This window comes from Phyllostomus discolor, chromosome 6 (genome assembly GCF_004126475.2).
Source record: "Phyllostomus discolor isolate MPI-MPIP mPhyDis1 chromosome 6, mPhyDis1.pri.v3, whole genome shotgun sequence".
Classification (NCBI taxonomy): Eukaryota; Metazoa; Chordata; class Mammalia; order Chiroptera; family Phyllostomidae; genus Phyllostomus; species Phyllostomus discolor.
In genome coordinates, this window is record NC_040908.2 from 62,505,313 (window position 1) to 62,649,491 (window position 144,179).

General features: G+C 38.0%; 1 protein-coding gene and 2 pseudogenes across 5 annotated transcripts; 2 read left to right on the plus strand and 1 right to left on the minus strand.

The window, feature by feature from the left end:
• Positions 1 to 5,187: 5,187 nt before the first annotated feature.
• On the minus strand, positions 5,188 to 106,499 carry LOC114500563 (charged multivesicular body protein 3). Of its 5 annotated transcripts, XM_036028256.1 has the most exons (7): positions 105,613 to 106,285; positions 103,296 to 103,435; positions 46,764 to 46,824; positions 36,914 to 37,093; positions 17,630 to 17,751; positions 14,635 to 14,749; positions 5,197 to 5,714 (listed from the first exon to the last, which is right to left on the minus strand). In XM_036028256.1, exons 1-7 carry the CDS (start codon positions 105,836 to 105,838, stop codon positions 5,566 to 5,568), a joined length of 993 nt encoding a protein of 330 aa, XP_035884149.1. In that variant the 5' UTR covers positions 105,839 to 106,285; the 3' UTR covers positions 5,197 to 5,565. The 5 variants fall into 5 exon arrangements, with proteins under 5 accessions (XP_028373081.1, XP_028373082.1, XP_035884149.1 ...); XM_028517280.2 differs by lacking the exons at positions 103,296 to 103,435; positions 105,613 to 106,285 and adding an exon at positions 63,889 to 64,064 and having other exon boundaries at positions 5,188 to 5,714; XM_028517281.2 differs by lacking the exons at positions 46,764 to 46,824; positions 103,296 to 103,435; positions 105,613 to 106,285 and adding an exon at positions 63,889 to 64,025 and having other exon boundaries at positions 5,188 to 5,714.
• Positions 47,005 to 48,431, plus strand: LOC118501151 (annotated as a pseudogene).
• On the plus strand, positions 55,301 to 56,381 carry LOC114500795 (annotated as a pseudogene).
• Positions 106,500 to 144,179: the final 37,680 nt, after the last annotated feature.

Consider the following 144,179-nt stretch of genomic DNA (forward strand, 5'->3'; position numbering starts at 1 on the left):
CCACACAGCCTCTCGGGCTACTCCCACTGGCCCCACTGCCAGGCCACAGTCTGGATGCTCAGGCAGGCTGCTGCCTCCACCCTCTCACCTCCGGCTCCCAATGCACAACGCAGCAGCCTGAAAACCCACCTTGCTCCTGCCCCTCCCCAACCCCCGCTACCCTTACCTGGTCTTCCAGACCTGCCGGGCACCCCCACCTGTACTCTGCCTCACACTGGGCAGACAGATGACCAGCCAGCACCCTCAGATGAGGGTGGAATTGCCTGGTCTTAGAGAATGGGTCCTTCTCCCAAGCTGCTGGGGGCTACTGTGGGCTAAAGCAGGGCGGGGTGGCCTATTAAATCTACTTGGAGTCGTGAGTCCTTCCTGAGGTGAGGCATGCCCACTGTGGGCTCCCCAGCGTGGTGGGGGGCCAGACCCCACTGGGGTCAAGTTCGAGAGGATCCAGGTCTGATACATATCTGATGTCGAACCTCTCATATATATATATATATATATATATATATATATATATATATATATATATTTATATATTTTTTCATTTCAGTTATTGTACTTTTTAGCTCCAGAATTTCTGTGGCTCCTTTTTAAAATTCTCTTTACTGACATTCTCATTTTGTTCACACATTTTGTTTTCCTGACTTTCTTTACCTCTTGAACATATTTAAAACAGGTGGTTTTAGGGTCTTTGTCTGGGAAGTACCACGTCTGGCCTGCCTCAGGCAGTTTCTGTCAAATTTCTCCTTTAAATGAACCACACTTTCCAGTTTCCTTGTATGATTTGTGATTTTTCATGGTGGAAACTGGATATTTGAATATTCCAGAATTCAAGAATTGCCCCCCTCCCTGGGGTCTGCTATTCTTAATCGTTGAAGCCTTGCTGTGCCCAGCCAGTGTTTCTGAGAGACTTCCTCAATGCCAGGACTTCAAAGCACAAACACCACCACCTGTCCCAGTCTTTATGGATTGACCCTGTGCTGAGGCACTTTTAAACACTTAACCAGACCACTTATGGTTCCGCCTCAGCCTGCAGATCAGCCATGGCGAGTGTTCAGAGACTTCTTAGGTCCTTTCTGAGCATATTCTGTGTCCTGGACATGTATGTGGCTTTCTAAATTCCCTGGCATTCAGATGCTTCTGAAAGCCCTAGTGTCCTAAAGAAACCCATTCCCTGGCTTTCCTCCGTCTCTAAGCAGTCTGTGGAATGCCCAGGTGCTTGCACATCTTAAAGACTTCCTCACATGTTTTCAAGCAGTGGCTGCTGCTTTTCCACCCCAAGGTCCAGGACTGGCAAACCAAAGATGAGCACCTTGTGTTGGTGGTTGAGGATGACCCCAGACAGGGTAGGGCAGGCAAATGCACCCCGTGAGCAAGGCCCGCTCTGTTCCTCTGGAACTAGGAACTCGGGTGCCACAAGGGTGTTGTGGCTGCCGCCACGCCTAGAAACAGGTGGGACAAGGGCGAGCAAACATGCCACAGCTTTCTGTTTCTAAGTTTCTTTTTTCTTAATGCAGCAATCACTTGGACGGTGTAAACCTTTTCTTTTCCAGAGTTCTGATGAGGTTGGTTTTAATAGTTTCTGGCTCTTTTTTCAATGTTTCTTTGGAGGTATCCACTCCACCATTTTAGTGACATTATTTTTTAAAACTGTAACTGGTTATGTGTAGAACTTCCTTAGCTTAAAAAAAAGGTTACTTCCCTATTGTGGTTTAGACTTGCATTTCTAAAATGGCCTAAGTGGCTAAAAAGTTAACTCTGGTATCTCAAAAATAATCGTTTTAGTCAAATAAATTTGGAAAATGCATCTGAAAGGCTCTGCAAAGTTGTAAAGAAACCTGCTTTATGTTTATTTTGACCAAACATTTCCCAAGTTTATTTCACTTACAAGCATTTCTTATCGGTAATACATGTTAGCATTTGAAGAGCATCAGTCACAGAACAGGACAAGAAAAATGGTCCCAGTTCTTCAAAGCTTTGAAAGCTTTGATTTTTTTACAGTTGTTCCCATAGCTACAGTCACGGGGCTGGGAGTCAGGGAGAGGTGAAGAGGCGGGCATGACTAGTACTAACTGAGAACAAATGAGTCATAACCTCCTCTCCCTAGGAGTTCTGAGACACACCTTGAAGGGGGCCTAGGAAGGTGTGAGCTGGGAGCGCTCAGGAAGGCATCTCTGACAGATAACACAGGAGAGGGGGAGAGATAGGGGAAGTGAGGTTACCATCTACCCAGAGTGAAGTGCTATGTGATTACCATAAGCGAGGCAGTGATTTTAAAAAGTAAGCTGTATTTAAAAACAAAACAAATGAGTTGGTGGTGTGGAATGCTATTCTCAGTACCTTGAAATTGATTTATTTTGAGGGCACCAAATAGTTAAAGTGGGAAGAGTGGAAGCTGGTACCACTGGTGCTGGCCCTACGTTGAAGGAAGTTCTACTGCAGTAGTTTATACTGTAATTCCCTTTCCCAGACCGTAGGCCCTTCCAGGGCCGGAGAGTGTCTGACTCACCTTTGTTTCCAGTGATGTCCTTTAGAGAACTGAGGGGAAATGGAATATTCACATGATAAGGAGCCAACAATGTTCTTTCCTCTGCCTCCAAGCAGGAATGGAGGCTCTAGAACCTCCTTAAACAATTAAACCACGTCCTACATTTAGATCATTTCACTTGAATGGCTGGAATGGCGGCTGTCATTATTTGTTCTGACTCTCCATCTATCCACCTGGAAAAATTCTGATTATCCACATCAGAACCAAAACGCCCAGGGATTAGCAGCATCCTTTAATTCCAATATCATGCAATGAATACACTAGCCAGATAAATGCAATCATAAAACCATGCCCTGTCAACATGTCAGTTTTTCTCAACTTCATTTATAGATTTAATGAAATCCCAATCAAAATCCCAGCAAGTTAATTTGTGGATATTGACAAAGCAATTCTAGTATTTATATGCAGAGAAAAAAAATACAGAACAGCTGACACAATATGGAAGGAGAAAAATGAAGCTGGAGGATGGACTCTATCTGACTTAACACCTACTACAGAGGTACATTAGTCAACAGTGTGGAAGACAACAGTGTGGTATTGGCAAAAGAACAGGCAAACACAGCGATGAACTGACACCAAGGGCCCTGAAATAGGCTCGCATGAATACCGTAATCTGATCTCTGACATAGGAGCAAGGATACTAAAGTGCAACACAGATGGTCTTTTCAACAGATGGTGCTGAAACAACTGGGCATCCATGTGCAAAAATAAAAGTCCAGACAAAGACCTTAAATGATTCACAACAATTAAATCAAAATGGATCACAGACCTAAATATATAAAACACTACAAAACTCCTAGAACGTAACACAGGAGAAAATCTAGGTGACCTTGGGTGTGGCAACGACTTTTGAGATTCAATACCAAGAACACAATCACGGAAGAAATAACTGGTAGGTTAGACTTCATTAAAATTAAAAACTTCTGTTATATGAAAACGTGAAGAGAAAGAGAAGACAGCCACAGACTGGGAGAAAATATTGGGAAAAGACACATCTGATAAAGAACTATTATTCCAAATACACAAAGAACTCTGAAAATTCAATAATAAGGAAACAAAAAACCCAATTAAAAATGGGCAAAGGACCTAAACAGACACCTCTCCGAAGAAGATTTACAGATGACAAAAAAGCACCTGCAAAGATGTTCAACATCATGCCATTAGGAAACTACAAGCTGAAACAATGAGATGCCACCACAAGCCTGTCTGAATGGTCTAAGTCCAGAGCTCCGCCGCCAGCGCTGCTGTGGACGCGGAGCAGCGGTGCACTCACACAGTGCTGGCGCGGATGCAAACTGGCACAGCCACTCTGGAGCACAGTTTGGCAATTTCTTACAAAGCTAAACATACCCTTACCGTACAATCCAGCAGCTGTGCTCTTTGGGATTTAAATGAGTTGAAACATGTCCACACAAAAACGTGCACATGAATGTTTACAGCTTTATTCATAATTGCCACAACTTGGAAGCAACCAAGATGTCCTTCAACAGCTGAGTGGATAGAGTGGTACGTACAAATGCTGGAATATTATTCGGCAATAAAGAGAAATGAGCTATTAAGCTATTAAAAAGCATAAAGAAAACTTACATGCATATTAGTAACTGAAAGAAGCCAACCTGAAAGGCTACACGCTGCATGATTTCAGGAACGAACGTATTTCCGTGGTGTGGGAGGGGTGGCAGTACGCTATGTGGGAAAACCTTGCACGTGTTGGGACAGGCAGTACTTGGAAATTCTATATTTTCCAGTCAATTGTGCTATGAACTTAAAACTGCTCCAAAACATGTTTACTGAAAAAACAAAGTGTATCCTGAAGATAAAATCAGGAGTAATAAGGTCATACCGGGATTCATGATCTCCAATTTGCATGGTGAGACTAGAAGGGCCTCACTGCAGCAACACCAGAGACACCAGGATCTCCACACAATGTGCACCAGGCAGCCTGTCAGCAAGTGGCTGAGTTTTTTCTGCCTGATTTACTACACACAGGACTTGGACCAGAGGTTTCTGGGTCAAATCCCAGCAGTACAAGGTGAGCTGTTTTCCTTTTGGGTTAGGACTGAATGAGATCACATATGTCAAAGAGTTTTATAAACTGTCAAACACAAATATAAATTGCTACTGCTGAATTACTTACAAATGCTATTTAGGAATATTTCAGATGTGTGTGAGTTGTTTATAATGCATGACCACACCACGCATCTCACTGGTCAGCTCCTGGCTTTGAGAAAGCACTTACGGGCAGGCCCATATCCCATGCGTCCACAACAACCAGCCCAAAGCAGGGCCAGGCAGTCAGAGAACGTGTCCTTATCTCATAGTTGTCTGTTATGGGTGCAACCTGCAATGGGAAGGGAGGGAAGAAAAGTCCCCTGACTCCCTCCCCACACACACCTCTCAGGACATAATACATCCATCCAAACAGGACACAGAGTCAAAATCCCCAATCACCTTTTTGGTTAAAAGATGTCAGAAAGCACAAAATGGCTCCCATACATTGTCGGAAGGCTGGGGAGAAGCACCCACAGAGGAAAAGCCCCTTCTTCTGAGCTTCCAAGTCTCATGCATCTCTTTCCAAGGCCATATATGAAATAATTTGGAATAGCAAACACCTTGAAAGTTCATTGCACATGACAATCTAAAATAAGACCAAGTGTTAAAGCAGAAATTTATTAAAATCCATTTATATAGTGTTTTACAGACCAAAAAATGTACAGAGTCTTCGACATTCAGGCAATGAACTCCATTCTCAGAAGTGTTTTGTGAGAAGACCAAATTCTTTTGCCTTCCTTCCAAAAAAGATACTTCTGTTTATACTCCTGAAAATGATGTGTTTATTACACCACCTCTCAAGAACAATCCCCAAAACCTCTGCGGAGTGAAGAAAACCTTCTTTAGAATGCAAAGCCTCTCACAGAGGTGTAGTGCAAGAGATACATAAATGGCTGCTGTTTCAGAGGAGTGTGCGCCCACCTGGCGGACAGGCATGAGAAGAGCTTGAGGGCCCAGCTGGGTGGCCCCTAGCTGCGGAGCGTGGCCAGCCGGGACTGCATGGCCTCCAGGGCCTCCTCCTCCTCTTCCTCTTCCTCATCTGAGGCGGCTGTTGCTCCTACAACTTCAGGCTCTGGAAGGGCATCAGTCACTTTACTAGGTGCTTTGCCCAAGGCCCCTGAAAACAAACACAGTGAACAGATTAACAAAATATTGGTTGTGTTAATCCATCATCTTCCCTGCCTTTCACACCTGGATCAGTCTGTCAGAGAAGGGGCAATAAAACAAGCTGGTGCGGTGAGGTTTTGCTCACTGTGACAAAGGCACAACACCACCTTGTAATGATAACAAAGTCGTAATAACTGTAAAGAGATTCTGATTTTAGAATTTTGGTTCTGAGCTCTTGATCTACATTCCTAAACAATATTGAATACTAAATTTTCAAGATTCATGAAGATTTCAAATCTAACTATATTGTTTCTAAATCTTCATAAAATGTTTTTCTGGAGTATGGCATAACTAGTCTTCCCCACCCCACAAAATTAAAACAAATAAACAAACAAAAATTAAACCTCACCAATTATATTTTTTAATAAACACAAAACCCAGAAAATCCAGAAGTAAAGATAAAGATTTAAAACTTGACATTTGAGACGGCAGAGGAGATACATGCTGTCCTACCCCTCCTCCCACGATCAAAACTGCAATGCAATACGGCACAGCCACCACTGAGAAGCACCTGAAGACGGGCTGAACAGAATTCCCGTCACTGGGAATACAAAGGAGGCCGGAGGGGTGGACATGTGAAATGGGCAGATCTCACAACCACGGTGTGGCAATATCCCAGCTGCAGAGGTGCCTCCTGAGGAGCAAGGAGTCTTAGCCCCAAACCAGGCTTTTCAGCCTGGGGCTCCAGTGCTGGGAAGAGAGGTCCCCATAATATCTGGCTGTGAAAATCAGCAGGGATTGCTTCTGAGAAAGACAAAGGGCTGGTAGAGGCTTAGGTGCTGATTGCAAAGGGCCCACACACAGACTCACTCATTCACAAACTCACTTGTTCTATGGTCTAGCACGGGCAGTAGCTTGAAAAGCATCAAGGACACACTAGGAGGAACTAAATTGACTAACTTTAGGGTGAGGGGCTGCCAGGGCAGGGGAGGTGGCAACTCTTTCCATGGGACAAAAGTGCTAAAAGGCATCAAATCTGCACTCTCCTTTAAATTGGCTAACACCATTCGCCTTGCCTTAGTGATTCTGAAACCCTGCCCACCCCCGTAAGTCTCTTGTCTGGCCTGAGCCTCCTCCAGCAGCTCTTCTACACAAGAAACCTGTCTCAGCTCAAGCTACAGACTTTCCCACAAATCTGCACACCTCACATGAGCAGTGGGTGCCCTAGACTTGCACTGCAGACTTTCTCCAAGGTCCACAAATCCCACACACATGATAGGTAGCTGGCTTCAGTGTGCACTGTAGCTCCAACCAAGCAATTCCAAGACCAGCACAAATGGTGACTAGTCTCAGTATATCTTGTAACTCCCATCAGGTGGCCCCAAGCCTGATATAAGTGGCAGCCTGCCTGAGCTTACATTGTGCTGTGCAGCAAAGGGTCACAAGTGGCAGCCTGCCATGCTTTGCAGTGTAGCCTCTTCCAAATACCTCCAAGCCCAGCACAAGCAACGAGATGCAGATCACTCTGTAGCTCCTACCAAGTGGTCCTAAGCCCAGCATAAGTGGTGGCTGACCTCGGCCTGCACCAGGGTCCCTAATGTTGGCCTGTACCAGAGCCACTGCCAAGAGGCTCCAGGCCCAACAAATCAGAGCAGACCTACCAACCAGTTCTACAGCCAGCACACCCCAAGGTCGGACTTGGCTGGCAGCAAGTGATACCAGTTCTGTGGGATCAGCCCTTACAAACCCTTGCCCACTATACTGGTGACCAGCACTCACAGCCAGTCAGCCTGAGGTTCAACCCAAAGCATGGTCTTGCTAACAGTATTTGGGGCCTAACTACAACAGCAGGGCACATATAACCCACAGAGGGGACACCTCTGGAGCACCTGGCTCAGATGACCAAGAAGACTGTGCCCCTGACCCCCATAGAACACCTTCTATATAACCTCACTCCATCAAGACTGGGAGATGTAGCAGATCTACAAAATACATAGAAACGAACACAAGAAGTCAACCAAAATGAGGAACCGCAACATGTATTCCCAAAGGAAAGACCAGGACAAAACTCCTGAAAAAGAACTAAAAGAAATAGAGACAAGCAATCTATAACATACCGAGTACAAAACACTGGTTTTAAAAATGCTCAATGAGGACTTTCGGTCAAGATGGAGGCGTACATAGACATGCTTCACCTCCTCGCACAACCATAGAGACAATTACAACTAGATCTCAAAACAAGTAACATCAGAACTGTCACAAAGTTGACCCGTATGGAAGTCTGACCACCAAGGATTTAAAGAAGCCACATTCATGCAGGAGGGTAGGAGGGGCGGAGGTGCACAGATGGGTGGAGTGTGGAGATGCAGTGTGGCACAGAGAGGTGGCAGTGGAGGCAGAGGAACAGACGATCCCTCATTCACGTGTGGTAGATAAAAATCGGGAGGCATACCTTGGGAGTAAGTAATCAAAGCCCCAGGCCAGACCACAAAGCCTAGGGTTCCAGGGCTGGGAAGATAAATCCACATAACTTATGGCTGAAAAAAACAGTGGGGGTTGGGGTGGCAGAAGGAATTGCTGGATTTTCAGGAGACTCAGGTTAAAGGGCCGGCATGGTCTTAGAACATATGCAAACATGCCCTCACTCTGGGATTCACCACGAGGGCAGCAGTTGGAAGGGCGCCAGTCACATACGAGAAGTGGATGAAGAGACTGGAAATGGGGTGAGTGCTGGGCAAACCTCCAGGACCCAGGCAACAGTGCTGTCCCCTCTCTGAACTCTCCCCCTACACAGCCACAATACAGAAGCGGGTTGCCCTGCCCTGGTGATTACCTAGGGCTCCACCCCTCACAATTTGCAGATGCCTTTTCTACAATAGGCCATGCTACTAAGACAGGGAGTCAAAGTAGCTCTACCTAATACACAGAAACAAACACAGGGAGGCTGCCAAAATGAGGAGACAAAGAAATGTGGCCCAAATGAAAGAACAGAACAAAACCTCAAAAAAAGAACTAAATGAAACAGAGATAACCAACTTATCACATAGAGTTCAAAACACTGGTGATCAGGATGCTTAAAGAACTCACTGAGTACAGCGACAACATAAAGGAAGAAATGAAGGTTACACTAAATGAAATAAAGAAAAATCTACAGGAAATCATGAGTGGAAGGGAGGAAGCTGGGATTCAAATCAACCGTTTGGAACATAATGAAGAATAAGTACTCAACCAGAACAGTGAAAAGAAAAAAGAATTTAAAAAAATGAGGATAGTATAAGGACCCTCTGGGACATCTCCAAATATACCAACATCAAATCATAGGGGTGCTAGAAGAAGAGGAAGAGCAAGAAATCGAAAACTTATTTGAAAAAATAAGGAAAGAAAACCTCCCTAATTTGGTAAAGGAAACAGACATATAAGTCCAGGAAGCAGAGAGTCCCAAACAAGGTGGACCCATAGAGGACCACACCAAGACATATCAAAATTAAAATGGTAAGAGTTAAAGATAAAGAGAGAATCTTAAAAGCAGAAAGAAAAAGGCAGAGAGTTACCTACAAAGGAGTTTTCCTAAGACTGTCAGCTGATTTCTCAAAAGAAACTGTGCAGGCAAGAAGGGGCTGACTAGAAGTATTCAGAGTGATGAAAAGCAAGGACTTACAACCAAGATTACTCTGTCCAGCAAAGCTATAATTTAGAATGGAAGGGCAGATAAAGTGCTTCCCAGAGAAGGTAAAGCTAAAGGAGTTCATCATCACCAAGCCATTATTACATGAAACGTTAAAGGGGCTTATTTACGAAAAAGAAGATCAATACTACGAACTTGATTCAAATGTCAACAAATTTACAACTATCAACAACTGAATCTAGAGAAACAAAGTGAACAAACAACTGGAACAGGAACAGAATCATAGATACAGGGATCATTTGGAGGGTTATCTGTGGGGTGGGGGAAGGAGAAGAATTGAGGAAAAGGTATAAGGATTAAGAAGCATAATTGGTAGGTACAAAATAGAGAGGGGGATGTGAAGAATAGTATAGGAAATGGAGAAGCCAAAGAACTTATATGCATGACCCATGGACATGAACTAAGGGGAGGGGATTGCTGGAGGGGGGGTACCAGGCAGAGGGGGGCAAAGCGTGAAAAACTGGGACAAGTGTAATAGCAAAATCAATAAAATATATTTAAAAAATGCTCAATGAACTTGGGAGAAAAATAGATGAACTTATTAAGAACTTCAACAAAGAGCTAGAAGACATAATAAAGGATATTAATAAAAACATAAAAAAGAACAAATCAGAACTGAAAAATATAGTACCTGAAATGAAAAATATACTAGTGGGAATCTATAGCAGATTAGATGAAGCAGAGGATCAAATCAGCAATCTGGAAGACAAGGCAGTGGAAACCACCCAATTAGCAAAAGTGGAAAAAAAAAAAGGAATTAAAAAAATGAGGGTAGTTTAAGGGATTTCTAACACAACATCCTACACACCAACATTCACATTATAGGGATACCAAACGGAAAAGAGAAGAGAAAGAAAGAAATTGAAAACCTATTTGGACAATTAATGATGGAAAACTTCCCTAACCTGGTAAAGGAAATAGACATATAAGCCCGGAAAGTACGGAGTCCCAAATGAGATGAACACAAAGAGTCCACATCAAGACGTATCATGATCAACATGCAAAAAGTTAAACATGGATAATCTAAAAGTAGCAAGAGAAAAGCAGTTAGTTATGTACAAAGGAGCTCCTATAAGACTATCAGCTAATTTTTCAACAGAAACATTCCAGTCCAGAAGATAGTGGCACAAAATATTCAAGGTGATGAAAGGCACAAACCTACAAATATGATCACTCCACCCAGCAAGGCTATCATTTAGAATTAAAGGACGACAGTTTCACAGACAAGAAAATGGTAAAGGAGTTACAAACATCACTAAGCCAATATTAAAAGAATTGTTAAAGAGACTTCTTTAAGTAGAAAAGATAAAACATATGAATAAGAAAACACATGAAAGAAAAAAATCTCATTGACAAAGGCGATCATTAAAGAAACCAATTATAAAACTAGTACAGAGATTAGACAAAAGTAGGACTATCATGTGTAATTACAAATATAAACTAAGGGTTACACATACACGCGAGAAGTAAAAAATAATGACAAAAACTTGAGCGTGAAGGGGGTGAGTAAAACAATAGTTATTTTAGAATGTGTTCAAGCTTATGTGACCATCAACTTAAAATAGACAGTTATATTGACAGCTTGGTGTTTATGAAGTGCATGGTAACCATAAACCAAAGATCTGTGAGAGATATACAAGAAATAAAGAGAGAGGAATCCAAATATAGCCCTTCAGAAAGTCATTGAAACATAAGAGAAGAAAGCAAGGGAATAAGAAAGGAAAGAGGAGACCTACACAACAACAAGAAAACAGTAAAATGGCAATACCTACATACTATGAATAATTACTTAAATGTAAATAAACAAAATATTTCAGTTAAAAGACACAACACAGCAGAATGGATAAAAAAAACAAGACCCAGATTTCCAGCCAAGATGGAGGCGTAGGTAGACACACCGTGCCTCCTCACACAACCAAAATAAGGACAACAATTTAGGAACAAAATAACAACCAGAGCTGACAGCAAATTGAACTGTATGGAAGACAACCAAGGAGTTAAAATAGATACATTCATCCAGACTGGTAGGTGGGACGGAGTTGGGCGACCAGGTGAAAAGGGGTTGCTGCACAAAAAGCGGTGGTACCAGGTGCGCAAGATGAAGCAGGCGGACCCTGAGCGCACAGGCAGAGGCTGGCAGACCCCAGGCATGGGGTGGCAACGGACAGACCCAGCAAGGCGGTGATTATGAAGTGAGTCACCAGCGGTCCCACATTTGAGCGTAGATAAATCTGGCAAGGCTGGGGAGCAAGACAGACGGCACAACCCAGGGTCCCAGCACCGGAAAATAAAGCCTCAAGGCACCGAATGGGGACACCTGTGGGGGTTGAGGTGCCGGAAGACTCCCAGCCTCACGGGAGAGTTTGTTGGAGAGAGCCATGGGGTCCTAGAATGTACACAAGCCCACCCACACAGGACTCAGCACCAGAAAGGCCCAGTTTGCTTGGGGGAAGCAGCGCAAGGGAATGAAAGCCAACACAGAGCGAAGCAAATGCCATTGTTCCCTCTTGCACCCTGCCCCCACATACTGTGTCACAACCCAGCAACTGGGTTGCCCTGCCCTAGTGAACACCTAAGGCTCTGTCCCTCATATGTAACAGGCACGACAAGACAACAAAAAAATGGCCCAAACGAAGAACAGATCAAAGCTCCAGAACAAATACAACTGAGCAATGAAGAGACAGCCCATCTATCAGATGCACAGTTCAAAGCACTGGTGATCCGGATGCTCACAGAATTGGTTGAATCTGGTCACAAATTAGATGAAAAAATGAAGGCTATGCTAAGTGAAATGAAGGAAAATGCACAGGGAACCAATAGTGATGGGAAGAAAACTGAGACTCACATCAATGCAGTGGACCAGAAGGAAGAAAGAAACAACCAAACAGAAAAGAATGAAGAAACAAGAATTCAAAAAAATGAGGAGAGGCTTAGGAACCTCCAGGACATCTTTAAACATTCCAGCATCCAAACAACCAAAAAGAAAACAGAAACAACCCCATTATAGGGGTACTGGAAGAGGAAGAGCAACAAGTGAGAAAGTTATTTGAAGAAATAATAAAGGAGAACTTCCCCAAGGAAATAGACTTCCAGGAAGTCCAGGAAGACTAGAGAGTCCCAAAGAAGGAAGACTCAAGGAAGAACACACCAAGGCACATCATAGTTACATCACCCAAGATTAAAATGAAGGAGAGAATCCTAGAAGCAGCAAGAGATAAGGAGACAGTGACCTACAAAGGAGTTCCCATCAGACTGTCAGTTGATTTCTCAAAAGAGACCTTGCAGGCAAGAAGGAGCTGGAAAGAAGTATTCCAAGTCATGAAAGGCAAGAACCTGCATCCAAGATTGCTCTACCCAGCAAAGCTTTCATTTAGAATGGAAGGGCAGATAAAGTGCTTCTCAGATAAGGTCAAGTTAAAGGAGTTCATTATCACCAGGCCCTTATTATATGAAATGTTAAAGGGATTTATCTAAGAAAAAGAAGATAAAAAACATGTATAGTAAAAGGACGGCAAACTCATAATTATGAACAACCACACCTAAAAAAAATAAACTAAGGAAATAACTAGAACAGGAACAGAACCACAGAAATGGAGATCACATGGAGGGTTGGCAAGAGGGGAGTGGGAGGAGGAGAGAGGGGGAAAGGTATAGAGAATAAGTAGCATATGTGGTAGGTAGAAAATAAACAGGGGGAGGGCAAGAATAGTATGGGAAATGTAGAAACTAAAGAACTTATGACACATGGACATGAACTAAAGGGGGGCAATGTGGGTGGGAGAGGGTATGCAGGGTGGAGGGGAGTGAAGGGGGAAATGAGACAACTGTAATAGCATAATCAATAAAACATATTAAAAAAAAACAAGACCCATGCATATGCTGCATACAAGAGACCCACTTTAGATGGAAAGACACACACAGACTGATAATAAAGGGATGGAAAAGGGTATTTCATGAAAATGGAAATTAAAAAAAAGCTGGGGTAGGAATACTTTTATCAAACAAAGTAAGACTTTAAAACACGGGCTATAACAAAAGACAAAGAAGGACATATTACGTACAATAGCTAAGACATGGAAGGAACCTAAGTGTCCAGCAGTAGATGACTGGATAAAGATGTGGTACATAGGTACAACAGAATATTACTCGATCACAAAAAAGAATGAACTCTTGCCATTCGTAACAACATGGATGGACCTGGAAGGTATTATGCTAAGTGAAATAAGTCAGACAAAGACAAATACCACATGGTTTAACTTACATATGGAATAAAAAAAAAAAGTACATGAGCGAACAAAACAGAAAAAAACTCATAGATACAGATGAGAGGGTTGGGCTGATGGGTGAAAAAAGAAAAAGTACAAATTACCAGTTACAAAAACAGTCACAAGGATGTAAAGTATGGCACTTATAATATATATGTATGGTGGCAGATGGATACTAGCCTTATCTGGGTAATCACTTCATAAGGCATGTAACTCTCTTAAGCACTACATTGTACATTTAAAACTAATATGATATTTTATGTCAACTGTAATTGAAAAATAAATTAAAGAAAAGAAACAGGAAAAGAAACTAAATAAATCTCATTAACCATCACTCAGAGATAACTACTATTTTTCCATAGATGTAGTTTTTACATAAAAGTATATATTTTCATAATAAGCCTTTTTTCCCTCATAATATATTGTGAACACGTTTCCATGTCAGTAAATATATTCCTATATTATCTATCACAACTATAATACAACATAGTATTCCATTAAACATATATAACATAATTGACTCAACAAATATTCTGTTATTAGGCATTTAGCTTGTTTTGAACTTTTCAATATTATAAGTAAGGCTACTACAGACATCCTTGAGTTAAATCATTTAGTTCTCCTTACTCGCTAAACTCCCAGAAGTCAATCAATCTTCAGGTCAAGGGTTTTTGAGAGCTACTACCAAATTACTTTTCAGAAATTCTATACCAATTTAGCTTCCCAATGCAGTCTGTGACAGCAATGTTTTACCTTTCCACTTTGGAAACTCTAGGAATTAAAAAAAATTCTTTATCTGTTTTTAAAAACAGATGGTTATAGATACTGTGCTTATTTTTCAAGAAATAACTGGCATAATCTAAAATTTAAAATGTAGAAGGGAGTTATAGCCTGAAGAAAAAGCTACTAATTAACTCAGAGAATGCAGGGAGAATGGCCATATAAGGAGGCAAGAAAGAGGATGAAAGTCAGGGTCATACCTGCTGTAATTTCAAACAGAATTTTGTCGATTTCCATTTCTGCTGCTTCTTCCATTTCTTCCTGATCATCCATACTTTCAAAAGTGTCCTCTAACATCTCTTCTATGATCCCAGCCTAAACACAGAATAAACCATGTTACTTCCAGCTGTTAAACCTGTCCCCAAAAGATACACTTTAAGGCCAGCACCAAGTGAGCTCTAGTGTCTCCAAGTCCAGTCCCCGCTTTGAAGGCTAACACACAAGAATGTTGGCCCAGGAAATACTGGATGCTGCCTTCTCTGCAGAAAGGCCAAAGGCCAATGGAAAATTGCTCTCTAAATTTAGCACCAAGCTTGGAGGTAGGCCGCTAATGGCTATCAGCAGAGCTTCACAAAGTATAATGGCAGTGTATGGGGAACAACTTGTTGACAGGTGAGTGTATGCCCTGATCCATCTTGGCATTTGCCCTAACACTGTAAATATAATCTGTAAATACAGGATGGTAAATATCAAGAGCAAGGTGGGGGCTTCATGGGACCCCAAAAAGGCCTGAAGAGTACTACGTCATGTCCAGGTTATAGCTAAGTAGCACAGGGTTAATCTGGCAGGCCTGGCAAGGATCAGTCAGTTCACCAAAGCCTGACCATCCTCTCCTCAGAGAACTGATAAGGCAGCATTTCTGAACCCAACAAGGTAATGCCTGGACTCTCTACTGGAAGCCCTGTGTCTAGCAGTCTTTGTGCGGGTGGTGTGGCACCACTACACTACTAGGAAACATAAGAAAGCTGCTCCTTCACACTGGCCAACACAAGCATCCCCTGCAATCTTCCTTGCTTGGCACTGTCCTCCGCTCCCAGGTAACTAGTTGTTTTTAAAGCAAAAGGTTGAAACAGCACCCTACAATGTCAAAAAGGGGGGTGAATGAGTAGGGGGGCAGAAAAAGTAGGAAGGGGCTGAGCAGCTGTGGTGTAGGGCAGGAGGAAAGCACAAGTTCAGGCTCCTTAGAAACTGCTAGAAGAGAAAAATCCTGACTGTTTGCAACCTACAAGAACTGGGCCCCTTGCTTTGTGCCTTGATGTTCCAATGTTTCAACAAGCAGCAGGTCACGTGTGGCAGCTCCAGCTCTGGCTCCCTTGCACTCAGACAGGGCACAGCTCTCACCGAGCATGTGATGGGATCAAATTTAAAACAAGCTTTCTCCTGCCCTGCCGTTCCATTCCCAGAACACTCAAGTGACTTCATGACATGAATCTAGCTAGTACCACATTCTGCCGATTCTCAGACCCACTGCTCCCGACAAAAAGGAACAAACTAATTCACATTCAAGGTCACACAAGTGGAGCCCTCTGGAAGTCATCTTAGTGCTGGAGGCTATGTAAAAGAGGTTATATACTGTCTAAAAGAGCCTACTGGAAACTTGTAATAGCTGTCCACACGGTGGAGGAGAAGCTGTCGTTCATTAACTGAATCAGCAACCATTCATCAAATGCCTGCACTGTGCCATCCAACAAGCCAAATGAAATGATTTTCATGTCCCTGCCCTTGAGAAGCTGGACCTGTATTGGAGGCTTCAGTTTGCACCTGTGGATGCAGCACTGGATGAATTCCATAAATATTTATTACTTACAACACAAAAGCCTTCCTTCAAGTCTGTATTACTTTCAGTATTCAGAAATCATTGGGAAAAATTCCCAGATTCTAAACAAGGTGTTCCCCTCAGATCCTGATGGCTACCTGAGCTAGAATGAGCAGGCATGAATTCATCGCAACTTGGGGGTTGAGACACATCCACAAAATCCTTTTAAAGGACATACCCTCCTGCCTGGTTCCCTCCTACTGCTACTACCCAAGGAGTTCTCATTCCAAAGAGCTGGGTTTTTTATGTTTCTTTTCTTTTCCATCAATTTTCTTCTCCAGTTCTTCTCTCCTATGCCCTAGAGATCCATATATAATTTAAGTTCATGAATGAAATTCCCTAGGAGGAAGGAAAACAATTTCTCTCTTTACAAATAACATATAAGAATTTGAGGTATACAATCTTGACTCACAGGACACATGTTTGAAGCATGAATTAGCAGCTGCACAAGGCACCTCCTATTACCATTTACTCTGAGGCAGCTCAGCAATAAGGTCAGACATCTGTGCTCCACCCCCAATCTGTTACCACCAACGGTACTTGTAAGTTACCTGGCAACTTCAGGACTCAATTTCCTACTATGTAAAATGGGGATAAAAATACCTACCTCACAGGGTTGCTGGATGGACTTGGTCTGGCAGGGGGCTCGGCAACACCACCATCCTGAGCCCTGTCCATCAGTATGGTCCTTGCCAGGCCCCAATCCTGGGGATGGCGGGTTATTTATTGCTTTCTATTTGGTTCTCAGTCTCTCCTTTTCTAGTCTAAAACAGGCACAGGCAAACTACAGCCCGCAGGATCAAACTGGTCCACTCACCGCTTTTGCAAATAAAGGTTTATTGGAACACAGTCACTCTTATTTGTTTACATACTATCCATGGCTTTTACACTACAAAGCAGTGTTGAGTAGTTATACAAAGACATATGGCCCACAAAGTAGAAATTACATTTAAAATCTAGCCCCTTACAGAAAAAAATTGCCAAAAGTTTGCTGGCAATGGAGGTAGAAGGACCTCCCATGCCAGCTTCATTAACATTCCCCTGGAGCAGACAGAGAAATGGGCTTTTTTTCTCTCCTTACTCATGTCAGGGCTTGTAAACCCCAGCTCCCTGAATCCTAAACCCTTGCTCCCTAGATTCCTCAACCTCCTCCAAAGCTCTGGGTATTTTTACTTCTTCTAAGCACTCTGGCAATCTGATCCAGCCTCAGCCATGCTCAGCTCCGACGGTTTCCACCACTGTTGACAGCTGCTCCTCTGTCCTAAGTGTCTGGCAACAGTAGTCTGTCCATACCTGCCTAACCCAGCCTTAGACCCTGCCACTCGCTGAAAGTGACGCTTAGTGGTTCAGAATGGGATTCAGGGCTAGTCCCAGGTCACCTTCATCATCTCTTTGGACAGCTCCCGCATGGTGGCCTGGATTTCTGGGATCTTCACTAGACTCTGCATGGCCTTCATCACTTCTGTGCTCTTCTGCAGGGAACCAGCCACGCGCAAAACCGCTGAAAGAAAGAGGTAACAGTCAGGACTGCCCAATCGAAGGTGATGCAGGATGGAAAGGAGTCAAATTACAAGCCACTCTGATAAAAGGGAAAAGCAGTATGTGGACTCCTAAAGCTATTTATGTGCCTGTGGAATATGTTACTACGCTAGCTGACCTAGAAACAGACTTGCGTAAACTGCGTGCTGCTTTGCTAACATTGGTGCAAATTTTCTGAGCCTGCACAAGTGGCTAATGTGGACAGTGACCCGAAGGCCTGCAGCTGACCTTTAGGGAAGGAAGCCAGCTCTCAATGACCATGACACCCAGGTTAAGTCCCACATGAGAAGGACCTTGCCAGGGCCAAACTGGAAAACAGGCTTTAGACTACCAAGTCGGGCTCTTTACAAACCAGCCTACAGACTACAGCTGCTCTGTGATGAACCTATTGCTGGCCCTCAGGAAAAGGAGAGAGGTCCAGGTAAGACACAGTGAGGACATGTGTCGGTGTAACACGGCTGCAGTTCCTTGCTAGGGAAAACTACCTGTATTCTGAGATCATATGCATACATATGTATAAAGTATGATGATTATTTTTTATCTATTCATCTACTGATAGACACGTAGGTTGCTTCTGTATAATGGCTATTATAATACTGCAATGAACATAGGGGTGTCTTTTCAAATTAGTGGTTCTGTTTTCTTTGAATAAATACCCACAAGTGGGAATTGTTGGGTTGTATGGCAGCTCTATTTTTAATTTTTTGAGGAATCTAGACACTGTTTATCATAGTGAATGCACAAATTTACATAAGGGTTTGCTTTTTCTCCACCTCCTTACCAGCACTTGTTATTTGTTGATTGTTTTGATAGCCATTCTGACAGGTGTGAGGTGATAGCTTATTGATTTAAGTTTTCCTGATGATTAGTTCTGTCGAGCACCTTTACACATGTCTGTTGGCCATCTGTATGTCCTCTTTGCTTCCTCAGGTTGTTTGGCCATTTTTTTAATTGGACTGTTTTCTTGGTGTTAAGTTGTATCAGTTCCCTATATTGGATATTAAACCCTTACTGGATGAATCATTTGCGAATATCTTTTCCCATTCGGGTGGCTGTCTTTTCATTTTTTTGATGGTTTCCTTTGCTGTGCAAAGACTTTTTAGTTTGATGTAGTCCCATTTGTTTATTTTTTCTTTTCTTGCCCTTGCCCAAAGAGATGTAAAAGATATTGCTAAGACTGATGTCAGAGATTTTAACTTCCCACATTCTCTTCTAGGAGTGTTAGGTCTTGCAATTAAGTCTTTAACCCATTTTGGGTTTAATATTAGTATGGTTTACAAAAATGGTCCAATTTCATATTTTGCATGTATCTGTCTAACACCACTAATAAAACAGACTGTCTTTACCCCACTGTATATCCTTGCCTCCTTTGTCGTAGATTGACTGTAAGCCTGGATTTACTTCTGAGCTCTCTATTCCACACACTGCACCCATCTACTCTTTATTGCACTCATCTATAGATCTATTTTTATGCCAGTACCATACTGTTTTGATTATTATAGCTTTTTTTAGTTTGAAATCAGGGAATGTAGTATCTCCTACTTTGTTCTTTTTCAAAATGTTTTCACCTGTTCGAGGTACTTTGTGGGTCCATATAAATTTTAGGATTAGTTGTTCTAGTTCTGAGAAGAATGGCACTGGTATTCTATTAGGGATTGCACTGAATCTGTATGTTGCTTCAGTTAGTAAGGGAATTTTATCAATATTAATCCTTCCAATCCATGAGCATTGTGTATCTTTCCATTTATTTGTACCCTCTTCAATTTCTTTCTTTAATGTCTTATAGTTTTCAGAGTAAAGGTCTTTTACCTCTTTGGTTAAATTTATTCCTAGGTATATTTTAATGCAATTGTGAGATTATTTTCTTAATTTCTCCTCCTGTTTGTTGTTTGTCTATAAAAATGTGATAGAGTGCTGCATATTCATTTTGTATTCTGCAACTTTACTGAATTCATTTATTAGTTCTTATAGTTCAAACAAAATTTTATTTATTGATTTTTAGAGGCAGAGGAGGGGGAAGGGGAGAGAAAGGGAGAGGGAGAGAGACAGAAAGACAGAGACAGAGACAGACAGACAGACAGACATCAGTTTGTTATTCCACCTAGTTGTGTATTTCTTGGTTGCTTCTTGCAGGTGCCCTGACCAAGGATTGAACCTGCAACCTTGGTATATTGGGACAATGTTCCAATCAACTGAGCTACCAGGCCAGGGCCTCTAACAGCCTGGACTCTAACAGATTTTTGGTGGAGTCTTCAGGGTTTTCTATATACAGTATCAGGTAATCTGCAAATAAGAGTTTTACTTCTTCCATTCCCATCTTCATGTGTGCTCGCGCTACCCCCCCACCCCCTCTCTGTTTTTTCCTGACTGCTGTGCCTTGCACTTCCAGTACTGTGCTGAATAGAAGAGCTGGTACTGGGCAACCTTTTCCTGATCTTTTTCCTGATCTTAGGAAAAAAGCTTTCAGGTTTTCACCATTGAATATGATATTAACTGTGGGTTTACCACATATAGCCTTTATTATGTTGAAGTATGTTCCTTCTATATCTACTTTATTGAGTTTTTATCATTAAAAACATTACATTTTATCAAGTGCTTTTTCTCCATCTATACAGATGATCATATGATTTTTATCCTTAATTTTGTTGACTTAATGTATCACATTAATTGATTTATGGATGTTCAACACCCCTCGAATCTCTAGGATAAATTTCACTTGATCTTGGCATACAATTCTTTTAATGTATTGGTGAATCCAGTTTGCTAATATTTTGTTGAGAATTTTTACATCTATGTTCATCAAGCATATTGACCTGAATTTTTCTTCTTTTGAAATGCCTGTCTGACTTTGGTATCAGGGTAATGCTTGCATCATAGAAAAGTTTGGAAGCATTCCTTGTTCAATTGTTTTGAAGGAGAGGTAATAATTCTTCTTTATTCACCTGTGAAACAGTCTGGTCCTTTTATGTGTTGCGAGTTTTACAATTACTACTTTAATTTTATTACTAGTAATCATGATGCTTAGATACATTGTTTCTTTCAGAATCAGTCATGGAAGTTATAAGCTTCTAGAAATTTATCCATTTCTTCTAGACTGTTGAATTTGTTGGCATAATTGTTTGCAGTATTCTTTTTTAAATAGATTTTTTGAAGACTTTATTTACTTATTTTTAGAGAGAGAAGAAAGGCAGGAAAGAGGGAGAGAAACAGCGATCAGCTGCCTCTCTCATGCTCCCAACTAGGGACCTGGCCCACAAGTCAGGCATGGCTAGCCCTGACTGGGAATGGAACCAGCAACCTTTCAGTCTGCAGGCTGGCACTCGATCCACTGAGCCATACCAGCCAGGGCTAATTGTAGTATTCTTTAATAATTCTTTGCATATCTGTGGTGTTGGCTGGAACTTTTCTTTCATTTATGATTTTATTTATTTGAGCTCCTTTTCTTGATGAATATATCTAAAGGTTTGTCAATTTTGCTTACCTTTTCAAAGAACAAACTCTTAGCTCCACCAATCTATTATTTTTCAATTTTTTTCTTTTACTTCTACTCCGATCTTAATTATTTTCTTCTGCCTACTTACTTTGGGGTTGTTTGTTCTTATTTTTCTAGTTCCCTAGGTGTAACATTAGATTATTTGGGAATTTTCCTGTTTCTTGCCATAGGCCTGCATAGCTATGAACTTCCCTCTTAGATCTGTTTTTACGGTATGCCATAAAATTTGAAAAGTTGTATTTCCACTTTCATTTGTCTCAAGGTAGTTTTTGATTTTCTGTTTGATATTCTCTTTAAATGGTTGTTGAGTAGCAATGGTTGTTTAGTTTCTGTGTGTCTTTTCCCAGTTTTCTTCCTGTACTACATTTTTAGTTTCATGCCATTGTAGTCAGAAAATATGCTTCATATGATTTTAGTCTTCTTGAATTTATTAAGGATATTTTTGCTGACCTGATATATTATCTATCATGGGAAATATTCCATGTGCACATGAAAAAATGTGTATTATGCAGGGTTTTTTCCCAAATATTTTATTTATTTATTTTTAGAAAGGGGAAAGGAGGGAGAGAGAGAAAGAGAGGAATATCAATGTGTGGTTGCTTCTCATGTGCCCCCCACTGGGGACCTGGCCCACAACCCAGCATGTGCCCTAACTGGGAATTGAACTGGTGATCCTTTGGTTTGTAGGCCCACATTCAATCCACTGAGCTATACCAGCCAAGGCATATTATGCAGGTTTTGAATGACATGTTATATAAATGTCCATTAAACCAATAGGGTATAGAGTAACATTTAAGGTCATTATTTCCTTACTCTTTTTCCTATTCATTGATGTAAGTTGGGTATTAAAATCCCTTGCTATTATTTTATTATTATTAATTTTCCTCCCTTTATGTCTATTAATATATGCCTTATACACTTAGGTCCTCCTACGTTGGATGTGTAAATATTTACGATTTATATCCTCCTCTTAGACTCACCCCTTTATAATTATGTAATGTCCTTTTGTCTTTTTTTCACATTCTTTGTTTCAAATTCTATTTTGTCTAATACTAGTATTGCTACTCCAGCTTTCCTTGTGTTATTACTTGCATGCATCTTTTTCTATTCCCTCACTTGCAGTCATTTTATTGGTCTTGCAATTTTTAAAAATTTAAATAACTTTTTGTTTTTCAATTATAGTTGACATACAATATTTTAGTAGTTTCAGGTGTACACCTTAGTGATTAGACATATAACTTACTAAGTGATGACCCTGATAAATCTAGTACCATCTGACACCATACATAATATTTAGAATACTACTGACTATATTCCTTACACTGTACTTTACATCCCTATGACTAATCTGTAACAACCAATTTGTACTTCTTAATCTCTTCACCTTTTTCCTCATCCCTCAATCCCCCTCCCATCTGGCAAGCATCAAAATGTTCTCTGTATCTATGAGTCTGTGTCTGTTCTGCTTCTTCATTTACTTGGGGCTTTTTAAGATTCATTTGTTGATGTGTATTTGCTGGCATTTTATTGTTCATATTTTTTATCTTTTTTCCCTTCTTCTTCTTCTTAAAAAAGACCCTTTAACACTTCACATAATACTGGTTTGGTGGTGATGAACTCCTTTAGCTTTTTCTGGTCTGGGAAGATCTTTTCGTGTCCTTTGGTTCTAAATGATAGATCTGCTGGGTAGGGTAATCTTGGTTGTAGGTCCTGCTTTTTATTACTTTGAATATTTCTTGGCAATCCCTTCTAATCTGCAAAGTTTCTTTTGAGAAATCAGCTAACAATCTTATGGGAACTCCCTTGTAGATAACTAATTGTTTTTCTCTTGATACTTTTAAGGTTCTCTCTTTGCATTTAACCTTTGGCATTTTAATTATGACGTGTCTTGGTATGGGCCTCTTTGGGTTCATCTTGTTTGGAACTCTCTGCACTTCCTGAACTTGTATGTCTATTTTCTTAACCAGGTCAGGAAAGTTTTGTCATTATTTTTTCAAACAGGCTTTCAATTTCTTGCTGTCCCTCTTCTTCTGGTACCCCCATAATGCAAATGTTGGTATGCTTAAAGCTGTCCCAGAGGCTCCTTACGCTATCTTCATTTTTTTTAAATTTTTGCAGTTATGATAAGAGTGTTTTTTTGCTTATTTTCCAAATTGCTGATTTGATTCTTGGCTTCATCTACTCTACTGTTGATTCTCTGTAAATTACTCTTCATTTCAATTAGTGTATTCTTCATTTCTGATTGGTTTTCTTTTTATTATATCCATGTCCTTTTTATGTTGTTGAAGCTCTCGCTAAGATCATCTATTCTTCCCCTAAATTCATTGAGCATCCTTATAACCAGTATTATAGTAGATTCCTTGTCTCCATGTTGTTTGGTTCTTTTCTGGGTGTTTTGTTCTGTTTTTTTCATTTGGGATGTGTTTGTCTCTTCATGTTTCTATGTATTAGTCAGAGCTGCTCTTTCCTGGGCTTGGTGGAGTGGCCTAATGTAGTAAGTGTCATACTGTAGGGTCCAGTGGCACAGCTATCCTGATCACCCAATCCAGTTGCACACCTCCTACCCCCAATGTCGGCTGTGTACAGCATCCTGTTGTAGCTGAGCCTTGGCTGTTGCTGGCATCTCACTGGGAGCGGTTTACCCTCAGGGCAATTCTCTGCAAGGACTGGCTGTGACCACCCTCCACCATGAAAGATCAGCTGTGTGGGGGCATGCCTCACTTCAGTGGGGCTCTAGTGCCTGCTGAGTCTGCCCCTTAATTGTGTTGCTGTGGAGGTGATTGGGTAATGTTTCAGTGTGGTCTATAGCTGGCTCTGGGGACTCCTGGGAGGCGTAGGCCAAGATCAGCCACTGTGTGTGTTCTTCCCAGGGGCATCTGGCTTGAGCTACAAAGCAATCTGCAGCTGCCACCTATTCATATGGGCTTGGAAGGTTCCAGTAGAGACCAAGATGTAAACCATGGCTGGCTGCTACTTATGTAAGGCCTGGGGCTGCTTGGAAGTACAGTGAAGCTGGAGCCAGATGCTGCTTGAGAGATTTTAGGAAAGTATGAAGCATGAGGCAAGACAGGCCATTCATATGGAAAAGGCCCTGGAAATAGCACAGGTGGGCCCACAAGTTTGGTGGGTTGGGGTCTCATGGAATTACCAAGGTGGATCTAACAGTGATAGCCAGGTTGCTGGAGACTCATATGGCGCCTACCTGTGGGCTCTGTGGAGGGAGGTCTTATTGAAGGAATAAAAGCCTCTGCCAGCACTTCTGTCTAGAAGAAAGCAGACCCCTCACCCCCCAATCTCTCACACTGATGCCAGACATTTCTGTTCTGACATATGTCCTGGTGCCTTTAGAGCTGCTATCCTAGCACTGGAGCTCAGAGTAACTCAGAGTAAGTCTTTGTGTGCAGGTCCCTTTAAGAGGAACTGCCTGAGACACCAGAAGCCCTCTGTCTCACTCAGCCTCAATACTCAACTGTTTCTTACAACCAAAAGTTATAGGGACTTCTCTTCCCAACACTGAAACCCTGGGCTTGGGCGCCTGGTGTGGAGCTGGTACCCTTTGCTCCTCAAGGGGATCTCCACAGCTGAGATATCCCTCCTGACTTTTATCCATCACATGTGGGTGTGAGATCAGCCTGTTCCATGTCTCTGCCCCTCCTACCAGTCTTGATGTGTCTTCTTTAATTCCCTAGTTGTAGAACTTCTATTCAGCTAGATTTCAGGTGGTTCTGAATGATGGTTGTTCTGTAGTTGTAATTTTGATATGGTTATGGGAGGATGCAAGTATTTACCATGTTTGCCTATACCACCATCTTGACCAGAAGTCCTGGTCTTGCAATTTGATGTGGGTGTCTTGTAAGCAACATATAGATGAATCATGTTTTTTAACCCCATTCAATCACCTTGTCTTTGTACTGGAGGATTTAGTCCATTTACATTTAATTAATTATTGATAAATATGTACTTATTGCTATTTTGCTGTTTTCTGTTTATTTTTTGTAGTTCTCCTCTGTTCCTTTCTTCTCTTGATCTCGTCCCTTGTGGTTTGCTGGGTTTTTTTTAGTGGGGTTTTTTTGTTCCTTTCTCTTTAGTTTTGTGAATCTTTTGTAGGTTTTTGGTTTGTGGTTACCATGAGGTTTATGTACATCATTCTATATCTATAGCAGTCTATTTTAAGCTGATAGGCGATGAAGTTTGAATATATTCTAAACAGACTATATTTTTACTCCCCCCCCACACACTTTGTTTTTGATGTCCAATTTTAGATCTTTTTGTTTTGTGCATCTCCCAAGTATTTACTGTAGTTTCAGTTGATTTTGGTACTTTTATCTTTTGACCTTCATAATAGCTTTTTAAATGTCTAATTTGCTGTACTTATTTGGCTTTACCTGTGACTTTTTTTTTGTTTCTCATACTTTCTTATTTTTAGATATGCCTTTCCTTTTCTACTTTAAAGAAGACCCTTTGACACTTCTTGTAAAGCTGGTTTAATGGTACCAAACCTCTTTAGTTTTTGCTTGTCTGGGAAACATTCTCTTTCTATAACTCTGAATGATAACCTTATAGGGTAAACTATTCTAGGTTGTCTTCTTCTAGCACTTTAAATATGCCAATTCCACTCCTTTTTTGGCTTGTAATGTGTTGCTGACAAATGGGCTGATATCCATATGCGGTTTCCTTTATATGTAACTCACTTTCCTCTTACTGACTTCAAAACTGTTTGTTTCCCTTCAACTTTTGCCATTTTTAATTACAGTATGTCTTGGTGTGAGTGTCTTAGGCTAATTTTGTTTGAAACTCTCTGTTTCCTAGACCTGAATGTTTTCTTTCCCAGATTAGGAAAATTTTCAGACAACATTTCTTCAAATAAGGTTTCCCTTCCCTTCTCTCTTTCCTGTATGGGATTCCTATAATGCAATTGTTCATGTGCAAATTGTTGTTCCAGGGGTCCTTTATATTATTTCATTTTTAAAAATTGTTTTTCTTTTGGCTGCTCTCATTGGTTGATTTCCATTAGTCTGTCTTCCAGGTGGCAGATCCATTCTTCTCTATTAGCTAATCTGCTGTTGATTCCTTTAATATATTTTTTCATTTAAGTTACCATATTCTTCATCTCTGCTTGGTTCTTTATTATACTTCCTCTTTGCTGAAGTTCTCCCTAAGTGATCCTATTGGTGAGCATCCTTGTGACTTAAATTCCTTATCAGGCAAATAACTTATCTCCATTTCATGAGAGATATTTTTAGGGATTTTTTTGTTCCTCTGATATACATTTTTCTGTTCTTTCATTTTATTTGACTTTCTTTGCTTGTTTATATGAATTAGACAAAACTGCTTTCTCTCCAAGTTTTGAAAAAATGGCACTGCATACATGTGAACTTTGTGTAAGCTGTATGTACCAGGTGGTTGTGGCCGACAGGCTGGAACTGAGTGGATACCTATAATGTCCACGGTACTGACCTACCAAGCTGTAGTGGCTCCAGGCAAGGAGGCCAGGAGTCTGTAGTAATGGCACTGGTTCTGCCTGCTTCCTTTATGAGGTGCCAAATTGGACTTGAGCAATGTGTTCAGGAACATGCTGTAGCAGCCTTACATGGAGGCCAGGGCACTTGAGTTGAGCTCCTACCCACTCTATCAAGGTGGAGAAGAGTGTATATAATGGCACCATGAACTGGTACCTCTAAACTTTGAGAATTTCAGCAGTTCTCAGAGAGCTTCTGCAGTTCCCCAGCCTTCTCTATATGGTCTCTCTCTTGTTGGTCGTACAGAAAGCGATCTTGTGTAGAAACAACCTCTGTGTAGGCCATGTGTGCTGTGTTTCATTGGCAGGGTGGTTGGAGCTGGGTGTTTGGAGGCCAGGTGCATGTGGTGACACCCTGTTTATGCTGCTTGCTCCTTTTGTCCATAGGTGAAATGGGATGTAGGTAGTGTGGTTGGCAACATGCTATGGCCATCTTGCAGGTAAACAAAAGCACCCAGATATAGCTCCCGCCCAACCTATCAAGGTGGAGAGATGTAAACAATGATGCTCACCAGCATCTCCAATCCCAGAGAGTTCTTGAAGGTTCCAGAGCGTTCCTGCAGTTTCCTCTATTCTGTCTTTCTCTCATTTGTTGTTCAGAAGCTGTTCACTGAGCACTTGGTGTTCTCTCAGGAGTAACTGCTCTTTATACAGATGTATATTTCAGTGTGCTTGTGGGAGAGGGTGAATTCAGCGTCCTCTTATGCCTTCATCATCTTGGATCTCTTCAGAAATGGATTTTTAAAAGGCCAAAATAAATGTATGTTGTATACTAGAAACTCAAAACAAAAAAGGTCCATATATAGAGATAAATAAAACACAGGACTAAAATGTATTTTCTATGTTCCATAGGAAGAAAGCAGGTGTGTCAAATAAGAAATTGTTTTATAACAAAAGAATCACCTCTTCAATAGAATGAGAAGACAAGCCATAAGCTGGAAGAAAGTATTTGCAAAAGAGATATCTGATAAAAGACTGTCATCCAAGATATACAAAGAACTCAAGATTCAACAATAAATGCAATTAAAAAATGAGCAAAAGTCATAAACAGACACCTCATCAAAAAAGATATACAGCCCTGGCTGGTATGGCTCAGTGGATTGAGTTTCGGCCTGAGAACCAAAGGGTTGCTGGTTTGATTCCCAGTCAGGGCACATGCCTGGGTTGCAGGCCAGGTCCCCAGTAGGGGGTGCATGAGAGGCAACCACACACTGATGGTTCTCTCCCCTTCTTTCCTCCTCCCTTCCCCCCTCTCTAAAAATAAATAAATAAAATCTTTTAAAAAATAAATTAAAAAAAAGAAAAGCTAAATAGAGACTTGGCTTCATAACTCACTGATGCAAAGATAAACAACTATTTTGAAAAGAAGTGATAGCAATAATGAAAAAAAGCAACAAAAACAAAAAGCTTTCTCCACCTATAACAGGCTCTTCTGGGAATTACAGTTAAATTTTTAAAAATCAGAAAAGAAAATTAAAATAAATATTAAAAGTGGCATAGACAGCAAAAATGCAGCTCCTTGGTAGCAAGGGGCCAGAGGAGCAACACATTCACAAACTAGACTGGATTTTAAAAGCCATCTTAAACATGGCAATTACAAACACAATGAATATAATTTTAAGTAAATATGGAATCTTACAATGACATTTCACAATTATGATAAGTGAAACCTTGGAGAAGTGGTATTAAAAACCTTTGAGTTTCAAAAGTGAGTATCTTTAGAAAGAATAAGATATTTCTTCCTTATAACAAAGAAACAGTTAAATGATAAATGACATATAAGGAAATATCCAACACATAATATATAAACAAGAAAGATAAAAGAGTGTATAAACATTCTGTAATATGGGTAATTCAAGCCAATGGCCATAAAAGGGAATCCACTGACCATGCGCATTTGGAAAATTTTCAAAATTTAAAGTCAAGTTTACCTATAATTTATATGCTACAGCTTGAAAAACTAATTTGAAGCAATTTACACAAAAGCTCAAAAGTTGGAGTCAATGAAGGCCCAAATTTCTCAACAATACCAATACTGATGTTTTGGGCTGGATAATTCTTTGTTGTAGGCGGCTGTTCATATATTCTAGGATGTTTAGCAGCATCCTTGGCTTCTCCCCACTCCATGCCAATAACTACATTCCCCCTTCCCCAGTTCTGACAACCAAAAATGTCTCCAAATCTGCCAAATGTCCTTCAAAGGGCAAAACTGCCCTGCTGATTGGGAATCACTGACCTAAGCTGGAAGAGCTACTGCAACCAGAATGAAAATTACAGTATGCCTATGTAACTTTTAAGTTAAAAATACTAAAATATTATTAAAAATGTGTTTTCACTCAACAAATTAGTTTAAATTTCACAAATGTGATATTTCAACTCAAAGATACATACTTTGTAAACTTACTTTTAAGTATTCCAATCAAAGCACAAAATGAAATAATGAAATGAAACAAAGCCAAAGAAGGAAACCACAACAAGGTACCTAGGGAGAGGGACTGCCCAGCATGGGCCTCCCTGACTGCCTTCCTTGTCCCCTAGACACTGCCACCACTGCTCAAGGGCTTAGAGCACCTATTCTGTCTGTCACCAGGACCCCACCATGGCTGAGCATGCAGGCCTGCCCCACCTTTTTTTTCAATTGTGGCAGAACATGTATAACAAAATTTAATGTTTTAACCAGTTTTAAATGTACAGTTCAGTGGCACTAAGTACATTCACATTGTTGCGCACCCATCATCACTATCTATCTCCAGGACTTTTCTCTAACTTCCCAAACTGGAATTCTGTACCATTAACTCTTGATTATCTTCCCCGCTCCTCCCCACTCCTAATGCCACCATTCCACTTTCTGTCTTTATGAATTTGACTGTTTTAGGTACCTCAAAGGAGTGGAATCATACAGTATTTGTCCTTTTGTGACAGGTGTATTTCGCTGAGTATAATGCCTTCAAAGTTCATCCATTTGTAACGTGTCAGATTTTCCTTCCTTTTTGGTGAAGTAACATTCCATTGCGTGTATACACCACATTTTGCTTATCCATCCATCCTTCAGTGGACGCTGGGGTTGCTTTACCTTTTGCCCATTGTGAATAATGCTACTAGGGAACATGGGTGCAAAATTATTTGTTTGAATCCTCACTTTCAATTCTTTTGAGTATATACCCAGAACAGTAATCGCAGGATATGATAATTTTACTTCCTGTCCCACCTTTGAACTTTTCTCTTAACTTTCTCCCCTCAATCAAAACACACTCATCTGTTTTATTCTGTGAGAAGCTGCTGTCAGAGAGCTATCACCTGGAAAGCATCTAATAATGATAATGTATTAATAGCTGACAAGGCTTAACATATTACCCTCCCAGAGACACCTGCATTTTAATAGAGGAACATCTTAAGGAAAAGGAATGACTGCATTAAATGGTGGCTTATCAAAGCACCAACAGGTGAGGGGTGGAGGGTGGGATAAGGCACATCCAAAGCAAGGCCTCTCAGTAACTCACATTATACTATTTCTAGTTTTCTCTTTTCTCACTTCCTAAATGTAGACTCCTCCCTCTTGCCTGTGCCAGGGTCTATCCTGAGTTACCTTCTCTGCTGTATTTAACTTGCCAACAAGCAACACTGTATTATAAACCCTCTCAACAACCTTCCCTGGGGGCTCCCCCCGACCAGACAGTGTCTTTGGTGCTGGGGAAGCCAGGTGATCCTCTTTTGGTGAATCTGGACAGCCCCAAATAGAATCTCCTTTCTCTCTTAGGTCTGTTCCTCTCCCTAGGTTTCCAGTGTCTTTTAATGGCTCTGTAGTCTTTACATGCTCAAGGGTTTGGAGCATCTCAAGTCCCAGTTACTCTGCATCCAAGAACAGTTCTTCCTCTTGTCCTCTCTTCCACTCCATCCCATTAGACTGACCTATTCAGGCTCTACCCATAACCTCCCAGGTCCCACTGCCCCCATCTTGCTGCATCAATCCATCCCTGCATCTGCAGTCCGTGCTTACCATGTGCCAAGGCTCTCCAATGCCTATGAAATGTAGTTACAATTCCTTAGCTTAACTCTCAAAACTCTGACTCCAAATTACCTTTCCAGCTTCACCTCCCACTGCTCCCCTTAATGCACTCATGTCAAACAGAATCAAGTGTTGCTGGCTGAACACAGTTTGAAATATTCACCTGAGCTTTTGTGCACCCTAGTTCCTCTGCTAAGGGGCCTCCCTGATTCTCTCCCAAATGTTTTTCCTCCGAACTCCCGCTGCATTTTATCTGCACCATTGCCACAGCACATCTCAATTTGAACTTGTTTCTAAGAACCCTTGCTTTTAACAGCTATAAAATCTGTCTTCTTCATTCCCCTGCTCATCCTCACTGGCCATCAACCTGAGAGCTGGTGTACCCATCTCCCAGACCTTCTTCCTTCAGTGTTTGGAGTGCACTGTTCTTTATAGCCCCATGACCATTACACATGCTGGTGCTCTACTTGGAATATCCCCCCAACACATACACTTAATTGCTCATCCACCTTCAGATTTTGCCCTTGCCTATAAGGACCAATCTTTGACTGCATTTCCCTTTTACAGTTTCCTAGTGCTTATTACAATTCACAATTCCAAATATACATTTATTTGAATTTTTTATTTTTATGAACTTTACCCAATTATTTGCTTTTTACTCTATAGCTACAGGGCAACAACTATGCCTGTAATGTTCACTATTCTACCTCCAGTGCCAAGCAATGTATATGGCACATAATAGGTGCTAAAAGAAATGGATTTATTAAATGTATTTGCATTTTGCTCTTTGTAGTTTAGTCTATTCGCTGAGGAGACTGTAGAAGGTTCTTATGAGGCCTATACTTAATCCAGCCTCCCACATTCACCCTTGTCTCTTCCCTTCCTTTCTCTTTCTTGCTTAAAAAAGAAGAGAGGTAGGGAAGGAGATGGTGGGGAGACAGAGCTCTGAGGACCAATGTAAGGAACAAAAAAATTTCAAAAACATACTATCAATAAGGGACAATACTGCATTCATGAAATAAGAATGGAATTTTTTTTAAAGGAACTATCAGAGAACTCTTTCCTGGAAATAAAAATTAAGATGGCCAAAATAAAGAATTCAAGAGAACAAATGGATATAGAGTTGAGGAAATTTCTCAGAAAATAGAAAGCAAAGACTAAATTGATGATGACAGTGATAATATTTAGAACCTACAGTATATAGCAATTACCATGTACCAGGCACTGGATTGAGCCTCACAACTACCCTGTGAGGAAGGTACTATTATTAGTCTCCAAAACACAAAATAGGAAAGCTAACAAATTAAATGATCAAAAGACCGAAGAACAGAAAGGTTAGAACCCTTGTCTTTTAGAAATCCATGTGAAACATTTACTGAGACTGTATGCTGCCTTGGCTTCCCAGAGGAAAATACAGGGAGTAACTGGGGATGTATATGAAGTAAGAAAAGAACAGAAGTTCTGGAACAGAGAGCCTTACAGGACTTTCTTTTACTGTTGTTCTATTATAATTGTCCCAATTTCCCCTGTTGCTCTGCCCTGCCCTTCCCTCCCACCTTCCACAGTCAACCCCCACCCTGTTGTTCATGTCCATGGGTCATTTATACTTGTTCTTTTTTTAAAAATATATTTTACTGATTGTGCTATTACAGTTGTCTCATTCCCCCCGCTTTATTCCCCTCTGGTCTGTGTACCCCCTCCCACCCATATCCTCGCCCCCCCATTTAGTTCATGTCCATGGGTCATACATATAAGTTCTTTGGTTGCTACATTTCCTATAGTATTCTTAACCTCCCCCTGTCTATTTTCTACCTACCATTTATGCTGCTTATTTTCTGTACCTTTTCACCTCTCTCCCCACCCACTCCCCCTCTGATATCCCTCCATGTGATCTCCATTTCTGTGATTCTGTTTCTGTTCTAGTTGTTTGCTGTTTGTTTTTTTGTTTTAGGTATGGTTGTTAATAACTGTGAGTTTGTTGTCATTTTACTGTTCACAGTTTTTATCTTCTTTTTCTTAGGTAAGTCCCTTTAACATTTCATATAATAAGGGCTTGGTGATGATGAACTCCTTTAACTTGACCTTATCTGAGAAGCATTTTATCTGCCCTTCCATTCTAAATGATAGCTGTGCCGAACAGAGCAATCTTGGATGAAGGTTTTTGCCTTTCGTGACTTAGAATACTTCTTTCCTGCCCCTTTTTGCCTGCAAGGTTTCTTTTGAAAAATCAGTTGAAGGTCTTATGGGCACTCCTTTGTAGCTAAGTGTCTCATTTTAAGATTCTCTCCTTATTTTTCATCTTGGTTAATTTAATTATGATGTGCCTTGGTGTGTTCCTCCTTGGGTCCACCTTCTTTGGGACTATGAGCTTCCTGGACTTCCTGGGAGTCTATTTCCTTTGCCAGATTGGTGAAGTTCTCCTTCATTATGTTTTCAAGTAAGTTTTCAATTTGTTGCTCTTCCTCTTCTCCTTCTGGCACCCCTACGATTTGGATGTTGGAAAGTTTAAAGATGTCCTGGAGGTTTCTAAGCCTCTCCTCATTTTTTTGAATTCTTGCTTCTTCATTCTGTTCTGGTTGGATGTTTCTTTCTTCTGGTCCACACCATTGATTTGAGTCCTGGTTTCCTTCCCATCACCATTGGTTCCCTGTACATTTTCCTTTATTTCACTTAGCATAGCCTTCATTTTTTCCTCTAATTTGCAACCATATTCAACCAATTCTGTGAGCATCCTGATTAACAGTGTTTTGAACTGTGTATCTGATTGGTTGGTTATCTCTTTGTTGCTTAGTTATATTTTTTCTGGAGCTTTGATCTGTTCTTACATTTGGGTATTATTATTATTATTATTATTATTATTATTTCTCAGTGAGCCTGTATGGAGTAAGGGGTGGAGCCTTAGGTGTTCACCAGGGCAGGACAACCCATGATGCTATGTTGTGACACTGTCTGTAGGGGAGGGGTTTGAGAGGGAACAATGCAGCTTGCTCCTCTCTCTGCTGGTTTTCAGTCACTTCCCCAGCTACCCTCAAGCAAATTTGGCCCTTCTGGTCCCGATTCCCGGGTGGGTGGGTTTGTGTACATTCTAGGGCCCTGTGGGTCTCTCCAACGAACATTCCTGTGAGGCTGGGAGTTTCTCCCACTGCTGCCTCAACCCCCACAGGTGTTTTCAGAGGTTTGAGGTTTTATTTCCCTGCACTGGAACCCTGGGTTGCACAGTCTGTCTCGCTCTTGAATTATTCCTCCTGGTTTATCTGCACATGAATGTGGGACTGCCGGCTCTGCCAGCCGCTGCCCTGCCTGCCCTGGTCCTCCAGCCACTGCCTCGCCAGATCTGCCAGCCATGTGCCAGCCACCACTTCACTGCGAGTCCTCTCTGCCTGTCTCTGCCCCGCCTACTGGTCTGTATGAATGTTTCTTCTTTAACTCCTTGGTTGTCAGACTTCCAGACAGTTTGATTTTCTGTCAGTTCTGGTTGTTTTTTGTTTTTAAATTTGTTGTCCTTTTGGTTGTGTGAGGAGGCACAGTGTGTCTACCTACGCCTCCATCTTGGCGGGAAGTCCTATACTTGTTCTTTAGCTAAGCCCTTCCCCTTCTTTCCTAACATTTAAAGATCCAAAGGTAAGCCCTGGCTGGCATAGCTCAGTGGATTGAGCATGGGCTATGAACCAAAGTGTTGCAGGTTCAATTCCCAGTCAGGGTACATGCCTGGGTTGCAGGCCATGACCCCCAGCAACCACACATTGATGTTTCTCTTTCTTTCTCCTTCCCTTCCCTCTCTAAAAATAAATTTTTTAAAAAAGCTTTAAAGATCCAAAGGTAGATACTTTACTTTTCAGTTGTAATCAAGCCACAAAATAATATATATTTGAAACAGTATATATTGTTACAAAGGTATATTTAAAGGATAACAGGTTCTTGCCTTATGTGCAGTACATAGAGAGCTTTTGTTATGTTTACTACTGAAAGTACGTGTTATGGGAGAAAAGATTTTTTCATGTAAATTAATGATTATTTGTGAGCTATAATTGCTTGAAAAGGTTTTTTGGAATCAGAACAAAGGAAGAAAAAGGTGAACAGAAGAGAGTGATCAAGTTCACTAGCTCCCAAAGGAATGGTAAAATAAGATTAACACTTCTCAAAACTTAAGAAGTCTGATGATATCAAAAGATAAGGGCCCTGGCTGGTGTGGCTCAGTGGACTGAGTGCTAGCCTGAGAACCAAAGGGTCACCAGTTTCATTCCCATTCAGGGCACATGCCTGAGGTGCAGGCCAGGTCCCCAGTAGGGGGCATATGAGAAGCAACCACACATTGATGTTTCTCTTCCTCTCTTTTGCCTTCCCTTCCCCTCTCTCTAAAAATAAATAAATCAAATATTTAAAAAAAAAAAGATAAGGAAAAAAGAACTCTCACCTGCTGCTGGTGGAAATATAAATTAATAAAACCTCTTTGGAGAGCCATTTTACAATTCTAGAATAATTTAAATCCAGCTATTCCACTTCTGAGTATATAACTGTCCTAAAGAAACCATTACACATGTGCAAAACAACGAGCAGACATTCAGAGCAGCACAGTTACTAATAGCAAAAACTGAAAATAGCCTAAATGTCCATCAACAGGGGAAAGAAAAATGAGATGATATATCCATGTGATAGAATACCATCCACTAGTTAAAATATATATTTATCATAATGAGTGTATTTCAAAAGTATAATGATGAATGAGAAAAAGGCACAGAACAGTATGTATAGTGTAATGCCATTTATACAAATTTTAAGATTTGTGATATTGCTTTCCTCTGGGGATTGAGAGAGAAGGGGATGGAACTGGGAAAACATATTAAAGGAGCTTCAAGTTTAGTAAAAACGTTTTATTTATTTTATAATATAAAAATTGAGGTAAATATAACAAAATATCAAATTGTATTGGTTCTGGGTGATAGGTACATAAGCATCTACTGTATTATCCTATGTACTTTTATCTCTGCAATTGGAGGCAAAAAGAGACTGTGCATACAGTGATTTATTCATGTAGGGAAAAAAAGCAGAATAAGCAATGTTTTCTGATGTTGATTTAGTAAAGAAAATAGTGAAAATTTAATAAGTTTCTCATGGTCAACTGACCATGCATGCATCTTTTCAGTATGCTGCACAAAAAATAGAGAATAAAAACAATAGGGGACAAACAAGAAACTTACAAAGCTGGCTATAAAATGTCAGAGTATTTACTTAAGCTTTCAAAATGACAGATAAGATTAAACTATTTCTTCACGGTACTGAATACTTGGCTTGTTGAAAAGGCTTATAGCTAAGTGATATGTCCAGTATTTAAAGAGCCTAAATACATTACTCTAGAGCTGAAATAATAGTTTCTTTTAAAGTTAAGAAGGTGTGATACAGTTTGTCATATTTTTACTCTTTCCTAATGCATGATTATTTTCTTCAGTATCTGGAGAAAGAAACTGATAATATATTAATTATTATGCATGTTTGAAAACCATATCCAAGTGTTAAATTAAAACTGAACATCAAGCCAATACCTTCACAACCAAATACAACCAAATAATGGATTAGGTACTAATTTGGCACCAGCTTTTAAATTGAAACATTTAGTCTTTTAACTGAATGTAGTATCTGACAGAGTTGAAAATACTCTTCAGTGAAAAATTTCTCCGTAATTTCTGAGTGCATATTCAGCCTAAATTTATGGTAGTCACTTGCTGCCATTCTCAACAACTGTAATTCTGAATTAGGACTACTTCATTTAACAGAAATGAACAAAGAACAGAAACCAACTGGATATAAAATTTAACCTATGACTCAACTCTCAAGTCACTCTGTAACTGTTCAAATGAGGAAATACATTCTAACTTTTAAATCAAGCAGTTTTATGTATAGATTTTGCCATTATTTTAACAACACAGGCAAAAGAAAATAAATAATAAAATAATGATAGTAATATTTTACATTTTGTATAATACCCAAAGTAAGATGGTAAAAAAAAAAAAATCAGAGCCAAAAATGTTCTTCCTATTCATGAAACCAGTACTGATAATAGCAAGAGCATCTGTATTAATTAGGTGGCTGTAAGATAATGGCCATCTTACCCAGCTGGTTCTTCATGCCCATGAGCACAGAGTTCATGTGAGCTTTGGATGCATAGAGCTTGCTTACAGCCTTCCTTGACCTGATCATCTCCTTGGCCAGAACTACACAGACGTCTTTCTGACCCTTCTTGGCAGCATCTTTCACAGACCGTTTCACTTTTTCTTCTTCTCTTTGAATATCTAATTTAAAGCACAACACAAAACATCAAAAAATTAAGGGCAAATCAGGAGATGTACTGGTACTCAAATCTGTTCTTAGTGTGATCTAAATATGTCTGTTAAATACGAAAACAGGTAGGAGGATATCCACAATTTTTATTCTTTACAGGTAAAACATTAGGAATAAAAATATATCTTATTATACTAAGACAAAATTTCAAAACTGCTTTGGCAAACTCTTCCTAATGTTTGTTTTTATTGGTACTAAGGAACTTGAATTCTGCAAAATGCATTCCAGAGCTTGCTCTAATAATCAGTAAGTAGTATTGCCACAATTGTGGGAGCACAATCTCTGTAGTCACTAATGACTTATAAAAATGTGCAACTTAAGGAATACCTGAGCATATTAAAAATATCATAACAGCATCAACCAGTGTTAAGATATGTCTATATTATGTGTTTTATGAACCGTCAGGATTATTTTTATACCATCTTAACCATTTTAAGTACTCAGTTCAGTGGTATCAAGTATGTTAGTACTTTTGTGACCCATCACATCTACCCCCATCCACCTCCAGTTTTAAACTGAAACTCAAACCCATTTAACAATAACTCCCCATTTCCTCCTTCCACCAGCCCATGGCAACCACTTTTCTACTTTGTCGTTATGAATTTGACTATTCTAGATACCTTATATAAGAGGAATCATACAATATTTATTTTTTTATATGAGACTGGCTTATTTCATTTAGTATAATGCCCTCAATGTTCATCCACATTACAGCACACATCAGTTTCCTTCTTAAGGCTAAATAATATTCCATTGCATGTATATACCAAATTTTGTCTATCCATTCATCTATCATTGGCTACCTGGGTTGTTTCTAACCCTTAGCTACTGTGTATATGTGCTGCCAAAGTGAGCACCTTAGTTAATGTGAATAATGCTGTTATAAACTTGAGCATATAAATATCTTTTTGAGACCTTGATTTCAAATCTTTTGTGTATATGTTTATTTCACCACGGACTGGGTGGCTTAAACAACATAAATTTATTTCTCATAGTTCTGGAGGCTAGGAAGTCTAAGATCAAGGTGCCCAAAACCAATTAGTTTCCTGGTAAAAACCAACTTCTTGGTTTGTAAATGGAAGGCCTATTGCTGGATCCTGATATGGCCAGAGAGAGATCATCTGTTGTGTCTCTTCTTATCAGGGAACTAATCCCATTAATGAGGGCTATTCCCATACGACCTAATTACCTCCTAAAGATCTCACCTCCAAATACTACTAACACATTAGGATTAGGGCTTCAACATATAAAATTTGGGAGAAACACACACATTTAGTCCATATCATTCTATCTCTGGCCCTCCCAAATTTATGTCCTTCTTACATGCAAAATGCATCCATTCCACTCCAATAGCCCCTTCACTTCAGTTTTTTTGTTGTTTTATTTTGGTAAAAGTTTGAGAAGAATTGCTGTTAGTTCTTTAAATGTTTGGTAGAAATCACCAGTGATTTTTAGAGCGATCATCAGGTCTACAGCATTTCTTTTGTCAGATTTTGATAACTGATCTCTTCAGTTTTTTTTCCTTGTTTCAGCCTTCACAGATTTTGTGTTTCTAGGAATTTGTTTTATTTCTAGTTTGCTGGTGTGCGATACAACTATTCACTGTGCTTCCTTATAGTATTTTTTTTATTTCTGTAGAATCATTAGTAATGCTCCCTTTTCCATTTGATTTTAGGAGTTTGAGTCTTAATCTAGCTAAAGGTTCATCAATTTTTTTGTTGATCATTTTGAAGAATTCAGTTTTGACTTTTCTCTAATTGTTCTTCTATTTTCCATTTTGTTTATTTCTGCTCTAATCTCCATTATTTCCTTTCTACTGCTAGCTTTAGGTTGAGTTTGCTCTTCTTTTTCTAATCTGTAAGTTGTAAAGTTTAGGTTGTTGATTTAACATCTTCTTTTTCGATGTGTTTTTTACAGCTACAGGTATAATTTTACTCTGAGCACTGCTTTTGCTGCATCCCATAAATTTTAATTGGGATATTGTGTTGTGGGTTTCACTCACCTCTAAGTATGTTCTAATTTCCCTTGTGATTTTTTGTTGTGTAACACTGTTTAATATCTACATACTTGTGAAATTTCCAATGGTCTGTTACTGATTTCTAACCAACCACTGTATGGTCAAAGATGACACCTTATATGATATCTATTGTTTAAAAATGCTCGAGACTTGATTTTTGGCCTAACATTTTGGTCTATCCTGGAAAATGTCCCATGTGCACTTGAGAAGAATGTGTATTTTATTGTTTAAGGGTAGAAATTCTCTTTATGTTTATTAGAGCTAGTTGATTTATTGTGTGGTTCAAGTCCTCTAATTCCTTATTTACTGTTTGGTTGTTATTATCTGCTTTTGAGACTGGGTTATTAAAGTCTCCAACTATTATGGTAGAACCACTTCTCCCTTTAATTCTGTCAATTTTTGCTTCGTATATTTTGATGATTTGTTATTAGATGAATACATGCATGTAATTGTTACTTTCCCATTGTATTACATTGTTGTTAACATATAATGTCCTTCTTTGACTCTTAAAATCTTTTTTGATTTAAAGATTTGTCTTATATTAGTATAGCCACCTCTACTTTTTTGGTTACTATTTCCACGGAGTATCTTTTTTCCTGTCCTTCCACTTTCAACTAATTTGTATCTTTGGATCTAAAGTGAATCTCTTCTAGCCCTGACCTGGTGGCTCAGTTGCTTAGAGTGTCCTCCTGTGTACCAAAAGACTGTGGGTTCAATCTCTGGTCACGGCACATACCTAGGTTGCAGATTCAATCCTTGGTCAGGGTGTGTATGGAAGGCAAGTAATCAATATTTCTCTCTTACACTGATGTTTCTTCCCACCCCCTTAAAATAAATAAGCACATCCTTGGATGAGGATTTAAAAAACAAATAAATAAATGAAATAAATTGGAAAAAAATAAAGTGAGTCTCTTCTAGATAGCATAACAATAAGGTCTTTTTAAAAAAATCCATTCTGCCAAGCTCTTTTAATTGCACAGTTTAATTCATTCACATTTAATGTCATAACTGATAAGGAAGGACTTACTTCCGCCATTTTGTCATTTTTTTCTGCAGACCTTTGTTTTTTTTTGCCTAAATTTCCTGTATTAATGTCTTCTTTTGTGTTTACTTGCTTCTTTTTTATAGTGAAACTGTTCAAGTCCCTTCTCATTTGCTTTTGTGTATAATCTATAGCTATTTTTTGTGGTTAACATGAGGATTACACTTAATATCCTAAAGGTATAACCCTAATTTGAATTTATATGAGCTTAACTTCAACAGCATACAAAAAGTTTACTTCTATAGAACTCTGCCCTCAGGCCCATTCAGTTATTTATGTCATAAAAGTATACCTTTATGCACTGTGTTCAAAAGCATAAGATTCATAATTTTTAATGCACAAGTCTCCCAAATCACATAGCAAATAAAAAATGGAGTTACAAACCAAAGTTACAACAATACTAGTTTTTATAATTGCCCATGTATTTACCCTTACCAGATACATGTTTTTCTTGTTTTGTTTTTTTGTTTTTTTCATGTGGCTTCAAGTTACTGTCTATTGTCCTTTCACTTCAACCTAAAAGATATCCTTTAGCATTTCTTGCCAGGGAAGTCTAGTAGTAACAAGCTCCCTGAGCTTTTGTTTATGTGGGAATGAATTTCTCTCTCATTTTGCTAGAGATAGGACTGTTGATTGATAAGACTTTTTTTCTGTATTTGAATATATCAACCCACTGCCTTCCAGCCCTCAACATTTCTCATGAGAAATCTGCTAAAAATCTTATAAAGGATCCTTTGTATGTGACAAATTGTTTCTTGCTGCTTTAAATATTCTCTTTGTCTTTCTATAGTTTGATTACAATGCGCCCAGACATGGGTCTCTGAATTTATCCTACTTGGGAGTGTGTACAGTTTCTTAGATGATTATATTCATATCTTTCATAAAACCTAGGAAATGTCTGTCATTATTTCTTAAAATAATCTCTCTGCCCCTTTCTATTTTTCTTCTGGAACTCCCACAATATGTACATTTGGGTATTTAATGGTGTCCCACAGGTCCCTTTGGCTCTGTTTACTTCAAAATTTTTCCTTCTGTTCATCAGAGTTGATTGTTTCAACTGTACTATTTTTCAAGTTTAGATTTTCTGACTGCTCAAATCTGTTTTTAAACAACTCTATCCAATTTTTCATTTCAATTATTGTTCCTTTCTATCTATTGATATTCCCATTTTGTTCATATATCATTTCCTTGACTGCCTCCATATCGTACTTTACACACCTTTAAGATTGTTGTTTAAAGTCTTTTTTTTTAGTAAATCTGTCACCTCGTCTTTCTCAGGAACATTTTCTGTTGAATGGGCAATATTTTCTATTTCTTTGTATGGCTTGTGATTCTTTTATTGTTGAAAATGAACATTTGAATCATTACATGATAACTCTGGAAATCAGATTCTCCCACTTTCCCAGGATTTGCTGTTTTTTTTCATTTTTATTTTTATTGTTGTATGGTGTCTGCTGAAAATCAGCGTAAGGTATAAACTTAAAGACTTCTCAGGTCTTTTCAGAGTCAGCATGTTTCCCTGGGCATGCACAGTGACCTTTATATATTCTCCTTTATATGTGGTTGCTTTGCATCTTAGTCCTTGATGTTAAAGATGTGAAATAATGTAGTCCTGTGGAAAACACCATGATGGTTTCTCAAAATTTAAATACAGAATTACCATTTGACCCATGAGTTACACTTCTGGGTATACAGACACAAGAATTAAAGCAGGTACTCAAACAGGTTTTGTACAGTCATGTTCGTAACAGCCCAATCACAACAGACCAAAGGTAAAACAACCCAAATGTCCACTGATAGAAGAACAAACAAAATGAGGTTTATACATACAAAAGAATATTATTCAGTCTTAAAAAGGAAATTCTGATATATGCTATAACATGGTTGAATCTTAAAAGCATTATTGTAAGTAAAACAACACAGATGCAAAGAAAAAAATAGTGTTTGATTCCACTAATACAAGGTCCCTAGAACTGTCAAATTATACACAGAGACAGAAAGTAAACAGTGATTACCAGGGAAAGGGGGAGAGGGAGAAATGAAGAGTAACTGTTCAATAACAAGAGTTATTGTACACAGTTTCAGTATGGAATGAAGGATTAGTTCTGGAGATGAATAGTGATGATGGTTATACAGCAATGTGAATAGAGTTCATGTTACTGAACTGTATACTTAATCATGGTTAAAAGAGTCAACTTTATGTCATGTATATTTTACTGTAAGAGACAAAGAAAGCAGCAACAATGTTATAATCCATTTATTAACAAGTGTTTGTGTATAATTTAACTACAACTATAGATAGAAATATATCTTGAAGGATGATCACCAAAATGTTCTTTCTGGATGGTATGATTTCAGAGCAATTTTGGCTATCTTATTTGTATTTCTCCACATCAATATGTGTATTATAGTTATGGGGAGGGGAGAAGCAAGCTAACAACGTTCCTTTGAGATGGGCAAAATGACCCAAATATACTCCAATATTAACTATCATGAGTGCTATGAATATGTTACATTTGACTGAAAGCTACCATGAGTCGTCCATGACATGAGAAGGACCTGTAGTTATACTTTGCTTTACTGAAGTTATTTTTCTCTTTAAACTTTTTAGAAGTATATCATACTTACAAAAAAGTACATAAAACTGTAGAGCTATACAAATGTTCACAAATTAAACACACCCATGTAACTAGGAGCCAGATTAAGAGAACATTATCAACATGCCATAATCTCTCTTTATGTCCCTCTCAACTTGCCATGCTCCCAACAAGAGTAACCAATATCCTGACTTCTAAAATCAGGGTATTGCAGGTATTTGTTTTTGTGTAAGTATATATATATATATATATATATATATATATATATATATATAAATCTAGTCTTTGTGACTGCTAATATAAAACTAAACGTCCCTGGCCAGGTAGCTCAGTTGGTTAGAGTATCATCTCAATATGCCCTGGTTGTGGGTTCAATCTCTGGTCAGGGCACATACAAGAAGCAACCAAAGAATTCATAAATAAGTAGAACAAATTGATATTTCTCTCTCTCTCCCCCTCCCCCATCCTTTCTCCTTTCTCTAACACCAATAAACAATTTTTTTAAAAAACCCAGCTGAAAGGGGTTAAAAGTGTTTCTATGACACTCATATGTAAGTAACATTTAAAGCTATCACATTATCTCGAAGTTTTTCTCAAAGTATCTCTATTTTGTCTAAAGTATTTTTTTTGTGTACGTCAGCATCAATATAGTAAACTCTCTACCACACGACAGGCATTGTCCTAAACACTTTATACACATTTGTAGATTTAATTGTCACAACAATTCAATGAGATTTAAAGAATTTTAATATGGATAGATGACTAACTGATAGTAAAGACAGGGTTTAAACCTGGTAGTATTAAAACTCCAAAACCTATAACCTTTTTCTGATACCATTTTAGAGTTAACTAATAAACTGAGATGTATGAGAAATAATAGGAAATACCATAAAGAGAAGGGGTTTGAAGATCATTTAAGGAGATAAGTGAGGTACAGATGTGAGAAGGTATACAATGAGCAGGAATAAAACATGGCTCTTGAGACACTAACTGAACTTAGAAAGTTTCTAAAATAACACCAATCAACTGTTTGTGCTATTGTCATAAAGTTTACTTCTTCACATGTTGGAAGCCCCACATTATTTCTACTTTAAAGTCAATAATTTTTCAAAGAAATTTTAAAAAGAGAAGAAAATTATTTATATTTATTTATATACTTACTATTTCCAGCATGCTTCATCCTCTGGGTAGACCCAGATTTGTACCTGGTATAATTTTCCTTCAGCTTACAACTTTCTTTAAAATTTCTTGTACTGTAGATCTGCTGGCAACAACTTCTCTTGCCTTGCATATGAAAATATCTTTACCTTCACCTTTGAACGCTATTTTCATTGGATATGAAATTCTAAAATAGTGTGGGTTTTTTCTTTTATCATATTAAAGATGTTGCACTGTTTTTGATAAGAAATCTTTAGTTATTCTTATTGTTTTCTTATTAAATGTCTTTTTCCTTAGACTGTTTTGTCTCTTTATTAACTTTCAGTAATTTGATTGTGATATGTCTTGGTATGGGTTTGTGTTAATCCTGTTCGAAGAATTCCTTGTATCTGTGGTTTTGCAGTTTTCATTAGCTATCACTTTATCTGATCTTTTCCTGATTCTTCTCCTGAGACTGAAATTACATGTTAGACCATATGATATTATTCTACAGGTCACTGATGCTCTGTTCAGTTTTAAAACCTTTTTTTCTCTCTATAGTTTTGCTATCTTCAATTTCATTGATCTTTTTTGCTGTAGAGTCTAATTTTGCTTATTAAACCCATTCAGCGGTTTTTATTTTACTTTATTTCAGACTTTTCATATCTTTTTGCCCTCTTCTGTATCTTCTTTTTATCTCTTATTATTATGTTCATATTTTCCCTTAAGTTCCTCAAGATATTTAAAATAGCTGTCTGGAATCCTTGTCTGTTTTTTATCATGTTTCTTTCTGGGTCTGTTTATATTTCCTCATTTTTCTGATTTTGGATCCCATTTTTCTGCTTTTCCATTAATTCTTGAATGTCTAAATTTTTTGTTCTTTTGAAGAGCATTCGGCTTTATTTTGGAAGACAATTATATTGCCTGCAGATCAGCTTTTAAGACCCGATTTTGAGCTCTGTTGGTGTGGAGTTACAGTGACCTTCAATCTAGGCCTACTTTAGCCTTAATAATAAGGCATGACCCTTCTGAGGTCTCTTCTGAATCTCCTTGATGTTCAACACCTCATAACTGTGTAGGATCAGAATTCTACCATCTTTCAGCTGTTAGCACTGGAAATTGTTTAGCTTATAGCTTCCTAGTAGTTATTCTGTCCTCACAATTTGTTCTTTGTCCAATCCCCTGAAATCTTATTCTAAGTATGCACAACTTAGTATTCAGCTGAAGATTCCATGGGACCCCATGTAGATATCTGGAGCTTTTTCTCTGGGCAATGCCCTTCTCTCTGATACTCTGCCCCACAAATTGCAGCCACAGCAGCCTCCCTGATCTGTTTCCTCAACTCAATGAGATCACCATGTTCTGCTTGGAATCCCCTTCCATGTAATCTGTATGATCCAGAAAGTTTCTCCAGGTAGAAAATCAAGAACATGTAAGGGCTCTCTCCCTTTGTTTCCCTACTCTCAGTAATCAAAATTCTACACTGCCAGTTGTTCAATGTATGCAAACAGATGTTTCATAGACTTTGTCCAGTTCTTTCTTTATTTACAATGGGAGTGCAAGTATGAAACCCTTACTCCATTATGGCTGGGAATGGAATTCCCCTGTCCAATTCTTTTTTTTTAAGGAAGTAATACTGGGATTTCTTTACAGTATTAATTTTTCTCCAAGGATGAAAGTGGCAAAATCATAAAAGTTTTAAACATTATCTCTTTGCAACTCACCTTAATTTTTTAATTGATTTCAGAGAGACAAATTGATTTGTTGTTCTACTTATTTATGCATTCACTGATTGGTTCTTGTATGTGTCCTGACCAGGGATCAAACCTGCAACCTTGCATATTGGGACAAACTCTAGACTACTGAGCAATTGAGCATAAAAATCACCTCAATTTTATGTGGTAATTTACAACAATTAACTTTACTTACAAATACATTTTTTCTCAATTTACAGCTAGGCTAAAGTAGATAGGGTAGTGAAAATGGAATTGCATTCCTTACTTATGTACAATTTAATCTGAATTCTTTAAAATCATTTCTTTGTAAGTTGGAAGAGGTTTCTTTAGTTCTTCATTTTTAATAGCTTAAAACAACGTGTTTATTCTTTTATAATTCTGGTGGTCAGAGTCTGAAAATCAATGTGTTGGAAGGACTGTGTTTCTTCTGGAGGTTTCAGGGAAGGATACACTTCCCTGTCTTTTCCAGCTTCTAGAGGACAACTGCGTTCTTTAGCACATGGCCCTCTTCCTCCATGTTCAGAGCACATTATTCCCATATCTGGTGCTGTGGTCACATCTCCTTTGCACTCACTTTTCCCCAATATATTGCCTCCCTCTTATAAGGACCTTTGTGGTTACACTGGAACCAGCCAGGTAACCCAGGATTATCTCCCAACTTCAAGATCTTCAATTTAATCACATCTGCACACCTCCTTTTGCCATGTAAGGTAACATATTCACAGGTTCTGGGGATTAGGATGTGGACATCTTTGGGAGGCCATTATTCTGTCCACCACAGTATGTGAGCACCTGCTTCATTTCCAACACTAACCTGGGTTCTAGAAAATCACAAATGAATGAACATGGCTCTTCTCCCTTGAATAGCTGAATTCCAGGCCAGAGAAAGATTTAGTTCTAACAAAATACAAAGTTTGAGTTCATTAGAGTCCAGTTTTTCTTATAATGATTAGAAAGCAAAATAACTAGGACAGTTATACACAATGTAAGAATCAACTATGTCTTATGATATGTAGAAGCAGCTTATTTTTATGAACTAATGAAAAATACACCAAGAGAGTGAAGAACAGGAGACATAAAATGATAATTTACCTCTTATTTGCCTGTCAACAACTCTCATTTCCTTTCTTATCTTCAGTGACCACTCATTGACCTGGGAAAGATTTTAGAAAAGGAATTATGAGAGAAGCCAATTTCCTAATTCACCAAATTTTAAAGAATTTTATATTAATTCTACATTTATTCCAGGCACCAAATAAATAAGGCCATTTTCAAAACAAAGCTTTAGGGCAAATTCCATTCTTTCATATATTTAATCACAGTACCTAGAAGTCCCAAGTTATTCAAAGATTCTATCTTCTTATCGGCCTTCTTATCTGAAGGCAGGCAGTAAAAATCATTTTATACAAGATCTCAGAGTTCAGTACCCTGCAGGTACAGAAAGATATTTCAAGAGTTACATGGGTATAGACAGGTTTTAAGGGTACAGGAAGATTTTCCAACTCTCACAGGTAATTATTTCAAAAACTGCTCTCTGTCATGAGAGTTCACCTTTTCCTTCTCCCCTTTAACAATGCTTTTTCATTGCACAAAAGAAAGATATTCCTCTATTTTTGTCTCTTATTACCTTGATATATTTCCTTGAGAGGCAAAATCCCTAAAGCAATAAATAAAAGGACAACTGGAAATACTGGTATAGTAGAGAAACTAGTGAATGACTGACTAATAATTACCAAACTCTTATGCAAGTATAAAGTGTTTTCCAATTTCAAAAAATTGAAAGGAAATGTGAGTTATCAACTGATAAATCATTAAAACTAAATTTTACACTAACTCACTATGTGCTTTTTGGCATATGACACAGAAATTGAAAGAACTGAGCGACAATGATATAACAAAATGTCCATTACAACCAACTTATTTATATTAACAATGTTTCTCAGCCTGAGTCTAAAAAACATAAACTAGGACTTTTTTCTGGTTGCAGTGTCTCACTGCAAGTATCTCGTGTACACCTGCAGCCATGCCACCCAAGGCTCCTCTGCAGTTGGTGTATGTGTTAGGACACAAGAAAACTGCCAGAGCGGTGGTACACTACAAATGGGGCAACTGCCTCATTCGATGAAGGGGTGCTCCCTGGACATGATCCAACCACATACTGCAATACAAGCTACAGGAACCTATTCTGCTTCTGAGCAAGGAACGATAGCTGGCTTTGTGTCCATGAGAAGTATGTGTCACATGTCCCAGATTTATGCAATCTGCTAGTCCACCTTCAAAGCCCTGGTGGCCTATTGCCAAAAATATGTGGAAAGGCTTCCAAGAAGGAGATCAAAGACATTCTCATCCAGTATGACTAGACCATCCTGGTATCTAACCTCCTTGGCTGCAAACCCAAAAATGTGGAGATCCTGGTGCCCATGATCACTACCAGAAATCCTACCAAAAAGCCCATTGTGAGAATCAGGTTCACCTTTATAATAAACAATGGTTGTGATTTAAGGTTAAAAAAATAATAATAAAGTAAAACAGGAATAAAATTGAAGTTGAACCCCTTAGCTTTCATTCATGGATACATGAACTAAATGGCATAAAAAATCCATACTAAGAGAAGATGTATTTCCAATAAATTTGACTTTTAATCACTTAATTGGTCATTATTTAACAAAACCTGCAAACATTTATTATGCAACAAGTATAATAACTCCACCCAGAAGACATATTAAGGCACTTAAAGATGTTTGGTTATACAATTTAAAAAAATTTTAATGTTAGATTGCTTCTGGCCAAGATGGAGGCACAGGTGGATGCAGTGTACCTCCACGCACAACCAAAATAGGGACAACAACAATTTAGAAACAGAATAACATCCAGAAATGACAGAAAATTGATTGAATGGAAGTCGGACAACCAAGAAGTTGAATTAGACCCGTGCATCCAGACCGGTAGGAGGGGCGGAAACGAGCAGCCAGGTGCGGGTCAAGGCGTGGAGAGCAGAGAGTGGTGGGACCGGCATGTAAGGCATCCGAGGGCGTGTAAGGCATCCGGGGTGCGCAAGACCGCAGCGGGTGGACCCTGAGTGCGCAGGTGGCAGCTGCAGGTGGGCAGACCCTGGCCCAGGGGTGGCAACTGGCAACCCGCAGAGCCAGTGAGGCAGCAATTGTAAAGCAAGGCAGTGCTCAAAACCCAGGATCCCAGTGCTGAGAAATAGAGCCGTGGGACACTGACTGAGGTCACCTGTGGCAGCTGAGGCACACGGAGAGACACCCAGCCTCACAGGGGAGGTTCTTGGAGGGTCCCCGGTGAGCACAAGCCCACCCACGTGGGAACTGGCATCAGAGGGGCCCAGTTTGCTTGGGGGAAGCAGCAGAGGCGACTGAGGCCCCATGGAGAACGGAGCAACCGCCATTGTACCCTCTCGACCCTGCCCCCACATACAACGTCACAACCCACCGACTGGGGTGCCCTGCCCTGGTGAACACCTAAGGCTCTGCCCCTCACTGTAACAGGTGCAACCAGACCAAAAAAAAAAAAAAAAAAAAAAAAAAAAGAGAGAGAGGGCTCAAACAGAAGAACAAATCAAAGCCCCAGAACCCATCATTTTAAGTGACCGAGAGACAGCCAATCTATCAGATGCACAGTTCAAAACACTGGTGATCAGGATGCTCACAGAATTGGTTGATTTTTTTGGTCACAAATTAGATGAACAAATGCAGGCTACGGTAAGAAAAATGAAGGAACATGCATGGGGAACCAATAGTGATGGGAAGGAAACTGGGACTCAAAACAATAGAGTGGACCAGAAGGAAGAAAGAAAAAAACCAAACAGGAAAGAATGGAGAAATAAGAATTCAAAAAAATGAGGAGAAGCTTAGAAACCTCCAGGACATCTTGAAACGTTCCAACATCTGAGTTATAGGGGTACCAGAAGGTGAAGAGGAAGAGCCAGGAATTGAAAACATATTTGAACAAATAATAAAGGAGAATTTCCCCACTCTGGCAAAGGAAATAGACTTCCAGGAAGTCCAGGAAGCTCAGAGAGTTCCAAAGAAGTTGGACCCAAGAAGGAACACACCAAGGCACATCATAATTACATTAGCCAAGGTAAAAATGAAGGAGAGAATCCTAGAAGCAGCAAGAGATAAGGAGACAGTAACCTACAAAGGAATTCACATCAGACTGTCAGCTGATTTCTCAAAAGAGACCTTACAGGCAAGAAGGGGCTGCAAAGAAGTATTCCAGCTCATGAAAGACAAGGACCTACATCCAAGATTGCTCTACCCAGCAAAGCTTTCATTTAGAATGGAAGGGCAGATAAGTGCTTCTCAGATAAGGTCAAATTAAAGGAGTTCATCATCACCAAGCTCTTATTTTATGAAATGTTAAAGGGACTTATCTAAGAAAAGATAAAAAAAATGTATAGTAAAAGGACAGCAAACTCACAATTATTAATAACCACACCTAAAACAAAACCAAAAGAAACTAAGCAAACAACTAGAACAGGAACAGAACCACAGAAAGGGAGATCACATGGATGGTTAGCAACAGGGGAGTAGGAGGAGGAGAGAATAGGAAAAGGTACAGAGAATAAGTAGCATAGATTGTAGGTAGAAAATAGACAGGAGGAGGGCAAGAATAGTATGGGAAATGTAGAAGCTAAAGAACTTATGACACATGGACATGAACTAAAGGGGGGGAATGTGGGTGGGAGAGGGGGTACAGGGTGGAGAAGAGTGAAGGGGGGAAATGGGACAACTGTAATAGCATAATCAATAAAATATATTAAAAAAGGGAAAAATTTAATGTTAGGTATATATACATTTTTTAATTTATTTTTTAAAATCCTTACCTGAGTACATTTTTTCATTGCTTTTAGAGAGAGAGAGAGAGAGAGAGAGAGAAACTTCATCCATTGGTTTCCTCCTGTATGCACCTGGACTGGGGACTGTACCCACCCGGACTGGGGATCAAATCCGCAACGTAGGTATGTGCCCTGACCAGGAACCAAACCCACAACTGGTTATAGGGTGATGCTCCAATCAGCTGAGCCACAATGGCCAGGGTGGTATATATACATTTTTAAGTGAAATTTCACATAACACAATTAGTCATTAAAGAGCACAATTCAACAATATTTAGGGTCTTCACAATTTTCTGCAATCACCGACTCTCCCTATTCTCAAAACTTTTTCAACATGTCAGAAGAAAACACTATGCCTTTAAATAGTCTATGTCCCATTTCCCCCATTCCTTTGCAATCACTAAGTGACTTTCTCTCTCTTTTGACCTTCCTGAGTATTTCATATAAAAGAAATCATACCATATGTGGCCTTTTGTCTGGCTTCTATCACTTAGTATATTTTTGAGGCTCTTCCATGTTGTAACATGTATCAATACTTGTCCTTTTTATGGCTGAAGTATGTATATACCATAACTTGTTCATCCATTCATCTGTTGATAATTTGGGTGGTTTCCATCTTTTCAATACTGTGAACAATGCCACTATGAACATTTGTATACAAGTATGAGTACCTATTTTCAATTCTTTTGGATATACAAGTATACCTATGAGTGAAATTTCTGGGTCATATGGTAATTCTATGTTTATGTTTTTGAGGAACTCCAAAACTGGTTTTCAAAGAGACTGCACCAATTTCTAGTCCCACCAGCAATGTACAAGGGTTCTTTTTCTCCACATCCTTGCCAACACTTGTTATCTTCCATTACTTTTTTATTATAGTCAATCTGCTGGACCTGTTAAGTAGGTTGCGGTTTAATTTTCATTTACTTAATTACCAGTGAAGCTGAATATCTTTTGTGTGCTGTTGACTATTTGTACATCTCCTTTGAAGAAATATTTTTTTCTATAGTCTTAAGTTCAGCTGTCTTTGTTGTTGTGTGAGTTCTTTACACATTCTCCTGTTAGAATCTTATCAGATATATAATTTGCAAATTTTTTCCCATTCTCTAAGTTATCTTTTCACTTTCTTAATAATGCCATCTAATATACAACATCTTTTAATTATGATGAATTCTAATTTGTTTTTAATTCTGTGGCTTGTGCTTTTGGTGTCACATCTAAGAATCCATAGTTAGACAGGAGGTAATGAAGACTTAGCCCTAGGTTTTTTCCCAAGAGTTTATGCTTTTATGTCAAAGACTTTTAATTTATGTCTTTGATCCATTCTGAGTTAATTTCTGTACATAGGGTGAGGTAGAAATCCAGCTTCATTCCTTTGCATGTGAATATCCACTTGTCCCAACACCATTTATTGAAGAGACTATCCTACCTTCACTGGATGGTCTTGCACCTTTGTAAAAAATCAAATAGCCATGCATGTATGGGTCTGGACAATCAATTCTACTCTATAGGCCTATATGACTGGAAGTTCTCCAAATTTGTTTTTCATTTTCAGTGCTATTTTGGCTATTTGGAGTTCATTGTATTTCATACAATGATCAAATTTTTCTATTTCTGCAAGAAAAGCATTTGGAATCTTGATAGCCATGGCACTGAATCTAAAGATCATGATGTTATTTCCAACTTAACAATACTAAGTCTTACAATCCATAAACTTGACATTTCTTTTTTTTCTTTCAGTTTTAGTTTTAGTGTACAAATGTTTTGCTTCTTTGATTAAATTTATTCCTTATTTCTTTTTTAAAACTTGTCATTGCTAGTATACAAAAACCTGATTTTTTATGTTTATCATGAAACCCTGCAACTTCACTTAATTCACTTGTATTAGTTTTTTTTTTAAGATTTTAAGTATTTATTGAAAGAGAGGAAGAGAAGGAAAAAAAGAGGGAGAAAAACATTGATGTGAGAAAAAAAACATTGATCAGTTCATGTACATGCTCTATCTGGGGACTGGATCTGCAAGCCAGGTATGTGCCCTCACTGGGAACTGAACTGGCAACCTTTCACTTTGTGGGATGATGCCCAATCAACTGAGTCATGCTGGTTAGGGCATAACTAGGTTTCTGTGTGCTTGAGAAGTCTTTGGAGTCTTCTGTATATGGAATCATGTCATTTTTAAATATACAGTTTTACTTCTTCCTTTTCAAAGTAGATGCCTTCTATTTCTTTTTCTTGCTCAATTGCTCTGGCTAGGACTTCTAGCACAATGTTGAATAGTAGTGGCAAAACAAGGTATCTGTCTTGTTCCTAATCTTACAGAAAAGTTTTTAGTCTTTCACAATTTAGTATAATGTGAGCTGTAGTTTTTCACAAATGCCCTTTGCCATGTTAAGAAAGTTCCCCTCTATTCCTAGTTTTGAGTGTTTTTATAATAAAGGATATGTACATATTTTTATTTCAAGAATAATAAGATGATTACTAAATTATTTCAAGCATAAAAGTATTATCATGGAAATCCATGGAAATCCACAGAAATCCACCTTTTGAGGAGAAAAATAATGAAAAATATCCAACTATACATAAGAACCTGTGCATGTATATTTTAAATAAATATCGATGGGAACTGAATTGCTGTGATACTTTTAAAAGACTGACACAACAATTTTATTTAAACACAACAGTATTTACTGTGTGTCAAAAATTACATCCTATGCCAGTATTTAAACTTACGATAAAAATATAAAATATTGATTTACAACTATATAAGATAATATGTAAGTACTCAAAATTCTTTCAGGTGATATATGAAGAAATTTGAAGGCAATGCTATAATCTAACAAGAACTCTTAGAAATGGCAGGAAAGGAAATCCAAGGCTCATATGTTCATTCAAATGTTTACCGAGCACCTGCTATATGCCAAATGCTGTTTAATATGCTAGGAGACAAAAGAAAGACTACCTTAAGAACTTACATTCTAATAAAAAAAAGACAAGCAAATAAACACAATGTATAATATGTCAAAAATGAGTGTTAGGGAGAAAAATAAAGCAAGGAAAATAGGAGGAGAGCAGTTGGGGAAAGACTGCTATTTTACATTGGATGATAAAAGAAAGTTCAACTGCTAAGGTGACTTTTGAGTAGAGGCCTGAAGAGATCTTCAGGGGACAACATACTACTATCTACTATCCAGGTTGGAGAGGGGCTGTGGCATTTTGTGTTGAGTAAAAACAAAAGCCAGTAAGGGACTAAACAAAAGAAAATACCCTTCACTACAAACTAAGGGATGGGGTAAAAAAAACGGATTTAGTTAAATACTTTTTGTTTGAACTAGTAACTCTGATGGGTAAAGCTATTTTAATTCAGGATTATAAAAATGTACATATCACCTATTATATATAAAGCAGTGAATTATAAGGTAGTGAGTTATTCCTAACCCTGTTTCTTATATAGCTAAATATAAATTTAATTTAGATTTTTGTTTTCATGGAAAAGTACTGATCGCCTCACGTTATATCTGTTTTCAATTGCTGAGGATAGCCAATCTATCGGAAACAACACACTTATGAGGAGTACCAAACTGTAGCAGTTACCAGAATTCTAGAAGCAATGCCTAGGATAAGTTTCACAATTCAAATTTAAACCTTATAATGAAGCAGAATGAACCAGTGCATTTAAGCATATTTTAATACCATAATCCTTCAACATGGTACTCCTCAGCTATAAGAAGTATTACGATAATACACTCTTACCATGTAGGTTGGATTAAAACTTTTATTAATATTAATAAAAGAGAATAAAATCTATCTGTTCTCATGAAAGACAGAACTTTAAATTAGTTGCTATAGTGTTATATCAACCTCGGCATCCAATGTATTTCCTTCCATATTTGGTTATACATGTTTATCAGTATTGAGAAAAGTCTAATTCAAAGAAATAAGAAACTACCTTATTACATCTATTTATGATTATAGTTACTTTTGAGGTTATGAGATTAAATGAATCTAGAAGCTTGAAAGAAAATTCATTAAGAAATGGTTGTTTTAAAGTTAATCATTATAGTATTTAACTGTTTACTCCTTAAGGGTGAGTATTCAATCTAAGACAACAGATGACAAAGGAGAAATGACTTTTGTAAAAATGCAGCATTGCACTGTTTGCAGTAGCAAAACTAGGAATTACCAAAATATATATCAATAGGGGACTATTAAACATATTAGGAAATTTCCATAAATGGACAATATGCTCTAACTAAAAAAAGGCAACACAATAAGGACTACCATTGGAATTAATTCTCAAAATATAAGCAAAAGTAGCAAGGTAATAAATATATACAGAATGACATTACATATATTAAAGGGAGAAGACTACAGAAAATGAGGGAGAAAGAAAAGAGGGAAGGAGAAGAGGAGGGAAGAGAAGGAGGTAGAAAAAGGGAGAGACAAAGATATTTGTATGTTCATGCATTATAGACTATCAATGGGACAATACACAAGAAATGAGACTACTTTCAAGGATGGAAATTAAATAATTCACAGGTGTGAAAAGGGAGATTTACTTTGTACTCTAATTAGGATACACTTTGCTGCTTTTTTGAATTTTACATGTACAAACATAACCTATTTCAAGAAATATTTTTAATAAAATTTTTTAAAGAATTATAAAAACACCAAGTTCATATACTACTTTAAGTCATCTTTGAAAGAAATATTTTAAAATTCTATTTTGTAATATTGAAAACATTCATTGACAATATTTTTAAAAAATTGTTTTAGATGCCACTGTCATGTTCTCTGTTAGACAAACACTCAAAACTTCAAAACGGTTAAATGGTGAACCCAAATTATGATTCCATTTCATAACTGAACACTTACTTATACATTGCTGGTAGGACTACAAAATGGTGAAACTACTGTGAGTTCCTCAAAAAGGTACATTAAAAATGACCAGGAGAGCCAGGAAGAGGCACTGTTGCTGCTACCTTCTCATCTGTAGTGCTTGACTCTTTCCAGCACTTGTGATGCCAAAGCTGCTGCAGGGGCAAGGACACTCAGGGCTGAGTCCCAGCTGGGCTGAGGGCTCCGGCTTTTCTGTTCTCTTGGTCAGCCCCACCTGAAGAAATGAGTGGTGGATTGGCCCCAAGTAAAACCACATGTATATATCCAACTTGCCCTTTTCTCTGACAAACAATGTCTTATACCAGACATTTTTCAAGTATGGCAAAGTTGTAAAGGTTACTATAATGAAACATAAAAATAGCAGGAAGAGTAAAGGGATTGTATTTTATTTTTTGGATAAAGACTGCACAAAACTGTACTAGGGCAACAAACAACAAATATTTATTTGGTGGGGTGAATAAAAGCAAGCATTGCTATTAACAACTGAAGAGCAGCTGAGTTCATCTGAATAAAACTATTTTGATAAATCTATGTGTTATGAATGTGGGAAGACACTTAAATTATGCCTGTCCTAAAAATATGCCTGAAAAATATGAACCACCAAAGAAGAAAAAAAAGAAAAGAAAGAAGGAAAGAAAGAGAAAGGAAGGAAGGAAAGAAGGAAGGAAGGAAGGAAGGAAAGAAGAAGGAAGGAAGGGAGAAAGAAAGAAAGAAAGAAAGAAAGAAATTCCTGAACTAGAAGAAGTTGAAGAAGTAGAAGAAAGTGGAGATGAAGGGGGAAGATAACTGCTCCTGAGAGCCCCAGTCAGGCCGTAGTTTTCTAGCAAGCCAAAATTGAAGAACAAAAAAAATGGAAACACAGTTCAGGGAGTCTGTCAACATGAGATGATTCGAGATGCCCAAGGATAAAGAAAAGCACACCTTTCACTGGTGAGAAATAACTCAGTTATTGAAATTACATTTACTGTGTAAATATCAATACAAATTTTTTTTTTAAATCTTGGGAGTACCAAGTTTACTTTGGACTAAAGAGTACTTTTAGAATTTGATCATAAAAATACTCAGGGACTTCCAGTCAAATGGTGATATAGGCAGACATGGTTTGCCTCTTACCACAAATACATCAAAATTACAACTAAAATATAGAACCATCACTCAGAACCATTAGAAATCAAGCTGAATGGAAGTTTCACAACTATAGAAAGAAACCACATCCACGCAAACTGACAGGAGGGGCACAGACACTGAACGGGCTGGCACCTCATCCACATGTGGTGGATAAAAATTCGGAAGGAGTATCTCTGGAGCAAGGAGTCCAAGCCCAACAACAGGCCCCCAAGGCCAGGGTTCTAGTGCCAGGAAAATAAGTCTCCACAACTTCTGGCTGCAAAAAACCAGTGGGGATTGAGTTAGTGGAAAAAACTTCCACAGTCCCAAGCAATTCCTCTTAAACAACCCACACATGGACTCACCTACTAAAACTCATTCCTCTGAGCTCTAGCACTGGGGGTGCAACTTGTAAGGCACCAGTTGAATATAGGGAAAAACTGGAATATCTGGTATCAAGGCAAGCAGAGGCCATTGTCCCTTTATGAGACACTTTCCCCCAGAGGTGGCAAGCTGGCACCATATCTGAGACTCCTTCAATCTAGCTAACACTTGTTTGACCTGCCTTGGAGATTCCCTGAGACTCCACCCACCCAATTTATGGGCTCACCCAAGCTGCTTTTCCATATGAATAGCTATTCACAAACAATCCTTGCAGCTCACTGGCCTGGGTTAATCCCTCCTATTGATCTGCCAATAACAACCTAGGCTCAGCTACAAGAGGAGGGTGTATTCAGCCCACACAAAGGGTGCACCTATACTACCCCTGAGTGAAAGAGGAGGCTGTGCCACTGGATCCTACAGAATACCTACTTCATTAGGCCACACTACCAAGACACAGAGCCAAAGCAACTCTACCTAATACATAAAAACAAAGGGAGGATTCCAAAATGAGGAGACAAAGAAACATGGTCCAAATGAAAGAACAGATCAAAACTCCAGAAAAAGAACTAAGTGAAGTTGAGATAACCAATCTATCAGACGCAGAGCTCAAAACACTGGATATAAGGATGCTAAAGGAACTTAGGACCTCAATAGCATAAAAAAGGTCCAGTGCAAATGAAGGATACGCTAGTTGAAATAAAGAACAATCTACAGGGAAACAACAGTAGAGTGGATACAGCCAAGAATCCTATCAATGACATGGAATATAAGAAAGCAAAAAACAACCCATCAGAACAACACAAAGAAAAAAAAGAATCCAAGAAAATGAGGATAACAGCCTCTGGGACAATTTCAAGAGGTCCAACATTTGCACCATAGGGGTGGCAGAAGGAAAAGAGAAAGAGTAAGAAATTGGGAATCTATTAGAAAAAACAATGGAAAAAAAAAACTTCCCTAATTTGGTGAAGGAAATGGACATGCAAGTGCAAGGGGTACAGAGAGTCCCAAATAAGATGGATGCAAAGAGGCCCATTCCAAGACACATCATAATTAAAATGCCAAAGGTTAAATATAAAAAGAGAATCTTAAAAGCAGCAAGAGAAAAGCAATTACCATATTTTTCAGACTATAAAATGCACTATCCCCCCCAATTTGGGAGGAATAATGGTTGTTAATGCTGCTGTTGAGTTCTGTTTATATTTACATTAGTGAAATATTATGTTATTTATGTTATCAAATATTTCACCACGGTTTTTCCTTCAAAAAAATTTTCCGTTTTCCTCCTCTAAAACCTAGGTGTGTCTTATGGTCCAAAAAATGCGGGAGAGTTCCCATAAGACTGTCGGCTGATTTCTCAAAAGAAACTTCGCAGGCTAGAAGGGATTGGCAAGAAGTATTCCAAGTCATGAAAAGCAGGGACCTACAACCAAGATTACTCTACCCAGCAAAGATTCATTTAGAATAGAAGAAAAGATAAACAACTTCCCAGGCAAGAAAAAAGTAAAGGAGTACATCATCACCAAGCATTATTATATGAAATGTTAAAGGGACTTATTTAAGAAAAAGATCAAAACTATGAACAATAAAATGGCAACAAATACAAATCTATCAAATATTGAATCTAAAAAACAAAATAAGTAAACAAGAAGGACAGAGACAAATCATGGATACAGAGAGCACTTGGGTGGCTGCCAGATGGGAAGGGTGTGTGGGAGAATGGGTAAAGAGGTGAGGGGACTAAGAAGTACAAATACGGCCCTGGCTGGTGTGGCTCAGTGGACTGAATGCAGGCCTGAGAACCAAAGGGTCACCAGCTCAATTCCCAGTCAGGGCACATGCTGGACTGCTGGCCAGGTCCCCAGTAGAGGGCACATGAGAGGCAACCATGCATTGATGTTTCTCTCCCTCTTTCTCCTCCCCTTCCCCTCTCCAAAAATAATTAAATATAATCTTTTAAAAAATGTTACTAAAATTTTCAAGAGTATTTTAGTTTTAAACATGAGTATTCAGCTATTATTATCTGGAGCATTTCAGATCTTGTTCCCAGCATATGTCATCAGTTGGCTCAAATAAACTCTTAGAAAAAATTTTTTTTAGAATTGTTAGGTCGATTACCATATGACCCAACAATTCTACTTCTAAGTATATACCCAAAAGAATTGATAATAGGTACTCAAACAAATACCTGTACACACTGTGCACAGTAGCACTATTCACAATAGCCAAAGGGTTGAAACTGAAATCTCCACCAGTGAATGAATGGATAAATGAGTTGTGGTATATGCATACAATGGAATATTATTCAGCCATAAGAAAGAATTACAAGCTACATCATGGATGAATCTTGAAAACATTATACTAAATGAAATAAGCCTGATATAAAAGGTCATATATTGTATTATTCCATTTGTAAAAAATATCTAGAACAGGAAAGCAGATTGGTAGCTGTCAAGTGCTGGGGGGATAAAAGAATGGGCGGTAACTGCTTAGAGGGTATAGGGTTTTATTTTGCAGTGATGAAAATGTCTCGGAACTAGATGGGGATGGCTATATAATGTTAGGTATGTACCAAATGCCACTGAACCATTCAGGGTAAAATGGTTTATTTTATGTTAAGTGAATTGCACCTCAATAAAAAAGATAGAAGAAAGGAGGGAGAAACAGCCATATAAAGACAAAGCAAGATTTCAGAATACGGAAACTTATCAAAGCTAAAGAGGACTATTACATAACGATACACAATTCAACAAAAATTCCTAACAACCCTTAATGTACATGTGCCTAATAACAAAGCACTGAAATATCTATGGCACAGGTGGCAAACACAAGGTCCGCAGGCCGAATCCAGCCCTCCACCTTGTTTTATCTGGCCTAGCACTTTGTTTCCACCCTGCAGCAGCACCGAACTCCTTGTCCCTAGTTAAGGAGTAGTGACATTTATACAGTTCTAAAATTATACTTGGCCCTTTGAAGGCAACCTCGAGGCTCATGTGGCCCTTGGTGAAAATGAGTTTGACACTCCTGACTTAGAGGAAATGGACCAGTTACTTGAAAGACTATTAAAACTCAAATAAGGAGAAACAGGCTGTATGAATAGGCCTACATTACAACCATTCAATCAGTAGTTAATAACCTTCCAACAAAGAAAGTATCAGGCCCAACTGGTTTCACAGGTGAATTCTACCACTTACGGAAGAAATGATGACAATTTTCTACAAAATCTTTGAAAACATATAAGAGAGCATACTTCTAAACTCATTCTGTGAGGCCAGTAATAGCCTAATACCAAAGCTAGATAGACATTAAAAGAAAGGAAATTACAGACCAGTAACTCTCATGAACAGAGATGCAAAAATCAACAGTGTTAGCATATTGAATGAAAAACTACATATCCCAAAGAATTGATGGGAAAAAAACCTCCTGGAACTAATAAGCAAGTGAAGCAGGTCTTAGTATAGAAGGTTAATATACAAAAGTTAACTGCTTCCCAATATAACATTAATAAACAACTTGATTCTGAAATGCAAAAAAAATTTACAATAGCAGCAAACAAAAAAATACAGACTCAGGCATAAATCTAACAATATGTATAGAATCTACATGTGGAAAACTACAAAATACTGATGAAAGAAATCAAAGAAGACATAAAATGAACAGATGTTCCACATTCATGGATTGGAAGACCCACATTAAGATATTGACTATTTCCAACTTCATCTGTAGATCTAATGGCTGCCTTCAAAACTACCAGAATCTATACTGTAGATATCAACAAACTGATTCTAAACTTTATACAGAAAGGCAAACAACCTTTGCCTTTGTCAATAACTCTCTGCTGAATTTAACTGAATGGAATATGTGTTGTGAAAGAGGAACATAAAATTTCAGCCATCAGTAACATAAACAAAAATACACAGAAACTTTCTATGTTTTTAAATGTCAGAGAAAAAGTTTCATAAAATCTGTCCAAAATTTTTTTTAACTTACGAAATCAAAGGGATTTGTACAAAAGAAAATCATACCTAAGGGAAATGGGAACAGCCAAAATTATCCAGCCAGGTCCCAGACCAGTGATTCTTAACCTGACTGCACATGGAAGTCATGTGGGAAACTAAAAAAATACCAATTTAATTGGGCTAGGAGCAAAGCCCAAATGATAGCTACTACTTAAAATCTCTCTAGGTGGTCCTGACTGGTGTGGCTTAGTGGGCTGTGCGTCATCCTGCAAACTGAAAGGATGCAGGTAGCAGTTTTGATTCTGGGTCAGAGCACAATGCCTGGGTTGTGGGCCAGGACCCCAGTTGGGGGTGGGCAAGAGAGGCAATCCATAGATGTTTCTCTCCCTCTTTCTCCCTACCTTCCCTTCTCTCTAAAAAACAAATTCCTTTGGGAAAACCGAGGTTTGACTGTCAGCCTAAGACAAAAAGCTCAAGAAAATGTATCAAACAAGTTTCATTATGGTAAAGATCACAATAAACAACAGGAAATTGAAAAGATAAAAAGGAAACTGGACAATTAATTACAACCAATCATTTAAGTAATAAATTAGAAACATTTATAATAGCAAGTAAAACAGAACATAAACAAGGAGTACAGCATATAGAAACATCTGTTTGTAAATTAAATATGCTGTGAAAACTATAAGGAATCTACAGAGGCTTTCACACCATTAAGATATATACTTTATTCAAATTCATTCATAAAGAGTCTACTACATGCCAAGCAAACTAGGCACAAAAACTAAACAAACAAGAAAGCATTTTCCATAAATAGCATGGAGACAAATGGTAAGCCAAATGGAAAACAAAATAATTGACTGTTACCATCATTTACTGGAATTTTAGGTGGACTGAAGACTTACCTATACAAGGCAAAACTGTCTTACTTTAAAAAGACAGTGTAGAAGAATACCTTTATGATTTCAGATTAGGAAAGGATTTCTTAAAATAGACCGAAAATCAACCAGCACAAAGGAAAAGACTGATACATTTTATTTATGTTGAAATTAAATTTTTATTCATTATGCATAAGACACCACTTAAATGAAAAAGATCACAAATTTGGAGAAGGTATTTGTAACCATATAAATGGTAACAAGTAAAAAGCATTTATGAAAACCTGTATCCAGAATATAAAAAGATTTCCTATGGATCAATGCCTCTTTTTCTTTTTTAAACTGAATTCTGAACATTGTATATGAAAATCTGTTTGATAGTATAAGTCTTTGGATGATGTCATCTTCTTCCAGACAAGACTTAACATTTGCTTCTGGTAAATATCTAACCTAAGAGCACTGGGAACTGGTTCTTAATTAAGCTTAATGAATCCAAACAGGGATGGAGATAATTTGAAATTCGACTTCAGTCTTTGTGAAAGTCACTTTATTTTCTGCTCACTGCCAACTGCTAAGATGGATCAGAGACCCAACCAAAAGCTGGGATTTACCAGTTTATCCTTAGTGAACTCCAATTTTTGAACCCCCTAACCACAGGATTTCTCAAAAATTCTATTCAAATTCTCATTTTCTCAACCACTGCATTTAGAATTAAAGGATCTCTTTAGGGGTAAAATGGTTCCAAATAATTGGGCTCATGTAATTAAGCTTCCCCCTTCTCCAAGATCTTGATTTTTCAATACTGCCTGAGGGAACCAATATTTATTGAGTACCTACTGTTCTAGAACCAATGATTGACAAATATAATCAAAATTAACACATTATATGCCAGCAACTTCCTGATGCATGACATTGGTCTTAAAAATTTGTCTGCCGCAGATAAATGAAATTATCTATTAAATAAAGGATGTCAGGAATCTTTTCAGATTTCAAATTATTATTCATCAGGTCTGAGGTAGAACCAAAGTTTCCTAACAAGCTCCTAGGTGATGCTGATGCTGTTGGTGTGTACTTGGATGGCAAGGTTGTAAAATTTATAAAGAATTAACCCTAGGCCCTGGCCAGGTAGCTCAGTTGGTCAGGGCTTAGGCCTGATCCACTGTGGCTGCAGGATCGATCTCTAGTCAGGGCACGTACAACCAACCAATGAATGCAAAAATAAGTAGAACAACAAACCCTTCTCTCTTTCTCTCTTTCTCTCTTTCTTTCTTCCTCTTTCTCTCTCTCTCTCTCTCTCTCGCCCCTCCTCTCTCTAAAAATTAAAAAATCAACTCTAGGCACTACTAGTTAAGACTTTACGTTCTTTCATCTTCAATGACTCTGAGGTGATACTATTATCATTTCTACTAGACCAGACAAGACTAGTGCAGAGAGAAATGAACTTTCAATAGATTGCCAGGCTACTGTGGGGAACCAGTATTCAAACTTAGATAGACTGACTCTGCAGGCACTCTTAACCACTACCCATTATCTCAGTGAACAGGCAGATCAGAATTCAAAGCCAGGGTCGGTTATCTTCGGTACCATTCTTCCGAGTCAGGTCTTGCTATAACGTGTCGGGCCAACATAATACAATACTGCGCGGGAAGGAGAAAACAGAACCTCTCGAGTACAGCAGGAGAGGTGGGGAAGAGTTGGCAGTTGCCTGAATCTTCCCGCGAGAGACGGGCAACAACGCTCGAGGAGGAGGCAGGTCTGCCAGTTAGTGGAAGGAGGGCGTAAGGGGGCGGGGCCTGCACCAGGGAAAAAGTTCCGGGCGGGACGTACCAACGCGCTCAGGGAAGGGATCTCCAGGACTACGTTGCTGCCTCCGCGCGCCGGTGCCGACGCTGAGGAACTCTTACTCTAGGCCTCGGCTCCCTTGACGAGCGAGTGCCGAGACACCGAGGCTCTCTTTCGCCAGAGCCGTGTCATTAGAGACTCTCCCTCCGGCACCTCAGTGGAGTGGGAAGCCCCGGAAATGGCGGCCGAGTGGTACCTGGCCAGTCGGGATGGGAGAGTGTCCAGTCGCTTTACCAACTCCACTATGCCCCAAACAAATCCACCCATTCCTTTGCCGCCACCGTAGCCCTTACCAGCTCTTTGGGTGGCTTCTCTTGGGTTTTTCCAAACAGCCCCATTGCTTACTGTACTTGTCTTTCCCCTTCCGGCTTTTCGTTCCCTGCACCCAGGCAGGTCACGGGCAGCCGCCTGGGCGGGGCCGGTGAGAGGATGGGAGTCCTGGCGCCCAGAGCAGGGAGCGGCCGTAGACGGGGTAATACGCATGCGCAAAATTGGGACAGGCGGAGTTTTGTCAGATTGACGCAATTGCGCATGTTCTGGGAGGGGATTTCTAGAGGGAAGTAGAATTAGATGTTTTTGCGTGAGGTGATTCATCTGGAATAGGAATTTATTAATAACATCTGGTGATTACATCTGCTCCTGGCATTTACCAACACGCATTGTTGTTGCACCGGAAGTCTAACTCCACCCAGACAATGTACAATTACAAACACTTTCTGAAGGGCTTCACCTTGGGTTAGGCAACTCACAGGTAGCCACCAACACAGCTACTTCGCCCCTCTGTTGTCACCATCGTCACCTAGTACGTAAAACCTGGGCATTATCTTCTCTCTTCCTCTTACCACGTCCCAACGATTGTAACTTCTCAATATGTTTGAACTCCAGCCCTTTGCTTTCCATCTCTAGTGTCACATCTTTTATTCAGGCCATGGCCATAAAAAAGTGGATGGTGTGTGTGTGTGTGTGTATGTGTGTGTGTTCCTAAACTCCAAATGGAATATGACCTTAATCAGTCTCAGAAGAATCGGTGACTAAAATGAACTATACACCTTTTAGCAGGCCAATCTCTGACTGAACTACACCAAACTCTGAACTGTACCCGTGAGTTGATGGTTGCTGTCATTAACTCGCCTCATGGTGGTGAAGAGACCACACATTTAGTGCCTCAACCCCATATTCCCATCTCTGGTGGGAATGTATGGTAATATAGCACAACCACTTTGAAAACATTTTGGCAACTTCTTAAAATGCTAAATATACACCTATCATGTCATTCCACTGCTAGCTGTTTACCCAAGAGGAGAAAAGGTATATGGCCTTACAAAGACGTGTACACACATGTTCATAGCATCTTTGTACTAGACAAGAACTAAAAATAATTCAAATGTCCATCAACAGGTAAATGGATAAACTAATTGTGATAGATCCATACAATGGAATACTACTCATCAATAAAACGACCAAGGTATTGATACATGCAACGACATGGATGAACCTCAAAATAATTATGCTAAGTGAAAAAAGCCAGAAAAAATTACATAATGTATGATTTCACTTATATAGTATCCTAGAAAATGGGAACTAATCTATAGTAACAGAAAGTAAATCAGTGGTTGCTAGGGTACAAAGATTGGCTCAGAAAAGGAGGAGGAACTGCAGAGAGACAAAAGGAAGCTTTTGCCCTGGCTGGCATAGCTCAGTGGATTGAGCGCGGGCTGGGAACCAAAGTGTCGCAGGTTCAATTCCCAGCCAGGGTACATGTCTGGGTTGCAGGCCATAACCCCCAGCAACTGCACATTGATGTTTCTCTCTCTTTCTCTCTCTCTCTCTCTCTCTCCCTCCCTTCCTTCTCTAAAAAAAAAATAAAAATAAATAAAATTAAAAAACTCTTATCTCTAAAAAAAAAGGAAGCTTTTAGGGGTGATGGAAATTATCTTAGTTGTGATGGTTTCACAAATGTATACAATGACAAAACAAATTGGACACTAAATATGTGCAGTTTAAGTAGTAGTACATGCTCATTGTAAAAAGTAACCCTCCCATTTACACTTCTTCAGGGGTAAATTCTCAAAGGATTCACTCCAACTAGTTAGTGTCAAAATTATAATATTATGATTATAAATAGTGTGGATCCTTTGAAACCTTTTCCTTTGGAGAATATACTTTTACTTAATATTATACATATTGTTCTGCAATCTCCCTCTTTAAAAAGTTTTACATAGATTTTCACTGATGTTAATTATCTACAGCTAAAGGGGTTCCATAGCAGGAATGTATTAAAAGTTATTTAACAATTTTTCTATTGGATAATAAGTGGTTTATCATTTTTCCCTATTAAGTACTACAGAGACACAGTTTAAATTTTAAATGTCCTACAAGTGTCCTTCATACAGGTTGCAGAGTTTTGAACTACCAACAGTTTATGAGAGTATCCTATTCCCTAAATGCTTCCTCACAATGACTGTTATCAACCTTTTACATTTTTGCCACTCTGATGGTATAACATATTATTGTTAATATTCATTTCTATGATTAACAGTCTAAATGAACATCTTTTTGTATATTTGTTGGCTCTCTGAATTTCTTCTGTGAATTGTCTCTTCATATTCTTTGCCCATTTTCCATTGAATTATCTCCCTTCCTCTTATGCCTCCCTCCCTTCCTTCCTTTTCTTTTTTTAAAGATTTTATTTATTTATTTTTAGAGAGGAAAGGGAGGGAGATAGAGAGAGAGAGAAACATCAATGTGCGGTTGCTGGGGGTTATGGCCTGCAACCCAGGCATGTACCCTGGCTGGGAATCGAACCTGCGACACTTTGGTTCCCAGCCCGCGCTCAATCCACTGAGCTACGCCAGCCAGGACTCCTTCCTTTTCTTTTTTAAATCGGAAGCAGCTCTTTGAAATGAGAGTTCTGTGGAATTTTTAAGTACTTCTCTCTCTCTCTCATGAACTATAAAGCAGCAATTTTTTAGATATGAGGACATTGGACTTCCAGTTAGTCAATGATATTTATGAAAATGTCTACTATGTGTAAGGCATTCTACAGACTCTAGGAAAACTACAGTGAACACAAAAGAATTTCATACAAGCTGGTGAGAAAGACAGTGGTAATAAATAAAAACAATGGTAATACACAAAATTGAGTAAATTACTACAAATGTGCAAAACTCTGACAATTAAGAAGAACATGGTGATCAGGGAATCTCTCCTGGCCAGGTGGGACCTGAAAGATGAGCTAGTAGAGAGGAGAGTGGCTCAAAAGAAAGAGCACATATCAAAGCCTTCCTGGTTTCTAGGTGGGAGTTTTGGACCACAGGCATTTCAGTTCCTAAAGGTGAACTCTAGAATTTCTAAAGTTCGTCATCAAGGGCAGAGGCCAAACAGAGTGTGGAGGAAGGTTTGATTTAATCTGTGGCATGTCAGTGAAATACAGAAGCCTATAAACACATCAATGTAGTTGCTTCTGGGCTCCACACTCAGAGGAACATATGAGTATAGTCAATAATATTGTAATAACTATATATGGTGTCAGGTGGGTACTAGACTTATTGAGATGGTCACTTAGTAAATTATATAATGTCTAATCACTGGATTGTACAATTGAAACATATAATATTTTATGTCAAATTATATGAAAAAATTAAAAAATTATTAAAGTGTCCTCAAATTTTGCATTCCATAATATTATATTGCCACTAAAAATAATAATAAACTATGTATTTGATAAAATCTATAAGTAAAAAAATTTACATATATAGGAACTAGAAAAAGAGGGAGAAACAAAACCAAAGTAAGTATAAAGAAGGAAACAATGAAGATCAGAGAGGAAATAAATAAAATAGAAAATAGAAAAAAATCACTTGAAACTAGAAGCTGGTACCTTGAAAGGATAAATAATTGACAAGCCTCAAGTAAGACTGAACAAGGGGAAAAAAAAAGGGGAGAGAACACAAATAAAATCAGAAATGAGAGATTACAACCAAATACCATAGAAATACAAAGGATCATTAGAGAATACTATGAACAATTTTATGCTAAAAATTGGATAATCTAGAAAAAATAGATAAATTTCTAGAAACATACACTCTGGCAAGAGTAAATCAGGCAAACAAGGAGAATCTGAACAGAACAATTACTAGCAATGAAATTTAAGTAGTACTCAAAAAGCTCTTAATAAACAAAAGCCTAGGACCAGATGGCTGCACAAGGGAATTCTACCAAACACTAAAACATTAATGCCTGTCCTTCTCAAACTATTCCAAAAAAATTTGAAGAGAAAGGAGCACTTTCAAACTCATTCTGTGAGGCCAGCATTACTATGATATCAAAAATGGGACAAATACACTACAAAAAAAAAGAAAAAAGAGAGAGAGTTACAGGCCAATGTTCTTGATGAACATAAGATGCCAAAATTCTCAAAAAATACTAGCACACCAAATCTAACAGTACACTAAAGGAATTATCAAAATAGACTTTAAAGTCATCAAAAATGAAAAATTTAGGTATAAATCTAAGAAAATATGTGCTTGTAGGCAGAAAAATTACACAACACTAATGAAAGAAACCAAAGAAGATCTAAATAAAATGGAAACACATACAATGTTTGTGAATTGTAAAGACAACATAGTAAATAAGTCAGTTCTCCCCACATGAAAATAAAGATTTAACAAAATTCTAACCAAAAAAACTGATACACAAAAATATATTATGTTTCTACATAAAATCAATAATTAGTAAAACATTATTATTTATACAACAGCATGAATAAAATCCCTAACAATAAATTAAATAAAAATGTATAAGGCCTTTTTACAGTCAACTATAAAACACTGGTGATAAAAATTAAATAATATCTAAATAAATGTAGAGCTATACTATATTCATGAAATGGAACTCAATATTATAATGCTATCAATTCACCCTAAAAGTGATCAATAGACTTAATGCAATCCCAATTAAAACCCCCCAGAAAAGATTTTGTGGTGGATTTTAATAAACTAATTTGCAAATTCAATGTGGAAGTACAAAATATCAAAGTTGAAGGACTTATGCTACCAGAAATCAACAGTATCATAAAATTCTAATAATTAAAACAGTGGCGCCCTGACCAGTGTGACTCAGTTGATTGGGTTTTGTCCCACAAAGGAAAGGTCACTTGCCGATTAAATTCTTGGTCAGGACACATGTTTGAATTGTGGGTTTGGTTCCCAGTTGTGGCATATACAAGAGGCAACTACTTGATGTTTCTCTCCTTTTCTTTTGCCCTCATTTCTGTTGTCTCTAAAATAAATAAGTAAAACCTTAAAATATAAAAAATAAAATAAAATAAGTGTGGTGATGGTGTATAATTATTACAGAGACTAATGGAACAGAATAGAGAACACAGTAGAACTGTATGTAAATGTTGTCACCTAATTTACAATAAATGCCATCACAATCAGTGAGGAAAATTATATTCTTTTCATTAAGTTTTGCTAGGTCAATTTAGTTATCAGTAAGAAAAAAAGTGATCTTTGATGCACCTTACACCACAAAAACATTCAACTGAGATAGATCCCAGACTACAATATAACAGGTAAAAAAATTTTTTTTTGAAGCTTCTAAAGAAAAACATAGGAAAATATATTCATGACTTTGGGGTAGACAAATATGATTTAGATGACTTAAACATGACACAAATTTTAAGCAGCTCTAACATATTTTTAAATTGGAATTCTTTAACATTAAGAACTATTCATGAAAAGATACAACTAAGAGGGTAAAAAGGGAAGCCACAAACTGTTCCATATTTCTAAAATATAAAGTCTCAATCCAGTACATATTAAGGACTTTTAGAAATTATTAACAAAAAATTATCCCAATTTTTAAAACAAGCAAAATACTAGAATAGACACTTGACAGAGGAAGATATTCAAACTGTTAATGAGAGTATAAAAAGATGATAAAGTCCCACATAAGAAAAAGCTAAAGGAGTACATTACCATCAAACCAGTATCAGAAGAAATATTAGAAGGACTTCTTTAGGAAAAAAGAGTTTTATTCTACTTAAGAATATAAATATGAATAATGAAATGGCCATGACTATATATCTTAAATAACCACTTTAAATGTAAATGGATTAAATGCTTTAATCGAGGAAAAGGTGGCTGAATGGGAAAAAAAAAAGATTTATACATATACTCTTTACCAGAGACCCACTTCAGACGAAAACACACACACACACAGACTTGAAAGGATAAATCCGACAAGAGAATATAACCCTTGGAAACATTTATGCACCCAACATAAGGACACCTAAATATATAAAGCAAATATGGATGGACATAAAGGGAGAGATTGAGAGTAATACAGTAATTACAGGGGACTTTAACACCCATTGACATCAATGGGTAGAGCATCCAGACAGAAGAGCAAAAGGAAACCACAGCCTTAAATGACATAGTCGATCAGATGGATTTAATGGGCCTTTTTAACAACATTTAACCCAAAGCAGCAGAAAACACATTCTTCTCAAGCCCTAATGGAACATTTTCCAGGACAGGGCAAATGTTAGGTCATAGAACCAGTCTCAATAAATTTAAGAATATTGAAATCATACCAAAGATCTTCTCCAAGCACAGTGGTATGACACTAGAAATGAATTACCAGAAGAAAAGTGAAATACACACAAACACATGGAGGCTAAATAACATACTACTAAACAATTAATGGGTTAACAATGAGATCAAGGAAGAAATTAAAAGATACCTTGAGACAAATCATAATGAAAACACAATGACCCAAAAATGATGGGATACAGTCAAAGCAGTTCTAAAAGGGAAACTCATAACAAACCAGGCTTACCTCAAGAGAAGAAAACACAAATCTGCAAAGGAACTAGAAAAAGAAGAACAAACATAGCCCAAAGTGAGTAGAAGGAAGAAAATAATAAAGACAAGAGCAGAAATAAATGAAATAGAGTCTAAAAAATGTAAAAGATTGATGCAACTAAGAGTTGGGTCTTTGAAAAGACAAAAAGATTGACCACCTTTAACCAGACTCATCGAGAAATAAAGCAAGAGGGCCCAAATAAATAAATCAGAAATGACAGAAGAGAAGTGACTACTGACACGACAGAAATACAAAATTTATAAGAAAATACTACAAAAAATTATACACCAAGAAGTTGGACAACCTAGAAGAAATAATTGCTAGAAACATATAATCTTCCAAGACTGAGACAAGAAGAAACATAACATCTGAACAGACCAATAACTACTAAATAGAATCAGTAATGAAAAAATTCTCCACAAGCAAAAGGTTGCAGAATTTTACCAAACATTCAAAGAAGAATTAATACTTATTTTTCTCAACTATTCCAAAAAATTCAAGAGGAAAGAAGTCTCCTGAGCTCATTTTATGAGGTCAGCATTACCCTGATTCCAAAACCAGACAAGGACATTTAAAAGAAATTATAGGTCAATATCCCTGATAAACATAGATGCAAAAATTCTCAACAAAATATCAGCAAACCAAATTCAGCAATATATTAAAAAGGATAATATACCATAATCAAGTGGGATTCAAGTTTGGTCCATATCTGCAAATCAATTAATGTGACACACCACATAAACAAAATGAAAGATAATAATCATATAATCATATCAATAGATGCAGAAAAAGCATTTGATAAAATCCAGCACTCATTTATGATAAAAAATCTCAGCAAAGTGGAAATAGAGGGAATATACCTCAACATAATAAACACCACATATGACAAACCCATAGCTAACATCATACTCAATGATGAAAAGCTAAAAGTGTCTTCATTAAGATCAGGAACAAGGTAAGGATGCCTCCTTTCACCACTTCTATTCAACATAGTATTAGAGGTCATAGCCACAGCAATCAGATAAGAAAAGGAAATAAAAGGCATCCAAATTGGAAAGGAGAAGTAAAACTTATTATTTGCAGATGACATGATACTCTCTAGAGAGAATTTTAAAGATTCCACCAAAAAACTATTAGAACTGATACATAAATTCAGTAAAGCAGCAGGACATGAAATTATTCATAAATTTGTTGCCCTTTAATACAACAATAATAAACTATCAGAAATAAAAATTAAGAAAACAATCTTATATAGAATTGCATCAAAAAATACCCTATGGTTAAATTTAACCAAGAAGGTAAATGGCTTGTACTTGGAAACTATAAGACATTGAAGAGATTAAAGAATATACACATAAATAGATGCATACCCTGTGCTCATGGATAGAAAGAATTAGCACTGTTAAGATGTCCATACTACCCAAAGTGATCTATAGATTCAGTTCAATCCCTATCAAAATACCAATGGCATTTTTCACAGAACTAGAACAAATAATCCTAAAATTTATATGGAACCACAAAAAACTCTAAGTAGCCAAAGCAATCTTGAGAAAGAAGAACAAAGTTGGAAGTATCATGCTACCTTATATTAAACTATACTACAAGGCTAGAGAAATAAAAAATGCATGGTACTAGCATACCAGTCAATGCAGAAAAAGCATTTGATAAAAAAGCAATTGATGACTGACATAGATCAATGGGACAGAACAGAGAGCCCACAAATAAACCCGTAACAATATGATCAATTAATCTGTGACAAAGGAGACAAGAATATACAATGGGGTAAAGATAGCCTCTTCAATAACTGTTGTTGGGAAAGCTGGACAGATACCTGCAAAAAATGAAACTAGACCACTTTCTTATACTATATAAAATAATAAACTCAAAATGGATTAAAGACCTAAATGTGAGACCTGAAACCATAAACTTCCTGGAAGAAAATATTGGCAGTAAACCCTTTGACATTGTTCTTAATAATATTTTTTTTTGGGGGGGGGTATATTTCCTGAGGCATGGGAAGCAAAAGAAAAAAACAAGTGGGACTATTTCAAACCAAAAAGTTTTTACACAGCAAAGGAAGCCATCAACAAAGTGAAAAGATAACTTATTGAATAGGAGAAGATATTCACCAATGATACATTCAATAAAGGATTAATATTCAAAATGTATAAGGAACTCATACAACTTAACACCAAAAACCCCAACAACAATCCAATTAAAAAATGGGCAGAGAACCTAAATAGACATTTCTTCCAAGAAAACATACAGATTGCCAATAAACATATTGAAAAGATCCTTAAAGTTACTAATCATCAGAGAAATACAAATTAAAACCACAGTATCACCTCACACCTGTCAAGATGACTATCATTAGTAAATCAACAAACAAGTGTTAGCGAGGATGTAGAGAAAAGAAAACCCATTTGCACTGCTGGGATTGCAAATTGGTGTGGCCATTATGGAAAATAGTATGGAGGTCCTCAAAAAATTAAAAATAGGACTACCTTATGACCCAGAAATTCTACTCTTGGGTATTTATCTGAAGAAATCCAAAAATACTAATTTGAAAAAATATATGCATTCCTATGTTCAATGCAGCATTATTTACAATAACCAAGATACAGAATCAACCTAAGTGTCCATGTATTGACAATTGGATAAAGAAGATGTGGTACATATGTACAATGGAATATTAAAAAGAATGAAATCTTACTATTTTGGACAATAGTGATGGATCTAGAGGGTAAGTAAAATAGTCAGAGAAAGACAAATACCATATAATTTCACTTATTTGTGGAATTAAAAACAACAGAATAAATAAGCAAACAAAGCATAATGGATACACAGATTAAACTGATGGTTGCCAGATAGGAGGAGATTGAAGGTTTGGGTGAAAAAGGTGAAGGGATTAAGAAGTACATATTGGCAGTTAAAAAAATAGTTATGAGGATGTAAAGTACAGCATAGGGAATATAGTCAATGATATTGTAATAACTGTGTATGATGACAGGTGTGTATTAGACTTATTGGAAGGTTTACTTTGTGATGTAAATGTCTAACCACTATGCTGTATACCTTATATTAACATAATATTGAAAGTCATCTGTATTTGAAACATTAAAAATAAATTTTAGAAAAATAAAGATTATCAACATCATTATTCATCAGAGAGATGGAAATTAAAACCATCATGAAATACCACTACATTCCCACAAAAATGTTTAATATTAAAAACACTGACAATATCACATGCTGGAAAATGATATAGAGCAACTGGGACTCTTACACACTGGTGGTGAGAGTGTATGTTGGTACAACTCATTTGGAAAATACTTTGGCAGTATCTGCTAAAGGTAAATGTATCTAGACTTTACAATACAGCAATCCCATCCCTTGCTATATACTAAGCATAAATAAGTGTTTATGTCCCCTGAAAGACATGTACAATGATATTCAAAGCATCTTATTCATAATAGCAAGAAGTATAAACAAATGTCCATCAGCAATCAAATGAATGAGTAAATTGTAATATATTCATACAATGATATATGACACAGTAATACAAAAATAAGCTATAGATACATGCCACATCATGGCTGAATGTCAGCAGTACCACTGTGTTTTGCTTGGAGCTTTCCGTACCACAATCAGGAAATTGCCATGTGCAGAACGCCGGGTAATCATGGAGCTAACCCTGTTAATTTCCCTTCTTTTAGGGATCAGTCTTCTACTGCCTGTTGTCCACTGCCTGAAAACAATTTTCCCATATATTTTTGTTTATTTTTACAGTTATTTATAAGAAAGCCAGAGTATAGTACCAGTTACCCAATCATGCCAGAGGTAGAAATTCTGAATTGTATTTAGGAAGTCATATGAACTGCACCTAGGGAAATTGGGTGTAGGAGTTGAGTATAGATGACTAAGTAACTGCATGAGTCTTTACTCATACTGGAACTACAGATGCAGGTTGTTTAGGTGGATGGATGATTAGTAAAACTTGGATATGATATGATTGAAATGCTGTAATAGTTAAAGGATAATCTGTTCTAACAGAGAGACCCAAAAATACAATTACTTAAATAGAAATTTGTTTTTATTTTTGGAATAGTCTGGTGATCCCATAGTCTGTTCTACGAGGTAATGCAGGGACCCAAGCTGGTGAGGTAGTTCTGTGTATTGGTCATACCTAACTTTGAAGATTGCATCAGTTATCACCATATCTTGCAGGTTTGGTAGTAGAGAAAAGAGAGTGATAATACACATAAGCAAAGTTTGTTTGCTTTTAGTTTATCTTTAGAGAGAGAAGTAAGGGAGAAAGGGAGAGAAACATTAGTGTGTGAGAGATACATAGATTGGTTGCCAGTTGCACGCCCCCAACTGGGGACCTGGCCTGCAACCCAGGCAGATGTCCTGATTGGGAATCAAATTGGTAACTTTTCAGTTTTCAGGCTGGCACTCAATCCACTGAGCCACACCAGCCAGAGCTAACCAATGTTTGAAGTCAAAATCCAGAAATGGCATGTGTCACTTTTACTTACACTGCATTGTCAAGAATTGTATTGTTCACATCTAACTACAATGTGGGCTGAGAAATACAGGTTGGACATATTTTTTCATTGCTTTTAGAGAGAGGAAGGGAAAGAAAGAAACATCGATGTGAGAATCATTGATTGGTTGTTTCCCATACACACTCAGACCATGGATTGAACCAGCGACCTTGGTTTGTGCTCTGACCAGGGAATCAAACTCGCAACCTTTTGGTTACAGAACTATGCTCCAACCAACTGTGCCACACCAGCCAGTACTCCTCTTCTTTTTAGTTGAGTAGTACATGTCACGAGGCATCAAAAGGCTTTTCAACTTCCCACCTTTAGTTGGCCCTATAGGGATAGTATTTCAGAAAACTCTAGTTCTGCATTCAGACAATGGAGTAATTCCCAAATAAGCAACATAGTTAACACCACATTCTCCTTGACTAAAAATGCTAAGCTATTTGAACTCTAGGTCTTTGATTACCAGATTCTAAATAAAATACGTATTTTTCCCAAGTGAGTCAGATACATTTTTCCTTAAAGGAATGTAACTAAATTACTTGCAGTCTTTTTAATTAAATTATTGCAGTCTTTTTTTGGCCCTTAGACAACTTTGAAAATGTAAAGGGTTGTTTACCCAACTTCTGTATAATCCTGTCTTGTGCACTTTATGCTATAAATTGTCTTTTGCTTTGGTCCTATTACCTCTCATCCTTTCCATAGCCAAGAAAAGATAGCAGAGTCAGTGTAAATCTGCCTTCATTTGGTAACAGCAGAGAATATGCTTGGCTAACGCAGGAGGAAACTGCTCTCATGTCTCTGTTCCCTGCTTTGGAGATATTCAGGGTAATGGAATGAGTTTGGCCCTCAACTCATGCGGATGGTTTTTAATACTGTACAGTTCACAGGTTTCTCTCTAAATAAAAATCCTGGTTAAATATCTATATGTTTGGTGAATGAATGTAAATATTTATTTACATTTCAAATCAAGGTTATATTAGGCCTAGATAAACTCCTGATTTGTTCTTTTTCCCAAAGGTGGTGACAGGGAAAGTGTCCAACTAAGTGTCCAAATCTTGGCTTCCGGCACCTGCTATTGTTACATTGCCAGTTAACTACATGCTCTTCTGTGGATCCTGGCAGGTGGACTGTTTATAGATTTTTGCAAATGTTGCATGCTTTTTGTTAGGTGATGAGTGTGCCAATTTAGTCATAACAGGGACATGAACAATCAAGGCAGAAGATTGGAGAAGACGGTTTTTGTTTCTGACACTTAGATTCTATTATTTTAACAGGAAAACTGTAAAAACTGCACTTTTTCTCTTATCAAACAAAATGAGGTGTTTTAAAGCAAAGTAAAGCAATATACATCAAAACTGGTCACAGTCTACCATGTTCAATATTAACAATTTGAACAATACCGTTTTAAAAGCTATTGTTGTGTTTAGCATTTAAGAAGTGGCATCTCCTGTACAAGCCTATGGTAACAAAGCCAAGAGTCAGCTTGAGGTATTCTGTTCCAGAAACCTGTTGTTTAGCCACTTGGCTCAGGAATTAAGTAAAACTAATGGAGAGCATTTAAACAACAAAAACAGAAGCAGCCCTGAAAATATTAGAGTTGTAATTTTGAGGCAGCCTGTGAATATCAGAGTTCTATTTCACTTTTGCTGTGTCTAAAACCCTACTTTGTGAAAGGATTTCACAAAACTCCAAATGAGTCACCCTTCTGAAACAGGTCACCAGATTCTGCTTTATCAACCAGTAGACAATGGCCTCAAAGTACACTAACCAAATTAAACAAACGCAGATTTTACTGACAGTCATGACACTGACTAGATACACTGTCTATGAAAGTCATTACGTAGCTGATGGCATGGTTTATGGCAAAACAAGTAAGGCTGTTAAGCATTAACCTTTTATAAAGGAGACAAAGAACAAGATTTCTATATTTCCCACCCCATGCCCCTAAATAAGTTTTCCAAGAAACAGAAACTTTTCATGTTATTAAAATATTTTATTAAAGTTAACAATAATGAATGAATAAATGCCTTTTCCTGGCTCGTTGTGCAAATTCAGGGTAATGGAATGAGTTTATTGAAGTTAACAATAATGAATGAATAAATGACTTCCTGACTTTTTGTGCAAATAATACTAGTAAAATTTTTTTGTGACAACAGAGTCATTGTTGACAAGAGAGTGATATCCTCTCAGAAAATTATTTGCCATTGCACTCCATGGAGGTGAACTACTTACTGTTTTTTGTTTTGGTCTTTTTCCCCCCCTTAATACCTTCTACCCCTTACAATCAAACTATTGTAATAACTTCTTTGCCTGGCCTGCTTTTAGCAGGTTCCACCCCTATTCCATAGTCTCTTTATGTGGTGCTTTTCTTCTATAGACTAGGAAGCTAGATCACCAAGCTCATTCAAATTCTATGGAGAGTAAGAATATATATTCTCTAAGCATCTGCATTGCTCTTCATTCATTCAGAAGATGCTTATAGGAAAATATTAGGTGTCCATCAACTGAGAAATGGATAAAAAAGATATTCTCTCTCTCTCTCTATATATATGTATGTACACACACACACACACACACACACACACAATGGACTATTATTCACTGTGAGAAAGAAGGAAATCTTGCCATTTGTGACAACATGCATGGACCTTAAGAGTATTATGCTAAGTAAAATAGGTCAGACAGTGAAAGACAAAACTGTGTATCACTTCTATGTGGGATCCAAAGGGCAAAATGGGGAGCTGGTCAAAGGGTGCAAGCTCCCAGTTAAAAGATGAATAAATTTGGGGGAGGTAACACAGAGCATTGTCATTATAGTTAACAATATTGCATTATACATTTGAAAGTTGCTAAGAGAGATCTTAAATGTTCTTGGCACAAAAAAAAGAAATGTTAATTATGCAACTGATGGAGGTGTTAGCTAAGGCTACAGTGGCAAGCATATTGTAATATATGAATGTATCAAATCAACACATCATAAACCTTCAACCTACACAATGCTATATTTCAATTACATATAATAAAGCTTGAAAATGTAAATAAACACCAGACAAAAAGGGAAAACACTAGTGCTTGAACTTCGACATCCGTCTTTCTCTTTTTAAGCTTACTGTTACTCTTCATTATAAAGTACATTATAAATTCAGTTAGATATCCTCTGTGCCAATACTGAGTGCATTTCAAAACAGATGTAAATAAGAATATTCAAGCACCAGCTGTTTAATGTAAAGAGTCTATTATTCCATCATGCACATAAACTAAGAGAACTTGACAATAACAAGTATGCAATTTAGTACCAGCATAAAGGGTAACCATAATTTTGACACAAGGCAGTTTCCTATAGTTGCCTTTTCCAAAAAACACACTTCTAAGTAAAAATATGGTAGAAAGAGCCTTGAGGAAGACAGACAATATTATCCAGAGACTACAAAGAGGCTCCCACCAACTTTGGTTAGCTGATTCAATCTTCTAAAAGCTATTTGAATGCCTTTTTAGATGGAGCATACATATGGTTGCTCCTGCCACTCCTTACTCCAACTCTGATTCCCCAGGCCCTGAAGACATTCAAACTTGAAAGCTGTGTCCTAGTCACATATTTATCTATCTTGGTTGTCCTGAGTTCTGATCTTATATTAAGTTGAAATTCCTTCTGTTCTACCAGTTACACAGGGATATTAGGAAGAAAAATGATCTACTATATATGAAACAATAAAAACTGGTGAGAAAATAGTATTTAAAAATTAGTAAATTACCTAAATTGATCATAAATCAATATACTTAAATTATCAACTATAAAGAACAAGAATAGAATGGTTCAAGCACAGATTAAAAATATAACTTTAATTAAACAATTAAATTGCCATTTTTTTACTCTAAATTTTCATCAGACCCAATAGTAAAAACCACCCAATGCTTTGCCTCTCTCCACCTTTGTTTCTTTGGTAGAGTTTTAGGGAATAATAAAACAGCCAAGAGGAAAAATGTGGGAGCAAGGAGAAAGATTACATGAATAATATTCCAGGCTCTCAAATAATCTAAAGAAGAGATTAAAAGAAGTATGTGACTACAGGGAAAAAAAATAAAATTTTTGACTTGGAGCAGCTCAAAGATATCGGTACCTTTATCACTACAAATGGGTACTAAAACTATAATCTCTTTTGTTTTATCTGTTCTACATTATACTACTTACCTACTTTATTAGATGGGTGGTAAAAAGTTTGGTAATGGGAAAAATTAAAATAGACTTTAAAAATGTAAGCCACCAGTGAAAATCTACTCTGAGTCTAACATGTTAAGGATGATACAGTAGATTATAGCATTACTCCTGCTGCCAGGGAGCTTATCATCCTTAAAGAAACAAAAGACTTACACAAGAAATAATTAGACAGTAGAGAAATTCTTGAGCAGAACAATAATGTGTCCTACTATTACAATTATCCATGGAGTTCAGCAACTTCAAAGCCCACACCTTGGAATGTGTAGTTCACTAAATCTAATAGGATTCGTTAATTAGAATTCAAACTCTCTTTTTAAACACAGTTAAAGTTTAGAGTCTGTCAACCTTGAATCTTTCCAATTCTCCACCTCCGGGAAAATCTGCATTATTTGCATTAAAAGCATTATTTGCTATGCTTAACAATTAAGGGATGAGTCACGCTTCCCTGGAGAACTGAACCTTTGGCAATTATTTTCACTGTGACCTCATGCAACATTTTTATTGCATGTCTAACATCCAAAAGGTATCATCTCTACTTTATGCTATGACTGTGGATATTTAAATGAATAAAGCCCAGTTCACACCTTAAAGGAGTGTCACCCGAAAAAAAGATGCATGCGGTTTTAATACAATACAGCCAAGTATGACAGATATGTCCAAGGTATCCCTGAGATCTAAGAAGGGTGCACACACACCAGGAAAGGACAAGGTATCTCTGGTATAGAGGAAGGGGTGAAAATACCAGGCAGAGGGGATGTAGCTAAGCTCCAAGCTGAGAAAAACTAAAGCATGGCCCTGGAGTGACAAGCAGTACAGTGTCCCAGTAAGTCTAAGATATGGATCATTAACAGATGATGAAGGGCCTTGAAAGCCACTATTAAGATTGGTTTATCTTCTAGGCTAGTAGCCTCCAAAGTTTGGTGTGCCAGGGATGGAGGAGAAATTTTGTCTTTTAAAATGTCTATATTTTGTGTATATTTCATAATGGACAATATTATATGTATATGACCCACTAAGTGAAATTAGGACCATGAGAGGACTGGGGGTGGAGAGAATGAAAAGCTGTTTTAGACTTACTAAGTACTTAAAAAACATCCAGGAGGGGTTGTTTAGCAGACAGCTGTAAATAAAAGTGAAGACCTGGGGACAGGCCTCCATCTGCCCCAACATGCACATTTGGGATATCTCCTGAATGCATGACAGAAAAGAGCAGTGGACCAATGGTGGAACTTGGGGCAACACTAAACATTTACAATAACGATTACTCTTTTTTCAAAGGAAAATTGGAGCACAAAGTAAAATGTGTTTGCCTTTAAAAATTTTTTTAAAAGCTCCCAAATATTAATACAAAGTAACTGCTAGTCCTCACTGTTTCCATTAGTGTATGAAAATGAGGCTGAATGCACCATGAAGAAAAGAAATATTTCTGGAAGTGACCCAGCAGCAATCTGTTGTGAAAATTTTCCTTATTGTTTTGGGGACTAGTCAATGGAAGTCCACCATGAAACTTGAACATTTTGAAGAAATGATTTGATTACAGGGCTGGGCCAGGGAAACTTCTAAGTGAGCCTGAAATACTTTATAATGAAAAGCAAGGAAGTTCTTCAAGACTGAAAGGGATATGCCAATAGGGCATAAAAGCTGGCTTAGGGGGGCTCTCACCAAATCTGGGATGATTTGAGTGTCAAAAAAATAATGAATTTTGGCACACTGGATATAAGAATAATCTGCAAGTTGATCGTGATATTAAACATGTGAGAGAGAAAAGTGGAAAATGGAAAGCTCTTCTTCACATACACAAATATGCAGCTAATAAATGTAGGATGAAATCAGAAAACCCCCATGTTACAACTGCTTAATAACTGATTCGGGTTAATAATCACCAGTGGATATTAAAACCATTGGATCAAAGGTCATCGAGTAACAGGATATTCACACAAGTTCATTCTTAATTATAAAGTGACCTGTGTCTCCTGATGTCGAGCACATTTTATCTAGGCAAATCTTTAATTTTTATCTAATCATGAAGAAACATTCAAACAAATCCAGAATGTGGAACATTCTATAAGCCAACTAGTCCACAACCTTCAAAAATGTTAGTATTAGTTAAGACATAAAAAAAAAAAGAAAAAGAAATTTTAAAAAAGGCAGAGAACTGCTCTAAAGAATAAATGGAAGGAGACTACACTTAAATGCATAAACCTTGTCTGAGTTCATGAAAACAAAACAAACACATAAAAATACAACAAAATATTTTGGAAGCAATTGGGGAACAGAGATTATATATTAGATGTTGTTAAATCAAATGTTAAAATTGTTGGGAATGACAATGGTATGGTAACTGTATCAAAAAAACAAAGCCGCCCTGGCTGACGTAGCTCAGTGGATTGAGCGTGGGCTACGAACCAAAGTGTCACAGGTTCGATTCCCAGCCAGGGCACATGCCTAGGTTGCAGGCCACGGCCCTCAGCAACCACACATTGGTGTTTCTCTCTCTCTCTCTTTCTCCCTCCTTTCCCTCTCTAAAAATAAATAAATAAAATCTTTAAAAAACAAAAAACAAAGCCCTTATTCTTGGGAGCTACGTAGTGATATATTTGGCAGTAAAGCATCATGAATACTGAAATTTATTAGTATTTTCAAAGGGATTAGGAAAAAGAAAAACAACCAGAGAAAAGAAAGATGATCGATATGCACAGAGAACAGAAAGCAAATGTAACAATGTAAACACTTGGTGAATTAGATAAAGAAATCAGTGTTCATTATACTTTGTTTCTAACGTCTCTGTAGTTTTGAACTTTTTCAAAATAAAAAGTCAGGAAAAAGATATAAAGTAATCTCTAGATGGCTAATTACTACAGTTGGTTCTATTTAGATGAATGTGCTAACTACTCACAAATGATTTAATACTAAAAAAAAAAGGCCCACCATTAAATTCCTTCCCAATAAAGCTAACCAACCCCAAAAATAGACTAACATCACCTCTGGCCAGTGTTAGCAACATAATTTTTGTCTTTTTTTTCCCTCATGAGTCATGAATCATGTTTCACTTATCTGTGACACTAATAAATCAATAAAACACCTACAGAATTCAGAAACCTTATCAAAGACAATTTAACAGTAGAAAAGCTGTAACCTTCTGGTTTTAAAATAATTTATTTCATAGATCTGTTTTAATTTCATGTCTCAGAGCATACATTATTTAACCAAGAGATGCTGGACAGAGATTGTAAAAAGGGAAACATTTAGGATAAGAAATTGCCTCAATTCCATTAGAATTTGATCCTACTTTATAAAGTCTTGCTAGGATAAATTCCTACCATACGTCTTTTGTGCTTACAAAAACAAAACAAAACAAAACATTAACTTCTCAATTGCCAATGTTGTAAATAAAAATCTTTACAATTAAGTATGCATTCAATTGACACACAACCAAGTAATTTCATCAACATTAGCATAATGTGTATTTCCTGTCACTGCACTAACATTAAACTAAACTTCAAACCACAAAAACATTGTGACTAACATTAAAAAGGCAAGCTGTAAGATACTCAAAGCTTATAAAGGACAAATTGCACATGGTTAAGATGGGACATCATTTGACAAGGGCTGACGCTGTGCATATGGCTGCTTTTTTTTATAAGAAGGCCACCGGCAAACAGGGCAACAATGTCGGCCACCAGCCAACCACATCACAATGCAATTCTGATGGAACACATGACCACAAGGCAACCCCATGAGCAAACATCCATTTTCAAAATTCTCTAGACAAACAACACATTCAGTACAGTGCAGCATATCAGCAGGCCAAGTTAACCAATCAGGTTCCATATCTTCATTAGTGTTGGATGACCCATATGACCTCCCCTTCCTTTCATACACGCTGGTCTGACAGTCTTTATTGGCACATGAACAAGCCTCAGCACCACAGTGACTTGCTCTTCCTAGGGAATTGTGAACTCTGCTCTGTTTATCTTCGAACACTTCCTTCTCACTGCTAAAAGTGTCTGTGCTCTCGATGTCTGAGTCATTTTCAGTATCATGAGAACCCTCCGACATCTCCTCTTCAGACTGGATTCCCAGACACTTAAATTGCCACATTGGCAAGTTTTTTATATAATCAGTTGGTATCAATGGGTGAAGCCAAAGGTCAGGGAAAGCTAATCGTTCCAAATATAAGTCAGGTTCTTCATCCCAATCCGATTCTACAGGGAAGTTCTGAAAAGAAGCAATCGGGTGGAAGAGGTAGCTGGTGTACCAGTCCCACAGACTTGATAACCACTCTAAGTTATTGGCATTGACTTCATCAGTGTTGTTGCGCCGTCTCTTCTTCTGAAAGTAATCAATTAGTAAACCGTGTCCAAGGTATGTACTGAGAAACAGGGCCGGGTGTGACGAATAAAACACCCAGTCTGCCCTTACCCAGGAAGCCAGTGTGGTTGTATTAGAATATCTCAGCAATTTTAAGCTATATTCATAAAAGCTATCTAAGTAAGGGAGCTGTAAAAAGCCCAACACCGGTAGCCAGGAAATAATTAATAGAGAATTATATGTCCCTAAAGTGCTTATGAGAACCACAAATCGCTTTATGGTAGCTCCTTGTGTGATAAATAAGTCCATCCAAGCCATAAGATTAACTAGAACCAAGCTCAAAACAAACAAATCGTTTACTTCAGGTTGTAATGAGCGCAAAAATGAATCCATGGCCTGAAGAGATATAAATTCACCAGTGTGATTCCCATATCTGTAAATTCCTTCAGGAGTTCTAAGTATGTATGACGGCATGTTATATACACCGATATCTGTCATGTAACTCCTGTTGTCCCAATTTTCCACATTAACAAAAATAAACTCGACTCTTCCAGTAAACTTTATACTCAGTGCAGAGAAGAAAGCTGGGGGTTGGTCAAGGTTTGCAAACAGGTATATTTTTACCCAATATTGATCACTTTTGTTCCATTCTTCTTTTAAATGTTCAGCATTATAAATAGTTTTGATCCGAGAAGCTGCATGAGTAGTTATCCACTTAAAAATGTGCTCTACTTCAATCTTGCGTCCACTGTATTCTTTAAGCATGACTTTCCCTTTAGAAGTACTTGTTTGTGGAACAGACATAATGAGTGTGGATCGTACCCAGCCTCTTCTCTTGCAGTATCTATAAGAGAGTAAACTGTAAGTAAACAGCCAGGCTGCTAGATAAGCTAGTTTGCTCATCCTCACTGCTGTGAAAACAATCTCTCTTCCCCTGATAAGTTTCTTTAGTGCTTAAGATTCCCTCTCCCCCAAACCAAATAACCTCTACAAAATCAAAGGCAGTACCAGTATCTGGCAGCTTGTACGTGAGGAAAAGTAAGCTCTCTTTTTGTAGTGTGCCTTGTATCTCTATGTCTTTTTTTAAAAAGCAAAATGTAGCTTGAAAAATCAAAGGAATCAGCAAATACTTCAGCATTAGAGCATTATGCTAAGTGATAAATAAACCAGGCAGTGAGGGACAAATACCATATGATCTCACCTTTAACTGGAACATAATCAACAAAAGAAAAAAGCAAACAAAATATAACCAGAGACAATGAAATTAAGAACACTCTAACAATATCCAGAGGGGAGGAAGGAGGGGATAGTGGGAGGAAGGGTTTTCAGGAAGTACTGTAAAGGACACACGGACAAAACCAAGGGGGAGGGTGGAAGTAACAGAGGGAGGTGGGTTTGGTTGGGGTGGGGGGGAGTGATGGGGGGAAATGCAAACTGTAACTGAACAATACAATAATTAAAAAATAATAATAAAAAGCCACTTATAAAACAAGCAAACAAACAAAGATCCAAAAGATAATAGGAAAATAATTCCTGATCACCAGGAATTGAAAATCTTATTAAGGAAACAAAATAAGTATAAAACTATATATATTCTATTTCTAAATAATGTTAAGAAAAAGTTAAAAAAAGGGAGTATCATTGTTAAGTTTGAGCTGGTGAAAATTTCATGAAAGGTTTGGAAACAAAACTAGGTCTTAAGAATGGTTAGTTTCAGACAAGCAAAGAGAAAAGGAAACAGATAGATCATCCTACACCCTCAGTCCCTGACTTGAGTGCAGGCTCTGTGATGAGAGGTGCCATGCTGTGCCTATTTACTAACCTAGGCACCCACCACAACGCCTGATGCATGCAGGCACTTTACAGAGTAATGTGCACAAAAGCTCACCTACCAAACAGCAAGTCCTGTATTATTTTGTATTCTCTCATCTCTTTACTAAAGATCATGAATAGGAGTATTTAACAGAGAAGAAACAAAAACAGTATGATTTAAGAAGAGATTCAGTCCAACTATGACCCCATTTTATAAGAGTCAGTACAGAAGAATTATCTAAAATTAAATCACTTGTTTAGATTTACCCAGTAGGGTCACGACTCCAGTCCTTTTGGAAATGGACTGATTCTTACTATAATATTTGTGACATTACTCTCCCTCTAATTGACAAATGAGGAAATACTAAAAAAATGAAAATGGTTATTGTATTACAGTGGTGAGATTATAAATGAAATAGTTCTCTTTAAAAAAAAAAAGGTTTTTTTCCCCCAAAAACCCACCCTGTGGAATTTTATGCTATGTAAATTTACCTCAGTAAAAGTTGAGAAAAATCTACCACGTGGATATATTTCTTTTTTGGAGTCCAAACAACTGTTGATGCATTTTGTTTGTTACAGATTTGTAAATGAATGGCAATAAGTAAATAAATAAATAATAAAGTGAAGACAACATGTTATGTCATAAAGTCAAGGTTAGTGATGACTCTGGGAAACTATCTGGGTGGCTCAGAATCACGGACCGCAACTCTTGATTCACTTCCTTAACAAGACTCCATCAATATCAATATTACTTTAACTGAAATGGTTTGAGAATTACACATCCTAAAAAACTAAAATATCTTCTATCCCTTAACAATGTATTTGTCTAATGCAAGACAGTAATTCATTGACATTAATGCTATTTTTACCCTCCCTCAAAATCAACAAATGCACATGTAGATAATTGCCTTATTTACATCTTAAATATCTTTAAATAGCTTTAATTTTTTAAATTGCATATGACACTTATGATGACACAGTCCTACTCTTCTTGGTCATTCTTGTATCTTTGAAACCACTCTAGAGAATATTTGGCTTCTGATTTGTGTTATAAATTGAATGACAATCTTTCTGATAGAAAACCTTAGTCTATAAAACAGGCAGCTTAGTGAATATTATTTTTCTATGTAAGAAAACAAATGTACTATGTGCTTTCTTTTCAGTTCAGAGCTAAGTGATAGTTTTAAGGTTTATCATTCCAGATAGAATTTAAGAGTCAGGAAAAATTCTGTATGTTATCATGTATCTTTCAAATTAAATCATGTCTTCCAGACTTGATGAACACTCTAATACTTATAAAACACCAGGCTACCATTATATATTTATCTAAACACACTTCTAAAGAAATCCAATACACAAAAAAGTATATCATATTAATGTAAACCTTACTGCTAAACATTAGAAATAAAGAGTAATGTACATATTATTTTTAAAGAATGTTATATTACTTTTTATCTATATAAAAACTTTTACTGTCAAATTTTAAAAAACTTTTTAAAGGTCTAAATAAATTCAGTAACAATAGCATGAAAATATCCTCTAGTTTTTAAAGTAAATCTTTTGAGATCTCTTAGAGAATGTGAAGACTAAAAATGGTAGAAAACATGGCTTGTGAGTTTTGGTACTCCAGTTTCTGGTATGGCATGCTTGATACTCTGTTTATATAATGTGATTTCTTCAGATGAAGTCACCAGCCTCCTTGGCCTTCCTGGCCCTTCCTCCAATCTCTCCTACCCTGCTTGTTCCATGGGCCCCTACCTCTGAGGCTCTCACAACAGGTACCCCCAACCCATTTACCTTGATCTCCCCAAACCCCACAAGATATACAACCACTTCATTATGTACTTTCACTAAAAAAAAAAAAAAAAAAAAAGCAGAGAATAGATGGCTGAAAGGTCAGCCGTCTGAGCTAGATTGCTTGTTTGGGGAATGACAGGGTTATTGCCAGGCAAGCTGGATGTGCAGGTAAAGGAATGAGAACTTCTGCCATGGTAGTCAGACACTGCCCAGAGGTGGTGGTCCTGAATGGTCTTGTCGGGGTGAAACTGCTGTGCAATGGGACTGGCCCACTAGACAGAGGAGGCTGTCCCGGAGGCCACCCAGAGAAGGAGCTACAGTAAAGAAGGCAACTTGACAGTGGAGTACAGAGATTTGGTGTTTTTAAAAATCTGGAATCAAAATGATGACTCACTTGTTCAATATACGGTTAAAACGCTTGCTGAGTAAAACTATTTCCTGGCCAGTTCTAACTATTTTGTTCTTTTGTATCTCCAAAATCCTCAAAAGAAAGAAAAAACCCTGATTAAGCACAGTTTCTGTAGCAAGAACAGTTCTTATCTGGGAAGACTTTCTGAATAAAAGGAAACATGAACATGACAGTATTAGAACTTATACAAGTAACTGTGCATCAAAATCTTCACCTTTGTGATGAAAATTAAGATAAAGTGCTTCTCTAATAACAAAAAATTATACTTGCAATCAATAAAACAGCAAAATGTTTCTCAAAAATATATCTTTATCATAAATAAGGTGGGGTTATTTGAAGATGAAGGATTTAGATGAAAATGTATAGAGGTAGCTTATATGTATCTTCACCATTTTTCAGCTAGTACAGAATCAAAAAGAGCTTTTCCAAAAGAAGCTAGAAAAATCTGCACTAAAATCCACTGGCCTCAATTGTGACACTTCTGATACATTTTGCTTTATAAGATTACACAAGAAAAATAAAATATTATAATTTCCTTCAATGTCTCATGCTTAATAGATTATCTTCATTTTATGTTGTGCTTACTTATTATTTTTAAACTCTTTATTAATGTTATCTAACTTTAAATATTAGACTGTAATATGTGTTTCAATTTTATATTTTTATAATTTCGTTTTTACTTGATATTTTCTAATACACTGGGTTGGCCAAAAAGTTCATTTGATTTTTTCTGTAAGATGGCTCTAGTAGAGCTTAGTTGTCTTTAACTTCATTCAAAGCAATCTTGTTAGACTGTATTGTGACAACTGTCATATCAGTGTGCACTTAAAACAACTTAACAAAATTGGTGAATTTTTGTGTAGCCACTTTAATATTGATCATAGAAGAAAATATGCAATGTTTTTTGCATATATGCCTTATTATTTCAAGAAAGCTAAAAACGCAACTGAAATGCAAAAAAAAGATTTGTGCAGTGTATGGAGAAGGTGCTGTGACTGATTGAACGTGTTGGAAGTGGTTTGCGAAGTTTCGTGCTAGAGATTTCTTGCTGGAAGGTGCTCTGGTAGACCACTTGAAATCGACAGTGATCAAATAGGAACATTAATTGAGAACAATCAATGCCATACCACATGGGAGATAGCCAACATACTCAAAATATCTAAATCAATAAAGCTATTGGTGAAAATGAAAAATGTGTCTTTTATGAAAAAAAAAAACCATACAGACTTTTTGGTCAACCTAATATTGTAAGTTGTTGTGTTTGTATTATTTTTTATTTTTAAAAAGATTTTATTTATTTTTAGAGAGAGGGGAAGGGAGGGAGAAAGACAGGGAGAAAAATACTGATCGACTGCCTCTCCCATGCACCCCAACCAGGAACCAGGCTTGCAGCCCAGGCCCTGTGTCCTTATTGGGGATCAAACCAGCAACCTTTTGTTTTATGGGACAATGCTCAACCAACTGAGCCATACTTGTCAGGACTGAAATGTATTACTTAGTTCACTGATTTTTTAAAAATCAATTCTAAATATTTCTCAATAAAATAGTGACTTTTGGCATAACCTGGAAAAATATCAAAATAACCAGCATTATCATTTGTTCTGATATTGCAATCACAAGTGGGGTAAAAGAGATCTTTCACTAAGACTCTGGAAATGATGGAACCAGACTAAACACAATTATTTTTCATAAACAAAGACAGAAGTAATAATGATTTTGTTTTTGTAAGAACATTAGTACTTAGGCTGTCTTGGACATTTCACCAAAAGGCACTGAACTATGATCAAATTTCTGTGATGAAGATGGGGATGGAGCTTTGTGGGTAGATGAGGAGATTAAATGTGAGTCAGGAGATACAAGAACTTCCCTCCTTATCCCCAACTCTTAGGGCATCCTGCTGCAACAACTCTCCCCTTACAAGTGAGCAAATCGAGGAGAGGGTAAAGAGAACTAAAGGAAACATGGGGCTAAAGGAGAAAGGCGAGAAAATCTGAGGTCTAGCAGTGGTGCAGGAGGGTTTTCTCTAGCTAATAGGTTTCCCATTGTGGCCACATATAAGATACATAAATCAGGTGTATCTACCTACATTAGAAGTTGCCTTATGTTGTGGGGGTTTCTATATACATATCATATACCCCTTCCGTAGTGCTAAATAAAACATGCTATCTATGCTATTTATGCATTATAAAGAACAAATAATAGAATAATATAACAAGAAATCATGTGACAGACTAAATACTGGTGATGACAAAAAGAAAAACAAATATGCCTACAAAGATTTCTGTCTGAGAAAATGGAAAAAACAAACAAACAAACAAACAAACAATAAAAGACAGAAAAGGAAAGGTAGAAAGAGCACAGGGTTATTCAAGAAAAAGATGATGCCCTGGTCAGGTAGCTCAGTTGGTTAGAGCATCATCCCAATATGCCAAAGTTGAAGGTTTAATGCCCAGTCAGAGTTCATACAAAAATCAACTAATAAATGCATAAATAAGTGGAACCACAAATCAGTGTTTCTTTAGCTCTCTCCTTCTCTCCCTAAAAATCAACAAATTAAAAAAAATTTTTTTAAAGAAAAGAAAGAGAAAATGAATCTGAATTTGAACACTGGGTTTAGCAAACAGGATATGTTAGGAATAAAGTAGATAAAAATGAGTGCCAAAATGCAAACCACAGATCTGAGTTATGGAAGATTAGGTCAGCACAAAGGTGTCACCTAAAGCCATAAACGTGCTGAAGTCCCTCTGGGAAAGAAAAGTGAAACATAAAGGACTGAAGGCATACTCTTAGGAATCCCCCCCTAGAAAGAACACAGAAGAATCAGACAGGGAAAAAAGAGATCTTGGAGAAAAAGTAAGTAACTGCCAGTTTATCAAAAACTATTAATCAAGTACCTGTATAACTAACAGTATGCTAAATGTTATAAATAGCTTTCATTTTAAAGAAGCTTCTGGTATCATTATCTTTATTTTAAAAAATTCTGGTCAGAACTCAAAATCTAAGAATTGCCTCATCAGCTTACCTGGGGTCACTGGAACAGTTAAAAGTGCCTGTCCGTATTCCAAATCTTGACACCTTTTTCACCATTTTCTCCCAGTGGATTTTACCCACCAAGGGGCTTCTGTCATTTGCTATGACCTATTTTCCGCAAAAGAAAAACAGAAACTTCAATTACCTAGAGTCAAAACAACCAGTTATAACATTATTTCACTTTTTTGAAAAAGATATTCTGTTCCTAGTTCTTTTTTACTATATCACATTATCACTGAAATCTCGTAGAAGGAGCAACTAACTGTCCAATTGGGAAAGACCTAAATTACTGAATACAGTTCATCAAACTCCCGCACTCTGTGGCAGTTACAGAGAAGGGGAGTTAAAGCCATATTAAAAAGCCATCCACATCCTTTCTTCACCATATGGTGTAAGAAAATGGCCCTTGGAGCCATTTCTTTGCTCTGAAAAATTTAAACAATAATCCAAGTAAAGTTTACTTAAAATGATCACATGTGGATTTGATGAGTTCACATTTCACTTTTTTATAAGTATGGTTATGGAGCCAGAGTCAAACACATGTTTTCTATTAAATGGTGCTTTGACTAAAATCAATACTACTCCTGTGTCCTTTCATAACACTCATGAATGGTTCTAACACATAAAAAGAACACCATCATGCATTCTACATTTTTAACTACTACTTCAAACTTGCAAATAGCTTTCAAACACAATTAAGATTGGGATAAGAAAAATATTTCTTAAAAAAAGCAAACTAAATTAACTTAAGTATATTAACCTTCAAAGTATATAATGAGTTTTTTCTTACCAAGGCTAAGAAAATTTAGGTTTATGAACCTAAATTTTCATACCTTCTCCCTTTATTCTTTAACTTTCCTGCTTTAAGTGAGGGCAGAATTCCAATAAAGACACCAGTAAAAAACAAAAATAAAAGCATATTTATTAAAAACAAAAACACAAATAAAAATAACTAAATAGAAACTTAAAGGAAAGCCAAAAACATCCTCATGAAAACAACCATTTGATTTATTTTAAGCATAGGGTGTATATACTCTACTTTATTTTTCATGAATGCTATATTACTAGTACTATTTAATTCAAAATTATAACACGGTACTCTGAGGGCCTGTAATCTTTCTGGAGGGAAGGGCTATTTTCACGTTTACAAAGCCTGCAGGAAGTGGAATTGCAGGGGTGTGTGTGAAACAAGTGCCAACAGTCAACTCCCAGGGAGAGGGAGGAGATGGTACAGCTACCTCATCTGTGGCCCCTCTGCTGGAAGTCTAACAGATTTGCAAGGGCAACAGGAAGGGAGAGAGCACATGGTGCTGAAAAATGCCACTTTCGTGCCAACAGTCCAATAAACACTGCCATATACCACTGATGTTAACATCCTCAGACCTAGAGACATGCATGCATATGTAACATTTTGTAACATAACTTTGATGCTATTAATAAACACACAAATACAATTTAGGGCATAAACAAATGGTTTTGTTAGTACTTGTTAGTGACAATAAATGATCTTATTGAGGGAGACACAAATTATTATTCAAATGCTCAGATGGCTGAGGTAACCAGAAAGGGGGCAATTTGAGGACATGGTCTTAGGAGATGAAAGCTCTTTCTGAAGAGGTTTACACTGGTTACATTTGAGTCCTTAGCTTTGCATTTTTTTTCATGGTCCAAATGTGCTATGTAAATTTTACTTGAAGAATAAAGGAGATCAAGCAAGGCAGGCATTTCTTTTCTTTTTCTTTTTTTACCATTCAAGAGTCAATATAGTAATTCTTTCAGTCAAGTAATCCAAGAAATCTTGAAGTTATTTATCGATTGCTCAGGGATAAGAAGTGTCTGTGCAATCATATTACCACATTCCCTGTTCTGCCTTCCTGCCTGCCTTCCACCTAGGGGTGGGGGAATGGGGGACATCTTTAATAGCGTCAACAACAATAACAACAACAACAGGAACTCCCTTTCACTCCCATTTCAAAGCTGCAAATAACCCAAGTGTTTCAGGTCTGTATTTAAAACAATACTGCATCAAGGGATTAATCAAGAGGTGCTTTAATCAATATGAGATATGGCCCTAAGTCTAGGGGCATCTTTCAGTAAAGATCCTGATCACTGCACAGGTATCTTTCAGATTTACAAGGGCTCTGGCGCTAGGAAAGGAAGTAAGAATGAGACGGGGTTGTTCCCAGGCACTCAGGCTGCAGCACAGACAACAAAAGTGAGTGAAGAAAGGCAGGAACACCCGTGTGGTAAGTACATGACAATGTTTAACCCTAGGTCCTATTTATTCAGTAAGCTGTTCCAACACATGCTTTTGAAGAGTTTAATGACCCCTGACTGGGAAAGCCACACAAAAATGAAAGATCTGCTAGGCATGGCATGAAAGCATTTTATTTGACTCTAGAGTTATGTTTATGCAATTAGAAATTATTTTGTCCAATGCCCTAAATAGTCATATCATTCAACGAAAGGGTTAGCATAAATTAAATGTGGTGGAGGCTGAATTAAACAACCACTAAAAATCTTAATATTTTCACAAAATAACTCATCTGGCTGAGTCACATGGCATGACAAAATACTTTAAGTCTATTACTACTGTGTTGCACCAGTGAGAGTTCCCAACTATAGCTCATACCCAACAGAATGCACAATGTTTCCGAGGGGCATTCACACTCTGGTCTTATTAAGAAAGGGGGCATCTTTCTTGGCAGTTGACTTCTCTATGGGAATATTATCAGGGACTGGAAAACTAGATAAAAGTATAGCCTAAATTCCAAGTCTGGGACAGATTTGGCAAAAGGCTACAAGTGAAGCAATCTTTTCACCCACCACCCCCACCCCCAACGTATTTGCTGGCATCCCGACACTTGCTCACCACTGTATTTCCTGCAGCCAGTGTAGTATAGCTAGCCTAACTCATTTGGGTACTCGTTAAATATTTATATTGAACCAAACAATTTTAACTTTTTAAGGTTTAGTAACTTATTTTTCTACTTCTGATTATATAGATTCTCGAAAGTCTCCAAGTTTTTAATTACTGTTATAATGAAAGTCCCTTTCCCAATGACCTGTCATCTGGAATATTTTCCGGACAAACATTACCATAAATTGTATCTTGCTATGCATCAGTGTTTTTAACCCCAAACATAAAGACCCCCTATCTAGTATATTTAAAAATATACTTTTTCCACTGCAAAACTACTGCAGTTTTCCTAGGTTCTACTTCATTGTCTAATATACTTCTTTAGGATCCCTTAAGATGCTAGCACCATCATGCACCATCTAACTCAGATGGAAAAGATAATCAACTATGTACTAAGACTTTTACTGGCCCACACATTTCAGTCAACTGAACTATAAGCTGTTTTATGGCACAGACTATCATTATTCATCTTTGTGCCCTCAGTGCTCACAAGGTTCAACTGGCAGACATTAGATTTGAATATCTGTTAGATGGCTGAGTGAATGGATGGAACCAGTGTTTGCTGATAAATGTTTAACTAGCTCTCCAGAAGAAGCAGGAGGCTCTGATTTGCTGATTTCCTTAGTGTAAATATGCCCAGATGGTCTGCTTCAAGTTAGCAACAAGACATCTCTAAATATGGAGTTGGAAAGAGATGTTAACAATCATCCTTCATGAAATGGTATGAGCTGGCGCCAGCACATCACTGGATGGAACTGGGTTGGAGAGTGTGTGATGCCAAGTGCTCATATCTTCTGATGTCAACTTGTGTAGTCCAGTTAAACTTACAAAGAAAAACTGGATCTCAGGTTATTGCCTACTGTCTTCCACATGTACTACAGGTATTACACTGGTGGAAGAAAAAGCTACACACTTTGGCCTAGGTTTTAAAGGTGGATTTTATTACTAATCAGAACATTTGGCATATGCCTTTTATTATTATTAATCCCCATACAACATCTAGGCTAAATTATATAACGTAACTGCACAGAACAGGAGTACTGTGCAATAATATGTTTTGCATGTCTCAATATGTCATTTTAACAGGAAATTTCTTCTTTCAAAATCATAGACCAACCTAAATATATATACCCAAATTTTATAAAAAATAAAAAATGCAGAAAAGTGATTGACAAAAACAAAACTCAATGGCATTTAATTGTTTCTTTGGTTTTCTCACAAGCTTTCTTTATGAGTAAAGATGAAAGTTTTTCACTAATACAAAATAAAGGATAAAGCAGCTGGCTATATACAGTGGAACTTCGGTTCTCGATCTTAATTCATTCTGGAAACTGTTTGAGAAGTGATTTTTTCGAAAACTGAATCTCCTATGTGTGCAGGCTGAGAGGCACATGACTGATCACACAGGTACCCTCTTATGCTTAAAAGGGTTGTCGGGTAGAGAATTGAGACCCGAAGTTTTGTTGGACAAGTGAGGCATTTTTTTGTGTATGCGAACAACCTGGTCAAGGACCACGCTGTTCAAGAACCAAGACATTGGAGAACTGAGGTTTGACTGTATTTTGCATTTAGAGCAGTGTCCAGAAAGGAATAAATAGGCTAGAATCTCCCTGGACAACTATCATCTAGGAGCAAAGATGAACAAATTTTAAAACAGCTATTAACTCTTTTCAGCCCAACAGAAAATATATTAACATAATACTTCAGTAGATATTGACCCAAAGCTTTACTTCAAATACTATGATGCTTTCCACTGCTATAGCAATTCCAGTGATGTTAAATTCCTTAAGATGTGACGAAACCGGTAGGGAACAAATATCACAATCCTTCTTTGCACTTCTTTGAACAAAAGTTACAACACAGACACAGAAATGTTAAGATAAGGATAAATCCACAAAACCCATAAACTATGCAAACTTCTCCATTTCAGAAGCATATCCACTGTTTGTCTGTCTCTCTATGACTCTTTTGAAAGAAAAGTAATTGTCTTCTGTTTTGTGATGCTAAGAAGATTGGGCAGCAGCAGAATCAAAGAATCCACAAAAGTGAAAAGTAGCTAATGAAACAAGCTTGGGTTAGAAACAAAGCAGGAACTAACAGAATGTTAGAAAAAATTGTTAGAAAACAGGTTAGTTCCTTTCACCTCAGACTACAAAGAATGTAAGATGGACATAGAAAAGCTTGACATGAAAAGGAGTATCCCAATACTCTATTTTAACAAAAGGATAATCATGAGCATGAATACATCTTCAAACAGTTAAGAGGAGGAAAACATAAAGATCTTTAACATGTATTATTCACAAAACAAACTCATGAATTGTAGAGAAGATAGATATCATAAAAAATATAGGATGAATTGAATAAATTATATTCATTTTTCCCTTTGTAGTGTCATTTCACATGAAGTGTCACCAAAAAAGATAATTGATCTAGATTATCAATCAATCCATTCCAGAAAAATAAAGAACCGACCAAGTAATATAATAGCTAATTCATATACCCATTTATTAATTATTTTTTATCCTTATCTGTGGACATTTTTTCACTGATTTTTAGAGAAAGAGGAAGGGAGAGACAGAAACATTGATTGGTTGCCTCCTGTTCGCACCCAGGCCAGAGACTGCACCTGAAACCTAGGTTTGTGACCTCACCAGGAACTGAACCTGCAGTCTTCCGGTTACAGGACTACACTAAAACCAAGCCATACCAGCCAGCGCTCATATGCCCATTTATTAAAGTCACATTTTCCCTAAATAAATTAAGTCCACACATCCTTTCAGTAAAGTAACATATGAAGTTTAAAGTGCTAATTATCAGTCATATGCTACGTAATTACATTTTTTCTCAATAAATACAAAAGGAAACTAACTATAAACTACAAAACTGGGAGCAAAAGAAGAGAGAACTGGGGTATGCTTAGCTATTTCTTATACAGGATATCTAAAATAAATGCAGTTTGAAGAGGACTGAACTGGCCGGGATCTTTGGATCCTCACAGATTTAACAAAAAATGCAGGAGTTCCGGCTAAGATGGAGGTGTAGATAGACACTCTTTGCCTCCTGGCACAATCAAAAGAAACAACCCATTTAAAAACCAAAAACGACAACCAAGGAGTTAAAGAAGAAACATTCATTCTGACTGGTAGGAGGGATGAACACAGGCAGCCGGGGTGGAGAGGACATGTGGCAAGGCTGTGGTGGCTGGCAGACCAGGCTGTGGGTGATGGACCAGGGGCCCACATTTGGCAGGGGGGTAGGGGTGGGGGGCCGGGGGATGGCAGATAAACCAGGAGAACCAACTGGGTAGTGAGACAGACAGTGAAACCTAGGGTTCCAGCTTGGGGGAAATAAAGTCTCAGAACCTCTGGCTGTAAAAACCTGAGGGGGGTGTGGCAGTGGGAGAAACTGTCAGTCTCTTGCAAGCGGGGGAGAGCTGAGCAAGGGGCATTATTCCCTCTCTGACTCCTCCCCCACATATAACACCACAATGCCATTAAGTGGGTTACCTCACCCTGGTGAATAACTAAGGCTTTGCCTGTTACAACGTAACAGGTGCACCAAGACAAAGAGATATGGCCCAAATAAAAGAACAGATCAAAACTCCAGGAAAAGAACATCCAGCCAAGATGGAGACACAGGTAGATACTCTTTGCCTCCTTGTACAACCAAAAGAAAGACAACAACAAACTTAAAAGCAAAACTAACCAGAACTGTCAGAAAATTGAACTGTATGGAAGTCCAACAACCAAGAAATTAAATATTCATTCAGACTGGTAGGAGGGGCAGGGCAGAGACGAGCAGCTGGGGCAGAGAAAACGCTGCAAGGAAGTGGCTGGAGGACCAGGGGGTCCCATATTAGCATGTGGGATAACCGGGAAGAACAACTGGGGAGTGAGACCTGCAACTCAGGGTTCTGGCATGGGGAAATAAAGCCTCAAAACCTCTGACTGTAAAAACCTGTGGGGGTTGCCGCAGCGGGAGAAACTCCCAGCCTCATAGGGGAGTTCACTGGAGAGACCCAACCACCCAGGAATCAGCACCAGAAGGGCGCAATTTGATTGTGGGTAGCAGGGTAAGTGACTGAAAGTCAGCGGAGAGCCAAGCAAGTGGCATTGTTCCTTCTCTGACCCCTTCACCACATAGAGTGACACAACTCAGCAAAGGGGGTTGCTCCACCCTGGTGAATAGCTAAGGCTCCCCCTCTTACAACATAACAGCTGTGCCAAGACAAAAAAAAATATGGCACTAATGAAAAAACAGATCAAAGCTCCAAAATTAGAACTAAACAATGAAGAGACAGCCAACCTATGAGATGCATAGTTGAAAACACTGGTAATCAGGATGCTCACAGAAATGGCTGAGTATGGTCACAAAATAGGGGAAAAAGTGAATGCTATACAAAGTGAAATAAAGAAAATGTACAGGAACCAACAGTGAAGGGAATGAAACAAGGACTCAAATCAATGGTGTGGACCAGAAGGAAGAAATAAACATTCAACTAGAACAGAAAGAAGAAATAAGAATTCAAAAAAATGAGGAGAGGCTTACAAACCTCCGGGACAACTTTAATCTTTCCAACATCTGAATTATAAGGGGTGCCAGAAGAGGAAGAACAAGAAATTGAAAACTTATTTGAAAACATAATGAAGGAGAACTTCCGAAATCTGGCAAAGGAAATAGACTTCTAGGAACTCTAGGAAACTCAAAGAGTTCCAAAGAAGTGGGACCTAAGGAAGCACACACCAAGGCACATATAATCACATTAGCCAAGATTAAAGACAAGGAGAGAATCTTAAAAGCAGCAAGACAAAAGGAGGTACTTGCCTACAAAGGAGTACCCATAAGACTATCAGCTGATTTCTCAAAAGAAACCTTATAGGCAAAAAGGGGCTAGAAAGAAGTATTACAAGTCGTGAAAGGCAAGGATCTCCATCCAAGATGATTCTATCCAGCAAAGCTATTATTTAGATTGGAAGGGCAGATAAAGTTCTTCCCAGGTAAGGTCAAGTTAAAGGAGTTCATCACCAACATGCCCTTATTACATGTAATGTTAAAGGGGCTTATCTAAGAAAAAGATGATTAAATATTGACAGTAAAATGATGACAAATTCACAACTATCAACAAATGAACCTGAAAACAAAAACAAACTAAGCAAACTAGAACAGGAACAGAATCAAAGAAATGGAGATCATGTGGAGGGTTATCAGTGGGGAGGGGGAGGATAAAAGGAAAGAGTGGGAGAAAGGTACAGGGAATAAGAAGCATAACTGGTAGGTACAAAATAGACAGGAGAAAGTTAAGAACAGTATAGGAAATGGATAAGCCAAAGAACTTGTATGTATGACCCATGAACATGAACTAAGGGGGGAAGATGCTGTAGGGAATGGGCGTACTGGGTGGAGGAGGATAAAGGGGAGAAAAAAGAATGAGACAAGTGTAATAGCATAATCATTAAAATATACTTAAAAAAAGATGGAGCAAACAAATTAGACAGCTTCTTCTAAAATAATGAGAAAAAAGAACAGTAATTCAAACTGTTAAAAACTAATTTTTGAAAGTTATCTTTTACAAGAAATTAGATAAATATAATCTGAGCTGAATGACAAAGCAACCAAGAAAATATTTCTATTTTTAGCAGGTATTTTTAATTAAAAAAAAAAGCTTTCTTTTAAGAGCTTACACCAAAGTTTCTGTGCTGATAGGTTAGCTGGTGAGTTCAGAGTGCAAAAGACAGGGTTTCAATCTCAGTCTTCTCAGTATCCTACCAGGGACTGTTCTCTCAACCCAATTCAGCCATTTGACAGATAAAAGCCACTGGTCCCAATGAATATGAGCCAGACAGTGCTGATAAGTTCAAATCTTGAGGGTCACTGGAAAAATTAAGTGTGCTTATGTTTGTCTCCTACTGCATCATTAACACATAGAAAACCACATACATACATTTCATTTTTCTAAGAAATCATTTTAAAGTATTAATACCTATGAGGTTTAAAAATATTCAGACAATAATAATTTAGTGATTAGAATTTATAATGCTAACATTCACTATCATTCATTATTTCATCTTCACTTCATTCAAGTGTCACCTTATCAGAGAATTCCTTGCCACTCCCCATCTTCTTACCCTAACTGATCTAGCTTATTTTCTTCTTAGCACTTTCCACAAACTGATGTTATATTAAATACTTATTTATTTAGAGCCTAACTCTCCCAAATGAAATTCGAGCTGCCTGAATGAGCAAGGACTTAACCTGGTTTATGTTCCTAATATGTCTTGAGGGTCTTGCATACACATATTTTGTAAATTCTGTTACATAATAAGGGAGTTAAATCCATGGATACTTTAATAGGACATTAAAAAATATTAGATAATTTATAAGCCAAGAATAAATTGCTAATTCGTGAACCAGAATATGTTTGTTGTGTACAGGTAACACCACCCAATATACATACCAAAAGATCTCCAGACTTTTGACCTGGCTTTCCCAGGTTTGGAAGGTGCTCAGCATTTTTACCATTCATCTCTATGGTAACATTCAATGTGTGGACAAACATTTAAACACAGAACATGGGGCAGTAGGACTGGCTATTCAACTTAACCTCAGTAATAAAACTAAAGTTACCAAATCGGTAAGTTCTCCTTAATCAGACTATCAGAAATAAATATCTGGGAAAATATGTGGAATAACAATTTACTTATAAAACTTTAAAGGTGCTATAGTTTATTTTTTAATACCAACTAATTAACACAGAAATAATCTAGAATTTGGTGGATAAGGTATGAATTATACCCTCCCAGTTTCTCCCTTTGCTGAACTTAAAAATTACTGACTACAAAGATATATACAGATTCAATGCAATCCCTACCAAAATACCACTGACATTTTTCACAGAACTAGAATAAATAATCCTAAAATATATATGGAATCACAAGACCTTGAATAGCCAAAGCAATCTTGAGAAAGAAGAACAAAGTTATAGGTATCACACTCCGATATCAAACTATACTACAAAGCTAGAGTAATCAAAACAGCATGGTACTGGCATAAAAACAGACACACAGATCAAAGAAACAAGAGAGAGCTTAGAAATTAAACTATGCCAATATGGTCAATTAATCTATGATGAAGGAGGCAAGAATATGCAATTAGGTAAAGACACCCTCTTCAATAAATGGTGTTGGGAAAACTGGACAGATACATGCAAAAAATGAAACTGGCCCACTTTCTTATACCATATACAATGATAAACTCAAAATAAACTAGAGAGTAATATGTAAGATCTGAAGCCAGAAATCTAGAAAAAAGCATAAACAGTAACCTCTTTGACATCACTCTTAATATGTATTTTTTTGATGTAGCTCCTTAGGTAAGAGAAACAAAAGAAAATATAAACAAATGGGACTACATCAAACAAAAGGCTTTTGCACAGCAAAGGAAACCATCAACAAAATGAAAAGACTAAAGACAACCTAGAATGGGAGAAGACATTCACCAATGATAAGGGGTTACTATCCAAAATATAAGGAACTCATACAACTTAACACCAAAGAAAACAAACAATCTGATTTGAAATAGGCAGAAAACCTGACTAGACACTTCTCAAAAAGGAAACAGAGATAGCCAAAAGACATGAAAAAATGCTCAATGTAAGTAATTGTCAGGGAAATACAAATTAAAACCACAATGAGGTATCATCTTGCACCTGACAGAATGGCTACCATCAATAAATCAATAAATAACAACTGTTGGTGAGGATGTGGAGAAAAGGGAACCTGTTTGCATTGTTGGTGAGACTGCAAATTGGTACAGCCACTTTGAAAAAAAGTATGGAGGTTCTTCAAAAAATTAAAGAACTACCATATGACCCAGCAATTCTACTTCTGGGTATTTATCTGAACAAATCTGAACAACTTATTTGACAAGAAAATGCATCCCTATGTCCACACAGTATTATTTACAATAGCCAAGATGGAAGCAACCTAAGTGTCCATGGATAGACGACTGGATACACAGATGGGGTATATATACAACAGAGTATTACTTGGCCATAAAAAGAATGAAAAATTACCATTTGCAACAACATGGATGGACCTGGAGAGTATTATACTAAATGAAATAAGTCAGAGGGAGAGTAAAACAAATACCATATGATTTCACTTATATAGAGAATCTAAAAAACAAAATAAACAAAACAGAAACAAATTCATAGCATAGATACAGAGAAAAAAAGGGATGGTCACCAGATGGGAGGGTGGGGGGGAGGGGATGGGTGAAAAAGTTGAAAGGCATTAAAAAAAATTAAAAAGTACAAATTGCCAATTATAAAAATAGTTACAGGGATGTAAAGTACCGCATAGGGAATATGGTTAATAATATTGTAATAGCCACATATGGTATCAGATGGATAGTAAACTTATCAAGGTGATCCCTTTGTAAAGTATACAAATGCCTGATCGCTACCTGTACACCTGAAACTAACATTGTATATCAACTGTAATTGGAAAACAAATTCACTATAAATTACTGAATTAGATTATCTGGAGGGTAGTAAGTCAAACACAATAGGAAGATTGAAAGTAAAGGAAAGGTCATGGATATCCAATGCAATCACCTGAAGAATTCCCAAACCTTAGCCCTTTAGCCTAGTGAACTATGGTATTACTCCATGCTCTTTATATATGTATTTATTTGAGATGATGTGCAACAGAAAGTCTATTCACCATACAAAGAAATCAGTGACAGAACCAGATCTGCAACTAAGGTCTCTGAACTCAGCTTTTCTACCACATTTTACAGTCCTGCTCCCATACTGAAAGATTTATGAAAACACGGCTATTCTGTGTTTTTTTATACCCTGAATCAAACTTTGCAGCCCCAGTGTGAAATGACAAGAGCACTGGACAAGAAATGAGGGGACCTGGGATTTGATCCTAGTTCAAAATCATAATTTTACCTGAATTCATGCTGTTAATTTATTTAATATCATACTTTAAGGAACTTACACTTTAAAAATTGAAATAACTTTAGCCTAGCTCTAAGTGATTATTTATGAAAGTATATGTTCCATATATTGATTCTTCTAATTTACATTAAAATATGTAAGTGATAGATAATATGTGCCCACTTATTTACCATGAATGGTACATAAACTATACTTTGGGAACATAAAAGATTATTTTTAAAGTCCTTCATAGCTCTAAAAGTCTAATATGCTGATTAAACCTCACAGTTTTCATGGGAGCTAGGGCTTAAAATTATACTATCATGAATTTCATAAGCAAAGTAATGAGCACCCCCCACCATTCCCTACAATAGTTTGTCTACAGTCACAAAAGTTGTCTTTCATTATAGAAGGATTCCTTTATTTATTTATTTATTTATTTATTTTTACTTTAGGTTCTTCCTTTAGATATAAAAATTATTTGGATCACTGAGTTAAAAAATGGATTTTAAAAAAATTAAAAGAAATAGTACAAATCACTAAATTAAAGGAATATATATGCGTGCTTCTTACTTTAATGAAGATCCAACGACTAAAATGAATTTGCTTCTGCTGATTGCAAACAAAGCAGTCAACCCTCTTTCCCCAACATTTCCCATCACCCACTCTTCAATATTCATTTTCCTTGGTCTACAGAATCTCTTTAAGGGGACACTGGAGCAACCCTATGAGAACTGAGCTATGTTTAAGAAACCTGACATAAGTACACAGAAGTGTTACCAACTGGGGAATGTTATTTTGGTAAAAATAAATTCATTTCTATCATTGTTTCTGATACCTGAACCAGCCAGATGCCATCTTTTGTGTCTTCTACAAGCTCATAGAAATGCATTTCACCACTGAAATTGGTACTAGAAACAGATTCAGATGCTTCTTCTTCCTTGAGTGCAGAATAGAGTTCACCTTCCATTAAGTCACCTGAAGACCGAAAAAATAACAGTAATAAGATTTCAAAAATCCCTCGTTCCCCAACTCCAATGATTAATTTCATTTTACAATGTTAAAAATCATATTATACTTTCACTGCACTCTATAGATGAGTAGAATCTGAATACTTCCATTTAAGATCCATACATTCAGTAAATAGGTAATAAGAACCTACTATGTGCCAGGCAAAAATGGACAAGGGCAAAGTCCATCTCCGTATGGGGCTTATAATCTGGGGGGTGGGGGGTCATCACATAATTTATTAGGGAATTATTGAATTTCTACTAATCCAAAAGCTAACAAAGTATTATTTAGCTTTATATGTAACATATCCAGGCTCCAAATAATTTTTAAACAGTATGATTTATATACTTCTGACTTACATTTAGAAATGAGTTTACAGAATTCCCATCACCATAAACTTAAAATAGCAACAGAGCTTATATGACTTGGAGGTTAGATACAAAAGATCATCTATAAGATCAAACTCCATATTCAAACACAAATTAACAGTATAAATTTAGAGCTTACATCATCAAATAAAAAGTAAAGGAAAACACTAATGTCAAATCATTTTAACTTTTGCCTTAAATTTTAAACCTGAGAAAATAAGCACTTTTATCATCAGAGCAGCAAAACCATGCACAACAAATATTTAAATTATAAAATGAAATTGCTACACCAAGACCTCTCTGCTATACAACGTGTAATCTGAGTCATATATTTGTAGGCTGTATTTTTACTTAAGTGATATGTACACCCCAATACTGTCAAAAGTGACAAATACATTTAGGCCCAAAGGAAGGCAACATTAAATAAAAGTCAAAAGGAAAAAAACTGTGTTATCAAACTATTTTATCATGAAAAATGATTTGGCTTTGGCAGTTAAGACATATTTCTAAACCTAGAGAGTTTACTTGTTAGAGATCTACTTTATTCCATTCCCCCCACCCAAATATAAAAGTCACCATTAACCAGTCAGTAAACAAGAGGCAAGAATAATAGACAATTTTATGTTTCCTCTAAAGAAAAATATATCATTTTTACAGAGAGGGTTCCCTCCTCTATCCCAGTAGGGAAATATGAGTTTGATAACCCTTAACTTGCAAATATGTGAGTACTAAATCCTCTGGGGTTAATATTCTTGTCTATCATACTATATAGCTATAGGGTACTAAATAAAGAAAATATTTTTCTTGCAAAAGACATAGCTGACAGCTATACTTAAAACAACAAAAAAAGATAACCATCAGTTTCAACTGTTACCTACAGCAATCTAGAATGCCTTTCTTAAATGATAGTACATTCCCCTTCAAGGAAGTATATCTAAACAAGGATATACTTCATGCAGGGGTGGAAAAAAATTAACCATAGTTTTTACCCAATCCTACCCCAAAACCAACAGTAATTGAAAATGCATTCTTTAACATGGTCTTCTCTTAGCACTATTTCAATTCTATTTCTCAGCTTATTTAAGTTGATGCAGCAGTGCCTGCGACACAGAAGGGGAAAAAAAAGTTTACATCCAAAATACAAGGTTTTTTAAAAAAGCCCTAACAGAAACGTAAAATGAACAAGGTAGGCATTCACAAAAAAAATTCACCTCATTTTCACCACACTTAAAGTATGAAAAACTAATACTGTACAGTGTACACTTTCTCTCTATTTAAACTCCTTATTTTACGTTTAAATCTTAGGCCTAAATGCCTCTTTGACATTAAGTATTTCAACGATATGATCCCTGTAGGTAACTTGCTATTATTAAAGTGACAAATATTGCTATGTACAGACAAATTTGGTGGGGTTTCTTATATCGTTATGATTTTCAACTGACTAAAAATGCTTTCCAGTTTGTAACATTCTCAAATTTTGAGAAAATCAGTGAACTTAGTAAACAATGCTAAGAAGGTGCACTTTAAACTGTTATACTTTAAAATAACCTTGAAAAGACACACTTATATCCTACAAATAATTCCAAACTCCTTCTCAAAACGGGTATTCACATGTTTTTTGTAGAAAACCTAGACAAAGAAAAACTGGGCAGCTCTCGGAGGAATGGGCTTAACTCTTCCAGCTAAGGCCTCATTCTGGGGTACCACCAGGTACGAGGAAGTACAGGTCGCTCCCCACCCCGGGTGAAGAAGACAGGAGGGTAGTCCGATACTCGCCTGACTTTTCCACCAGCTCCCGCACATCCTTCTTCTCGGGCAGCCCCGAGTACCCCAGTCCTCGGCACTCCAGAATGGTTTTCAGCTTCTTGAAGCTCAGTGCCACCGGATCCACCAGCTGGGTGGCAAAGATGCCAGTTTCATACCACACAATGGCCTCAAAAAACCTGGCCAGGACGAACAGGACCAGGAAATAGAGGAGCAAGAAAAAAAGCTTCAGCCACATCTTTCCCAGCGTCTCCTCTCTTTGCAGAGAGCTCTGACTACGAAAAAGAGGAGGGTGGGGGAGTTTGTGTTCACACCGGCCTGGGTGAGGGCACGATCTGAGAGTGCGGCTCCGCCCTCGCCGTCACTGTCGGAACATCCCCGGCCGGGGGCAGGTGGACTTGGGTATCTGTGGGGTGAGGGCCAGACGACCAGGGGCACAGGCGCAAAGCCTCGCTCCAGGCCTTCCAGTCAAGAGGCGAGAAAAATAAAAGGAAAAAACTTTTAAAGCCCCATCAATTAAACACCAAAAGGAGAGGAGCGCGGGGAGAGCCCGCCCAAGCAAGGGGCACTGACCGAGGTGGCGGGTCGTCCTTCCAGCACCGTAATCTCAAAGGGAACGGGGAAGCCAAAAATATATTTCCGATCCACAAAGGAAACAGGGTCGGGGCTGCAGGCGGGGCCGGAGGGGCAGGCAGGGATCCCGCGGCGGCGAGTCAGGAGGGCGCGGCACTCGGCCGGGCCAGGCCCGGGGCCCCGCGCGGAGAGGAGTGGACGCCGCAGCGCCGCGCCCGGTGCCCAGGGCCCAGGCCCCGCTGGCCACCCAGGCTCCGTGAGAAGCCCGGCAGGCTTGGCGGTGGCGGCGGCTCCAGGTTCGCTCCGGCCGGAGGGCGGCGCCTTTCAGGCCAGCGGGTGGAGCGGCCCGACCAGGGCGGGGGCGTCGCGGTCTCTGCAGAGGGCAATGGGGCGCGCACGGCGAAGGTCCTGGAGAAATAAAGGAAAAACAGGCCCGAGGTGGCTCCCCAGGTGGCTATTGGGTTGCCCCCTAGCCACGTTGCGCCCGCCCCGCTTGGATGGCCGCCGCGGGTCCCGGCGGCGGAACCCAACGCTGCGGTTACCTCGCGAGGCCGCGACCGACCGTCGTCTCCAGAGCAGGGGACCGGCTGCGGCCGCAAACCCAACCGAGACATAACAAGTGACGTCGGCGGCGGGGCGGGGCCTTGGGCGGGGCCCAGCGGGAGCGCACTCCGGGCCAGCGGAGGACCCCGGTGGCCTAGCACCGGCTGCCTAGTTGGGGACAAGGTAGAACTGAATCCTTCACGGGGCTTCCAAACAGCTCCCAGAGCTGTCTCTCCAAAGTCTCCGCCCTCTTTTCTTTTGCCCTGCAGATGTTTAGTAATTGATCTTGTCTGAGGGTTGGACTCTGGACTGTGTGGCTTTGTGTATTTTTGTAAAAATGTGTCACTTAATTATCCTCCTAAAATTGGTAAAACTAGAAAAGTATGTTTATGCTAAGGCCTGGTGAATTGGTTAAATTTTGGCATGGTTGGTTTGAGGTAGTAGAGGGTGAAACCCAGAAAACAGTGATTTTCAGTCTCCAAGTGAGAATGTAGTTTGTACCTGTGTGTTAGAAAAGGTTTGGCCGAAAGGGCAGCTAGACCTGAGTCCACTCGTCCCCTTCCTGCTACAATTTCTTCTCTTCCTCCCTTCGGGCTGTGGGTTGATAAATGCCAGGGATGGAAACGCTCAGTTCCCAAGATAAAGGTTGTTGAACGTTAATACGTCCCAGTGCAAAGTTAACCTGTGTTTTCTTTCATTACCCTTCCTGAGTATGGGCACCACTAGCAAGAGTAACTTCTACAAAGTGAGGAGTGTGAGGGAGCACGCAGTACCTGGTTCGGTATTTATTTAACCCCGTTGGAGCATACTCTTTATGACGTCTCTGTGCCAGTCCTGAGGGAGAAGGGGGTTACATACACAAACTAAACACGGCTGATTCTACCAGCCCTCTTGATCATGAAGGAAAAGACCGAAGAATTACAAGAGAAACTTTAGCCAAACGTTGTGCAAAGCTATCAAGTATCTTGAACTAGGAGTGAAAGTTTTAGGAAGCATGGGGGTGTGATCCTCACTCTTGGAGCAAATGAGCAATGAGAAGCAAAGAATGGACTGTGGGAATGTACTCTTCAAATGGTACCCCTTTAAAATAAAGAAAACAAAAGCATTTCAGTGCACACCTAGTGAAGGACTTAGGAAGGGATGCCCCTGGGGCAGGGAGAAAGAATCAGAGTAGGAGGTAAAGGAATGTACCAGCAGCTCGTGGCCTCTGCTCCTATGTCTTAACTAGCTTCAATGCGGCTTTGTTTCCAAGACTGGCAAATCAATGTGGGATACTATATTAAACAGTTAATTCTAACAAACTTGGTTCTGAAATTTCAGAATTCTCGGGCATGTCACAGTGACCCTGTTACTGGGTGTGTTGCTGTACAGACCTTGATATGCAGGGTAAAGTTCTTTACATCGAAGGAATGTATTCTCAAGTGAGGAAAGACTGATCCAAACTCAAATAATATGAGAGGCAGATGGGGAAAGTTGGGGTGTGAGCTTAAGATAGAACCAGTCAGGCCAGATGTCAGGTAGGAAAAATATTAGAGAAAGTAGGAATTAAAGAACTCGTGACAATTCTTGTTTGTGGGGTTGGAGAGATATAGAGATATGGACATTTACATCCTCTACTGATGGGAAAGTGTAACCTTTAGAAGGGCAATTCACAATGTGAGTTAGAAGGGAGCCTGAGATTCTTGCTCTTTGGCACAGTAATCTCACTCCAAGGAAGCTATCCTGAGGAAATAATGGGACATGTACACAGAGATGTGTGTGTAGAGTTTTGTTGTTGAGTAAAGTTAATAATAGAAAAAAAAAGAAAAACCAAAAACAATCCAAGTATCTAGCAATGGAGGATTGGTCAAAGAGAGTAATCCAAAAGATGAACTATTAGGCAGCCACTAAAAGGAAAGATATAGACATGATTATAGACTTAAAATCATGTCCAAAATGCAGTTTTTAGGGGGAGCAGCAGACTGCTGAAAAGTGTGCATGATATGATACTATTTTTGCATTTGTATAAGAAAAAGAGAGAGATACATACGCTAAAATATTCACCATATTCATCTTTAGGTGGTCAGATTTAGATGATTTCAATTTTTCTTTTGTACTTTACCTCTATTTTATTATTTTTCTGAACTAATTATGCATTACTTTGATAATTTTAAGGTATGTTTCTTTTTTTTTTAAGGTATGTTTCTAAAAATAAGACAACCATTAGAATCGCTTCCCTGGTCTGGAGGTTTAGGAGCAGAGATTCATCCTTTGGGACCCCAAGACAGGTGTGGGCTGTCTTTCCGCAATGGTGATTTCAGTTTCCACTACACCTAATTGGGTAAACTAATTAGAATTTTTGTTGCAAGACCAGGCTGACAAAAGGATGTTTGAATTTTTCATTGTTTTTCATAATCTGTTTTTCTAACAGCTAGGCTATTAATCTGGATCCTTGGTTTTCCATCTCAGATTCTGTTCATTTGTGGGATGGCTTAAACACCGTGTCATTTCATTGTGTGTCATGAGCATGAGAGCCATCATCAGCAGGCCCCGGCCAGTGCAGACTATTATTGATACGCTGTGTCACCTTGTTGTGAAGTCACAGGACCTCTCTAAACCACACTTTTATCATCTATAAAATGAGATAGGATGTTTACCCCGTGAAGCTTGTAAGGATTAAATGAGGCAGTGAATGTAAAAAGTGCTTTGAAACAGGCATACTGCTTATATTTAATTTTAAATGAAGAATTAATTTTAGAGGAAAATAAAATTAAAGTCTTTGCTGAGCTGGATGAAACAGATTTATTTTATTTAGGATCCAAAGAGCCCTCTCTTTTCATTTTATATTTTATCAAATTTTTAACCATACATAGTTTTAAAAGTCAAATTACACTTCAAGACTACATCCAAATTAGGATGATCTTGAGAGTAAAAGGGACAATAATAATAAAACTATGCTAGACTCACAAAGCTAAACTAGGACTATCCCAGAAAACCCCTACTTATTTAAAAAAAAAAAATCCTTGTCCTGGCCTGTGTGGCTCAGTTGGTAGGAGTGCTGTCCTGTGCACCAAAAAGTTGTGAGTTCAGTTCTAGTCGGGTCACATACCTAAGCTGTGGGATTGATCCCCACAGTTGGGGTGCATACAGGAGGCAGCCAATCCATGTTTCTCGCATTGATATTTCTCTCCCTCTCTTTCCCTTTCCCTCTCTCTAAAATTAATAAAAACATATCCTGGGGCAAGGATTAAATTAAAAAAAATAGATCTTCTTCTTATCCCTACCCACAATGTTTCCCATTTCTCAGAAACAATTCTTTAACCATTTTCTCATGTTTACCCCTGTATTTCCAATAATAGGTTTCTACTGCCTCTCTTGGTTTTTCCATTTTATACATTATTTATTGATTTCTTACTGTGGAATATGAGGAGTAATCTCTCTCTTTTTCCTAATCCTCACCCAACGATATTTTAGAGAGTGAAGGGGAGAGAGGAAGGGAGAGAAACATTGATACAAGAAAGGGGCATCTATTAGTTGCCTCCTGTATGCCCAGACTGGGAATTGAACCTGCAGCCTAGGCATGGGACCTGACCAAGAACTGAACCCACAACCTTTCTGTTATGGGATGATGCTCCAACCAACTGAGCCATACCAGTCAGGGTGAGGAATGATCTCTTTTATACCACCATTCATATACCATTTTCCTCCACTTATTCCCAATGTGATTATATTATATATTCACTTTTATATTAATACAACCACATAAATCTTGTTCATGGCCGAACCACATCATTTATATTTCCACTCTTATGCAATTGTTCATTTTCCCTGGAGTTAATAATTAACTCAAATTTTGCTTTATTCTATTTTCTAGGGTCCTGTCCACTTAGTCATCTCTGTCTGAACTATAAAACTCCTCCAATGGCTAATTTATCAATCCATATTTTATTGGAAATAAGCCTCTGTCCCTGGCCCTCCTGCTCCAGACTAGACTGGTCACTCTTCAGACCAACTACACAGCTGGATTCTGTTTTCTCCACCCTGTGGTTGTACTTTGTTCTTTTACCTCCTTGTTTGCGTGGAACATGTTCCATTCTACAATGGTTTAGAGACCTTACACATCTCAAAATTCCTTTATTCTACCCTTATCCTTTTTCTTCCAAACTTAACTTATAAGACTATGGGGTAATAGTCTTATAAGTTTTACCCAATAAGACTATTAACCTCCTTAATACCTTTAGCAACTCACTATTTTTTTTTTTTAACATTTTTGCTGTATTTACTTTATCATGTCTTTTCTCTTTATGGTATATGCGTATTTTTTTCTTGAACCATTTAAGAGTTTGTTGCAGTTACCCTTCATATTTCAATGATAGTTGGGCCAAATATAGATTTATAAATTGGAAATCATTTCCTTTCATAATTTTGAAGGCATCAATCCATTATCTTTTTTTTCTTTACTTTTTCATTTTATTGGGGCGGTGTTGGTTAATAAAATTATATAGGTTTCAGGTGTACAGTTCTGTAATACATTATCTGTATATTGCACTGTGCATTCACCACCCCAAGTCAACTCTACTTCCTTCACCATTCTCCCCCTTTTACCCACTTCTACCTCCCCCACACCTCGTTTCCCTCTGGTCATCACCATACTGTTGTCTGTATCTATGAGGGCTTTTTTTATTTAATCCCTTCACCCTTTTCACTTAGCCCTGTGACCATTCTTCCCTCTGACAGCTGTCAGTCTGTTCTCTCTCTATGAGTCTGTTTCTATTTTGTTTGTTAGTTTATTTTGTTCATTAGATTCCACATATAAGTGAAATCATATGATATTTGTCTTTCTCTGACTAGTTTATTTCATTTAGCATAATGTTCTCCAGGTCTATCCATGCTGTTGCAAAGGGTAAGAATTCCTTCTTTTTTACAGCAGAGTGTATTCCATTGTGTAAATGTACCATACCTTTTTTATCCACTCATCTACTGATGGACACTTGGACTGCTTCCAAATCTCATCTCTTATAAATAATGCTGCAATGAGCATAGGGGTGCATATATTCTTTAGAATTAGTGTTTTGGGTTTCTTCAGAAATATACCCAGATGTGGAAATGCTAGGTTATAAGGCAGTTCCACTTTTAATTTTTTGAGGAATCTTAATACTGTTTTCCACAGGTGGCTGCACCAATCTGCATTCCCACCAACAGTGCATGAGGGTTCCCTTTTTTCCACATCCTAGCCAACACTTGTCATTTGTTGATTTATTGATGATAGCAGTTCTGACAGGTGTGAGGTGATATCTCATGGTTCTAATTTGCATTTCTCTGGTGATTAGTGACTGAGCATATTTTCATATGTCTATTGGCCAACTGTATGCCTTCTTTGGAGAGGTATCTATTTGGGTCCTTTGCTCATTTTTTAATTGGATTGTTTTTGTGTTGCCATTATATCCTGGCTTCTGCTGTGAATTGTCTGTGGTCTCTGTAGGCTTTTCAACCCTTCTTTTCATTCTTGGTGTTCTGAACTTTTACAGTGATGTTCATTATTGCAAGTCTCCTTTCCTTCATTGCGTTGAATGCCTAGTGGGCCCTTTCCATATAACTCATAACCTTGTGTTCTGGGAATTCTTTGATAATATCTCCTGCCCATTATCTCACTCTTTTGTAATTCCCATCAGTGAGATGTTGAAACTTTTAAACAGATCCTATGATTTTATTCTCTTATTTCTCCTGTTTTCTTCTTTTTGCCTTTTGTTCTGCTCTCTAGGAGACTTTTTCAACTTTTTCTTTCACCCCTTCTACTGAATTCTTAACTTCGTTTATCCTATTTTTTAATTTTCAAAATCTCTTGCTTGTGTCAAGGATGAGCTTTTTAATAGCAACCCTGTTTTTTCTTGTCTTATGTATGCAATAAATCCTTGTAATTCTCTGAAGATATTAATTAATAATGTTTTTCCCCCTAAGGTTTCTTTTGCTCTTTATATTTCCTCTTAGATCTGGATTCATTTTCTATTTGTGTATTTTAGACTTTGTCTTTCATTTTAGAGGCTCTCTTTAATTACTTGGTAATTCTTGGCTTTCTCTTTGTTCACATGTTCATGAATGTGAGGCACTGAAAAGCTCACTGGAAGATTCTCTGAGTGTGCGTGAGGCTCCAGTAGGGTGAACGGTCAAGGGGCAGCTATTTCACTGGGAGGATCCATAAGTCCTTTCTCCTAGGCTATTTGCTTTTGTTGAAAAGGAATGCTGCTTGGAAAGTCCAAGTATGGCTTTTAGCATCCTGGAACTGAGTGGGAGAAAGAGGCTGGGATTATCAAGTCTTAGTCATTAGGCTTGAACTTTAATACCATGGTTTTCAGTAGAGTTCCTTATCTCTTTTACGTCACTATGCTGGTGTTTCCAAGTCCACAGCCTGCATGTCCACGTCAAAGGGCAAGCTTTCCATCTGCTTCTGGGGAGGGAGAGGGGCAAGTGCCTGGCTCCACAGAGTCTAACTGTACCTAATGAAACTATTAGCAAATCTTTCAGTTTTTAGCCCCACCCACCACTCTAGGTTTCCAAAGTGTTGTTCTTCCAATTTTTGAACTTTTCCTGGTTGTTGTGGCACCAGCTGTTTAGTGTGGCAGAGGTAGTGCCACAGATCACAGCTTTTAGCCTTTCTTGCAATTAGGCTCTGTAAGTGACTGAACTGTGGCCAGTAGGGTGCAAGTAGTGATGGGTATGTACTCCTTTCAGGACTGGCCCTTATAAACAGCCACCAGTCTTCTCCAAATTACATGGCCAGGAAGTGGGACCTGAGACCTTTGTCCTATAGCAGGTCCTGGGGCCCCTGGGATTTGTTCTATTTTTCTGCCTCTATTTTTTTTCCTGACTATAAAACTCTCTTCATCTAAGACATAACCAATTCCACAGAGCTAGAGGAGGAAGGGTGGGACCTGCAGAAACTTCAGAATGATAGACAGGGAGCAGAGGAAAAGGCATCCCGATATTTCATACTTTGCCTTCTGGTGGGTGCAAGGAGAGTGGCAGATAAATGAAAAGGAATAACACCATTTTCTTTACCTTTCTTTCTTACTGTATTATCAAGCACACATTTTGGTAAAAAAAAAATAATAAAGACGAGGGTGGGTTGAAATGGCTAGAAAGGAGTTAAAAATGATTAAAAACCTAAGTCCTGTGTAGATAAGTTGGGTGTTTACCATCTTATGTCTGGTTATACCCACCTAAGCATAGATTGGAGGCAGGTAAAAGAGTGATTTTAAGTTGATCTCCAGCATAAAAACATATTTGATTTCTCACTTCAAGATCATGAATGCTTGTTTCTTAATAACTAATAATTAAAATATGAAAGGATAGCCCTTGACCTAGAGCAGCTCACTATTCAGCAGTTTCTCCTGGGAGCTCTTTGCCAGGTACACACTGTTATGAGGTGATGCTAAGTGGTGCATACTCCCTGAAGTCTACTGCCCCCTGGATTCTCCCCTCCCTGCCCATAGCTCCTCCACCCTTTTATGGCCCTTTCCTCCCTGTTCTTCCCATCCATGCCTAAGCCCCCTTCTGGAGGAATCTCTTGAAATAGTGAAACAAAATGAACTGAAAATATATAAGATGTATGTCCTTATTATCAGACTGATTTACATTTTAAAAGCTTACTATTGGACAGTATACAATTATATAACACCACTGATTTGAATATGGCATTCATGGTCATTAAATTAGAAGAGTTCAGATAAACCCTTAGGTATGTAGCTACCTAACTCCATTGTTTGTGTGAGAAAATCCAGCTAACCCAAGAGTGCCTTCTCCAGGAGAGCTTCTCCAGGAGAGTGCCTCGCTGTGAATGAGAACTGTCTGTCCTTTCTATGTGGAGATGATCCTGTTGACTGACTGTCATCATAGCATCAGTACCAGGTTGCTTTTTCCCGTGCATTAAGGCAGTTATCTGCAGGAATGAGCAATACTGGGGAAGGAATGCTCAGAGACCTGTTTGGCACTCAGGCAGGCATCTTCAGAGGGGGAACCTCTTTTCATCAGAGAAATCCCTACAGAAAGTGGCTTTCAATAAAGCTGAAAGGAATGCACCCTGGGACAGCTTTACTCTGTACACTACCATCCATATAATAAACAGCCCTTCTCCTCTGGCCGGCCAGCCAGATAGCAGTCACCAGTACATCATCTTCTGATACTAGGAACAGCAAGCAGTAGGACTCTGTGTATAAACATTCTGAAGACAAAGGTAAATAAGGGCGGAGTACTCAAATAAGTCACCTTTCCTCTTAGAGTCAACTGTTCCCTCCTCTGTCATCTGCAACTACAATGACATGTGGTCTGACCATAGGACAGCAGGGCTGGCTACATAATTTTCCTGTCCAGTATAAAATGAAAATACACTCCCCTTGTTTAAAAAACAGGAAAAAATGCACTGTTAGTGGTACCATGTGAAGCTTTTCCTTTCTTTCCCACTTGCTCTCTTGACCTGTCATGGTGTTTTTTAATTTGCTATTTAATGTAATTTCCATGGGCAGGGGATACTCACAGGGTACATATAGGTCCTGCCAGGCACCTGGACCTCGTCCCTCCAGCCATGGACCCTTTCTTCTAGCCACAGACTTCTGCAACAGCTGGTGAGTCTCAAAACCCACTGCAACCTCAGTCCCAGGACTTGTTCAGTATCTGGGCTGGGGGCAGGCAAGAAGCCTTCCCCTGGCAAGTCCACCTCTTTCCCCCCAACAGCTGTGGTCCTGTCAGCCCTGGCAGGGATGACTGCTGTCACCCACACCTTGCCAAAAAGTATTCCTGAGGTGCACATAACCCACCTCGACTTTCCTGGGCCCCAATGGAGGCAGAGGGTCACAAAAGAACACGGATCTCATAATATGAGTCTCACAGCACAACACAACCCGGTTGCCATGCTGGGTGGAAGGCAGCAGTGCTCACAGTCGGGATGGCAGGCATGGAGAGGGTGTGGTGGGGCAAGGCCCCAGGCACCAGGTGATGGACAGCTGGCTGCCAGGAAGTGGGGAGCTGACGGTCCACAGATGGCCTGCGAGCTGAAGACTCCAAGGCACGTGCTTCCAATGTTCGCCAGACTTCATTTACAAAGCAGAAGTTTAAAGAAAAAAATACTTAGAATGTCAAGGTGGCAACTGCAGAGCATTAAACGCCAAGTGTGGGGTCCATCTGAACATGGGGTCCTATGCCGCCGCTCTGTTCACACACCCCTGAAGCCTGCCGTGTGTGATAAAGTTATTGAAACCAGTGAAGGTCTAGAAAGTTCTTTGTTTTTGTTTTAAATCACATTTGTGGCATTTCTCATATAGCCTCATACACAGTTTCATTTCTCTACCTTCTTCCCTTCCTGGATACCATCTGAGAGGCTGAGCTTTCTACTCTTACCAATTATTCTTTGGAATATTACAGCTCCTCTTAAACATTATCCATGAAATAGAAATAATATAATGATCTCATGAGATTGCTGTGAGGGCTTAATGAAGTAAAGCTTATAAGGCACTAGGCCCAGTGACTGGCACATGTTTTATACAAATGGATATACACATATATACCCACATACATGGTATACCCATACATTTGGGCATATTGTATAAATCCACATACACGGATACCCATATATCTCTGCTGGCATGCAGAGGGACAGTGCCAGAGTATATAAAAGGTATTTAATAAGTATTTTTGAACAAAAGAATAAAGTTAGTATGAGCATATTTTTAAATATCAATCTAGCTAATGGATGCTTTAGGCAATATGCAATGCAGATGTAACTTTACAATTTAAAAGAGAAACCAGAAAAGTGTTTTTCAAAAATTCAAACCTGTAATGGTAGGCTAATTCAGAAAGTCAGCTCAACTAAATTAAGAACATGGAGAAAATGAAAAAAGTTCTGAAAACCCCGAAAAATACTTTTTTCAGTATGAACATAGGCCTTGTAAGGAAAGATGAAAGAAATTGGAGTTGGTGAGCATGGAGAAGAGAAACATAAGAGAGAACTTTTTTTTTTTTTAAATATTTTATTTATTTACTTTTAGAGAGGGAAGGGAGGGAGATAGAGAGAGAGAGAAACATCAATGTGCGGTTGCTGGGGGTTATGGCCTGCAACCCAGGCATGTACCCTGGCTGGGAATCGAACCTGGGACACTTTGGTTCCCAGCCCGCGCTCAATCCACTGAGCTACACCAGCCAGGGCAAGAGAGAACTTTAAAATAGCAATATTGCTTTCAATTACAAGTATGTATTTTGTTACAAAAGTAGGACATGTTTATTGCAGAAAACTCCGAAAATATATAATGTATTTTTGGACTATAAGATGCACCTAGGTTTTAGAGGAGGAAAATAGGAAAAAAATTTTGACGCAAAAAATGTAGTAAAATATTTAATAACATAGATAACATAATATTTCACCAATGTAAATGTAAACAGAACTCAACAGCAGCATTAACAACCATTATTCCTCCCAAATTTGGGGGGGAAAAGTACATCTTAATAGTCTGAAAAATATGGTACTAGCAAAAAATTATAAATATGCATGCTTTTGTCATTCTCACACAATGAAAAAGTTTTGACCAATTGACTATCCTACTGTAAGTATGAGCTTGATACCCTTAAAAATATTATTTTCATTTTTAACATATATTTGCTAATTTTACAGCTGAAATGGCATCTCCTTGCTATTTTTATTTAAATTACTACTTTGAATAATAAATTACTTCTTTTCTCATCTTATATGTTTACTGTCATATAAATTTTCCTTTTTGAATTGCCTGTGTCCATAGACTGTTTTTAATCAAGATTTTTGTTTTCTTTCAAAAAATTAGAAATATTTTAAAATATAAATGAAAAGTTACAGAAAATATTAGAGCAGATGCAACATTTCTATGTGTTTTTTTTAAAAAAAAAAGTCCTGCTAGGGGTGAGGTAGAGGCTGTAGTAATACAATTTGCCATATTGCTAAAAAAGAAGTAAAATGTTCATATTTTTCCCTTACTGATCTGCAAGAGATTTTTGTACAATAAGGGTGTTAATCTTTTCTATGCCATATAACTTTTTCTTTAATATTTCTGACCAATTTATCATAGTGACTGATAACAGAGCAAAAATAAATTAGTTTAAATTAAAACCTTTTTTTTAGTCAGACACATAAAACAAGTTCTTGACCATGAAAAGAATAAATTTAGGAGACTGAATTTATCATTATAAAATCTCTGACCCTCCATCTGTCTTCTGTGGCATTAAATGTAATCATCTAGGGGACAGGAACTAGGCCAAATGCTTATTCATGTTTTCTCCTAGTTCTATTTATTTTTTGGATTCTAAGAAACACTAATTTCAGAATTAGTAGGGAAAAGTCTAGGTTACTTGGCCAATATGATTTGACTTGTGTTCCTTACTATTATAAGCAAAAGAACTGAACCTTTGCAGGACTTTTGAGTGAGGGTTGCTAAGTCTACTATTGTTTGTTGGTTCTACGAATAAATGTGAATTCAATTGCCTAACAACTAGGGCAAGTGTTCTATTTATACAAAACCAGTATGTTTACTGCTGAGTCATTAGGACCCATTAGAACTATACACAAACACAAACATTCAACTCCATCTAGGCATGTGCTAAGAATGTACTTTCCTGGCCCCTTATAGTGAGGGGTGAACATTTGACTTTCACTGGCCAATGAAACAAGAAAGAAAGTAACATTTTCACTTCTGAGACCAAGTTTTAAAATGAAAGTTTTATATATAGCTTTTTATATGTTATTTATATCTCAATAAATAGCTATAATTTTATATACAAAGTGTACATGCCCATATATTTTACTAAAATGTATATTATTTATAATAAACTGCATGTATTTAAAAGGTAAAATTTTATATAAGTATACACCCATGAAATCATCACTAAAGTCAACATATGAACATATCTTTCACCTCCGAAACTTTTCCTTTGTACTTTTGTAATCCCTCCCTCCCACACCTCCCTGTTCCCTATCTCTAAGCACCCAAAAATCTTCTTTTTGTTGTTATAGATTTGTTTTGAATTCTCTATAGTTTAATCATACAGAATGTATTCTTTTTTGGCTGGCTTCTTTTACTCAGCATGATAATTTTAAGATTCACCTATGTTGCTATAGGTAGCAATCATTCATTCTTTTTTATTGCTGAGTGGTATTCCATTTTATGAATATGCTGGTTTGTTTATCCATTCATCTGTTCACAGACAGTTGAGCTGTTTCCAGCTTGGGGCTATTATAAATAAAGCTTCCTTAAACATTTGTATACAACTCTTTATATGGTCAATAATTATTTTTCTTTTGAGCAAATACCTAGGAGTGGATTGAGTAAATCATATGTTTCTTATATGTTCAACCTAAGAAACTGCCAAATTGTTTCCCAAAATAGTTGTAATATTGACCTTGTCACCAGAAGTTCACAAGAATTTCAGTTCTTTCCATCCTCCTCAATACTTGGTCTGGTAAGTCTTTTTAATTTCAACCATTCTAATAGCTATTTAATGTTGCCTCATTGTGATTTTAATTTGCCTTTACCTATTAACTAATGAGGTTGAGCATCTTTTCTTATGTTTATTTGCCATCTATGTGTTTTAAATTGTCTGTTCAAATCTTTTTTTAAAAGATTTTATTTATTTATTTTTAGAGAGGGAAGGGAGGGAGAAAGAGAGAGAGAGAGAAACATCAATGTGCGGTTGCTGGGGGTTATGGCCTGCAACCCAGGCATGTACCCTGACTGGGAATCGAACCTGCGACACTTTAGTTCGCAGCCCACACTCAATCCACTGAGCTATGCCAGCCAGGGCTTAAGTGAATCTTTTTGAAGAAATTAATCAAATAGAGAGCTATACTGTGTTCATGGGTCAGATGACTTAATATTTATCCATAGATTTAATGCAATCTTAATCAAAATCACATTAGCTTTTTCTATGGTAGAAATTGACAAGCTGTTCCTAAAATTTATGGAAATACAAAAAACCTGAAAAAGTGAAAAGATACTAAAAAGGCAGAACAAAGATGGAGAACTAACACTATCCAATTCTAAAATTATTATAAAACTTAAATAATTAAGACAATGTAGTATTGGCACAAAATTAGAAAACTATATCAGTGAAATAAAATAGAAAATCCAGCAATAAATCCATATGTATATGGACAACTGATTTTTCAAAGATGCAAGGCAATTTAGTGGAAAAAGAATAGTCTTGTTATCACATGGTGCTGGAACAATTGGATATCTACATGCAAAAAGCCCCCACAAACTGTACTTCAATTCATACTTGTGCCAAACACAAAATTTACTCAAAGTAGATCTTAAATCTAAAACTATAAACTTCTTAGAAGAAAAGATAGGCATTAACCTTGGTAAATTGAGTTAAAAATTTCTTAGATATGTACCAAAAGTAGTATACATAAAAAACAAATTAATATTCAATTTAATAAAAACCAAGCACTTCTATTTTTCCAATGACACTGTAAAGAGAACAAAAGGCATAGCCACAGACAGAGAAAATACTTTCATGTCATACATTTGATATAAGTCTTGAATCAGAATATATAAAAACTCTCTAAACTCAATTATAAGCAAACCAACAACCCATGCAAAAGGTGGCAAAAAATTTAAATAGACAACTAATTAAAGAAGATATATGTTTGACAAATAAACATATGAAAAGCTGCTCAACATAATTAGCCATTAGTAAAAGATAAAATCACAATGATATGCCAGTAACACTCACTAGAAAGACTAAAATTTAAAACTCACCCAGTCATTCCACTCAGCTATTTTCCCAAGAGAAAAGAAAGCATATATCCATACAAAGACTTGTACGTGAATGCGTATAGCAGCTTTGTTTGTAATAGTCATGTATTCACTTAGCTAAAACTCACGAACATCCTATGAGTTATATACTCTCATTATCCCCATTTTTAGGGTATTGTTAGAAAAGGGGGAAGTGAAGTGCTGAGTTGGTCACTTATATTTGTCCACCACAGAGGCTAATAATAAACCTGACTCACATATATACACATTTGTGCTGCCTCAAAGCTCAAACTGGGCTGGGAAGTTCAAATTGAGTAATACATATAATGTGCATAGTATAATGCTTAGCAAATTGTATGTACTCAATATTGTGATTGCTGATGATAATGGTTTTTTTAAATCCTTACCCAAGGATATGTTTATCGTTTTAGAGAGATCAGAAAGAGAGAGAGAGATTGATGTGAAAGAGAAACAGCAATAGGTGGCCTCCCACTAGTGCCCACCTGGGGACAAGACCCGAAAACCAGGCATGTGCCCTGACCAGGAGTCAAATCCTCTACATTTTTTGGTGTACAAGAGTATGTTCCAACTAACTGAGCCACTCAGCCAGGGCGACAATAATGATTTTATTGTAGGCCAATGTTATTTCAAAAACCGTGTAGACAGAGGCTATAATTGAGAACATCTAGGATGCACAGAACATTTGCCATATTTTGTTATGTATCTTAGAGAAGTAAAAGTGGAGAACTCTTTTTTAAGGAAACAATATCAAATTTTAATAAAATACTACTGAATTGTGGAGACAGTGAAGTTTGCAGTCTCGATTCCTTTAGCAAATACGTAAATCTGTTGAAATTGGGGCAAACTGTCTGCATCAGAGCATCAGGCTGTGAAACCTGTAATTCGGGATAGTTCTGCAGCTGTTTGAGCAGAGATGGTCAGGGTGTAACATGAGAAGACCTGCTTTTCCATGACTGGTGATCTTCAGAGAAAAATAGAAAAACACGAGCAAGCAGGAAGAGACTAATAATCATAGTTTTGTAATCTCACTTATCTATAAAAACCTTAGTGGAAACCCTTCTAGAACTCCTATGCATTTTTAAAAGAAACAAAAATAGAATAATAGCACAATATACACTTTTTTAATAAATTGCTTTCTTGGCAATACATTCTGAGATTTTTTTCATTTTAGTTGATGCATTCCTGTAACATCAGTAGTCTTTATACAGATATGTAATCATCAATTTAATCAATCCCCTAATTTTCAAATTCCAAATAAGGCTTTGTCGACCATCTTTGATCCTACCACATGATTGTACATTTTATCATCACTGGTAGTTTCCTTAGGAGAAATTCTCTAAAAGAGGAATTGCCTTGTCAAAGGATGCGAACATTTAAAAGATATTCTGATGTATTTTTCAAATTGCCCTTCAAAGAACTTGCACTGATTTATCACTCCCACTGCCAGCATACCTACTGTTACTTTAAGACAAGCTCCATAAAAGAAGATTGTTATAAACTCATGTATGTCCCTTTCATCTGTGAGTCAAATACAGTGTAAATGGAATTGCCTTCTACATCTAAAGTGGGAATAGGGTAGGTAGCTCAAGATAATCAGGGCTAGGCAGATGGATTTCTCCAGAGTTGGGAGTTTGAAACATAAAACAATGGATAAAAATAGAAGAAAGCAAAAGCCTACTAAAGGAAAGGTGAAGCAATCAATAGTGTATTTTTATTTATCTTGTAAAATTGCTTTTATCAATATATCTTTTACAAAAGAACAAAGAAGCTTCAGAGCGTCATTCCAAGGCTGGAGGGTAAAAGAACCAGGAAGGGACTTGCAGGCTCAGAAGCCAATGGAAGAGAGAGGATGTCAGGAAGTCCAGATAGAAAAATCTAAGGATTAGTTGTTTGCAATTCATGCTTACACAGCACTTTATAGTTTAAAAAATACAGTGGTACTTCAGTACTCATTGTTAATTCATTTTGGAACTCATGATGAGTGCTGAAACTGATGAACACTGAGAAAATGATGAGTGACAAAGCATTTTCTCTTCTGGGGCTGTGTCATGATCCATAATTTCTAGCAAATGTGATACTGAGTCTCAAGCAGGTGCTGAGTGCTGAAACATTTTTTTTCTTCAAAATGCAACAAGTACAGAGTTTGATGTGTTTTGAAGTCAACAAATATTGAGGTATGATTGTACATTTAATGAAGTGCAGAGAATAGTAGGGCATCTGTTGTAGTAGGACTGTGGTCATGGATGGTGCTGGGGTACTGCTACACTAGCACTGCACTGACCGCCTCCTCACTTCTTGTGGTGCGAGGTATAGAAAACACTTATTTTTTCAACCACAGCAGTTGGCTGCTATCGAGTGAATCTTTGTGTCCCCCAAAGTTCGTATGTTGAACCTAATCCTCAGTGTGATGGTATTTGGAGGTTGGGCCTTTGAGAGGTGATTAGGTCTTGAGGATGGAGCCCTCATGAATGAGATTAGTGCCCTTTCTGCCATGACTGCCATCATGAACCAGGAATCTCCCCTGACAACAAATCTGCCTGCACCTTAATCTTGGACTTCCAAGCCTCGAGAACTGTGAGAAATAAATGTTTGTTGTTGAAGTCACCCAGACAATGATATTTTTGTTATAGCAGCCCAAAAAGACTAAGATGCCATCTATATTTTATGTGATAAATGCAATCCTAACTTTTACAAATGATGAAATAATTTATAAAATTGTTAAGGGGCAGGGGTGTTGCAAGATTTTATGTAACTGAGACAAAGTAAACCCTGTCAGAAAAAGCATGACTCTCTCTCTTGAACCACCCACACCTTCTTCCTTTAGGCATGTCTCTTTGCTTCCTTTTTTTCTGAGCTCCAAAGGCCCTTCTTTTGCCTCTGTACCTTATTTTCTGAGCCCATGCAGCCCAGCAGACACACTTCTGTGGCTTATTTCTTCTACCTCTGCGATTTTCTAAATAAACTTTTGTTTGTATTTGAAAAAAAATACATGGAGTATTAAATAGTCCAAAAGGCTGGGGTGGTGTGCTAGTGGTATTGTCTAACTGACCCAGGGAGAAAGTATGTAATGATGAAGAGAAGGGCTAAGAAAAAAATCCAGAAAAGGCCAACGTCTTGGGGCGGGATAAGGACCAAGGAAGAAGGGCCAGAGAAGGTGAAAAAGAAGGAATGGCCAAATACCCAGGAGGAAACCAGCAGTGAGGTCACTGGCTGGAGAAGGGAAGATACAGGGAGGGCACGTGCACTGTTAATATATTTGAACATTTTTTTTGTGGAAAAGAGATTAAACTTGTTTTATATAGCAGGTATGTGACAAGTATTTATATAACACAAGAGGTAAAACAAAACCCAGTACTGAAAGTATAGGTAGGAGAATCTGTTTCAAATTCAATATGGAGTAGTAATGTGTTGTTGTCTGTTCAGAATGCCTTATCCTCCCCAGGGTCTTCTGTTACTAACCTGCTCCTTGGTTATAACAGTGGGCAATAATAATCTATCCCTCTGGCCACAGTGACTGGTCCAGGGATGAGCATATAATGCCAGGCAGGACAATCAGAATTCTTGTCCAAACATTTCCTAATTGGACCGATATTCATTTCTTCCCTTTTGGTCACTGATTTTTTCTCTATAAGCCCAAAACTGTTGGAGGGCATGCTCCCTGCTGGGCATTGAGAGTCCATGTCCAAGAGCAGGACTTCAGCACAAATTCTCTCAATGTGAATTAGTTATGAGGTTATCAATGAATAGAGAGCACAACCTGTTTGATGCATCAACTGCTGTTGTTACATCCTCATCTAGAACTAGCAAGCAGAGCAGGAGAAACATAGGTGAAGGCAATACCAGCCTGCAATGTCCCAGTGACTTCATGCTTTGCTCAGCAAAACAGGGGGTTGTAAAGTTAGTAAGAGTGACTACAGGTTGTACTAGTGAAAAGGATAGTGGAGATAGTAGAAGAAGGGTCGTTATTCTTCAGTAAGAGCCATATGTAATATGGAAATAAAAGGCAGTTATAAACCTAGGAAGCCTTAGATTCCTACAAGGTTAATGTTAAGAAGAAGTATTGGAATAAAAGAATATAGGTCACTAAATGCTATGCTTATTGGTAGGAAAAGAAAGAATCTTATAGGAAACTAAAGAGGTGAGGGAAAAGTCCTATGTAAATTTAAATCTATTAGATTACCCATATAAAGTGCCATTTTTAGGTCAAAATTGTCAAATAACAGCAATTTCATATGGTTTTCTTTAATATATAGATTCGGTCTTTTGTTATGCAGAATAACAACCAAGATACTTTGAGATACTAAACAGCTAACTGCAGTTTAATTGTAAACTTCCTGTTTAATTTTCCAGGGACAATCTTAAATTGAAACTAGTGGGATTTGGGAATGCTTCAAGGAGAGGTGTTTGCAATGGGTGTTGAAGACGGCTTGACTTACCGATGAAGATAGTACAGAAAAACATCCCAGGCCAAGGGCAACAGCACAAATAAAAGAGTGGATAGAACAGTGAATACAGTATGCTACCTCTTTTATAAGAAAGAAAAATAAAGTACATAAATGTTTAAATTTTTAGCATTGTATAAATGTATAAATGTTTAAATTTTCTGTATTCTTACAAGAAACTAATCTCAGCGGTTGACTATTTGGAATTGGGTAGGGAATCTGGGTACATGGCAGTCAAGGGTGTAGGGAAGACTTGCTACTGGGACTAAAGCTTAAGGTCCAAGAAAGAATTTAGCGGACAGCAGTACTAGGGTGGTGTTAGATCGTGCAAAACCCTGAATGCTTTACTACAGGGATTGTTTTTTAGTTTCTAGGAAATGAAGAACCACTATAGAATTTTATTTTACTTTATTTTATTTATTTTTAAATCCTCACCCAAGGATGTATTTATTGATTTTTAGAGACAGAGGAAGGAGGTAGTGGGGGGAGAGAGAGAGAGAACGAGCAAATATCAATCAGTTGCCCCTAGTACCATGCCCCAATCAGGGATCAAACTGCAACTTAGGTATTTTCCCTGACCAGGGATGGAACCCACAATCCCCTGGCACATGGGACAATATTTCAACTAAATTAGCCACCCAGCCAGGGCAAGAAGCACTACAGAATTTTAAACAGAAGATTGAAATAAAATTTTCATGGAAGAGGTAAGAATTTTCTCTGTAACACATGAAGTGCAAGAAATGTTATATCCTTTTGTTTTTCAAAAGGATATCAAATTTGCTTCATTCCCCACTTACCACAATTGGCAAAGCCCCAGTTTTGTTGGAAATGGTGGTGTTGGGGAGGAATCCTCCCCACCCTCCCAACTCCGGATCATATAAAAGTTCTGGGGACTTATTGGTGAACTAAAGAGAAATCAATCAGCCTCAGCTTTGCTGTTTCTTTTTACCCTGGAACAGAACCAGCTAAATAATTTGCAGAACACAGTACAAAATGAAACTGCAGAGCTATTGTTCAAAAATTAAGAAATTCAAGATAGTGGCAGCAGAGCATTAAACCTAGTGTGGTGTCCTGCATCTGGGGCTCTGTGTGACTGCACAGATCTCAGACCCATAAAGCTGGCCCTGCCTTGAGGGCTGGCAATCTCTGGTGGGATACACTTCTTTGCCAAACTAAGCTCCAGGAGTTTCCACTGTGTCTCCTCCAAAGCTTGATGCTTGTTGCCTAGGCGCTGGGCTTTCCCCTCATCACACCAGCCATGATTCTGCCACCTGGAGAGCACTGCTGCCCTGCTTGCTCAGGCCCTCCTCAACATTTTTACTATCTGAGCCTGTGTTTTCCTGAAAGTAGAAGCTGAAACAATGACTTGGGTGCAGTAGTTATTTAGGAAGTTGACCTAGAAGCAAGAGTGGGAGAAACAGGGAGCTTAAGAGGCCAAGGCAATATATAGATAAATAGGTGGGTTGGCCACTCTTGATCACTCCTACCTACCGCTGGAGTAAGAAGTGAGGCCAGCAGGATTAAAGTGTTGTAAAGGGGTGTCCCTTGGGATTTTTTCCAAATTTACTGTACACATAAATCATTTATGGATGTTGCTAAAATGCAAATCGTGACTCATTACATCTGGAGTAGCACTTGAGATTCTACATTTCTGTAAATTCCCTGGTACTGCTGGTGCTGGTGGTCTGCAGATCACATTTTGATCCACAAAGCATTACCTCATAATGTAAATGCATCTCAACCTCAACCCTCTGCCTCTCCTCTGTCTCTCCAAGAGCTCAGACTTGGTGTCCAAGATTTAAGCACACAAAGCACAAGGGCGTGATGACCTAGAAGACAAATGGTACTTATTTCCTCATCAGGTTACCTGGATGGATCTGTTTTAAAAAGATAACACAGATGTCAGTATGAGTTAGAAAAGAATCATGAAGAGATGAGAGGCAGCTATGTCAAGCAAGAGTTGACAGGGGTTCTTGAAGATTAGAATGGAAGCAGCCAGAAGAAACTTTTCAGAGGTCAAGTCAGCTGGCTGAGGAAGCCAACCTGATGTCAGCAGGAGAGTGAGAGGGAAGAAATAAAGGTGACTCCAGAGTTATGAGCCTGGATGAGCGTGATAAGGGTGCCATTAACGGAGAGAGGCAAGAAGTGCAGTAGCTTGTGGGGGAATATGAACTCAGTTTTAGTCACCCTAAGTCTTAGGAGCTGTATATTTGTATATCTAGGAGAAATCCTACATCAGAACAAAATGGTAAAATAAACACAATAATGAGTATCAAATGAGCATGGGTGTGAAGTAAAAAGTGTTTAGAAATAAGAATGTTAGGACATGTTCATTGAGTGGAAGAAGTCTAAAATAATGGTGAGGGCTGTTTTAGTAGTGCAGGCAATGCTGCCAAGAAGTTCTAGATTGGATTCAAGGAGAAACACACCAAGACACAACATAATTGAGTTACCCAAGATTAAAGATAAGGAGAGAATCTTAAAAGCAACAAGAGAAAAGGAGACAGTTATCTACAAAGGAGTTCTCATAAAACTATCTGCTTTCTCAAAAGAAAATTTATAGGCAAGAATGGGGTAGAAAGAAGTACTCAAAGTCATGAAAGGCAAGGACCTACATCTAAGATGAGTCTATCCAGCGAAGCTATCATTTAGAATGGAAGGGCAGATAAAGTGCTTCCCAGATAAGGTCAAGTTCAAGGAGTTCATCATCACCAAGTCCTTATTACATGAAATGTTAAAGGGACTTATCTAAGAAAAAGATCAAAACTATGAACAGTAAAATGACAACAAACACAACTATCAACAACTGAACCTAAAAAACAAAAACAAAAACAAACTAAGAAGAACAGGAACAGAATCACAGAAATGGAGATCAGTGGGGAGGAAGAGAGGGCAGAATAGGGGGAAAAGATACAGGGAATAAGAAGCATAATCGATAGGCACAAAATAGACAGGGGGAAGTTAAGAATAATATAGGAAATGGAGAAGCCAAAGAACTTATATGTACAACCCATAGACATGAACTAAGCGGAAGAATGCTGGAGGGAGTGGGGGTGCAGGACAGAGGGAGAGAAAGGGGAGAAGAAAAAAATGGGACAACTATAATAGTATAATCAATAAAGTATACTTTAAAAAAGAAGTTCTGGATTAAATAAAACCTTTGCTCATAAACAAAAGTATGTAGCATTTTCTTCTATAACAAACTGGGAAATCTTTCAGAAAAAACTTTACAGCTACCAGGAATGTCAATCCAGCCCCTGCTCTAGCTGCTTTAATATTAGAATCTAAGATACTGAAGTTATTTGTCTGGTACCTTTTATGAGCACTCCTTGTACACAAAATAATCTTCTGTGTTCCCTTTTAATGCAGTAAAATGAATGTATTTTGGAATGTAAATTGCTTTTCTATTTTTTTAAATTTTACTAACAATTTTACAGAAAAAAATACATATGAAACAATTTGGTAGAGCTTTTGAATATTTGTTCAATTTCCATAGTGTACATACATATGATTTAATGTGCTTTGTGGGATTGGCTGTGAATCATTGGTGTGTAACTTGTTTAATGATCACCTATCTCTTTGCAATGTGACCTAGATATTCTCCTCATCAAAATGTGGAGCCTATTGCTGCTCCTGTTGAATTTCAGCTGGCCTATGACTGGCTTTGACCAAAAGATTGTAGTATCTTCTCTTGCCTTCTTCATGCTGCCACCAAAATGTAAAGAAGTTTGACCTATCCTCCCTTCTATGAGAGACCATGTACAGAGATAAAGAACCATCCTTCAGTCAGTAACAAAATCCAGACTTGTGAATGAAGGCATCTGAGATCGTCCAGCCTCAGTTAAACTGCTGGAAGATTACAGTCATATGAGTAATCCCAGGCCAGGCCAGCTAACATACCATGCAGCTGAACCCAGCCCAAATTGCTAACCCACAGAATTGTAAGCAAATAAAATTATGGTTGTTTTAAGACACTAAGTTTTAGGTAGTTTTTATGTAATAATACTTAATTGATATAATTGGGTACATGATATTTGTAACTTAGAATTGTAATTATATTGGGTATAATTTTGATGTATTTTGACAAGTTGCGAGATAATTTAAAATGACTATATGAAGTTATATTTTATCATTTTACCAGAGTTTACCTATACTTTTCCCAATAATTAAATATTTGGTTTGTATACAATTTTCCATCTTATGGATAATGTTATTCTTTAAATTTTTTATGTATTGATTTGAGAAAGAAAGAGAGAAACACTGATTTGTTGTTTTAATAATACTTATATATGCATTCATTGGCTGATTTTTGTGTGTGCCTTAACTGGGGATCAAACCTGCAAACTTGGCATATAGGGACAATGCCCTAACCAACTGAGATACCTAGTTAGGATGATAATATTATTATTTTTATAAGCCCTTTTATTTATCATTTTTATTATATTTTATTGATAATATAGTCATAGTTGTCCCAATTTTTCCCCTTTGCCCCCCACCAAGCACCCCCCACTTCCTCAGGCAATCCCCACACTGTTGTTCATGTCCATGGATCATGCATATAAGCTCTTTGACTACTCCATTTCCTGTACTGTGCTTTGCATCCCCATGGCTATTCTGTAACCATCTATTTGTACTTCTTAATCCCCTCACCTCTTCACTCATTCTCTCACAGTCCCCTCCCATCTAGCAACCATCAAAACCCACTCTTTACCCATGCTTCTGTCTCTGTTCTTATTTGCTTACTTTGGTTTTTAGATTTATTTGTTGATAGATATTATTTAATGCCATTTTATTGTTCATAATTTTGATTATCATTTTCTTAAATAAGTCCCTTTAACATACCATACATTAATAGTTTGGTGATTATGTACTCCTTTAGTTTTACCTTGTATGGGAAGTTCTTTATTTGTCCTTTGATTCTAAATGATATCTTTGATTCTAAATGGTTCAAGAGCAATCTTAGTTGTAGGTTCCTGCTTTTCATGAACTTGAATGTTTCTTGCCAATCCTGTGTAACCTGAAAAGCTTCTTTTGAGAAATCAGCTGACAATCTGATGGGAACTCCCCCATAGGTACTAATTTCTGTCTCTTGCAGCTTTTAAAATTCTCTCTTTATCTTTAAGCTTTGGCATTTTAATTATGATATATCTTGGAGTGGGCCTCTTTGCATTCATCTGGTTTGGGACTGGACTTGCATGTCTATTTCCTTCACCAAATTAGGGAAGTTTTCTTTCATTATTTTTAAAAATGGATTTCCAATTTCTTGCTCTTTCGTTTCTCCTGCTGGTACACCTATGATGCTAATGTTAGAACATTTGAAGTTGTCCCAGGGGCTGCTTATACTATCCTCATTTTGTTAATGCTTTTTTCTTTTTCTTCTTCTCATTGGGTTTTTTTTTTTTTTTTTTTTGCTTCCTTATGTTCCAAATAATTGATTTGATTCTTGGCTGCATATACTCTAGTGTTGTTTCTCCGTAAATTGCTCTTTATTTCAATCAGTGTATCATTTGTTTCTGACTGGATCTTTTTTACACTTTTGAGGTCCCCACTAAGTTCCTTGAGTATCTTTATAACCAGTGTTTTGAACTCTGCATTTGATAGATTGCTTATCTCCATTTTTTTTAGTTCTTTTTCTGGAGTTTTCATCTGTTCTTTCATTTAGATCATGATTTTTGTCTCCTCATTATGGCAGCCTCCCTATATTTGTTTCTATGTATTAGGTTGAGCTGCTATGACTCCCTGTCTTGGTATCATGACCTAATGTAGTAGGTGTTCTGTAGGGCCCAGTGGCACAGCCTCTTCTATCACCCAAGTTGGGTACTTGAGGTATGCCCTTTATGTGGGCTGAGGACACCCTCTTGTTGTAGTTGATCTTTGATTGCTGTTGGCAGATCAATGGGGGGGGGGGGTTTAGCCAGGCTAGCCAGCTGCAAGGACTGGCTGTGGCCACCAACTTCCACCCCACATGGAGGATCAGCTGTACAGAGGCATGGCAGTGATGCTCCATCATAGCCAGTGGCTGCCCACTGGGTGCATGGGCCCTGGGGTTTCCCAGGTGGTGCTGTCCAAGGTCAGCACCCACCTGTGTTCTGTCTGGAGCCACTCTGCATGAGCTATAAAACAATCTGAGATGGCTGCTACTTGTGCTGGGCTTGTAGATTCCCAGGTGAAGCCAAACTGTGAATGTAGGCTGGCTGTGGCTAGTGCTGGGCCTGAGGACATTTAGCAAGAGGAAGAGGGGTTGGAGACTCACTGAGGCCAGCTTTTGCTAATTTGAGAGCATTTAGGAAGTTGTGAAGCATGAGCCAAGACCAGCCATTCATATGGAAAAATCACTGTTAACAGCTTGAGTGAGCCCCTAAGTTGGGTGCGATGGAGTCTCAGGGAATTTCCAGGGCAGGGAAAATGGTGTTAGCCAGGTTGATGGAGTATCAGATGTGGCACCTGCCTGCCTGCTCTGTGGCTCTGTGGTAGGGGGGTTCAGAAAATGTACAATGGCCTCTGAATGCATTCTGTCAGGGAGAAAGCTGTCCCCCAGCTCTCACCTTCATGCCAGACACTTCAGTTTCTCCCTGTATACCACTGGTGCCTTTCAAGCTGCTACTCTGGTAGTGGAGCTCAGAGGGAGTACATCTGAATAAGCCCATGTGTAGGTTCTTACAAAGGAACTGCTTTGGACTCCAGAAGTTTTTTCCACTTCTGAGTCAATCCCTGCTAGTTTTTGCAGCCAGAAATTATAGGGACTTATATTCCTGGCACTGGAACTCTGGGCTGAGGGGCCTGTTGTGAAGCTGGTACTCCTCGCTCTTGAGATATCCCTCTCAGATTTTTATCCACCACACATGGATGTGGTACCAGCCTTTTATGCATATCTGCCTCTCTTAGTGGTCTGGATGGATGTGGTTTCTTAAATAGCAAAGTTGTCAGACTTCCATTCATCTTGATTTCTGACAGTTCTTTATGATGGTTGTTCTATAATTTAGGTGTAATTTTGATGTGGTTGTGTGAGGAGGCAAGCTGTGTTTACCTAGGCTACCATTTTGACTGGAAATTATTCATAATATCATTCTAAACATCTTTGTACAGGTGGCTTCTAATTTTTTCTCCTGTTATTCTCTTAGGAAATTTTCTTATCAAAAGCAAAATCAGTGAGTAAAGGATGCCACATGTAAATTCTCATACATATTGTCTGACTGCTTTACAAAACATTATTATCAATTTACAGTGCAGCCAGCAGCATACTTATCTTCCCATATTCACTTAGCAAACTTTCTATACATTTAGCAATTTTTAAATTGAGGTGTACTATATAAAGAGCAGAGTATGCAAATATTAACTATGTATCTTGATTAACATTTGCATATAGATAGAGATAAAGAGTTAAAAGAGTTATATAGACAGATTCCTTGTAATCACTACCCTCCAATGAAGATTCAAAACACTTTTAGCCCCTCAGAAGTTTCTCTGTGCCCCTCGTAGTTACCACCTCACCTAGAAGTAACCAGTATTTGGTTTCCATCACTATAGATTAGTTTTGCTTGATCTTGAACTTTGTATAAATAGAATCTTACAGATTGCACTCTTGTGTTCCTGCCTTCTTTTGCTCATCATTATATCTATGGAATTTATCCATATTCTTTTTGTGTATGGCAGTGGCTCATTCTTTCTATTCATGAATATTATTTCATTAAACGAGTATACCACAATTTCTTTATCCATTCTTCACTTGTGAACATTGGAGTAATTTTCAGGTTGTTATTATTCACCTACTTTAATAGTTCAATAGGTGTGAATTGGTACCTCAGAGGTGCTTCAACATTAATTTCTTCAATTACTGTTGGAGTGTAGCAGAGGGGGGACTAGAGATGAGCCTGAATGAGTAAGCAAGAACCAGATTATAAAGGACTTGGTTAGACATGCTGAGGATTGGACTGTGTGACATGGACAGAGGGAAGTTACTGAGGGATTTGAAGTAAGGAAGGGAACTTAAACTTGCATTTTAGAAAAATAAATCTGGCAGGAGAGAGAACAAATGGTTTGAGTGAAAACCTAGAGTTAAAAGGTGTGTGGGCAGAAAGACTATGGCAATAGCATGGGTGAGACATGAGCTGGGCTTCAACAAACATAGCCGCAAAAGGAAGTAGGAAGATCTAACTAAGGGTTTCTGTTAGGTAACTGGGGTCAAACAGATGCATTAAAATAAGGAATTGGGATGGGAGCAGAACATAGCACCATGGAAAAGACAATGGGTTCATTTTTAAGATACTTATGGCATGTACAGGTGGAAAAGACTATTTGTCAATTGGATATGTCAGTGTAGAGTTCTGGAAGTGGTCCTGCTACAGATAGAGATTTGGGAGCTCATCAGCACAAAGGGGGAAGAAGATCATAGAAGGTTTAATAAGGTTGGTCAGAATAATAACTGAGGTGGAAGGCATGGGCATTGAGAAGGGAAGCCAAAGAAGGAACCTAAAGAAGAAAGGCCCAAGACAAATGGGAAAGATGTGGGTCGTAGAAGTCCGTGGTTGACAATTTCAAAGAGGGACAGAGAGAGAGAGAACCTACAGGGAGGTAGGTGAGGTAAGGGCTGCAAAGTAACCTCTGGATTTGGAAATTAGATAATAGGTGGGCTTTCCATTGAAGTTTCAAATGAATAATAGGAGTGGGAGCCAGATTGCAAAGAGTTGAGGAAAATAGGTGGAGGTAATTAAATTTCCTTTTGAAAAATTTAGCTGCAGTTAAAGAGAGATGGTGGTATCAAGGGTAAGGTCAGTTCTTTTTTTGTTGTTGTTGGTTTGGTTTTGTTTGCTTCTTTTCTTTTCAAGTATATTTTATTGATTATTCTATTATAAGTGTTCCATTTTTTTCTCTCCTTTGTCACCCTACATCAAATACCCCCACTCTCCAGCATAACGCCCCGCCCCCCGACCTTAGTTCGTGTCAATGGGTCATGCATATACATTCTTGGCTTCTCCATTTCCTATACTAATCTTAACAACCCCCCTCCCCGTCTATTTTGTACCTACCATTTATGATTCTTATTCCCTGTACCTTTTCCCCATTCTTCCCCCTCCCCCTCCCTGCTGATAACCCTCCATGGGATCTCCATTTCTATGGTTCTGTTCCTGTTCTAGTTGTTTGTTTGTTTGTTTCTTAAAGTGATAAATATTTGAGCTGTTGGCAGGCTATAGAGAATGAGAGTTTGAACAGGCATTGGAGGGAGGCAATAACTGATGGAATGGGACCCTGGAGTTGGGAGTAGGAGATAGGATTAAATGCAGTGATGAAGGGACTGGATAGGAAGAGGGCCATCTTGTCCTTTGAGACTGGAAGGCTAAGACTGCAACAGAAAATGAAAATCAATTTTGGTGTGGTTTCCTGGTGTGTTTCCTGGTGTGGTTTGCCCCAGAAGTTTTCGGCAACCTGGGTGTAGGTAGAATGTTGGATTTGCTTATTGTCGATCACTGAGATAGTTTCTAGTTTTTCAGCATATTAAATATTGGCAAGAGCCATTTTTTCATCAGTTTCTCTGTTCTTAAAAAATATTACTAATACATTTGAAAGCCTGATACACTTTCCCTACCCCTTTCCTTTGGAGTAACCGCTGTCCTGAACTGACAATATGTCATACTCACACATCTAATGCATTTTTATTAAGTATTTAGTATCCATAATTTATATACAACATTGTTTTGTATGTTTGAATACTTTTATTTTCTTTTCAAATTATAAGAGAAAGTTACAGATGTAGTAGAATTGAGCCAGCTGGGCTGCATAAGCTCAGGTAACGATTTACAGAAGCAAAAGAAAGTCCCCTGGAGCTGAGGAGACAGAAAGGCAGAGGTAATGTGCCTGGGGGAAAGAAGAGGAGAGGTACAGGAGGGCTCCCTGGAAGGAGAGGCCTAAGGACTTTTTATAAATTGGTACTTCACTTTTCATTCTGTAATTTGCTTCTCTTACTCATTAGATTTTTGAAATTTATCAATATTAATCGATGTGGATGATATTGGCTCTGATTATTCAGTTGCTGTGTGATTATTCTTTTATAAAAATGCTACAATTTTTAAAATTTTCCAGTCTTATTTGTTTCAGTGTTTCATTATTATAAAAAATGAACCTGCACAATATTTTCTTTATGGCGATGATTTCCACATTAAAAGAACACGTACCGTGTGTTTGTTAGGCAATGTTTTATCAGTGTCAACAAGATCAAATTGCTTAATAGTGTTGTTGAAATCTTTTATGTCTTTACTGATTTTCTTGCCTCCTTGTTCTATCAATTACTAGGAAAAAGGGAGTAAACTCTTTAAGCATGGTCCTGGATTTTTCGATGTCTCCCAGAACTTTAGTACTGGTGCAACACACACTGATAATGATTGTGTCTTATTGAAGAGTTGACCCTTTTATTGTTCAAATGCCCCTTTTTATTTCTATTCATAGTCCTTGTCTTAAAGTCTATTTTGTCTGATATTAATCTTTTCTCTCCAGCTTTCTTAATATTAATGTTTGCATGGTATATTTTTTCCTATCCCTTTACTACTAACCTAAATGTGTATTTAAATGCAAAGTCTATCACTTGTAAATAGCATGTAATTGAATCTTAATTTTTAATATAATTTAATAACTTCTGCCTTTTAATTGGAGTTCTTAATCCACTTATACCTAAAATAATTCATGTATTATAAATTCTGGAGACAGAATGTTGGTATTTAAGTCTCAGTTAGTTCACTTAAAGTCTGTGTAATCTTGATGAAGTTACCTAAACTTTTTTCCTTTCTTCTCTTCTTTCTTCATTTTCTTCCTTTTTTCTTTAGCTCTTTCATCTATAAAGTAGGGTGAACAGTAGTGCCTACATGTAGGGTAAGTGGAGGCAGTCTGGCATCCTCACCCAGGTGTCTGGGTAACTAAGGGGAGCAGTGTTCCAATAGCCTTGGAGGGGCCTGATAACCAGTGTTCTCACAGCCTTGAGACTGGGTCCAGTAAACTGTTCCCATAACATAAAGTGGGCTCGCATGCACAGAACTAATTTGTTATGTAAGGGTTTGGCAGTTTTCCGGCTTTGTTCCCCTCTAATACTTAAACAGGTAGGGACTCCCTGCTGGAGATAATGATGATGAGAAACACCCAAGGGGACAGGTGCCACAATGGGTGCCACTCTGGGGAGCAGGGGCCATGACATGAAACATGCAGATAGACATGCAGCTTGCAGCATGCATGGCTCACACAACCATGAGTAAAGGCATGCCAGACATCCCAACGGCTCCCAATAGAAAAGATAAACATTTTTCTGTCTGCACAAATACCACAAACCTGCCTGGCCTTGAAGGGTGGCAACACACTACATGTTGGATTTTATGGGAATAATACTCATTAATACATATAAAGTGCTCAGAGCTAGAATTCCAGTCAAAATGGCATATTAGGTAAATACCACACTCACCTCCTCCAGGGCCTCATCAAAATTACAACCAAACTACAGAACAACCATCATTGAGAACCTCTTGAAGTCTGGTTAAATAGAAATCCTATGACTAAGGATATACAGAAGTCATGTGGAGATTGGTAGGAGGAACAGAGACATGGAACTGGATTGGTCCCACACTTATGTGTAGTGGTTAAAAATTAGAAGGGATATCTCAGCTGTGGAGGTGCACCCTGAGGAGTGAGGGGACCCAGACCCACACTGAGCGTCTCAGCCTGGAGCACAGTGCCAGGAAGAGAAGTCCCACATATCATCTGGCTGTGAAAATCAGCAGGAATTCCATCCAGGTGAGACAGAGGGCTGCTAGAGACTTAGGTCTTTCCTCTTAAAGGGACCACACAGGGACTTTGAGCTCCAGTCCTGGGGCAGCAGCTCAAAAAGCACCAGGAACGTATGTAGTCCAGCTTCAGGGTCAGGGCTGGAGAGCAGTTCTCTCTCAAACAGAAGTGGTGGCAGAAGCCATTGTTCTTTTGTTGAGCCCTCCTAGCACCCAGCTCTCAGGCACAGGTAGGTTCCAAGCAAGTATCAGTTTCCATAAACCTGTCCCCACCCCTCTGTGATTCCCTGAGACCTTGCCACACCCATCTTGCAGGCCCACCCAAGTCACTTCCAGTGGCTTTTCCATATAATCAGCCTGTCTTGGCTCATGCCTCAGGCATTCCTAAAATCTCCTAAAAAGGTTTACAAACCCCAAACAAGCAGCATATGGCCTCAGCATGCCATGAACCTCTTGCTAAAGCCCCAATTCCAGGACTAATGGTAGCCAGCCTCAGTCCACAGCTTAGCCTCTCCCAGATGCTTCCAAGCCCAGCACCAGAGGCAGCCATCTGCAGATCACTTTTAGCTCACACCAAGTGGCCCCAGCAGGGCATAGGCAGTGGCCTACCTTGGCCTGCACCAGAGTCCCTCCCAAGAAGTCCCAAAACCAACACACTGGGTGGCCAGCTTCAGATCACACCGTAGCAGCATGCAATCACCTCCACAAATGACACACCTGAAGAGCAGACTAGACAGGCACCAGGGCCCAGCTAAAGCAAATCCTGCCATGTGGGGTCAGCCTTATACAACAGCTCCTCCACTGTAGTCACAACCAGTCCTCTTGGCCAATCAGCCTGAGGGGCAACCCCTCCCATTTGTGCCTACAGCAATCAAGGCTCATCTACAAGAGGGCATGCACAAGAGACATCACAGAGCACTCAGCTCAGTTGACTAGAGATTGGGCCTCACAGGACACTAACTATATAAGGCCACTCCATTAAGACTGGGAGATGTAGTAGCTCTACCTAATAATTAGAAACAAAGATGAGGATGCAGCCTCAGTGAAGAGACAAAGAAACATGTTCCAAATGAAAGAATAGAACAAAACTCCAGAAAAATAACTAAATGAGATGGAAACAAGCAATCTACCATGCAGAGTTCAAAACACTGGTTATAAGCATGTTCAATGGGCTTAGGAGAACTCAGTGAAAATATTAACAAAGAGATAGGCAACATAAAAATGGAAATAGTTTTACAAAACTAAAGGTGTTTGTTTGCCAGCTTGCATCAGGTTCAGTCAAACACAAACAGCAGTTTGCAGCAAACAAAGTAAAGGTTTACCTAAGGAAATAGCACCAACCCTGGAGTCACAGATGAACCAGTGGTGTAAAACCTGGCTCCCCTCGGCCTACATGGGCACAGATTATATAAAGGAAAAAAATGATTCATGGTGATTAAGGGAGTTAGGGTCATGAGCTGTACTGGTTTGTTGGGGCCAGGGTAGGGAGTCGTTGGTTGTTGTACCAGGTCCTAAAGTCAGCCAGGGTGTCCTTCTGTCTAGGTTCCTGTGGGTGTGACCAATAGGGCCATTCTAGTTGCATGAGCCTGGGGCTGAAAAACAAGGAGGTTAAGATGTTATCTGTAGTTTGAGTGAAATTCTGTTCCCTTGATCAATAGACCTGAGGCATTTTTTAAAGACAGATTGACAATGACCAGAACCTGTTGTTCTAATGGGTGTAAAGGTATAATGAAAAAAAGAGAGGAGGCAAGTGAGTGATGGTGCCATTTGACTAAACAAGGCAAGTTTGAATCAAGAAAATAGAAAGAAAAAAGGGTCTTATGTAAAAAAAAATAGAGTTTCTGCATGGTTACAGTAAAAAACATAAGAAAGAACTAGCCAGAAATGAACACAATAACTGAAATAAAGAATATATTATAGGGAATCAACAGCAGATTAGATGAATCAGAGTTTCTAATCAACAATTTGAAATACAAGGTAGCAAAAAACACCCAACTAGAACAGGAAAAAGAAAAAATAATAAAAAACAATGAGGACAGTTCAAGGGGCCTCAGGGACAACATCGAGCATAACAACATTTGCATCATATGGGTACCAGATGAGAAGAGAGAAAGAAATTGAAAACCTTTTTGAAGAAATAATGACAGAAAACTTCCCTAACCTGGCTAAGGAAATAGACATACAAGCCCAGGAACCACTGAGAATCACAAACAAGATTAACCCAAAGATGCCCACACCAAGGCACATCATAATTAAAATGCCTAATATTAAAGACAAAGAGGGAATCTTAAAAGAAGAGAAAAGCAGTTAACTACCAGGGAGCTCTGATAAGACTATCAGCCAATTTCTCAACAGAAACATTTCAGGCCAGAAGGAATTGGCACAAAATATTCAAAGGATGAAAAACAAGGACCTACAACTTTTGGGAACCACCCTGGCTGGTTTCAGAAGCTGTAACCCTACATGGCTAAGGCTGAGTGAGCAACCTTGGGACCATAAGCCACTAAGGAGACAAAGTTTATCTCCCTGGCAGGGGTGTCACCTCTGCCCCTTTTACTTTACTTTGCCTGGCCCCCAGTGCGTGATCGGTTAGCCAATAACGGGTAAGATTCCTCAAGGGAGGGATGGCCTAAGACAGATACGATCACAGGGAGGCCCCAGGGAAGGACTTGGGGGGGCTATAGCAAAAGGGGGTGATGGCCCCTTGCCCCTTGGCATTGACATAGCCTGAGTCTTCATTCTGTCTGTGAGAAGTCTCCTTATCTCTTGGCTGCCTTACTTCCCCTGCCTGATTTAAGCCTCAAACAATGACAGAGGGTGGTGCAGCCTTGTGCTGGAAAGGGCAGATTTCCCAGGGTGATCAGGCCTAAGAAAGAACACATAAAATCCTGTGAAACCTGCTTTGCTAAGAATGCTCTCAATTAAATGATAAGGATCTGAGCAGGAAATGAGTTTGTTTCCCAAAGTTTTGTAGCCTTTTAGCTAACAGACCCTGACTCAGAATAAGCCTTGGTAGTTCTTTGTATCTTATCTGTTGTTTGATCCTTACTGCCTGACAATGATTGATGAGCTTTACCTGTATTCCTGTGCAAACTGAACCCAATAAAAGCCCAATGAGGGAAAGGCTCTTGGCCCTTCTCATTTGAGAGATTGGCCACTTTTCCTCCCCAAACAGATTATGTCTTGGTAGACTTATTCTCATCCATGGTGGCTGTGGGGGCCCTGCAGGCAGAGCCCCCCTGCCACCCACATACAACCAAGATTACTCTACTCAGCAAGGCTGTCATTTAGACTTGAAGGGCAGATAAAGAGCTTCCCAGATGTGAAAAAGCTGAAGGAATTCATCATCAAAACCAGAATTACAAGTAATGTTAAAGGGAAGATATTCACTAATGATATATTCAGTAAAGGATTAATATCCAAAATACATGAGGAACTCATACAACTTAACACAATAAACACAAACAATCCAGTTAAAAATGGACAGATGACCTGAATAGACATTTCTCTAAGAAGAACATACAGATGATCAATAGACATATGAAAAGATGCCCAAGCCATCACTAATAATCTGAGAAATGCAAATTAAAACCACAATAAGATAGTACCTCACACCTGTTAGAATGGCCATCATCAATAAGTCAATAAAAAACAAGTGCTGGTGAGAATGTGGAGAATAAAGAACACTCATGCCCTGTTGGTAGGTTTGTAAATTGGTGCAGCCACTGTGGAAAACAGTATGGAGATTCCTCAAGAAATGAAATATAGAACCACCACATGACCCAGCAATTTTTTTCTTCTTGGTATTTATCCAAAGAAATCCAAAACACTAATTAGCAAAGACATGTGCACTCCTATATTTATTGCAGCATTATTTACAATAGCCAAGATGTAAGGCAACCTAAGCATTCATCAATAGATGAATGATAAAGAAGTGCTACATATATTAAATGGAGTATTACTTGGACATAAAAAATGAAATTTTGGCATTTACAGCAACATGATTGGACCTAGAGGGTTTATACTACATATTATAAGTAAGACAGAAAGACATATACTGTGTGATTTCATATATGGATTCTAATATGAACAAAACAGAAACAAATGCATAGATGCAGAAAAAAACTAATGGTTGCCAAACCAAAGGGGGTTTAAGGGATGGACGAAAAAGGGGAAGGGCTTAAAATGTATAAATTGTCAGTTATAAAAATAGTCATGGGTTTGTAAAGTACAGCACAGGGAATATAGTCAATAATACTGCATCAACTATATGTGGTACTAAATTTATCAGGGTGATCACTTTGTAAGTGATCTAATTTACTTTGTAAGTAAATGTCTAATCACCATGTTGTACATCAGAAACTAACATAATATTGTATGTCGACTGTAATTGAAAAATTCAAAAAATTTAAACAGAAACTATGAGGAAGGAAACCGTATGGATCATAGAATACTACAGACATACGCATGCATGTGTACACACACATTATTTTTAGTAAAATAATATAATAATATAAATAATAATATAATATAATAATAATATAAATAATAAAATAATATAATGCTATAAAAATAGCCCTGGCTGGTGTGGCTCAGTGGATTGAACGCTGTCCCGTGAACCAAAGGATTGCTGGTTCAATTCCCAGTCAGGGCACATGCCTGGGTTGCTGACCAGGTCTCCTGTGAGGGGCACTTGAGAGGCAGCCATAATTCTCTTCCTCTCTTTCTCCCTCCCCCTGAAAGAATAAATAAATAAAATCTTTATAAAAATGCCATAAAGATATATCAGCTTTAGGTGACTATTCAGTTGCAAGTTGTTTGGGTGTATTTTCACACAGTTATTTAGAAATCTAAGTTTGATAAAATATCATGCAGAAAACCACCATTTAATTCAGCAAGGACACATTCCTCTGCTTCTGAACTCTTCAGTCTCAAGAATTTGCAGTACTGTTTTTTTTTTTTTTAGTCTGAATGCCACTTTTATTTATTTATTTTTAAATTTTATTTTAATTGTTGTTGAAGTACAATTTTCTATCTTTTACTCCCATCCCAGCCCACCTACCCAGCACTCTCCACGTCCTTCCCATTTCCAACCCCCCTAGTTTTTGTCCACGTGTCCTTTATACTTGTTCCTGTAAACCCTTCCCCTTTCCCCCTGAATTTCCCTCCCCTCTCCCCTCTGAACACTAGCCTGTTCTCTGTTTCAGTGTCTTTGGTTATATTTGGCTTGTTTCTTTGTTCTGTTGTTTAGGTTCCTGTTAAAGGTGAGATCATATGGTATTTGTCTTTCACCACCTGGTTTATTTTGCTTAGCATAATGCTTTCCAGTTCCATTCATGCTGTTGCAAAGGGTAGGAGCTTCCTCTTTCTTTCTGCTGCATAGAATTCCATTGTGTAAATGTACCATAGTTTTTTGGTCCATTCATTTACTGATGGGCACCTAGGTTGCTTCCAACACTTGGCTATTGTAAATTGTGCTGCTATGAACATTGGGGTGCATAGGTTCTTTTGGATAGGTGTTTCAGGGTTGTTCGGATATAATCGTAGCAGTGGAATTGCTGGGTCAAAAGGCAGATCCATTTTTAGTGTTCTGAGAAAATTCCATACTGTTTTCCATAGTGGTTGTACCAGTCTGCAGTCCCACCAACAGTGAGTGCACTAGGGTCTCTTTTTCTCCACAACCTCTCCAGCACTTGTTGTTTGTTGCTTTGTTTATGATGGCCATTCTGACTGGTATGAAGTGGTATGTCATTGTGGTTTTAATTTGTATCTCTCTGATAGCTAGCGATATTGAGCATCTTTTCATGTGTCTCTGGATCCTCTGTATGTCCTCCTTGGAGAAGTGTCTGTTCAAGTCCTTTGCCCATTTTTTAATTGGGTCTTCTTAAAGTGGAGACGTGTAAGTTCTTTATATATTTTGGAGATTAAACCCTTGTCTGAGGTATCATTGGCTAATATGTTTTCCCATTCAGTTGGTTCTCTTTTAATTTTGATACTGTTTTCTTTGGCTGTGCAGAAGCTTTTTATTTTGATGAGGTCCCATTTGTTTATTCTTTCCTTTATCACCACTTGGTAGCACTGTGCAGCATATGCAGGACTAACTCCCACTTCATTTTAATCTCCAAAGGACTAAAATTGAAAAACAAATACCATGAGGCGACAACTTTGTATGGACACTCATTTGTGAAAAGGTTATATGATAAGTAAAAATAGAGTATTTGGTTAAGAAACAAATTAAATACTGACAATTTTATCTATAAGAGAAGTCCACAAAAGGAGAAATCCAGGGGGCCCCTCATGAAGTGGGGAGGCTTCGAGGGAAAATAATGGATTAAGTTGGGCTGTGAGGCATAGGATTAGACTTCAGGGGACTAGGAGAAGGACATTAGAATTACAGAGGGGTGGGACAGCAGTAAGAACAATGTGAGCAGAGAAAATGAGACTGATTGAGATCAGAACTGAAGGTTCATGCTGGAAAGTAGTTTTGAGGATTAATGATGGGTCATCCATAGTGGGCAGGAAAAGGAAGGTTACTGAATTTAATAAGTGGGCAGTACATGGAAATCCTTAGAGGTGTTATTTCAGGAAGCTGGTGGTCCATGGACAGAACTATTTATTATTTATAACATGCTGTTTGATGTTTTGTGAATAATATCCTCCATAACTTCTCATGAAAAATAACACTATTATCCCAAAGATCCCTACAGAAATTTTTATGCTTTCCACCCCCCGACCCCCCCGCAGTAGTAAATCAGAACAGGGTACCAGGATCTTTAGCCCTGATAGATGAAGTAGCTTGAATACATGACTTTATTTCAATAATTTAAACCTAAAAACTTAGGTTGATTTTAAAAATCCTAATGTTTTAAAGGGAGAAAAAGTTTTCTGCTAACTGGTTTGGAAAAAAAGAAAAAATAGATTTTAATGATTATGCCACTAAAACATACACCTTGAACAGAACTGTGGCATTCAGATTCAATTCTGGTTTGTCTCGTGGCACTGGGCTCAGCTCTTAATGAGCTTAAGGAGAAGTCTCCTCCCCACAACCCCCATATGTCTTACTCCTACAGGCTGTTGCCTATCCAACCAGAGGCTCCATGGTAAAACAGTTGGTTCTGTGGATTTTGCTTATGCCTCAAGGTAATATGAATCATGAGAGGAGAGATAGACAGCAAAGGGTCACATGTATGGCATATACCTGCTGTATTCCTTTCATGTCATAGGTGAATGCAGGTATAGTTAGAGATCAGAGAAATGCCCTAAGAATTGGTTTGATGAGAAGACTTCTTTTCAACACAATGATGTTTTTAGTTGGTTGTGCCTTATTGGACAACCATGACCAGCAGTTGATTTGGTAAGAGAAGTTTAAATTATCCATATTCCATAGTATCATGAACCCAATAATAAATAGAAAAGATAAACATTATATGGGTGAGTTTATAAAAATTTAAGATATAAGATTACTCAAACCAAACACAAAAATGAATAAAATA

Bases quoted from the DNA above. Each gene is read 5' to 3' on its own strand.
- LOC114500563 (XM_028517279.2), bottom strand. From the start codon at position 105,838: ATGTGGCTGAAGCTTTTTTTCTTGCTCCTCTATTTCCTGGTCCTGTTC. The intron at 103,436-105,612 runs GCGAGTATCGGA...TTCGGTCTTCAG, and splicing joins GGAGCTGGTGGAAAAGTCAG to GTGACTTAATGGAAGGTGAA. The intron at 90,702-103,295 runs GTATCAGAAACA...TGCGGAAAATAG, and splicing joins ATGGCATCTGGCTGGTTCAG to GTCATAGCAAATGACAGAAG.